The sequence below is a fragment of the Passer montanus genome, unplaced genomic scaffold (assembly GCF_014805655.1).
Source record: "Passer montanus isolate IOZ18808 unplaced genomic scaffold, ASM1480565v1 scaffold26, whole genome shotgun sequence".
NCBI classification, from domain to species: domain Eukaryota; kingdom Metazoa; phylum Chordata; class Aves; order Passeriformes; family Passeridae; genus Passer; species Passer montanus.
This window is the reverse complement of record NW_024367261.1, coordinates 10,557,797-10,701,975: the sequence shown is the minus strand read 5'-3', so window position 1 is coordinate 10,701,975 and position 144,179 is coordinate 10,557,797. Positions and strand designations below refer to the sequence as shown.

General features: G+C 38.3%; 2 protein-coding genes across 2 annotated transcripts; both read right to left on the bottom strand.

The window, feature by feature from the left end:
- Nucleotides 1-75,812: 75,812 nt before the first annotated feature.
- On the bottom strand, nucleotides 75,813-121,663 carry RAMP3 (receptor activity modifying protein 3). Its single transcript, XM_039712129.1, has 4 exons — nucleotides 121,419-121,663; nucleotides 102,963-102,992; nucleotides 99,778-99,910; nucleotides 75,813-81,219 (listed from the first exon to the last, which is right to left on the bottom strand). The coding sequence occupies exons 1-4, from the start codon at nucleotides 121,468-121,470 to the stop codon at nucleotides 80,964-80,966; spliced, it is 471 nt and encodes a 156-aa protein (XP_039568063.1). The 5' UTR covers nucleotides 121,471-121,663; the 3' UTR covers nucleotides 75,813-80,963.
- Nucleotides 121,664-136,181: 14,518 nt separating this feature from the next.
- LRRC14B (leucine rich repeat containing 14B) lies at nucleotides 136,182-141,093 on the bottom strand. The gene is made up of 2 exons (XM_039712083.1): nucleotides 140,153-141,093; nucleotides 136,182-138,662 (listed from the first exon to the last, which is right to left on the bottom strand). Exons 1-2 carry the CDS (start codon nucleotides 141,055-141,057, stop codon nucleotides 138,017-138,019), a joined length of 1,551 nt encoding a protein of 516 aa, XP_039568017.1. The 5' UTR covers nucleotides 141,058-141,093; the 3' UTR covers nucleotides 136,182-138,016.
- Nucleotides 141,094-144,179: the final 3,086 nt, after the last annotated feature.

The following is a 144,179-nucleotide window of genomic DNA, read 5'->3' as shown; positions in this document are numbered from 1 at the left end:
ACCATAAGACTTTTCAGTAAAAAAAAAATCTTGCTTCAGAATTAAAGATGTGGTGTTTGTTTTGATCCTTAGATATGCACTTGCACATCTTTTTGTGTACTGCCAAAACAAGCATGCATGCAGAATATCATGTAGTGCTAAGCAGAGCACACAGCAATGGAATCCTACCTCCTCTATCAAGACAATCAAAATTTCAGAGGTTTCTTCCTTCAAAATTATATGTTGCATGAGGTATTGTTCAAAAAACCATGCCATTAACTGTGTAATGGTGTGACTGCATAAGTGTCTCCCCAGCCCTGGTGATAAACACTATATTTCTCTCACAAGTCATGCAGCTACTGGGTGGGACCTGGATGGAAAGATGGACTCATTTTTATGCTCTTCTATACTTTCAAGTTACCTTGTGAGGCAGGAGAATCATGATGCATGGTTGGGACAAATAAAATAAAGAGTATGCAAGGGAAAAATGTTCTCAGCAGGCAGCAGCTGGGAATAAACCACTGTTCCAACTGATCCTGCAACTGCAGGAGGATAGCACACAAAGCCAATGAAAAAAGGAAACAATAGTATGTTTGAGTTGGCTAGTTTTGCTGAAGAGAGGGCTCTCATCCTCCACTTGTTCCCTCATTTCTGAGGCTGATTTAGGAAATCTGTCCTTGGGTGAAAAGAGCAACTCCCTTTGCTCTCAAAGAAACAAACACTGACCAAGTCTCTCTAATCAAGGTTTATGGAAAATACTGAAACTTGATTTAATTCCAATTACAAGCTCTGTTCATGAGGTTTCCTTGTTTACAAACCACATTTGAGAGATTTAAATGCTAAATGTCACTATCTTACTTGCTCTTACTTTGCTTATGCTACAAGAACAATACAGAGGTGTTTTTATTACTACACTCTCAATTTACGTAATGCAATTACTAAATAAGTGTTCCTTAGAACTCCAGTGAGTTTTCATTTAGGACTGCACTGACAAAGCGAAGGCAAGAATAATTTTATAGAAGCAATCTGATATACTAAGACCAAGATTCAGAAATTGAGAGAGGAATATTGCAGTCAGCTCTAAACTTTGTAGCATAAGCAGGCTGTCTACTCAACAACACCTCCTTAGAACAGATGTTCCCTGTACACAGTTCACAAAGATCAGGTTTTTCTCATTACACATTTTCAAGGACAAGGAGGGGTCGTGGCTGCAGACCAAGCTGTAAGAACTCCAACTGCTTATCAACTCTGTTTGATGTGTTTTCTTTCATGTTGCAAAACCACTAGCCTCCAACACATAGCAGTATTTACATGGCTATACCATACAACATTTCAAACTTAACTTACGATGTTTACATCATTGGGGCACTCTCTAACAACCAAATATGTGAGACCCCTCTTGTGCTCCCTCCATCTCTCTTGGGTATTTCCTTACCACTTCTGAATTTCAGTGTCTTTGATTCTCTCTCAGTAGAGAGTGCTCCATTAAAACTGATATTCATGGTTGCTTTGGGGTTGAGCCTGAGGTAGCTGATTGTCCCTTTCTGTGTATTTATATCCATAGTGTGATCAAAGGATTTCTGAGAGTTTTCTATGTATTGCTCCTTTCTCTTTTTCTCTCTCCTGTGCTTCACAACCCTTTCTGTTTTGCCTCCATTCTTTCCTCATTTATCTTCAAGTTCTCACCCAAACCTTCACCCTGGATCATCTGCTTTCCTGGTTACTTTGATTTTGTTTCATTTTCAAACTTCATTGATGTTTATCCTATTCTTACAAAATTCTTGATCCTGCTCCATAATGACAGGAGAATAAACACCTGACAGTACACAAATAAAAGGTAAAATATTTATCTAGACAGAAAGTCCATTTCTCTGTCCCTCTTTCCTTCTCTGTGACTTTTGAAAAGTTTCCTCATCTTAAGGGCAACAAAAAATCTCTGTGAAATTTTTGCAATACATGTCAAGGTCAAAGTAAGATCAGGAAACAGCTGTAAAATTAGCTCTTGTGTTTCCTAATACAACATCTATTGATAGACCTAATTATTTTTGTATCCAAATGTGTTCATAAATCAAGCAAATGACACCTATTAAAGCATTTTCATATAAGGAAGCTATTTACCAAAATACTTTTTTCATATATCTGCTTTTTATAATTCCTTTTATTTAGCATCTTAAATGCAAGAACTTCTGATGCCACAAGGAATACATGATTCAAATTGTTTGGCCAAACTCTGAGTGCTTGGATCTTTCTTAACGACTCTCGATATCCCAGCTCCTAAAGGTTATACTAAATACAAAATATCAGAGCACAGCCCAATAGATTGTTCTCAAAGTGTTTGCCCTCTACAGGCTATCATTACTGACCCAATATAAACATACTCTCTATCTGTCTTGACAGAAAATACATTTAAAGTGTCCTGTTTATGCTTTGATTTTGAAAACAAAAAAGTGTCCATGTAAATTCCTGTGTTTGTTTAACATACTCACATGCGAAACAGCCACACTGGTACAAACAGAGTGACACAAAAAAAAAGAAAACAAGAACTATCTACACAAAGCTGCTTTGTTTTTGAACCTGCATCCTTTTCTCTGTGGTGACAGTCTTCAAAAAGCAAAATGCATAATCTGAGGACTTTATCCTTTAGTCCAGTGCTGTACACCACAAGCTGCTTTGAACCATAAGGAGGCAAATCCTAAACCCCTGTCCCTCTCTTAATGCCTGTAAAAATCTATAGAGATGAAAAAATGCAGGAAGGGAAGTGACCTTTTACAATGACAAATCATCCATAAATGCTGATGTGGAAATCAATGCTTCACATTTTAGTGAAAAAGCACTTGTGGCTGCAATGCTTGAGACTGCACAGGAGATAAATTTTGATTCCAAACCACAAAAGCTGTCATTCTCTTTTCCTACCCACTTCCCCAATACAAGGAAAATCCCTAATGGCTTCAATTACCTTTTCTCACACCATTGAAAATTCAGATTTTCAATCATCTGTCACCTACACAAACCAGAGTGGTATATTTTCAGCATTTAGACACCACGTAGTTGCCACAGTTTATGATAGCCTATTTATCAGTGAAAGAACAGTTGTTGACAGTTTCTATTAGCTACACTCTTAATATTCTGGATTTCTTGAGCAAAGACTGACAGGTTTTAAAGATTAGTTACACTTTTGCCTTCCTGCTGGGGATTACTATTTTACCTTCTCTGGTAGGTGAACTCACCCAGTATTAGCCTTCACTCTAGTTTGACTCTAGTTTGACTCTAGTGAAACATCAGTAGCACAGTGTTATTGTAATGACTCTGAGCAGCAAAAAATTCAGTAAATGACACATTTTCTCTCCTGCAAGATATGTGTGGTTTAATGGGAGCAGATAACTCAGAATGAATGTTACCAACTTTATCTACAAAATGTCAAGAGTGTCCAAAAACAGTGGTGCTAAGCCAATATAAATTCATCATTATTCTATCAAAATTTTCTTTGGTATTTTCAATTTGTTGTTTTCTGTATTACTGGAACTTTGAATAAAGAATGCTTAGGTTAATATTTCAGCTTCTAGGTCTGAGTCTAATGCAGCCTGCATCATATATGTATATATTTATGTGTATTTTAAGAGTAGTGTGCAATCAAAATGCAAAAATCAGTGAAAGGCCATCCAAAGACACTGCAAAATCAGGAGTTTTGCAGTTTTTCTATCTGAGATGTATTTCTCTTTAGAACCTACCCATCCAAAGTGAACTTTATTTGCCCTCCAAAATTAATGGTGACCCCAAATTAACTGTCTCCTTGCTATACACTATGAAAATTATTTTCACTCACCTTACTGTATTTTTTTCATTTCTTAATTTAGAAGATGCTGAACATCATTAAGCACAGATGAAAATTTCAGGCATCGCACATCTGGCCTATGTGGCATGAGAAGTGACTGAGAAGTCAGATCACTGTCTGAACTGTACCAAGACAGGACAAAAAGCAAGTCCCTTGTGACCTAAGCCACATGCAAAGCAAATGGCTTCCCACGGTCAGGGTGCAAACAAAGCAAAAGAGTAAGGGTTCCTGGATAGTAGCACTTTTTCTGTTGATGTCTCTGCTGTACTATTTGACCACTAGAAAGAACCATGAGATTTCCCAGAAACAGATCATGTCTTAGTGACAGATCTGATAGTCACTCATTATCTGGCAATGTAACCTGGAGGTGGTGGGGTGAAGAGAAGCAGACAATTTTCAGGAGGGAAAATACAAAATTGCTTCCTTTGCAGATGAGACTTGGAGAATAAAAAGATTCGGCAGGGAAGTTGACACTGAGCTGTTCTGCCAGGCCTGACTGCAACCCCACTGCTGTCAATGCACTTCAGGAACTATTGTGTTCTGAAAGAGATCAGACATTCAAAATTGAGTTTAAAAGTTGCTGGCACGCGCTTTGCTCACCAATACTGTGAAGATTTTCATTACTGTACCATTACAGTCAAACAGTAATGAAAATCTTCCCTCACAGTGGAAAAATAGGGGGTTGTTGTCCATGAAAGTTCTTTTTATCCATGTAATGGACCTCTTCCTTTAGGACCTCTGTCATGCCCAATGTCTCACACTGCACAACTTCATCTATCCTACTCTGAGCATGAAATGAATAATGTAGTATCCTATAATAATTAGAGAAGCTGAGAAATCTGCCTCAGGATCTTCAAGTTTACTGTAGAAAAATTCCAGACTGGTTGTTTTAATTTAAATATCATAAAAAGGCATACACCACAGATGCCTCTTAAAAATAAATATTGTTTTGCTGTAATGTAGCAAAAATATTCCATTTCCAAAATATTCAATTTTGGAAAAAATTGAAGATTTCACTGTTTTCTTTATCTAGTTATACATAAAATCATAGCATCATTGACCTGCATTTGAAGTTATCTAGAAGATCATATAGTTGCAATCCCCCTGCCAATTGCAGGGACAATTTTCACTAAACCAGGTTGCTCAGAGCTCCATCCAGCCCAGCCTTGACCACCAGGGGCACATCCACAGTTTCTCAGGGCAACCTTTTCCAATGCCTCACCACCCTCTTAGTAAAGAATTTCTACCTAATATATAATCCAAACCTACTCTCTGTAGGTTTAGAGCCATTCCCCCTTGTCCTGCCACTATACGCTCTTCTAAAAAGTCCCTCTATATCTTTCTTGTAGACTCTCTTCAGGTACTGGATAGCTGGTGCTGGGGATCCAGAGCTGGATGCACACTGCAGGTGGGCTCTCACCAGATCAGAGAGGGTGAATCACCTCCCTTGCTCTGCTGCCCACACTGCTTTTGATGCAGCCCAGGATGTGACTGGCTTTCTGGGCTGTGAGCACATATTGCTGGCTCATATTCCATTTTTCATCTGCCAGCAACCCCAAATGCTTCTTGGCAGGGCTCTATTGCAACTTTCTGCTCATCCCCCAGCCTGTACTTACAGCAGGGTTTGCCCCAACCCAGGTGCAACACCTTGCACCTGGTCTTACAAAGCCTCATGTGACCTTATCACTCTGTACAACTTCCTGAAAGGTGGTTGTAATCAGGTGGAGGCTGGTCTCTTTCTCCAGGCAGCAACTGACAGAACAAGAGGGCACAGTCACAAGCTGCGTCAAGGGAAACATAGGTTAGATATTAGGAAAAAGTTTCTCATGCAAAGGGTGATAAAGTTCTGGAATGGTCGGCCCGGAGAGGTGATGGACTCACCATCCCTGGATGCATTTAAAAGAAGACTGGATGTGGCACTCAGTGCTGTGGTTTAGTTGAGGTGTTAGGGAATGGGTTGGACTCGATGATCTTTAAGGTCTCTTCCAACCTAGTGATTCTGTGATTTTGTGATTCCCATGGGCCCACTTCTCAAACTTGTCCAGGTCCCTCAGGATGGCATTGCATCCTTCAGGTCTAGCAGCCACACCACTCAGCTTGGTGTCATCTTCAAACTTGCTGAAGGTGCACTCAATCCTTCATCTATACCATTAATGAAGATATTAAATAACATTGGTCTTAATTTGGATCCCAGCGGGACACCGCTTGTCACTGATGTCCATTGGGAGTCTGAGGCACTGACCACTACCCATTGGATGTGACCATACAACTTTCTTATCCATCTCACAGTCGACTCATCAAATCTGTCTCTCTCGAATTTAAAGAGATGGATATTGTAGAAAACCGAATCGAAAGCTTTACAGAAGTGCAGATAAATAACATCCACAGCCCTTCCTTTCCCACTGATGTAGTCACTCCATCATAGAAAGCCACTAGGTTTGAGTTTCTTCTACATTGTAATTAAACTACAATATTACATAGGCAGTTTCAATGGATTATCTGAGGTCAGTTTAGAAATGTTAGGAGGTGACACAAGTTATGAATTTAATATCTGTAAAAAGGTCATTCATAGAGATTATACTGCTGCTTCATGTCCCTCGCCATATCTGCATCTTGCCCACATCTTCCCACTTGTCCAGCTGTTGCTATTTTCAGTTCTTATCTTCTCTGCACACCTGAAACTGGGTGGAAGACTGGTCATTGTGCCTTAGGTCAACTCATCAGACCATGCAAAATCCAGCCATGTTTATCTCTACTGATGGGATTTTAATCCTGCTTCATCTTGCCTAGAGATAGGGAACAATCTGCTCCCAGTCACTTTATCATGACATTTCATTAATATCAACTGTAGAGACAAACAGCTATCCAACCTTGCTAGAAACCAAGTAAACCCTGTACAGATCCTGCTACTTGAGCTTCAGGATTCCAACAGCTCAACATTAGTAAGAGACATTTTTATTAAACAAAAAGCTGTCCTCTGCAGGCAAACATTTCCACAGGAAGGAGCTATTCATCTTTGCAACTAAAATGTTAACTTTGTCCTTGGAGTAATTTTATGTTTTCTGTCTACTAGATTCTGTCACCATGTTTCCCATTCCCTTAGAAATGAATTGTCATTGCAAGTGCATAAACAATAATTCCATGAAGAACAAAGTAAAATAAGGTATCTTCCTCACCAGTCACTGTAGTCACTGTTAAAATTAAAATAAGCCAAAACTCAGCATAAAAATCAAGCAATTTGCTGTTGTTCCCTTTCATTTATTAAACTCCTAATCTGTAAATTGTGGTAGGGTCAATTTGTTTTCTAAATTCATAGTGACCTAATTGAAATTTCACCAATGATGACTTTGATGCATTAGGTTGGATATCAATTCAGTATCTCACTCAAGGAAAAGGTTGTTAAGTGTTACAATGAATGCCATTTCCATTGAGCATGAAGAAATGGATACTCTAGCATCAGTACCAAGTAAATTGTTTAGCAGAACACAGATACTATAGCTAGTTGTTTTGTTCTTAACTTACAGCAACCTAAGGTAAAAGAGAGTCCACTTTAAGCTTATCTTTAAAATTTTATTAGTTATTTCATTGCTCTACTTTAAAAAAAAATTAAATTTTAGCAATCTCATTTTGTTTCCAGTGAAGCTAAAACACATCTTTCAATTCCAACAGAATCAAAGCCAAATTGATTATTATACTGATTTCCTTTAGAAGCAAAGAAAACTGTGTTAATTTACATCCTTAGAAATTAAATGGAAGATCAGAAAATTTTATGGGGTTTTTTTGTTACACAAGTGTGATTAAACACTAAATGTTTGGCAAAACAATGACTATGTGAATAAATGAGTGGCCATTTTTAGTTACATACTAGAGGTTTTTTCTGATTTAAATATTTTTGTCATACTATCAAAGAGCAGAAGCAGTGCCATGAGATATATGAGCAATCCACATAATGTGGAACAGCTGGAGTGACTTAAATGTGCCTGCAAAGTGTTTGTCTTGACTACTGATTGAATCTGGCAAACAAATACAACAGTTTAGAAGTAGTTAACTGGCCATTGAGCAAAAACTGTAGCTGGACATACATTCCAGATCCAGGTGAGATGCACACGATAGGACTTGTTCAGAAAAAGATACTCTCTCACATCAAGGCTGCCAGGCAGTCTTGAAAGGGCTCTAACTTGCATCCCACTGGATTACTGAAGATTACTGGAGTGTTTCAGCCAAATGTTCTCCCCTGATGCTACTCATTTAAAAGATGTTAGGAATAGGAATATATATACAGTTCAATCTCTTCACCATTGAGTGCTAAGCAAATTCCTTTTATGTACAGCAAATTTGTCTTTCTGGCAGACAAGTGAAACAGAGATATTCTGAAATTTTCTATCAGCTCTGCTTACTGCATCAAAACGAGGGCAATCTCTTCTTATATTCCTGATTATGCTTTCTTGCCCGCAGTGTACATATCTATATCTATATCTATATCTATATCTATATCTATATCTATATCTATATCTATATCTATAGATATATAAAATACTTTCTCATTATATATTTTTAACTTCTGTGTATTTTCAGAAACTAGGAATCAAGTACTGTTCCCATATTTTATTTAACACCAAAAAAATTGGTCATCTCCTAAAGCTCTGCAAATTAATCAAGAAAGCAAGTCTTTGACACTACTGCTGGAATCTTCCTCTTATCATTTCATTTCATGGCAGTTCTAAAGGGTTTCGCTAAACTAGTTCAAGATTAAAAGTCACTCGGATGATATTCTAATGATCTACCTAATTTGCTAAAGTGTTTTTCAATTTTAAATGCACTTCCAAGTCTTGTGCAGAGAAAATTGCAGAATCACGTTTATGCTCATTCATTCATCAGGAAACACTTTTCCCTGACTTCCACTTCAATGATATCAATCTTTTGTTTTTTCTGAAGCACAGCATTTTAGAGTGAAAATTTCTTTTTTTACTATGAATGATCCTTTATAATTACCTTCTTTTTACATAGCAACAAAACACATACATTGAATTTTCAGCTCTTTTTCCCTCCAATCTCATTCCAAAGGGGGAAAATGTGTTACTCAACAGCAGCTGAAAGGCTTACTTTTTACTTTAGACAGCGTCTTCATCTCTTTAGTTGCAACACAAACACTTTTTTTTGTGCTGTAGTGTGTGTTGTGGTTTGTCCATTTTTATTTGGAGTTGGTTTGTTCTGTTACCCCTATCTGTAATAATGGTTCAGTCTGGAATTCCCCTCCTTCCCCAGGTTTGCCCCTCCCCAGCATAAGAGTTCTATCAATCCATTGTCTCCTCCCCTGTTTCCCTGGATACCCCCTGTTAATCTCTCCCTGAGTTCCTGTCCGTCACCCACTGGCCCCTCCCTTCCTTCCAGAAAGTTTTTCCCTTGTCAGTGGGTGATTGGATCAGGAAAAAGAGTCCCTCCTTCCTATCATCCCTATTCGCTAGCTGGCTTGTCTGTTATAAGTTTGTTCCCTCCCAAGTTTCCCCTTATTGGTTATTGTGTAATCCCCACCTGAGTGTTCCACCCCCTTTATATAGTTTTGCACCCCCTTCCTCGAGGTCTCTTCCCGGCTGGCTTCCCTGGAGGCAAATAAACTTCTGGACTGTACCCACTAGGAAAGTCCCTCTTTTCATTTCTTCACTTTGCCTTCCTGCTGCCCACCGCTGCCTCCTGCCAAGGCGCTCCCCGGACGCCCCTGGCGCATCTGGGAAGTACCCCCCCGCTGTCAGCTGCTGTGCCACAGCTTAGCCGGTGCAGTCTCCTCCCCTGCCCGGGGGAGTAGAGAAGGATTGGACAGCAGCGCGGCAAGTGTGCAGTACCAGGATCCTTCAAATCCAAGTTGGACAGGCATCATTCCTAGCTGTGACAGGACCACAATTCTTGCTCCCAGAAATCCTGGTGGGAACACTGCTTTCTTGAGGACCACAAAGTCTCATACCAGCCCTATGTTCCAGCTAGCACAGTCACAAAGAAACAAGACAGTTTCTCAGGTCTAACTAAATAGTTTCTCAGGTCTAACCACGCACATTCATATACAAGAAGTCCATTAAAGCAGTCAGTGTGAAGCTCCTTGATTTCAGATCCCAGGCTGCTGCATTCAGTAAGGTGAATATCAGGGAAACTTCGGCTTTTCTTTAAGTATCTCTAAAGAAGTCAATCTTGGTAAATCAATTTGCCCATAGGAAAGGTCCTCATCAAAAAAAAAAATTGAGAATCAGTATATGTAGGTAATTTTTCATGCTTACTATTCTTCAACTACTCCTTCTTGTAAAAAATCAGTGTCAGATGCCTTCTTCTTGCACTTGTTCCTCTCCAGAAATAATTATGGGCTTCTCAGAAGCACAAAGCTACCTCTTCACCTCCACTGTTAAGCATTTGGAATGTCTCTTCCAAAGTCTATCTCTGAATAGTGCAAATACTAATTTTTTAGATTAGTCTGAATATCAAGCCACATTTGTTTGTCCCTCTTCCTCTCCAAGGAGAAAGCAACACAAAGAAAGAAAATAAGTTCACTCAGTCAGAGGTTTTTTTTCATTATGTTACTTTCTTGCTATCAGAGATTGTCTGAGCAGTCATTTCAGAGGTGCTTTGGAGTCACAACAAATACGAAATAAGGAACAAAACTTGTGGAACAAACAAATAAAAAAGTTTTTTATTACCTCATCTTCACTGGTGTTACTCGTCATTATCACACATTATGAGAACATACTAGAAAAAGTTTACTGCATTGTTCCTTGCCCACTGCCCTCTATTGTAACTATGTTTAACTGTATAAAATAAATACTGAAGCCTACCAATACCTGAGCTGTCCAATCACTGATTTGTTGGAAGTGGTGAACTTGTTTTTGACCTCCATCTATTTAACTTTTCAGTGTAAAGTGGGTACTTTGCATACATTACCATAACAGAAAGCATAAGCATTCCCGACAAGGGAAATTGCTGGTGCAGAGTTGAGCCTGTTGAGCCAGTGAAGGCTGGTGCTTAGGAATTCATTCCCACGAACAGACATGTCAGCAAAACTTAAGTGCTTAAATAAACATAAGATGTAAAAATTATACAAATGAGGAATGTAAGTTCATTTAAACAAATGAATATAAACAAAGGAATAAATATTGCTAGAGTATTTTGCAGCTGTTGCTTCTAGTTAACTTTCATCCGAGCTAACACATGTGAAGGAGCAAAGCAATGAGAATAAATTATCAGTTGAACTCGGAACTGAGAGGTCTTTAGTGCTGTCTGCATTTCAGAGCAAGCTCCTTGCACACATTTGGCAAATCTGTCAGAAAAATTTATCCCATTCCTTGGACTTCCAAAAGGTCACAAAAATCAAATTAAAATGATAATAGGAAAAATCACACTCTTCATAGAAACTTCAAAGCAGCACCAATAACAAAAGCTATGATTTTTCATTATGAGAAAATCAGCCCTTGGAGTAATCCTCCTCTGGAAGTGGTGGATTCTTCAACATTGGAATCTTTTGAGATAAAGCTGGACAAAGTAGTCCATCTTATCTAGACCATGCTTTTTACGAGTAAAGTTGGACCAGATGGTCCTTGATATTTCCTTCCAACCTGGTGGAAGGAACTATCAAGGACCATCTGGCTCTATGAAAGAGGGTACGTATACAAGCTGGAAAACATAAGCCACAGAGTAGTTAAAGCATGCTTTACAGGTGGCATTACATTTCAATACCTTACTCTTGGGTAAGTTCTGACCTCAATCTGATTTTAACATTTTGGAAAAAATAACATCATTAATTATTAAACAAATGAAACCCAACATGCAACAATACTCCTTTTTAAAGCCTTGCTTACTACTACACAGACCATACAGTTAGTAAAATGATTTTATCTGGTTTTTACTTTTAACAATAAATCAATTATTTTCCTATTTCTACTGTTTAGTAGAAATGTCTGTGTCTAGCGTGGTCTGTGAAGGAGGACAATGTGACAGAATTTACTGCCAAGTTTTCATATTCAGCTGCCAGAAGCAAAATCAGCGAAGACAGTCACAACTTCTCCTATAAATGAGAGTTAATTTTTTTAGTCTTTTTGTCTAAGTCGATCTCTCCTGGTTATATCTCTTATGGATATATTGAAGTGTACTGCCCAGTAACTGCTTTGAAATGTCACTATTCTGTTAGTTACCATTAAACTACTCTGAAACTTGTGTGAGGCCCTGCAGCAGGGGTCATCTGGACTCTTTCTTGGTCACAGTGATCTCAAACTTCATGAACATCATCCTTTAAATTTTTTTCTTTTAAGTGATTCCATAGGAGGAACTTCTGCTCAACTCTCCTCCCGCTGCTCCTTCCCCTTGCAGCAGACCTATAAAGAAATAAAATTTCTTTCAGCCTGATGTCATACCATAGCAAGAGCAAGTCTGTGCTCTCTGCTTGCAGGCTTATAAATATCTCTGTTAGTGTTAAAGAATACACACCTCTGATATACCGATCTGAGCAATTAAGGAGAAATATTTTCCCCTCAGCCCATTATTTATATTATTCCTACATATACACTATAACTAATGGCATGTGTTTGGTCACAAATCTAAAATCAGAACAGCCTAATTTCCCCACAGAGGTCCAATATTGCATTTGTCAGGTAGAGTTATCACGTTTCCTTCAATTTACCCATTGTTCCTGATACAGGCCAGATGCATTGAAGGGTCATGTGGTTTCCAAAAAGATCAGCGCTCCTTAATCCCAGCCTTCAAATCAAGGCTCCACAGGGCATTTCAGCAGAGAAAGGCCTCAGGACATACTGGAAACATTGCCATCTGTATTTCCCCTCTTGCTCACATGGTTGGTGATACAAAGCATACCCCCACTACACAATGATCACAAGGGACATTCCACATGCTGCCTCTGCCTTTCTTGATACTCATCTCTTCTTTAGCTCTTCCTGTATCATTCTTTCCCATTCTCCCCAATCTCTTCATAATTCAAACAATTTAAAAGTTTACATTCCTTCAGCCTTTTAGCAGCTTGTGCTGGAAGAATAATCTTTGCAATATTTTGTGGAGTTCTCATAATTTTTACATTTCCTAATACCTTTACCATTCTGCACTCTTACATGTCAGATGTTTGAGAATGTTAATTCACAAGGCAAACAAAAAGACGTAACAAATACAGCTTCTTCTAGCACCACATCTGGTTAAGATATTTGCACTGGATTTATAAATCCGGATTTCAGTAACATCAAGACAAGTGGCAATGCTTTCCAGAAAGGAGTACCAATGAATATGACAAGGTGCAGTTAAATGCTTTTCAACCTCTTTATTTACCCAGGTATTCTCAGTGACCATTCTTACTTACATTCAATCCTTCAGGCAGTGAGAAGAAGCATCATTTTGGAAGATGTTTTCAGTCAAACAGGAACACTGACCCAAACTAACAAGGGTAATAATTTGGCTAGTGCTCCTCAGGACATGCAGGGTCACATTCCAAAAAGCCCTTCCTCGTTACTGTGATAACTCTTCTTTCCCTGGCACTCCACCCAGCATTTGTGGATTACATCAATGTCATCTCTTCCATATATGTTGATAAAAAGAGGGCTTACGAAGACCAACCACAACTAAAAATGTGTCATTTATACTATCTTATATATTGCTCCTGAATTCTACTAGAAGGATAAAACGCAAATTACTTGTAGCTTATCTCTTGCATATTTAAAAGCATTTAGGCAAGAGTGAAGAAACTGCAGGTCAGCCTAAGGCTTTATTTTCAGTTACTTGCCTCTTCCCATAATGAACCCCACAAAGAGGCATAGGGAATTCCAGTTTCTCAGACTAGAAATACCAATGTGATAATCCTTCAAAAGAGAGGAGTTCTGATCTTTAGGACAAAGCACAGTAAAAATAATGTTAGGAATCAATACCACTCTTGCCTGTCATGATCCTGGGGTCCCCCTCTTCCTTCAGTGATTCCTATTGGTTCAAGCACACAGCAGCCACAGCAAGGCAAACAAAGCGCCTTTCTTTTACATTGCTCTGCTACATCCCATAACAAAGCACACTGCAGCATACCCTCTCACTGCACTGACAGCAAAGCATTCACAGCGAGGAGGCAGTAGCTGAAGTCACCATCAGGTTTAGGAGATGATTTTATTTTGTGACAGTTATTTAAAATGCTTTGCAGTAAATGTAATTTGATGTTGAGGCAAGACTGTCATTCACTTGGTGGTGATGGTGTCTCTATGACAGACAACAGGAGTTACTCTTTGGGCAAATGGATGTGCAATACAAATTCTTGAGTGCCCCTGAGAACTCCTGAGTCAAATAAATTATTTCAATATGTCCTTTCAGCCATAGTATCTTGCACTATGTAACATCTTAGATTCCTAACTGGAGTTCTGTTTACAAAATCGTCTTGATCAAGTATAGTTTCATCTTGTTCTTGCCCATTCAATCACTAAGCATTCTTTGAAGCAGTTCTGCAGGCAGAAATGTTAAGAATTGTGAGAAGTATTAGTTTGTCTGTGTGCTTTTAAGCTCACTGAAAAAAGACAGCAAAACAGTAAAAGCTATGAGACAGCTAAGTAGTTTTAATCTGTCACTGCTTGCCAGAGAGATACAGATAATCCATTCTAAAGTCTTCGGCTCTTATTCCTGGCAGTACAAGTGTACTCTTCACTCTCCAGCATTAAAGGTTTGGGGATCAGTGAGTGGAAATAACTTTAAAGAAATCCATTACTGGTAACATTCCTAGTGTAATTTCCATGTACTCTGCCACTGACATTATTTGGTAGGCTAGTCATGAGGAAAAAAAAATCATTCTCATGAGAAAAAACAAAGACTTTCAGTATAAATCTATAAAAGGAAAGGGAAAGATATTTAAACATGACTATAATTCATAGCCACATCCAAAACCAGCCATAAAAATAAATTTATCTTTTCATTGATTGAAAGACATAGTGAGCACAGCAAGCTGTTAAAGAAGTCTAGAAGCTTTTTGTCATGTGCCAAATGTTAATTCTGTTGAACTGAAAGAATAAACTTCCAAAATAAGAAAAACTTGTTTCTAGGACTATCCTTTCAGAGTAAATTCCAAACCACTGTCTTTATGATACACTACCTCTTGTAGATAGGATGAACTAGGTTCCATTCCAATTTAGTGCTCACCTGATGAAATGTGATTCTCCTTTTCTACATCTTCATTTTTTAATTTTACTCTATCTTCTCTTTCAACTATTTTACTTATGCCTATTTTTGTCCACATTGATATTCTTTTATTCTGCATTTTTTTTGGTGGACATAAATCAGCACAGATAAGAGAGTTAAGCCAGCATTATGAGACAGTTTAAATGCATTCAGCCTGCCAGCAGTCTGACAAGATTGTATTTGGTGTCCAGTTTTGTCTTTCTGCTCAGGAAGGTCATTCAGAGCCTTAGGAGAATGATAAAACTGTTTATTCATTTTGCAGTATATCCCAGGTCAGCATCTGTTCCTGATATATGTACCAGCTTTATTGTTTAAGACAGCTATCCAAACACTGCATTATAAAAATATAGTTAGAATTTATAGTTGAAATGTGTTGTGGCAAGAACACTGATTTTTTTCTGTTTCTGAGGGAGTATTACATAAATATTCTTAAATCAGTAAAGTTCACTCAAATGTAACCCAGTACAACACAGGCTTTAAATCCAATGACACATTTGTAGTTTCACTTCAATTTTTATTGCCACTTGGTCTGACCAAGAGACAAGCTAGTGTTCTCAGAAACAAGACTGCTCAGAATTTAGCCTTTCTGGGGCAGATCTGTTTTACCATTACACAATCACTGCGTGTGTTTGAAACAGTATGCACATATTTTGTAAATGTATGTTTGAATCATGTCTGTGCTTTTTCATTTTCCTCAGCAAAGCAAGCAACTGCTCCATTTGATAACTGTTGGCATAACAAGCACATTAATTTGTCTAAGCAACTTCTCACTGTAGTGTAAAAGCCAACACTCACCAGCAGCAGTCCAACAAATGACTCTGCTCTTGAGCTGTGATCTTTATTTGTGGCTAATTATCCACTGTCTTTTTTGATAATCCCATTCCAAAGGCAAGGAGTCACTATGTAAAAAGACCAAGTAACCCACATATCTGTCATGGTCTTTCTAACACATAACCAAGGGCAGAGGAAGTATCTGTTACAATTTTCAAAGTCAAAACTAAGGAGTCTGGCTTTCAAACTTTCTTTTGGGATTCAAAACCTTCCACAGGAAAGAAAAGTCCTTCCCAAAGGAAAAAGGGGAAGAACATGTAAGGCATACATCACCCTAAGGAAATAAACCATCCTACAAAATGTATAACAAATATTTTATTGTTAAGAAAGGGAACAGAGCATAAAGAGATAGTTCTGATGATGATGAGCATATGAAAGCTCTGAAGCAGAAAGAAACCTGATTTGATAGTCAATAGTGTCTCTGTTAATTGTCCTCTTTCAAAGATAGCACCTTCTAACTCTGATCTGAACAAAGTGGCAGATCCATACCTGCCTCCAGGAACTAAAAAAAGCTAAAAAAGAGAGAAAGAGAGGAGAGGTAGATGTGTACATCCGTCCAAGGTAACATCACATACTTACCAAAACCAACTGGTTTTGGTGATTTTTGAAGAATCTACAGTCTGTTGTATTCTTTCTAAACACAGAGTAACCTCAACCTATTTCACAGTTTTTCATGCTACTGTCCCACATCCCATTCAGTTATTGTAAATGTTTTTAAAACCCTTATTTCAAAAAGAAAAATATAATAAAATCTCTTCACTTATAGTACCTCCTAAGGGCCATGACATGCTGTCAGTTTATTTTGGTTGGTCTCCAACATGCAGGACAGAGAGAAACATACTTGAGACTAAAAGTTTTGTTTGAACAGCTAAAGTCTGGGTTGTCCTACAAGGGATTTTAGGTAAAGGACTGGAAATACATTTCAAAAAAATATTCATGAATGTGTTTTGTATTTGTTACAGTGATGGGGAAAATTGAGAAAATCCAGCCTATGACTTAAAGGGAAAAATCTTATAAATTCTTAACTGGTTACTAATCAAACTTTTTCTTGGTTTAGTGACATCATTATTTCAAAAAATCAAGTACAATTTCATAAAGGTACCTTCAATGCTAAATACAAATGCATAATTCCTTTCATAATGAAGCCATATCCAAAACAAAATATTTACCAGCAAAGAATTCCTGCCCACTTAGGAACTTGGCAGACAGAATGAGATTTATTGTATTATCTCAAAACCACTACTAGATAATTTATATTCCTCAAAGAGCTTGAGAAATGCTAACAGTATTCAAATATTTTTTTAAAAACAAATGTATGATATAATTTATTCAATAATCAGGAATTTCTACATCTAGTCAAAGGATGATGAACCTAATAGTGTTTGGACAGTTGTAGACTAACTTTCCCATCCTTCAGGCAGCTTCTTCTCTGAATAAAATAATGCAAATTGTTAAGGGCAGAGGACTACCAGCACATACAAATACTCATTATTAAATTTCTTGACTGTGTTTGAGCTAAAGAAAGTAAATGTAAAAGTGAAATGACATCTTTGAACATTTTTATGATATTACATATCCAAGAAGAAGCTGCTATATTTCAAACAGAGCTTTACACAGGATATTATGCAAAGTTAAGAGTGTGAATCTATAAATATCTACATTTGCAGATGTGTGTTTGTATGTTTGTAAGATATCTATAGCTATAGTACTGACACAGCACACAGTTTTGTTCCAAACACTGCCAGGGAAATAACTCTCCTCTATGAGGGGAAGCTATTTCTGTTTCCCAAAAGTATTTTACTCTTCATCATTTCATCGATGCAATGTGTAATGAATAGCAGTTTGCTGGCACACAGCAGAATATATTCTCCCTGGAACAGTTCAATGCTTGTAAAACATCTATTTTCCTCTCAAACACCATTAAATTCTAGAAATACAGAAGCCTAGTTACACATGCATCCTCCTATTCCACTTTAATGACCCACAAAAGAAATAACACTAAATACTAAAAGCTATGACCAAAATTTCTCAGGTGAAAATGTAATACCCAAACTCTAAAATGGCAAGGAGGATATGACACCGACACCTGGTGAAGAATCAGACTTCATTCACTGTTGTGTATAAATACACAAAACCACATTATTGCAATTAGAAAAATATTCAGTGTTATATTAAATGACAACTGACTTACAAGATATTTTAAATTCAAGTGAAAAGCTGCCATGTTTAGAGTTTCCTACAGGACAAACTGTTTCTTGCTCTGAGAGCGAACAAACCTGTTTCTGCTAATTGGTGACGTGTTTGATATATAGGACTGCTAAAACTGTGGAGATGGGTGATAGGAGTAAGAACAGTCTCATTTTAAAAGCAGTTCAGAAATACTGTCCCCAGTTTGCAGCAAGCACCAAGCTAGCCACTTTCACAATGCCCTTCCAAGCTGGATCACTGGATGATAACTCTTTATCCTCTAGATTCCCTATTTGTTATTTCTCATCTTCAGAAGCTCAGAGCTCTCACACCCAACTGTAGGGAGAGAGCTGTAAAAGCTCTCCCCTAAAATCATGAACACTATGAGAAATCCAGAGTGTCTGACCTGTCTTAAAATTTCAGCTTTTTCTCTGCAATTTATGTGCAAAAGGTGGTGGATGACCCATGTGTTGGACAAAGCATTTAATTTGCTGTGAAATCTCACAGCAAAAACAGCAAAGAAATTATTAGGACATGCAGTTCTTGGCTTCATTTCCACATACTAACACTGTGATGACTCCAAAAATCTCCACCCTCTCTCAAATTATTCCATCTCTCTTTTTAATTACTTCTTATTTTCTGGCTAGACTCTGTCTCTTGTTCTTATCTCAGAGGCCCCTTGCTGTCTTGTCATCCTATTAGCTTCTCTATCCTCAACCCTTCCATCTCTAGTGTTCCTCCTCTGTGTTCTTTTTTTCTTTCTCCAATTTTAAACTCTCCCATGTCTTCCTGACATCCTCTAACCTCCTCTTATAGTCCGGATCTCTGTCCATGAGTAACCCTGACAGCATGGACAAGCAGTTCCCACCATGTCAGGAGGTCCCCAACAAGAGAAAAAAGAATTCACAAGGGAAGTACTACCCAGGCCCCAAAGCCCAGGGCAGCTGCAGATTAAGTTGTTGTGTTGAAGATTTGCTCTATTATTGCTGCAGAAGCACCAAGGGAGAATGGAACACTTGTGCTGCACACAGGCATAACACTGCACTTGTATTTCTGACAGATTTTTAACAAACTCGTCAGATTTTTAACTGCTACACCAGGATAATATGATTTTTTTGCCTAAGTCAAAATATCTACTTCTGCCCTAGTGAACTTAGGTGCTAGAAATTCTCAGATTTATTATCCCTTTCCACATGGGTAAAGCAAGGCTTGCTTTAGTCCAATCTCATTTTAAGAAAAAATTGAGCTAAATTCTTACTCCTCTGTCAGAAGGAGGTCACTTGAGACAGAGAACTGCCATGAAAGATTTCAGCTGAAAAACAAGCAGCACACAGTGAAAAAACCTACTTCTACATGAAACATATTTATAACTTTAAATGTCTGTCAGCGCATTGAATAATCCACCTTGCATTCCAAATCAATGCAACAAATTAAAATTTCATGTGATACCATCTAAGAAATTAACTTTATTTTTAAGAGAATGTTCTGATCATGCAGTCACTGGGACCTTTCTCCCCACTAACAGTATCACTTTGCTTTTAGTTCTTCCATGAGGTGAAATGACAGTTGTATTTTGCATCACCCATTTCCCCTACTAGGTGGATTCTGAAAATACTCAAGAGTTCACCCAAACTTATTACACCATTCTTCACACTACAAACATCAGAGCACAATTTCTCCATTTAGCAAAGTTAATTTCTTCATTATATAAGCAAATGTAATTCCCTGCAGATTTAGTGGACAAATTCAGCTTTAGATAAGAAACATAAATGAGGGCTGCAAAAAGAAAACCATGAAGTGCATATTGCAAGCAAAGATACTAATTAGTAAGCAGCATGGACTGCCATGAATAGAGCTATTTTGTATTTGGTTCAATCATCTTATTATCTATGGTGAACAGTCCAACTCTAAATAAGTAGATCTGTCAACTTTTAAATGGAGTGTAGTGTCAAAGTAGAACCTGAGAGACTTGAAATTACTATGAGCCAAAGCTTCCACTGAAAAATCACAGAAAATGAAATTTTCCATAAAGAATCATTTCCTGAAGTATGTGTATCTCCAAATTATGAAAGGTTTTGTTCTGTTTTACACATCTTGCTTTTAGCTTTTACAAGGAAGAAACAGGGTACCTTGAGAACAGAAAATCTGACACCTGGAAAGAGAAAACAAAGTTTGTTTGAGAACTACTTGAAAAGCTTTGTACGTTTAGTGAAAGAAATACATATAAATCAAGCTACTGAGGAGAAATCAGGAAGCATAAGCTTAAATGTTTAGGTTGCAGTAGGTAGAAAGAATGGAAATTACTTCAGTAAGGTATTGAAAAAAACCCACAAGATACTGTAGACTGGATTTAAAAAAGGAAAAGTGAAGGTAGAATACAGTAGTAAAGGTCAGCTTTTCCCCAAAGAACTCTTCCAAGAATTCAGCTAAAAGTTAATGTATTAGTATTACTTCTTTCTCTTTTGGCATGAGATGAGGACATGGAAGAGGAGTAACTGAGGTTGGCAACAGATGCTAATTGCTTTGTGCAAGAAGCTGGGAGAGCTTCTGAACTTAGGGAAATGATAGATGATAGAAAAAGAGTAAGATGCAACATTAGCATGCAGGCCTGTAATCATCAAGACCAAATATCCTGACACGTCATCAAGCCCTGATATCACTGGGACAACATACTGAGTTTCTTGAGTAACTCTGGAAAGCAAAGAATTCTGAAAGCAAGGGTGTTTTTTGTCATTGTAATAAGTTACTGCTCTAAACAAATCTTCAAGTTGCACACTGCTCAATCTACTTCTCATCCTTGAAAGAATTCTTAGTCCTTTTTAGTATATAAGTAACCTGGGCTTAATTAACATACAAAAATCATCTGTCTTAAGCTTTTATTTGCAATATTCCCACTCCTGGATTCCTAACCACTAAAATCAGGCAGGTAGATAATGAACCTGTCCAGTTCTTCAAAGATGGGCCTACATGCAAAGACCCAGATGTGTACTATACAGCACCAGCAACAGAAAAATGAAGCAACTGGTACCAAAGCCCTCTCTTTCACTCCACAGATATTCCAGAATAATATCTGGGGTTTGACGCTCTATCACTTCCCCCCTGGAAACTGATGGTCAGTGAATAAAAAATCAGAATAAAGTCAGCCTAGAAAGCCAAAAGGGTTTTTTATTTTTTTGTTTGGTTTTTTGTTGTTGTAGGGGTTTTTTTGTGGGTTTTTTGTTTGCTTGTTTTTGTCCTTTCTTCTTTTTTTTGTTGTTGTTGTTGTTGTTTTTTTCTTTTCCAAAGAAAACTTTTGGAATTATGGATTTCATGTAATTTTTAGCCAAGCATACTCAAGTTAACTTAAAGCATTTGTGAACTCTAACAACCTTTTTAACAAACACCATTAAGAAACCTTAAAGAGGCAAGTTTCACATGATTTTTAGAAGAAGTTTGGCTGAATCTCAAATACAACATCATGATGCACATAGCAGCCGTGACAAATGCATAAAACATCAGGGTTTCAAAACAGTCTTGTAGCTCTCCTCTACTGATCAGTTTCCCCCTTTTTACAAACTCAACAGCAAAATTTAAGTTCTGATCTTTCCTTGTGTCATGGCATGGGGGCCATATGCCCCCAGCCTGGCAACAGCGACAACAGTGGCACTACAGATCCCCCAGCAGACCCCAAAGGATTCCAGCCACCAGCTGATTTGGTGCAGAAAAACAGCAAAGAGGCAGCAGCACAGGTCTTGGGGTCAGAAAAAGAGTAGCTTTAGTTGGCAACAAAACTCACAACATCCAAAGTCCTCAAACCCTGAACAAAGGGCAGGCACTAGCTTATAAACAGGGGCAGCCTTGGGGGAGGATACAATTTTTAACCAATCGGGAGAACTCACGGTGGAACACAAGGTGGGGAAATACAATCTAAACCAATAGAGGAACTTAAGGGAGGGGAAAGGCTTAAGTAAACCAATGGGATTTCAAAGGAGACAAAACTGACAGGGAAGGTTCTGGAGGAAAGGGCAGGCTTGGGGAAGGATTGACATCTGAGGAGGGGAGGAGCATGGGGAGTTAATGGGGGAAAAAGGGTAGGGACAAGAGGGATTGACAACTTGGCAGGGAGTGGCTAGGCAAGAAATAGAAGAACTGACAGTTAATTGAGCTGAATAACAATGAGAGAGCACGTCTAAATTTAGCAACATAAGATACAAAATGGGGAACCAGTGCCCCTCCAAGAGCAGGGGGAGAACACAGAAGAATTTCAAAACCATAAATTAAGCAGTAAAATATGCCAAATAAAGAAAATTAAATCACAACACCTTGATCTCCAACCTCATCTTCCTTTTATCTTCTTAGTTTCATCACAATATAATGTATTTATTCCTGAAAATCTCACAAGTCTTATATTTTGAGATTTCTAGACCAGACCAAAAATTTCAAAATTGTAAATCATTTAGAGAAGCACCTTTATTGAAACTGACTAGACAGCTGGAAGTTCATGCACTTTAGTCTTCATTAATTTGTTTTCCCATATTTCTTCTTGCTGTTGAATCCAGGAGTAATTTCCAGTCATATTTTAGGTATTATTCGAAGCTAGAGGCTTAAAAGTTACCACTGAATCCAATTGTTCAAAATACACACAGATATCTATTGTGCTATCAAACATTCCATTTGGATTTGCAAGATATACATAAGTAGGTGTTTCGTATAGAAATTAGAAATATAGAAATATAAAAAAAGTTAATTTATTAGTATAATTTCTGTACCAGACTTCGAGTGTTTCCCATCACCTGTAAGGTGAAAAATTAAGTATAAGCTATAACTTAGGCCATAAGAAACGCAGATATTAATTTTGAAAATGTAGACTTTCTATCAATATTAGTTTTGTTCCTCGGAGTTAATTGTGAGGATTTGTTCACTTTTGTGGTTGAACTAGTGAAGTTTCTGACTTTTGAATGAATATTTTTTAATTTAAAAACATAGTGTCTTTCCAGTGTTTAAATTGTTCTTTCAAGAAACACCTCAATTCTATTTGAAGGATTACTATTTTCCAGTGATTCAACATTGCATTTATGTCTCTATAAGCTAACAAAAAAAAATTATTACAGTGCAATAAATACTGGGCTGCTTTATGTCTAAAATGCATAAATGCTTTTGTTAATAAATGTATTATAATACATTTATTTCAAGTATTTTGATTAATCATCAGCTTCACTGAAAACATCTGAAACCATAAGCCATTTTCAGACAATTTGACAGACAGATAATAGCTCCAAGAGAAAATTTCATTAAGAACTTCATGAAGCTGGATGTAGGTCAAAGACACAAAATAGAGGCTGAAGGATGACATCAAAGTGGCAATTTCCTCTGACCAAGCAAGAAACATGTTGATGCTGTTCCATTAATATTTAGGTTACATAGGGAATAGTATATGGGATAAAGAATAAAGTTGGAAATTAATATACTGTGAGATAAGGGAGAAACATGTTCCCCTTAATATCTAAATATACTTATATATCTGTCCCTTAGACATTGTTTGTTTCTTCAGCCACTCAGCACTGCTTCTTCAGTTAGGGGTCATTGCAGATGGGAAGAGTGCCCAGACAGATAGGGGGATGGAATATGCATTTTTACAGAAAACAAGGGATGAGAGAAAACAGGTAATTTCTTAGATTATTCTAAACACTCATGCGTATGACCTCAAATTACCAAGATAATAATGTTATGAATTAGTTTTTATGTCATAATTTCAAACTGAAACTTTCCCATTGTTTATCTATTACGTGTATTTGTGTCTGGTCTCATGATACATCTGAGGTCTTAAAACCACTCAAAATCTTCAGCACCATCACAATGGAAGAGTGGCTCATACCACATACTGAGAACTTCATCAGACTGAAACCAAGTCATTTCCTTGGGATTTTGCACTAAGTCTTGTGGGCCCAAGGCCCAAATTAAGCATTTAAATCAGGAAATAATGCGCTTCATTAAGTTGTTCCATTTAAGTCCCTGGAGTTATGTGGAGTAAATTTTAGCCAATGTGAAAATGCCTCATTTTAAATGCCTCATTTAAAATGTTAGTGTGCCTCATTTTAAATGCCTCATTTAAAATGTTAGTGCATGTTAAAAAGACAACAGCCAATCCCATGCTCATCCCCTTTGTGGTAGCTAGACTGAACCTTTGGTTATCATCCCTCCATCTACCCTGATCATTGAGTCTCACTGCAGAGCCTATTGCATGTATGTACAAGTGAGATTCTGGAGAGAGCACTGAAGGGTTTTTTGGCTGTCCTAGTGAACAAGAAGTTCAGAACTTCAAATATTTTCTAATTAGATGTCACATTTTGACTAAAGTTTGTTTGAGTTTAATTATTATAACACGTTAGCATAGATTTACATTTCTAAAAATTGGCAAAGCTTCAGGTAGAAACAAAAAACATCCTGAGCCAGAGGACAATTAATACTTTATAGGCATTTAAACTGAAGAAATGTTAACAAGCCACTGCCAAAAAAATATGCAATCATGGGGATTGCACTTGAAATCAAATCTTCTACATTTGAAACAGTAGAAACAAGGGAGGGCCTCATGGAAAACCTCTGCTATGGGCTAATAGTATTTCTAGGTTTTGTAGAGGTTAGAGAGTTAAAACAGTGCCCCTGGAGTAATTACATATGGTAAAGAAGTATTTGCTGTGTTTCCCTATTGCTCCTTTTTTTTCTTTCTTCTTAGCCACCATCTCTTTGCAGTGTAGCATCATCTCTTTCCCAGCTTGTCTAGCATCTGTCAAAAAGTCACTTCAAATCAGTCATATGTTAAAAATATTTTATACCTCCCTTTCTGCACCTCCCTTCCCCAGTCTCTATAATTCTTCAAATATTTCTTCAGTTGATTCTTCAGATAGTTCTTCTTAATGCAAGAAAGTGCTCTTGAATTCTTGAAGACAGTAGATTTCATGCCTTGAGAAGAGAAACAATGCCCTGAAGTATTTTCTGCAAGATGAAAAGGAAAAATCTAGTAGCCTAACAAACTCCTGCAGTCACATAGGCAGGGAATGGGCAGTCTCTGGATATGGCTTGCCTTTGATCATCAAAACATAGATTTATTGTTTCACTTACCAATTTTAGTGAGTAGATTTGTTGAGAAAATGTACAGTCCTGTTACCTGGATTTGTTGATATTACATTTTGATTCAAAAAAATCTCACTGTCTTTGCCTTATAAAAGCAATCTGCATACTTCCTATAAAATTAATGTCCCAATAGGTATCATGTTTTGCATATTTGCAACCTGTATGTTGTCCCTAAAAAAAAAATATATATATATGTGTGTGTGTGTGTGTGTGTGTGTGTGTGTGTGTAGGTGTATATATTTGATTTTTTGAAAATCTAAATATGCAGATTTTCCCTGGTTTTATCTAAGAGGTTCCCATAAACCATTCTACTAAATGTTTGAGCCATCATCAATCAGCTCACAATTGGTCTGGTCATTGTTCATGCACAAAGACACTGAAAAACAAAATATAACTTCAATCCTTAGCTGTTGATAAACAAATGTAAGGACAGAGTACATTAGAGAGCTGCAACTGCACGTTCAATGTGCAAATAAAAGATCTTCTTCATTTTTTGTTTGTTTTGTTTTAGTTTAGGTTTTGGGGTATGGTGGGTTTTTTTGTTTGGTTTGGTTTTGGGTGTGTTTTTTGATTTTGGTTTGGTTTTGGGTTATTTGGGCTTTTGTGTGTTGTTTTTGCTTTTGTTTTGGGGTTGGTTTTTTTTTGTTTTGTTTTGTTTTGTTTTGTTTTTGGAATTGTTTGTTTGTTTTTTGTTTTGCTGGTTTTGGGTTTTTCTTTTTGTTAAACAGTTATTATTGTTAAGAGAATACTGACTGTTGTGTTAGTAGGAATGAATGACACAATGATAGAGTCCAGTCCAGCAAAGCCAAACTCTGGGTGGTAATCACAGTTCACAAAAGACTCCTGCAATTCAAACAACTCTTCTCATCAGATCTTCATGAAAACCTGTATGCTTGTTCCACTGTAATTCTGAACCAATTTACAGTTTCTTGCATATGCCAGATATGTTAAGTGAAGGAGGGGGGTAGGGTGTGTAAGACAGGTGAGCACTTCTTTTACAGACTTCCTGGAGTGGTGACATCTTCCCTGTCAGAATTTGTTTGCTCTTCCCTAGTGCCTTCATTGTTCTGTTATCATTGGCTGGTCAACTGTACAGGCTGCTGATCTAACAGAAGAATTAACTTCCTTTTTTTGTTCTTGCTCCATTTTACTTATATTTCCTTGCTTGTCCAGCTTACTAAAGGGGACAGGTGAAATGTAAACAGAGGACCCAGAAATGGACAGCACTGATCAAATGTCTACTCATGGCTCAATAATATAGATTATCTGAGTACTTCTTTTCAAGGAATAATAGCTGTGAGAAGTGTGTCGAATATCACAAACTCAAGAACAGAGTAGACTGCAGCTTGCGTTGTCTACTGTGTATAACACATGATATTTCCCAAAGACAATTTCTAGCCCAAATAGGAAATTTACATGTTGGAAAATGCTGCTGCTGCTCCCTGAAAAACTGCTTCTTATAAACTCAGTTCCCTAAAAAAAAAAATCTTGTGGGTTTTATTTATTGGTGCCAGATGAGTTCAATGCACTGGAGTAACATCTGATGTGATCAGATATAGCTGTTGGGACTAAGCAGTCCTGTTATTACAGCTTGTAAGAAGCCATCAGACATCACTTGGCTTGAAAAACACACCTGATCTGGAGATTTATTAAAAAAACCAGTGGTAGTGGAAAAGCTCTGCAAATGGAGACTTGCAGACCATGCACACAACTTAGATCAGAAACAGGAAGATAATGACTCTGTCATTTAGGCTGTATACAAATATTTAAATATATCCAGCCTGTGGAATAAACTGTAGATCTTTTAGAGTTACTGCAAAATAAGGATTCAGTTGCATATAAATGGTATTTTTTCAAGGACTTCAATACCTACAGAGAGGTAAAAGGGGAATGGACAGTACCATACAGTGGATGAAGAAAGAGTGCTACTTATAGGCATATAACTGTTAGTGTGAATTCTGTGCCCAGGAACCCCTGTGCTTGGTGGACAGGAAAGCCAACTGAGGGAGAGGAGGGGTCACTTGGAAGCAGTCTAAGTCAGTGCCTATAAAAAAAAATATCAGCAGCTATTTTTCTCACTGACCTCACATAAATCAAGAATGACTAAAAGATTTTCATGCTCAGGACACAAGTCCTGGCTCCGCTCTGTACCCTTAAACATTATTTTTGAACAGTTTTGATCAAGCCCTGAAGGCCATAACTCACAAAAATACTGAAGACTTCAGGGACAATTACACAGGACCAATGACTGTAAATTGCTTTAAATCCTGTATTTAGTGTTGAGGATGAGCCTGTGCCATCATGAAAGCACAGAGCTCCTTCCTGATAACATGGAGACACTAAGAAAGAAATGGCCAATGAAATGTGGAGACTTCACCAGATCCTGGCAAAAGTACTGTGCCACAATTTGAAATGCTCCCACATAGTCCACATTTAGTTGTTAACATAACAGAACTTGTGAGAACAACAATTATGTGCTAGGAGAAAATTGCTTATGATTAGCCTGAAAAAGAGTATTTCATCTTTCTGTTCAGTATGGCATTGCTTAATTAAAGGATAATATCAAAAGGAAATATATTTGCAAAGCTGTCTGAGAAATCAGAAATTCAGTGTTTGCTGGCTCTGGTTAGACATAATACACTTGAAATTTTCTTCTTCCACATATGCAACTGTCTGTAATCAATATTTTCAAAAAAATACCCAAACAAAGACATATCTCTAAATTATCAACTATATTTAAACTGTCAATAAAAATTAATCCGATTTTACAATAGATTAAATCTCATAATAATAATAATGCTGTTTATAATAATTAATGTTTAGCCTTCTTTCAGGCTTTTTCAACTGAGATGCCTTAGGTCCCTTAATCCTGAATTCCTATCCTAATTTTCAGAAGAATTTATAATGTGATTCTCTTATTTCACTTCCTAAATACTAATTTTCATCAAAAAAGTTTTAAGCTTCCTTCATAAATTACTAAGCTAATGACAAAGAAAAGTACACGGAACTCTGAATATAAGTTGACTCTCCTTTTACAGATCTCTCAATCTCATGTTTACTTTGGCCAGAATTAAAATAGAAACACATAGAAAAATTTAAAATGGGACTTCATTTTATCGTAGAATCATAAAATGGTGCTGAAGCCTTTTGATCAGCTTAGTGGCACTCCTCTGGACTCGTTCCAACAGGTCAATGTCTTTCTCGTGCTGGGGATCCCAGAGTGGGTTGCAGCACTGCGGATGAGCTCTCTCCAGAGCAGAGTAGAGGGAGAATCCCCTCCCTCATCATGCTGGCCAAGCTGATTTGGATGTGGCCCAAAATGTGGTTGCCTTTCTGGGCTGTGAAATTGTCAGATCATGTTTGATTTTGAATTCTGAATTTTTCATCTACAAACTTTCACAAGTCCTTCTCCTCAGGACTGCTCTCAATTCATTATCCACCAGACTGTATTTGTGGTTGGGATTGCCCCAACCCAGGTGCAGGACCTTGCATTTTGTTTTGTTGGACTTCATGAGGTTTCACCGGCCCGCCTCTCAAGCCTGCCAAGGTCCCTTGGGATGCCATCCCTTCTCTCCAGTGTGTCAGTTGCACCAGGTGCCTGTTGATTTGGACAAAGACCCTTCCATAGATGTTAATTTGTTCTGCTTTGTTCAGCTTGATCAACTTCCTGTTATTTGCTTGCCCACAATCAAATTGTGTGGCCCAGCAGAGCTGACATGCAAATTTAAATGCTCAAATTATCAAACCCATCCAAGTTACTTGGTAGCTTCAGGGACTTCAAACCTTCAAATTGTGATCCTTAAGCAACAGAAATGCTCATCCTATTTGCCGTGAAGAAGAAAATTAACTACCTCAGACCAAACTGGCACACTGGGAAAGCTGCTGGCTGCCTCCTGAAAGATCAGGAATGTGCCAGGGCTGCCACAATGCACAGCAGAAACCAGCTCAGTGCAGATCTGCATCCCAGAGGGCAGACTGGGAGGAGGGCAGCACCCTTAGATGCCAGTGGTACCACTAAAAGCTAACAGAGTCAGGCAGATCTCAGCAACTTGTACCCAGCAGGAAATTTCCTCCTTGCACAGGGTGTGTGGTGCGTAGGAGGGAAGAGCTCTGATCCCATACCAGCTTGTGTGTTGGAGGGTGGGGCAGAAAAAACAGTGTATCCCCCATCAGTTACTTCTTTGAGCATCCGAATTCCAGCATCAAAAGGATGCTAGAGCACTCCTCTGTCACCTGCCCCGGAGTGTACAGCTCCAGCCTGAACATGTGGCTGTGGGGTGGCTGCAGAAACAGGAGTAGCTGGTAGAAGATTCGGTTCTCATGAACACTCTGAGATTCACAGGTGCCATCCACCCCAGTGGCTGGGTGCATCTCTGGCACGAAACTGCTTTTGCAAAGCACTCAGCAGACACAAAGAAGGTCACACACCATGTTCTTCAGTCCTTCCAGTTACAGGTAGTATCTGTATTGGCAACAGGATAGGCACAACCAAGGACTTGACACCACTGTGTTCTCCATTCAAGTTTTCCTCCTTGTTATTCTCCTTCTTCCAGCTGCTGGAGCTGTCCTGATCACAGCAGCTGTTAGAGGCAAGTTTCATTTTTCTGGTCCAAAATAACCATTGCTGCCACACAGAGAGGAGCGTAGTGTCTTCCACAGGCCTGCTCAGCTCAGTATCCTGAAGCAGCCTTGTCTCCTGGTTGCAGACTCCTTGCGCTGCTGCATGTTGTGGGCCATGGCCACATGGATCAGGTGACAGTGCTTCAGCCTGAGCAGGGTGGCCAGCACAGCCAGGAAGAGTGCAATTGACAACCATGGCCTGGGAGAAGTTGGAGAAATGTTTGCTCAGCAGGGCTGGGTGGGAGGTAATGGAGCAGAAGCTGCCTGGAACTAGGGACCAGCAGGTGAGGAGGTGAGGGAGGTGCGAGGGAGCAAGGGCAGTGTTTGTGAACACTGCAGGGATGGAAGCTGTGGGCCATTTCACAGAAGCCTTTGGGCACTGGATTCTACAGACTTGATGGGGTGCAGCCCTTGACTGGAGACAACACAGCCCATCATACCCAAAGCGGCCTCACAGTCAATCCCTGGCTACCATCCAAGCAGAGTCTCCCAAAGCCCCATCCTTTCCAGGCTGCAGTGTCCCATAGAGCTTAACCTTAAACCAAGTTTTAAAGGAATGTTTTAACTTCCTTTTCAAATTATCAAAGTTATAGAGACTAATTAGATTGTATGTGTTCAATACCACATCTGGTATTGAACATCACCTACATCAAGGCGATGTCTTTCTGAAGATGGAAGATGCTTTTTTCACCTACAAATAGAAATTTCAGCATTTGAGACAATGTTAAATAGTTACATTAGGCTAAACAGAAATATTCCATAAAGAATAATGCATTTGTTTGTGATTTTTTTTAACTTAGTAGAAACTATATGAGGAACAAGCTAGAGAACTCCCCTCCACACAAATCAGAAACCAAACAATTGATCACAAAAATCTCTGTTCCTAAATATCTGAAAGATATCTTCACTATCAGCCATTGAAAAATTTGGTATGATTTTAAAATTGTTAAAGAGATATTGTATCACCCTCAAGTGGGTTCCTTTGTCTGCTTCAGGGGCCATTGGTAACAGCTATTACACGAGGTCTTATCTGTTCTTCATTTTGTTCCTTATTTGTTCTTCACCTGTTCCTTTTGCTTAACAATAGTGATGTATCATGAAGAAATTATATGAATGGCAGATGTCAAGACCACTGAAAATAGTGATATGGTAACATTCCTGAAAAAGAGAAGCAAAGTAGCTGGGGAGTTTAAAATACAGCTATTTTTAAGTTTAGTCTAGACTAAAAGACTTTCAAATTGACATTGATATTTAAAGTAGAAGTCAATGTAATTTGAGTAAGGGACAGATTTTTTTCACAATTACAAAGTGGCATTTTACACCACCACTAAACCTCATTGATAATGTGAATAAGCATCCATACGAAAGAATGACAGAAACCAAATCCGGTCCGTCCCTGAACAAGCAGCTTCCCACAAAGTTTTTCTGGCAGGTTTACTTATCCAGACACCCAAATAACCCAAAGCTAAGACAAATATTAGATGCTCCTCAGAGCAATATCCAGTACCATAGTTTTAATGTAAATATCTTAATAGAAGCAGTGATATTTAAAATGTATAGCACTTTTTTTTTCTTTTTCTAATAAACTAAAAGTGTCTGCTTTTTCACATTCCCAGACTTTGTGCTTTCAGAGATAAAGTATTGTACAAAGCCTTATCCTTTTGCCAAACAATACAATGCCATGATAACAACAAAGCTGGGAACTAATCCAGGCTTTCTGAACCAGAGATATTGCCACCCATTGCTAATAACTGGGGCCACGGTCCTGAGAGAAAAATGTGAAAGCACTAATGATATTTTTTCCATAGGGATAGACAAAATTGGCAGTTAACGCAGGCTCAGAAGTTTGTTGGTGGCACTTTTACTGTACATATTTAGGAACAGAAAAGCTCCAAGAAAAACTGACAATGAAGCACTCATCTCTGAAGTATGACTATAAAGTGTTTCACAATGGCTAGCATTTTCCTGTTCCCTTTAGTGTCTCCCTGAACCACTTTGCTTCCCATCTCACTACCCATCACTCGTCTCTGCACCACAGCTATTACCATCTCTATTTGCTTTCTCCTTGATCATTTGTCCCCATTCTTCTTCATTTTTTCTTCATTTTCCAACACTATCACCCTCTTTCAACATCCCAGTATTTAGTCTTTCATTTCTCTTGTCTGACCTTGCCATAATTCCTAAATTTAAGACATTTTAACATCTCTCTTTTTCTATTACTGATTACAGGACTCCACTGCCCAAAACAAGACGACAATAGGCAATCATATCATCACAGGGAATTTCAGATTGCAAAGGTCTCATGTCCATCCCTTTACTCACAACAGTCTCACATCTGAGATCAGACTGGGTTGCTCCAGGCTCTGTCCACTTGCATCTGGAAGACCTCCAAGATCAAAGATTATGCAGCATCTCTGAGCAACCTCTTCCACTGCCTGTTTCCTCTTGTGGGAAAAATAATTTCCTTAGCTGTGAAGCTCTCTTCTTTCAACTTATGCCTATTATTTCACATTCTCCTGCCCTGCAGCACTGTGATCATCCTGGCTGCATTTACTCCATAGCCACATCCCCATAGCCCTGGGGGCTGCTGTCATATTCCATGAAACTATTCCTTCTCCAGGCTGTATAAGCCCAGGTCCCCCAGCCTCACCTGACAGGAAAATTCCTCTGCTCCTTCCAGCCTGGAGACCAAGGTCTTTTCCACAGAGTTGCTCCCTAAACAGGCAGCCTTCAGCCTGTGAGACTGAAAGTCATTCATGCATACCATGAAAGGTATGCATGGATAGGACTTGCCATCTGTCACTGCTGACTTTCAAAATGTTCTTGTCAGTCCACTCTCTGGCCTGTCCACATGCTGAGGTGGAAGACGTTGATAACAGAAAAAGGAGGAGAAGCAATGCGGAGCAGCCTGCCCAGGGCTGAGCTCCATAATCCAGCCAATGTTTGAGATAAAGAAATGCCAAAATTTTTCTTGTGCACCTCTAACAATCAAGGACTTAAACTCAAGAAAAAAAGACAAAATACCATTGCTCAGAGTGATAAGATGGCAGCATGCCCTGCAGGATTTTTCAGCACTGAACACTGTCCAGGTTCAGACCAAGTCAAACAGATCCAGACCACCAAGGAACGGGGAGTCAGTGTCATTCTTCAGGAAATCTGCACGTTTCCTAGGAAGATAAAGGCATGCAACCAGTTCAGATTTAGGACCCAGTGTATGGCAGAGGAAAAAGTGATGTGGGAAACATTCAAAGCTTCATGAAAATATCCAAGTCCTTATCTAATTTGAAATATTCATTTGGAATATTCAGCTGGAAAACTGGAACTTCTGGAAACTGGCTATGTGGGGAAAAAAGGCTATTTTTTTTTAATGTGTGCAGTAATAGCACCACTGGCTTCTAGGGAGACATCTTGGAAGAAAGGAGGGATTCATTAGGCATTTAGAGCCAGAAGTTGCGTTAGCACAGCTGTCCTGATTGTGCTTTTCCTATGTATGCAGTCTCATCCCTTTGAAGATAAAACAATGACTTGTTTGTACTTTGTTTATTTTGTAATCACAGATTTCAAAATACCATGTAGATGAGCCAGTCATGTAAACATCCTAGAAGGCTCAAAACTGAAAACATGAAAATCAAAGAAAGACAGGATATAATCCTCCATACCTTCAATAACAATTCCAAGCATAGTGGCATCTGTTCATGTCAAGATAAGGTTAATTTGATCAATGTTTCATGTGCCAAAATATTTGTATGCATGTTTTTATTTTCATTTGTCCAATTTCTCTACTTTGTTCATGGAATCGCATCTAGATTTATTCAGTAATTAATTTACTAGTTACTATTATTAATCTGTCAACCATTTAGTGAAGGAAATATTCTCAAAGACAAAATTGCTGTAAATCTTCTCAAGTATTTCTGTAATTTAACAACCTAGATTTACATTTTCAGAGCCTACCCAGGCATACATATGCCTTTGAAAATATTGGTAATCACCTAAATTCCGCAACATATTTATACTACTGCATTACTTCTGTTCTCAAAGCTCTTAGAAACTTCTATACTATGCATGGTCAGGTTTTCAAAAGCCTTTTTAAATTATTAGGGATGCACAGAAAGCACCTGATGAGACTAAGACACATTTAAGTGGAACATGCACCCAACATGCTTTCAAAACTCAACCCTCGAAGTTATTGTTTTTTAAAGATACAAATACAGTTCTGCCTGAAAGTTGGCAGAAACTCACCCCTGAGCAAGGCAGGGTATTTCTGCCAACTGCTGAAACACTGTGGCTCTTGGCACTGTTAGATGGGAGGCACTATGCAAAATAATTACTAGTTTTATTCAGTAGTTCCAAGGGCTGTATTTACATGCAGCAGACAGAAGAGAGAGTCTGCAGAAGCTCTGCAGGAAACTTTTTTAATGGACCAAGAAGAATCTGTGAAGTGCTCTATCAAGTGCAATAGCCATAATGAACATTTTACTGTGTTGTGCAGGCTCTATCCTCATGAGTTTTATTATTGTTGTCATTATTATTTCACTGTACTGGCCAGAAATAAGGAATTAAGAGATAAAAAAAGAAAAGGTGACAGGGCGGGTGCAGGGAACCCTGTTTGTGTCTCCCCTCAACAAAGCAAAGCCCAGCAAGGACAGATTACATTAAATTAACAGCATTAGGAAGTTCAGAGGTGGGGAGATCGCTCCTTCCCCTGTGGGACTCAGATCCCAAGCAGCACTACTCAGCAAGCCATTAACAGCTGCTGGCACTACTGTCCTCAGCTCTGCAGGCAATAATCCCTCAGACTGATGTGAAGCTCCCAATGCAATCTCTTGCCACCAGCATGGTGCAAAGTTATTTGGGAGCCAATTAATCTGTTTTCCATTGTTTTCTGTTAATGTCACATCTAATCATCATGCAGCTTGCAAAGGCTCAAATGAGACTCAAAGCTCTATTGGGAAGGCAGAAGCTTCTCCTAAGGAAAGACCATGTTACTGTTTTATAAATCATTTTGCAGTGGTGATAATTGCTCTCTGATGACTGAGCTGTATAGGGCAAACAGCAGAAATATTGGGGTTTCCTAAATGATTTTCTAGATAAGTTTCTAGTCTCCCCATCACGTAACATTCCTATAGTTTATGGTCAGAGCTGGTTACATGCCTTGCAATCCAAGTCTTTCAGTTCCCTATCAGTAGGAGATAGGTAGAAGAGAATGTTCCCTATTGGACGCTTGAGAAAATCAAAGCAGGACAACTGAAGGAAAAAAGTAAGTACTTCTTTGTCTTATTTTCTACTCATATGGGAACTCTTTAGGAAAGGAAGACTTTAGGAAATTGCATAACATTTTTATATAATGCTCCATAACACATTTTCCTTGATGCCACATAGATCCTGTCTTACTGTTAGGTCTACTGGATGCTCAAGCCTGAAAATAGACAAATGATGGAGATCCTGCTTGAATTGTTGAACAGACCTCAATTTATGACAGAATACAGTAAAAAGATATTCTTTCCAGAAAGATTCTTTCCAAGAGATTCTTTCCAGAAAATGGACTACTCTGTTTGGGAGTGGGTTGCAACAGATGACATAAATCATTGATTAAAATAGAAAGTACTTTTCTTTTTTCACAGGGACCAAAGGTCAGTGTGTGAGCTGAAGTGAGGTTCCTGGGCCATTAGGAAGAGGATGTGGACAGGGATTGCAGCAAGGCTGGTCAGGGCCTTAAGACATGTCAGAGTCCTGATAGTATTGTCACTTATGGTATTTTCTAACTTATGGTATTTTCATTTCGAGTTAATATTAAAGTTTCCTTCCACTTTTAATATATATGGTTATTATTTACTGCTATAATAAAGAAATTATGTAGACATTCAGCACTAGGAAAAGAATCATTAATTCAGAGTTTAGGAAAATTTAAAAATAAAAGAGAAAATTTTCCTTAATTTCTTTTGGGATGAGAAAAGGAAAAAATGACAGTCCTGTGAGCTAGGGGTTAGAAAAGTGATCTCTGAAGTGGGGTGAACACATACCCTAGAGTGTATGCCAGACAAGTCATTGAGGTCTGGGAAGTAAAAATTCCTTGTACTTGTAATAGGTAAAATGAAATGAACGCAGATACATTTTTTAAATTGTGTTTATTTCATCCTTATCCACTTTAAATTTCCATTTTGTGTGTATTTTTTAAGGTACAAAATAGGAACAAATAACCGCTTTTTGTGATTTGTCTGATAACAATAACCATAGCAAGGCTGACCTGATCTCTGCAAAACCTTTCTGTAACTGATTCTTCTTCTCTTCTCAGAAATAGCAGTGCAGGTTAGGATGAAAGTCTGGGACATGTCAGTAAGGCCGAAATAAAAATAAACCTGGGAATGGACAGGATAGCATTTAGTATATGGATATTCTGAAGCTCATGCAAATTTTTAAATAAGGAACTATAACTCCAACTCTGAGTACAAGAAGATAATCTTGGAAATACAATTTTTGGAAATGTTTGCTTGCAGAATTTCTCTTGGGGGTCAGAGAGAAGCTTCCAGCAAAACATCACCACTCCTGAGAAGAATTGCAAAAGTTTTTCTCCCAGTATTTCAACTGAGTCATGAAGTGAAATTATTTTCATCTCTTGCCACTGCATTTTTCCTCATAAGATGGCCTAGGTTACAAGCATCTCCATGTGAAAGACATTTACCGTTGTCTTTTTCAGAAAACTGAAGGTCTTGGTATGTGGAGTGAAGGTATGTGGAGTGATGTGTTACGATTTGGGGACTGCTCCAAGTTAATCCCCATCATAAATACTGACAGGACATTCTGTTCTTCCAGTTCAGATTTTTTCTAAGAATCCAAAAGATACCATTTATTATATATGTTCCCTTTAAAATGCATTCCTGGACAATGACAGAAGAGTTTCTGTTCTTGTCATGTCACGACATTGTTTTAAATTTTCTCCTTTACCCGTACTTCCTAAAGAAGCTTGAAAAGACCATTTATTAAAGTCACATGCCATGAAGTTACTATAAATCAGATGCTGCTGTTGTTACTTTTTTACCTGTATCCTAACAATCTAAGGAATGAAACTGCTATATAAAATCTTGCATTTTTTTCTGCTAAAATCTGTATGAACAGATGCCTAATCCAAAACTCACATGAGTTCAAAGTCAATCACTCGAATTTGAGACGAGAAAGAAAAACTTCCCTTAAGCTGCCAAGCTACAATAAGAAGTTTTTTGTCATAAAGACTCAATAACACTAATAACTTCAGTTGTTCCTCCCAGGGATCACTGGTTTTATTGCTTTTGATCTTCTTGGTCATTTTTGCAGGTTTCGATCTTAGAATAAAGAGTTCTTTCCCTCAGAAGACAGCTTGTTTTGCACACTCATTCTCACTTTTCTGGGCTGCATTTGCCAGAACATCTGATGTCTTGGTACTGTCAGGCAGCACCTGCTGAAGGTGATGACTTCAGCTGACACTGCACAAGATCTGAGTTCTGACCTCCATATTTGCTTAAGACAGAAATATGGTGATCCATATTTTTTTTAAATTTGATTGTTTATTTGCATATCCCATCTTTTTCAAATGCCTGAAATAAATAAGAGCCAGTCAGGTGGCCAGAGATTCCCTGGAACTGTAAAAAAACTTCATCTCACTCTCCCCCTACCCAGTTCAGAGAGCGGAGGGCTTCTGTTGTCCACATCTTCATTTAGCAGTTGTGACTCCTCAGTTGTGACTTGGCTGGAAAGATCTTTTCAAGTGAACTAGTCTACACAATTCTGCTAACAATTCCAGGTGAGTTAAGGGAGTTTTCCAAAAAAAGGACTTTCAGCTGAAAGTGCCAACTGTCTATTACCTCTGTTCATTTCACTTCTAGAATTTCTTAACTGTTCAACAGATACAATAGAATCAGCAACTTATAAAATATTTGGAAATACTTTCCAAGCACATTGGGCTTCAGCAGTGCATAATACACCAATCCATCAGCATGAAATTAAATGTTACATTTGAAAAAATGTCATAACAGCCATGAAAGGGCAGCTGCATTTCAAGAGTGCCCTGAAAGATGAAAGCAGCTGAACAAGGGTTAGGAAAATGCAATCAAGAGATTCGAAAATGTGAAGATTCTATTCTCTTTGACTGTTTACTGTCTCTGACAGGCAAGAGATTTCATGTGAAACTGTTAAAAAATTACTAGTGAGTTACTACATCTCAGCAAGAAACATTAGCTTGATGATTAAGCTGATTTTAATTTCCTGATGCCATCCCATTCTTATTAATATCAAGTTCTTCAACTCCCCTCAGTCATTTATTTGTGGTTCTATTGTTCTCACAAATAGTTTTTATATCTCCAATTAATCCTTAATAAGTCAACAATATAAGTTCATTCCTTTTAACATGCTTCATCAAATAATTGCTCCAGCCTTCAGTGACTGTACAAGACTGGAAGAGGGAGAGAAAAACTGTTTTTCTGTTCCACAGGAATATGAAAATCTTCTAGCCCTAATTCGGAATGGGAACCCAAAATCTCAGAAATACTAGCAGTGAATACTGTTAGTATTTAGCAGAAATACTAATAGTGAAATAGCTCTTAAGTGTTTTCCTGTGTTTCTATTTTACAAAAATAAACAGTTAAGCTGAGCCTGGCTGTTTAAACCAAAACTTCAGATAAAAGTTATCTGCATGGTCTTTTCCTGTATTTGAACAGTAAACAAACAGTTGTTGAAACTAGCCTTTTCCTACAGGAAATTGACTTCAGCAGCTCAGCAGTTTCATATGAAAAAAAGCTATGTCCAAACCTGTCTTAGGTCAGCATTTGCACTCTAACTGAAACCTTCTTTCTTGGAGAAGGTTGTAGACATGAGCATGAAATTATATCAAGAATCGGTGTCAATGGATCCCAATAGAGTAGAGCAGACTTTGAGGTCTGAGCAGATAATTTCAGCAGAAATACATTCAGAAATAATTGAAATAGAATTGATCCCAAAATAAACAATGGAAATTTCCAGAAAGACTTCTAGCTAAACAGCTAACACAAAAAAAAAAAAAAAAAACCAAACCACAACAAAAATCATTGTAAAAAAAAAAAACCAAACCACAACAAAAATCATTGCCACTGCAGAGAGTAATCATAGGAGTCAAATCAAGCTGCTGAAATATATTTAATGTTCAGAAGACTAGCTGTGCTTCCTGAGTCCTAGAAATGCAACAAGGAGTTTTGCCAACAAAGTTTATTTTCTCTCTTAGCCTTCCTGTAGAATGGTTCCTTATGGTGAAAGATATAAAAAAACTAAATTCTTGATATCATGGTGCTGATAGATCATTACACACCTCCTTTATCAGTGAAGCTCAGTATGTTATAGTAAATTTGCTTCTGTGGTCATCCCTTTATTTGGTGTGCAAGAGTAACCCCTATTACTCCTATCAGACACAACATATTCCCATCTTCTCTGTTTATTTCCTTCACTTTTGGCAAGCTGTGTCACAGTGATGGTCAGAAATCAAGCTTCCTTGCATACCATTGCACAGCTGGTCTAAGCCCTTGTTCAGTGAGATGTTTACAGTATGTTTGTAAATGTCAGTTGTGTAATGACTTTCACTTGTTTGAAATTTTAAAGCTGTGTCAATACTCAGATGTGTTTATGCTTAAGGGATTCTTGGAAGAGGTTCAGGGAGCTAGTTGGTGGTTTGCTTTACTTTGAAATAACATCAAATCAATGGGATTATCTAATATGACATACTAGTTTAATCTGGTTCCACAAATCATACATTCTCATATTTTAACAACTTCCTCTCATTTATTGATTTTATGCAGAATAAAGTCCAAAGAAGTATATATAAACTCTCTATGTGAAATGTGTTAAATTGTATTTCAGGCTTTTAGAGGGCCAGTTGCAGAAAGCAGGAAAGATCTGGAAGACTCAGCAGAGAGAATTCATATATTAAAATGGGAATAATCCCAGAGAACCATTTAAAATCATTTCTCTAGCTACACAAATAGTCTGCAAATGAGAAATAGACCATCCCACTTAAGAAACTTTGTTTTGCCTGAGCATATTTAGAAAAATTGAGACATTCTTGGTACATTACTAGATGGAAGTGTCATAATTGACAATTACATTGAACAAAGGGTGGAGGTGCACATGAAATAAGTGTTCTGTGATCCAGTCATAGCATACAATGTCACTTATATTCCAACAGTTCAAAATTTTACATGATTACTTTAAGGAGGCTTTCTTCAATTAACAAGTCCAAGTACCTTTCATTCAAGAGATTAAAAATGCTGACATATCCTCTGAATTGCTGTTGTTGATTTTCAGGTTTTGATCTTCAGAGGACCTCAAGAGGCCTGGCAGAAAAAAATATGCTGATATATAAAGGAGGCAAAAACCTAGAAAATCTGCTCTAGTTACTTGAGTGAGTGATGTGACCTAGTGAATTCTGTATTGTGAGTACTGACCCTCTGTAATTTTATATTACAATTCATAACTAAGAAGAATACAGAAAATAATTACATAACTAATGATATACAGGTTGTATGAGACAAAAATTGAAGAAGACTGATTACACATATGGAGGGAGCAGATGAGACAGTTGTACACCCAGAGGACTCTAGCTAGTTGGGAAATGTAATGAAGTCAAGGAAAGTTTTCTTTTTCTGAAAAGGATACGTGAAATTTTATGCATGTATAGGAAAAATAAAGGAAATTTTTAGTTAAAAGGAGGCCTCTACATTAGCAGCAACATTAAACATTTTGAGTAATGTTTAGTGATTATCTAAATACAAATTGTCAGTGTGAAATTGTTGCTAAAAAGTAATCTTTGATACACATAGGGAAAATAATGAGTAGAGACAGAGAACTTCTGTTCCCTTTATTATCTCTAAACAAGAGTTTGTACTGCAAAATTGTTTTTGAAACAGAAAATGTCTCTGAGGAAGGAGAAGAATGTTTATAGGTTAAGGAAACCTGCCTCATAGAGAAAGACACAGAAACATGCTAAGTGAAGATAAAAAACATATGGAAGCCTAAATCTCAGTAAACGGAACACAGATTTGGCAGTGTGACACTGCAGCCCAGCACTGATAAAAGCCACGTGGGTGGATGCTTGACAAGTTCAGGATTTCCATTTCATTTTTTTCCAGAAATCTAATGACCAAGGAGAGCAACCTACTGTGGTCTGTTCTGTGTCACCCATCACTCAACATTTAAAATAAATATTAGGCTTTTTTCTAAAATATATGCCATGGGTGAAAAAGAATTGGTTGTTGTAATGATGCAATCATTTGCATCAAGCCACCTAATCCAAAGTATCCTGTTATTTTGCAATGAGAATGTATTTCTGGGCTAAGCGCAACCTTTTTATCATTGCCACCTGAATATATCTACAGAAAATGCATCCACTGCAGCCAGGGGGACATATACAAGGATCTTCACACAATATATTTCTGCATCTTAACTAGGCTTTGTTCCAAATTATCCCAAATGCTCAGAGAAAAGCTAAGGTTTAGTTAATGAGGAGAAAGTGGCCTTGTGTCAGGAAGGGTCTGTAGTGCCACCCACTTTACTGAACAGAAACTATTCTACAAGATCCTCAATCTCCACCTTGGTGAATGAAGGTAGATTTCTGAACCTATATGATTAATATCTGTCATTTCCATCACTGACATCAAAGTACTTGTTGATTAAATATTTTCCTACTAGCTTATAGGATCACTCAACAAAAGTAGATAGATTATGGCGGAGCCATGAATGGCATATCTCAAGAGTTTAGTGAACGTGAGAATTTTGCCTCTGAAATGTCTTACTCTCTTCATTTTAAAACTTTTGTGCCATTCTTTCAGCTTGATTGAAAACTGAATGGGTTCTATAACATGACTCTTTCTGATTAATCACTCAATCTCATTTTCCTCTTCTGAATTCCAATAGCCTGTCAGAGAGATTCCTTCTAGCTTCCTTTCCATCTTGAGGACTAGCTGTCATTAGTTTTGAAGTGTTTGTGCCTTTTTTTCCTGAAGTTGCTCGGTTTTCTCTTTTTTGTTGTTGTTTTTTGTTTTGTTTGGTTTTTTTTAATTATGAACTCATTTACCTCAAAAACAATCAAATGAACACTCACAATATTAATTGGACTATAGAGGCATTAAGGTATTATTTATTCCTGGTAGTAATATTTTCCCTTTTTTTTTTACCCATTTAAACAAAAGCAGCAGCCTGCAGTACAATTATTGAGAGCTAAAATTCTACAGAAGCACCATTTCATGCTTTTTTGTTTGCATACTGGACAACAGTGCCTTTGATCATGTTGAAGAATCACAGAATGACTGAGGTTGGAAGGGACCTCAGAGGTCACCTAGTCCCAATACCCCTGATCAACCAGGGTCACCGAGGCACAATTGAAGAGGACCATGACCAGATGGCTTTTTAATATCTCAAGGGAGGGACACTCAAACACCTCTCTCAGCAACATGTTACAGTTTTTGGCTGCTCTCAGAATGAAAAAATGTTTCTTGATGTTCAGGTGGAACTTCCCATGTTTCAGTGCAACCGTTTCCTCTGGTCCTGTCTCTGGGCACCACTGAAAAGGATCTGGCTCTCTCTTCTTTGCACCCTCCATTCATGTATCTATAGTCATTGATGAGATCCCCCAGAACCATCTCTTCTCCAGGCTGGATGGTCCCAGCTCTCTCAGCCTTCCCTCATCCAAGAGATGCTCCTGTCCCTTTATCACCTTCATGATCCTTCACTAGACTCTCTCCAGCATGTCCACAACTCTCTTGTACTTGAGACCTCAGAACACATCATAACATTCCAGGTGTGGCCTCACCCAAGTAGAGGGGAAGGATCACTTCCCTAAACCTGACGGAAATACTTTGCTTAATGCAGCCCAGGATACCAGCAGTCTTCATTGTGGCAAGGGCACATTTCTTGCATATGATCAACTTGGTCTTTGCAAGGCCTCTTGGGCCCTGCTCTGCCATACTCCTTTCCAGGTGAATGGGTCCTAGTGCTTGGGGTAGTTGCTTTCATACATCAGGACTTTACACTTCTCCTTGCTGAAATTCATGAAGTTTTTGTCAGCCCATTTCTGTAGCACATTGAGGTCATTCCAGATGGCTGCATAACCCTCTGGTGTATCAGCCACCCCTCTCTTTGTGTGAGCGGCAAGCTCCCTTGCTTACTTTTGTCACCTATGTACTTAGAGAAGCCCTTTTTGTTGTCTTTGATGTATCTCACCAGATTCAGTCCCTCAGGGATTTAGCTTTCCTAATCATATCTCTGCATGTTTGTATAGTGTCTCTGTATTCTTTCCAGGTTACCTGTCCCAGTTTTACCCTTTGTATGCTTCCATTTTTGTGTTTAAGTTTGGCCAGGATCTTTTTGTTCATCCACATAGACTTCCCAGCATTTGCACCTGACCACCTACTCATTGAGATAGACTTATTTTTACGTTTGGAGAAGGTGATCCCTGAATATTAACCAGCTAGCTTAGGCCAGTTTTATCTTCAGGGCATCATCCCATGAGACTCTTCCAAGCAGACATTTGAAGAGGTCAAAATCTGCTATCCTGAAGTCTAGCATTGTGACTTTGCTTTCTGCCCTATTCCCTGCCTAAAGGATCCTGAACTTCACTATTTCATAGTGAAATAGAAAAGATCATAGTTTCTTATCATCCCGAACAAAACCTTCCGTGTTATTGAGTATAAGGTCTAGCAACACCCTCTCCTCATTGGCTCTTCTTTCACATGAGTCACCTCTCATCAGTCCTTTCCAAGACCAATCACTTATGGCCTTCTGTGCTATTTCCTCAACAGATATTGGGGTGTTTGAAATCCCCTGTAAGAAGAGAATGGAAAGCTGCGTCTGGTTCTCTGTTGGAGACTTCAGCCACTTGCTCCTCCTGGTCAGGCAGCTCATGGTTCATACACTGCATCACCTCCTCTGGTCTGCTCTTTCTCCCTTGCTCATATGCTCTCAGGTGGGTCATCATCCATTGCCAGGCAGAGCTCTGTGTGCTCCAGTTTCTCTCTCACATGAAAGCCAATTCACCCCCCTCACTTTCTCAGGCTGTCTCTCTAAATAGTCTGCATTGCCCCCATGCAGGCATGGGAGTCACTGGACAGCAGAAAGGAAGAGCAGAACTGTTCTCTGCTCCCCAAGAGAGCTGTAAACTGGGTATCTCAGAGGTAATGACACCTCTTGGCAAGACTGGGAAAAGCTGCAGAGTAGATGCTGGCCTGGGCATCTGTATGAAAACCCTTTTCTTTGAGGCTAGATGATTGATTTCAATAATCAGCACTACCCAGGGACAGCAATGTCTGAAAAAGTAATGTTTTCACTGCAAAACCTAATTTTACTCCTTTAGTAACTTAAGCCATCCTGGCTTTTATGGTGACAACACTCAGCTTTGCCAGCTGAAGCTTTACCAGTCAGAACCTTGAATCAAATCTATAACTGATTGAAGACTCATGTCCCTGACCACATTATTCACTATATCATTTGTGTCCTTTTGTTCTCCTAATCCACAGATTGAAAAAAAACTTTTTTGAACAAGCTATAAAAAAGCTATTAAAAGTGCCCTTATGTATAATACCATAACTGTCATTATAAAAGGCTGGAAGCTATCTCCTAAAGCAAGTCAAAAAGAAAACCAAGATAAAGCAATCAAAGCGAGCCAGTACAGTACTGCATGGAATTCAGTGGAGAAAAAAAAAAAAGCTCACACAGAAGTGGCAGGACAGGAGACTTAAAGTGTACCATTTTTTTTTCACTGTCACTGTAGAGAAACCACTTTTATTTGGTAAGAGTTGAATAATCACTACCAGTAATGCAATGAAAAAAAAAATTGTAATTCTACATAAAAACATTAATTAGCAATATCAGTTTTGCTAAATAATTTTGCATCTTTCCTCTGTTTCCACATTACCTCAGAAAAAAAAAATTTTGAAAAACATCAGCTTTAGTTATGAGTAAAAACAGTGAATGCAAGGCATAAATGGCTGCAGTTGTAAGGGCTTCCAGATATTGTGCTTCCATTTGGAAGTGAAGCTTTTCAAGAACCATAGGGAGACGTGGACTATTGGGTGTGATTGGATATACTCAAGTAGGCAACAAACTTAAGTTTTGTTTCATTTAATTAGAGTTAATTAGAAGACACCACTGATGTGTATGTTGGCTTGCTCTTCCAGAACAGAAGGAATGTAAGAAATGTCTATCAACATTATATTGCTGCTGTCACCAGGGTTCCAAAGTCCTCATCAAGACAATAGTTTTGTAAGATATTGAATATACACTCACAACTGAGTAATTAAGATCTAAAAGATTAATTTCAAATTGTCCAGGTATCTGTTGTGCAGCAGACATGTTTCTAACATTCCAGGTTACTGTAACAGCTACAAAAGTTTTCCTTCTTTTCTATAATTGCATATTCCGTTATTGCTACTCAGATTAGTTCTCCAATCACCAGCCTTTCATTTTGATACATGCTCAGAGGAAACGTTCGTGACAGAATACTGCTGGGCCCTTCTGAATGATGGAAATGGCATCCAAATACATCTAATAATAGCTAAAATACTTCTTTTCACTTACAAGAAAAAGACCAGTTGCTTACAACTGAAAGAGCAACAGAAAATAACAATAGTCATATTCCAGAGGCATTACAGGCAGATATAAATTTTTCTACTCTCCTCCCCTCCACAAATTGTTTTTAGAAATTGTCTTGAAAGGAAACAGCTCTTGAATAAATTTCTTTCCAACATATTTTCATACAATTTTATAAATATACACAATACAAACAAGCCTATCATCTGCTATTTTTACATTATAATTCTAAGGAAAGTTTATCACATGAAAGCAGAATTTAAAGATCCTATCTATAACTTCACATGTTTTTTCCTTATGTTCTCTCTTACTTAAATTTTTCTGCTTTATGACTGGTCTGGCCATGCTGTACTCTCCTGATGAAATCTGATCCACACTGGAGCCTGTAGGGTTTGTGAAATTATTAAGTACTATGCAGACTTATACTTTTTGGACATGTAGCAGGTCTGATTACATGCCCACTGGTCTACAGTGCAACTAACATACAGATGATTCATGTAGATTATTGTTTCATTTCTAACCCACCTAATAAGTCAGCCTTTGTGGATACATACGCAAACAGTATGAAAATACACCACACCCTTTTAAAGGATTCCTTTTGGGAAACAAAAGTTTTCTCTGCTCGAGACAACCCTTTTAGTATGACTAGGTTCACACAATCCTAGTGGAAATGTCTAACTAAAAAACCAGACCAGTCAGTTCAGGAACTGTTATCAAACTGAAACCATCAGTGTTCACCCTGTCTTCAGTCTTTCCTCGTTTTGATTTAAAGAAGAGAGTTGCAAGTGCAGTGCTTTAATTCCCAGAAGTTTCTAGGGAGCCAGGCAAATGAAAACGGAAGTACACACAATAGAGCTTTTTGTTTGCTGTTTAACTCTTGCTTTGTCAGGCACATCTCAAGAAGAAACAAAAAAAACTAATATGATTTCCAGTTCACCTTGGTTTGCCTGTTGCTTTTTTTCTTTCTTTTTTTTTTATCCATGTATATATTAATAACACTCTTTATACAGGATTAATAACATTTTGTGATCTACATTCTAATCATTAAAAAGTTAATGCTGTTCTAATCAATTACCCACAGAAGCTGTTCTCAGCATCTCATTTGGAAAGATATTGCAGAACTCTGCTATATCATACACTTACCTCAGGAGTGTTACACACCTCCCCAAGGTGCCTGGAATCAAACAGTCTACTGCAAATACCTTTTAACCATAACTTTATTGGACAGGGTGCTGGGCCATTGTGTCTAGACCATGCTTTTGCCAAGAAAAGTTGGACCTGATGATCCTTGAGGTCCTCTTCCAATCTGGTATTCTATGAAATATTGTACAAAAATTAGTTCAGTCACATGATCTTGGCAGCTACAAACGTCACCCAATATTTAAATACTCCAGAGTGTGATACAGAGCCACTTCCTCCCAAAGCCTGTGACTATTATGAATGGCTCATCATCACTTCTTGAGGAAACAAATAAAATTTTAGTTGTTGATGGCATGTAAAACCGGGATTTTACATTCTTCTTTACAAAGTAAATTGGTAGTGTCAGCTGAGATGTCTTCACAATCAGTGGTAACTTGCAACCTTTTCAGAACAAGGACTGTAACTGTGTTGGCACTTTGTCTTGGCCATGGGTAACATGCTTTTCTAAATAGCACACCTCTGTGTGTGTGTGTAAAGAATACCAGGCTCCATGCACAGAAATGTTTTCAGTAAACATAGAGCTACAGCCCAAGTTTGTGATTGTTTTGTGAACCCAAGGGATTTGTTAACTCAAACTCTATTTATGGCTTTGTTATCTTTTAAAAAGCTCATCCTAAATGTATACTTAAATTAAAATTCAAGGTTTTTTTGGACCTGAGTTCTAACTAGGAAGTGTGAGAGGCTGAGGGGTTCCCATACTTTACTGAAACCTCAAAATCAGACAGCTAAATTCTGCCTCCAGAAATGGCACAGCAATAACGGAAGAATCAGTCTTCCCATGAGAGTTTTTCACTTGGGAACAAAACCAGGAAATGCCAAAGAAGTGAAGGTTTGGAACAACTCAGAAATGATACCTGATTTGATCCCATAGTCTCTCCAAAAGCATAAAGTATTTGGTCACTTCATCTGTGTTTGTCATCTGCCTGTGCACCTAAATGCACCTCATCTGTATGTAGGACAGTATTCCCTCTAGGAAGGTATCCATGCAATTTAAAACATTTTCTTGATACAAACAATTACAAAAATCAGATGACTTGCAAATCTGATTCTACAGTTTGCCAATCTATTCAGCTGCCTAATGTGACTTTTCTCTAAAATTTTACAAAACCAAACCAAACCAAAGAAACCATCCCCAATAACAAAAAAACCTCCACCAGAAACAACAAGAAATGCCACATACAAAAAAAAAAAAAACAAAAAAAAACAAAAAAAACCCAAAAAGCCACAAACAAACAAAAATCCCCCACCACATCAGAGTAATCCTTAATTGCTTTCATTATGGTAACTTTCCTGGCCACAGCCTCTGGTGTCTCCTGCAATGGGTTTTTGCTGTAGTTTCAGAGGACATAAAAGGTCTCAGCTGAAATCTTGAACAAGCTATGTCCACCTACCTGCAACAGTATATATCTATTTGAATAAATATTTAGCTCTGACAGAAAAACATTTTCATTAATGAGCCCCCTCTGGAATTTCCCCTCTGTCACTTGACTCTTGTGATAAAATCAATTTTACAAAGCATCCCATCTGGCAATCACACCATTTAAAATTATTTTATTACTATAACATTGGACAATTGAATACCTTCAAACTTTGTTTGTGAAAATTTTCATACAACACACAGCATCTCGAAGAGAAATAGGGAGGCTACCAGGAGGTAGCAACTCCTGTGTAACAACAGCCAGGTCTGCCAAGGGTACCCAGCCAGTACTTCAGTACACTAAGACAACATCTGTGCTCTTGTTTGGAGTTATGTGGGAAAAAAAGGTGTTTGATTAGGCAAACTTTTAGCTACACACACCAGAGATGAGTAGTGATAAAGAAATATTTCTTTAATTTATTTCAGTCCTAGGTTGAAGCCAGTCTTAAAGAACTGCTTAGGTAAATGACACTTTAATCGCATCTGCCCAGTTCTAATCTAGAAGACTGAAGAAATGCATAAACTTTTCAAAGTCAGCTAAAGCTATGAAGCATTTCCTGATGCATTGTAAGTGGGAGAACAGAACCCGAAAGAGAACTCAAGTGACATTTCTGATTGACTTTGTATATGCAGAAAATCAAAGAAATTGTCCTGGAACTGTGTAGTTAGGGAGGCAATTTGCAGCTTGTGTCAACAGTGCAGTATAGAAAGTAATAAATAGTGGGGATATAAAAGCCCTGGGGAGGGATGGGAAGAAGAGGAGAAACATACCTGACAGCATTTGAAAGGCTGAGTCCAAAGTGGAATTCCTACAGGGGCCAATCTGCCAGCCAGAACTTTGCCACATCAAGTAGCTTTATTAAGTCTTCTGACTCCTTGGGTCAAAGCTGCCAGGCTGAACAGCATTAGAGGCATAGGGGCTTGATTTCTGCAACTGAGAGTGCTGTTCAACAGAAATCATTGTCTGCTTGCAATACCCAAACCTCAAGGAAACTTTTATCTGACTCAGTGTTAGTTCTGTTCTTCTGTCTACTCCACCTAAATTCCCTTTACTAACTTCTTCAAAGAAGAAGTTATCATTTTTCCCAGACTATGAGAAATAACAGGCTTAATGGTTAAGTCTGAAAAGCCAACATCCCTTGACAAAGTAAACCCTTAAATCTAAAACATGCTTGTTAGATGAAGCAGATACTGATATTCCTGATAGAGTTAGCTAGAAAATGTCTTTTTGCTGGATAAACTTCAATACATACTTCCATCTGCTTTTGCTTTTCTTCCAAAATACTTCTAAAATAGGCTGGGATGGAGAGTTAAGCAATTAATTTTACCTTCAGATATTTATTTTTTTCTATCTTTTTAGCGTAAAAAAGGCCAGAGAGCTCTCCCATTTGTCCCACTAGATAGTGCTGCTCAGGCATTGCCACCCAGGTGTGATGGTGCATACTCCTCATGTGGGAGGTCATGGCCCAAGATGACTCAAATGTACTAGGCCTTTGTTGTTTCCATTCAAACTGCATCATTACTGAGGCTCTGTAGCTTATTGACAAAACTTGCCCTACTATTAGGCAGGGAACCAAGTTTCCTAAGGAACTCAGGAGCCATAAATCAGTTTATAACAGCCTTACACCAGTTTTAGATCTCTTTTTTCAGGTCCATATATTCCAGTGTTTAATTTTACATAGTTCAGTTGGGTTTGTCACACACACACACCCCATAAAAAAACCCCAAAAACTATTGGAGGAAAAAGAGGCTTTGTTTCCTTAATTTCATGGGAAACCCCACAGCTTCCAGTGCACATAGTGAAGGCACGACATTGCCTTTGTTGTGTGTTAGTATTCTTACTGGAGTGTAAATCCCAAGGGAGTGAATTCCCCTATTGCAGAGGAACCTGGAATAGCAGCAGAAATTTCAGCTTTTTTCTCACTTCTTTCACAAGTCTGCCCATACTTTGGTGTCATAGTAAAAATGGTGAAGCCTCTTTTGTCAGTATTAATGCACTCCCATATGATGAGGGGAGGATAAGACACCATTGTTTACAACCTCAAAAGGTAAATCAGTGTTCTCAAAGCTATAGCTTTGTATTCTTATCCCTGTATCCACAGAAACAAAACAAGTAGATCATGAAGCTGATTTCAAAGCAATAAACACTGCAGAGAATTTGTTTCCCATTGTGACTGGTCCATACAAGATGGCAACACTCAACTTGAGTTGTCAAATCCGGGGAGAGGCTTTCTCAGTTTAAGGACCTGGCTTTTCTGTTTACAGTCTTTGCTGTAACTTTTCTTGATGACTTGAATGATGTGCATTTTTTGATGAAACCTGCATGCAATTTTAAGGGACACATGTAGGGATCACTTAGCTGTAATTTGCTCACTTGCATATCAAAAAGTTTGTAAGTGACTTGGCTTTACTTTTAGGTGACATTGAGTTTCAAGAAGGCAGAGTTTCATTATTAAGAATCTAAAAAGGTCATAATAATGAATGTGTAGAAACAGCAATCAAATAATATAATCAACTGGCAATATCAATAAACCACTTAATTTCAATTAAGTTCTCTTCTCCAAATTCTACATTTAAAAAGACGAAAAAAAATCTCATTCTTAAGGCTCATGCTAAGTGTTTCATTTTCAGGTAATGGAACTAATCATTCATTGGTTTAGAAAACTATTGTTTAACCTGGGAATGATAATTTTCTAAACCAGAACACTAACATGATTAGTCAAACAACTTCCATGTAAAAACACAGCAAGTTTACTATTCCAAATAAGCACACACACTGAGATAATAGTTATATGTTTTGAAATAGCTATATTCAAGCAAGCAGAGTGGTAGCAACAAAAAACTAATGCAATTCAAAGCACTCAGACCTTAGCTGTGTTACAAAAATTGATGTGGATTTCTTCCTATCCTCACCCTGCTCCTGAAACTGTTTCTTTGGGTAGGTACAGTGTTGATCACAGGTGAGGCTAGTGAGAATCTCACTCCCTGAGTGACTGACTGACACCATCTCAATGGTAACTTTAGTTAATTCTAGTGCTGGGCCACCTGTGTGTAGAGAATGCTGGATGTTTTCTATCAGCTTCAACACATCTAGAAAAACTCCTTGTCTTCTTAAATTAAAAAAAAGAATTTATTTGCACCACTCATCTTCTAAATCTTTTTAATAAAAACCTGTTTGGGACATTCCATTGCTTCATTTGGAAACCACAAAAGCTTTACTGGTCTTTAATTTCTGGGTATTTCTATGTAGATGCTGAGATAAAACTAATTCTAGTTCTCTGAAAATTCCCCAACATGTCAAGTCTTTGGTGGAAAACATACAATGTAGGTGTACCTAATTGTACCTTCATGAAGAACTTCACTGATATTTAGATCTGTCCGTATGCTTCCTGCAGTCATGCCATCAATCAAGGAGGTATAGGAATCATGTAAATTTACTCACCTAGAGCAATGAGATGCTTCTCTCCCCAAAAAGGCTCTCAAGAGGATACTTACACTTTATACAGATCTTCTGCTCTGATGTAAACCTCCAGCTACACCAGTAAGGATGAAATGTGACTTTCCTGATACTACTTTGGAATTCTCTCTCTCAGAGGAAGTGTCACATTACAGCTTCCTTCTACCCACAAAAGGGACCATTATTGCTTGCAGTGCAATAGCCTAGATAGCACCCACCTGTGTCAGCTTCAGAAAAAAGGTGGTATCTAGCTAGAACAGCTTTGCAACTATACTCATATATTTTATAGTAGAAAGAGAAAAGTCAGATATGTATAAGAAAAATAGAGGGATATAATGACTTCATATGAGAAGAGACTGAAGGCTCTAATAGATACTACAGTTTTAGGATGAGATAAATAAGAACAGACAGAGCAGATATAATAGCTGATATTGGGATGGTAAAGCATTCACTGAGGACCACTCCCTCTTATGCAGCTCAGAGCCAAGATACTTATAGTAGAAGTCAATAGTAGAAGTCAACATGTAAGCAGAAGTTACTGCACTCTACAGGTTAATTATGTGAAATTTATTACCTCAAGATATCACTCTATCTACATTTTGGAAAAGCTTATAAAAAAGATGAACATTCAGGTAAGTCTTATTTAGGTAAATGATGTCAGCATTTGTATTTAGATTTATTAAAAAGACAATAAAGCTTTATTTTCAAAGTAATAAATTAAGCGAACTTCCTCTGTGCTGGTTATTCCCTAACACTTCATACTTTGCTCCAGCTAATGTGATGTGTTAGCATAATTTACTTTTGATCTCTATACACAGGAAAGCACTTCCATGTTCCCAGAATTCAAACTGGTCAAACTATTTAAAAAAAAATATTTGAAGGTGCAATTGGTTCTTGTTCGAACCCATTTTCAAGTAAAACTCTGTAATTGTACAATCACAAACCTTAGTGACATTTAGGAAGTCTTGTTTTACAGCCCAGTTTCATATGCTTTCTGTGGTTATTCAGAGAGATATGCTAACTTCTAACTAAATGGAATTGTTAATACCCAAAACTTACCCAGCATTAAATTTAGTTTTAAGTGTCTGCCTTTGCTCAATCATTAAGAGAATCCTAGGGTTTGGGTGTTGTTTTTTTTCCAGCTGTCTTGTATATAAGTAGTTTCAAACAGTAGAAAACAGGTCTCTGCCTGTTTGAACAAGCACAGCTTGTTCAAAGCTTCCCAAAGCAATTAATTACTAGTCTTTGATATTTAAAAAGTTCCTCATACAGGATGTGTCATAACTCAGATCCATAAGGTGCTTTCATCCAGGAGATGTGATGGATTTTACAATGTCTGAATCTTCATGCCAGAAGCTGGGAATTATTTTTAGCTTCCTTTTCCTCATATTTCATCTAGTTTTCACCAACATTTTGCTAGAAATGCAAAAAGAAATTTGGCAGACATTTTTGTTTTATCAGTCTGAGACATATAAATGGAATACTCTAAAGACTATAGATACAAAAGAATAAAGGTATTGTAGGCAGAAAATTATACAATTAGTAGTGCCACTTAGGCTACTTGTGAAGCTGGGATTTCCAAGTGCAGGTTTCTTTTAATTTGCCTAGCATTGAGCCACAAAAGATGAAGTGTTTTTAAAAGTTTTTACACAGGATCCACAAAACAAATGCAATACTCAGTGATACCACCTACTTCTGAAAATCCTAGGTGTTAATTGCTGCAGTGCTGATATGGTGATTTCAGTTTATTCCAATGTTAGCTTTGAATATGTTTTTTTCATGATGACAGGGTCTTATTTTTGAATGCCACTTGTTTATTTGTTGGGGGATGGAGGACAATTTTCAACATTCACACTTCAAATCCATGCAAGGTCTATGGCTGGAACATCAAGATTATTACAAACTGTGGTTATTATTAACTTATTCTCAGTTGAGAATATGGAATAAAAGCCAAAACTTCAGAAATTAACAGCCAGTATTTGTCATCTGAGAGCAAGTAATTCAGTAAACTAAGTATCTGATATCAAAAGTAGGGAAAACACCATGGTTAATGAATGTACCTGATGAAGCTATATTTAAAATTATAAACATAGCATATGTTTATAGCATAGCATATATAATATGCCACAAATTGGGACTGTCACACTAAGACAACATTGGTCCACACTGAACTGCAGATTCTTTCACTGTAATCATCTTCTGATTCTAAAAAGACATGCAGAAAAAAAAGGTGGAGGAAAACAAGTTCTTGCTGACACTCATATGAAGGGCTACACAGAATCCACTAGTGTAGGAGGCAGGTAGAAGATAAAGCAAACTGTGAGTGAGGCTCCGTAGTGACACAGAGTCCCCAGGCAGGTGCAAAGGAGAGCTGCTTTATTGCAAAAAAACAGGCTTTTGAAGCAGTAGGACCTTTATCAATTACATAGCTTTAAATCATAACAAACATAATTCAACCAGCTACCATACACCATGATGTGAACACACAATGGTTGTAGAAGTTGTTTATCTACCTCTAATTCAGCTGTGTCACTGTCCCATAGTCCATTTCTACTTAGCCAAAGTACCAAGCCTCAGCCATAGTTTTACAAGGCCTTCCTTTTGTAAGGTTGTACCTACAAGCAGCTACAAACAGTGAACTATACCATCATAAATAGCAGATTTTTTTTATAAAGGAGAAGTTGTGGAGCAGAATAAATGATACAAAACTGCTCAACTGTATGGAAAAAAATTAATTATATCTTGGCATTGAGGAATACATCAGCAGTAAGGTTTTCTTCTTTCCCGCAAAAAAAAAAAAAAACAGGAAAACTCTTTTGTAATCATCAGCTACTCATGTAGATGCCATAGCTATAATTTTTTGGGATTTATAATGTCTTAATTTAGTCATTAACCCTTTAATAATTTTACTGTTAGTACTTATCAAAAATTTTAAAAAAATAATGTAGTCATCAGATTTTTATACAACGGAATTAAAAAATAAGCTAATCCTACACGGAGCCTATGCTGGCAATCAATAACCATGATTATCAGCAAGACTAAATTGAAGAAATCTTTACCTATTTACATGAATTTTAAAAAATAAATATAAATTAAATACAAATGCAACTGTATTAATAACTTGTTAATGCCAAATGCCAACCCTCCCCATCCACTAAGATGTAACACAAATATTAGGAAAACTACATACCTGAAGGTTATAAAGAGTCAAAGAAGCAGAAGAATTATACCAAATATTGAAGTTTTGAAACACAGGTTGTCCAGAACAATGTATCACCAATAAATAGTTGTGTATGTAAATGGATGAGAAAATGCTACTGGTAACAAAGAAAGGGTACCATGTATATATCTGCTTGTTGCAGTGTGATGTCAGGGCTTGCCTCAGTTTCCCTTGGTTTCTCCCTGAAGTTTCCTTCCCAGGTGGGGTGTCAATCACCCTTCCTTTCCCCACCCTGGACCTCTGCTGGGCATTGTCTATCAACCCAGAAATTCCAAGGGGAGCATCGAGTGATTGGCAGGTTTAAAGGATGCTCTCCACTCCCTGGGGGGCCAGTGGCCCACCCAGGTGTCCCTCTCACCTGAGACCCCCTCCCCCTGTGCCTGGTTGGTGGTCCCTGGGTCCCCTCCCCTGCCACTCTCCCCAGGTAAAAGGACAAGCAGAGCATGAGGCTGGGGTTCTGGTGGAGAGTTCTGTTGGGAGAAGTTCAGTGAAGTTGTTGCAAGATTCAGAGGCTGTGCCACCAAAATAAAAACTCTATATTAAAAACTCTCCATCAAGACCTACTCCTTTCTTCACCTCATCTTAAAGGTTTCTCCAGCTCAGGAAGGCCTGAGGAGTGAGCCCCCTCAACAGCAGGCTCCAGTCCGCAAGCTCTGGAGTCTGCCCGGACTTGTCTCCACGTGCCCAGCTGCGACCACAGGTACTGAATGGCATCTCTGGGGAGGAAGGACCACAGGTGCTGCTATTTGGTCAGCAGCTGAGGCCAGACAGACCAAGGCAGTCCCATCAGTAATATTGGTACACTCCAATATATGCTGTTCTTGCCAGTTGCTATACAGGCTTGATGAAAATGAAACTAAAAAGAAATGCCCAAAGGGGTAGAAGATTATGCTTCACAAATAGTGTTACAAAACTGTAACAGCCACAATTTATTTTACTCATAGGAGTTCTGGCACATTTTAAGGGGTCACATGAAAGTAATTTCAAAAACATGGAGCAAAGCACATTCTTCCGCAGACAAGATGGCATGTGGATTGTGTCCTAGAAAAATCTGAAGCCCAGATAAAGGAGCTATAGAATCACAGAATGATTTGGGTTGGAAGGGACCTTAAAGATCATCTCATTCCAACTGCCCTGCCATGGGCAGTGACACCATGCACTAGACAAGGTTGCTCTGAGTCCTATCCAGCCTGGCCTCAAACACTTCCTGGGATGGGTCACCCGCAACTTCTCTGGGCAACCTGTGCCTCACCATCCTCCCACTTACAGTTTTTTCCTAATATCTGATCTAAACCTATTCTCTTTTAACTTCAAACCATACCTTCTTGTCCTGTCAATACATACTCTTGTAGTCTTTCTACATCATTCTTGTTGGCTCCCTTTAGGTACTGGAAGCTCAGATTGTTTATTACTTCTGTCCTTTCTTTTCTAAAAGTACTAAATGTTAGAGGTTAACTAGTAGCTCAGTGAATCAGAGAGCAGCACAGAGTACAAACTGTTCTGAAGAGTTACATAGGACATATTTGGTCTCCATATATTCACTTCAGTGATTAAAATATTATGTACTGCAGACAGGAAGAAAAAAGAAAACATGAGAAACTATAACTCCTGCTAAAGGGATGAACTGATGTACTCTGCATAGGCCATGAAGGGGTACATACAAATACACTAGCTAAGTCACCAGCTGTGGAACTGTTCCTTTGTTCCTTTCTGTAACCCTCTAGCAACTTGATTTTATCAGATATGGAAAGTCTCATCACCTTGCAAGTCTGGATCAGAGGATCTAGTTTTTCAAATTCTGTTCAGTGGAAAAGGGACAGAGAGAAAGATCATTTCCCTCTTTTCCTATTTCAAAGTCAGTTTACTATATGCATAGCTTTGAGTCAACATGATGTAAACACAGTCAACTGAACAAAGCAAATCCTTCATATCCCAAGTAAGCAACAACATGGAAACAGATGACACAGGAAAGTTGTAGCATTGGAAAGGTACAAGACACTTGAGACCCACCAAAACCTTCAATCCCTAATCATTAGTCATGTTCCTTATGAACATTGCCTCCTTACACTACTGAAAAGAAAGAAACCTTCCTGAGACTATGTTACAGAGAAAAAAAAGAAGAGCTCCCATATATGCAACCAACAGACAGCACAAAAACCTCAGGCTATTAATGTGTTAATCAGTTCAGCACTGACACTTTATGCAATGCTATTTGCTTAGTGCATTTTTTTATACATCCATTATTCAATTTGTAAGTATATAAGGTCCCAGGTTAAACTGCTATTCTTTTTATAATGAGAATAATGAACACTGAAAACTTTTTTCAAAAGGGCATCCAACATTGTTGAAAGAAAGTCTTATTTCTTAACTAACAGATATATAATGTTTCCACCTCAGTGTGCTCCAAAACAATACTGAAAGAGACATCTCTATAAGGAGCAGTACATAGTAGGTAAAAGATCGTGCTTTGCTTTGGGATTTGCTAGGCTTCATATTTTTTGAGCTTTTTTTTTTTTTTTTAATTTTTATTATTGTCTGTGAATTGTTTGGAAGGAAGCATGGATTGCAAGTGTTTCAAATTACATAAAACCAAATATGTAAATACACAATTCCAGTATAACTGAAAGATTACAAAGATGTTCTCCAGTTTGGCCTCTCTTGTTATGATTGGAATCTCTTATACACCTAATTAACAAAAATTTCATAAGAATATTTTTTTAGCTTTTTATCTATCAAGGTAAAAAAAATCTAAGACTTTCAGTGCTAGGTGGAAAAGCCACTATAATCTACTCTAGGGAGCTCAGCACACTCAGACAAAGCACTAGCCAAAACAAGAAGTGTTCAAAACTCAGCATCACAATTTGGGACAGGTCATCAGCAGCTGTAAATCCTTGTAAATAATTTGAATCAGCTAAGATCTGCATTGGAAACATTATTCAGTTCATGTTCAAGACCTTTCCCTCTTTCTTTGGGTTATGAAGCAAAGCACAAACTCTAAGCAGCAAAGCAAAATTATGATCAGCAAAGTGTCTGTCTTCACAATATCAGCTACTGATATCAATGGCTTCCATTGGTTTCCATCCAGAAATAAAGCTCAGAATGTGTTAATGTAAAACATATCCTCTCATTTGTCAGTCACAACTCCAATGCTCAGGACTACTAGGAATGAAAGATATACAGAAAGCTGAGAAATTGCAAACAATATGGATGTTGAAAGTTTCGTTTGGGCATAGTTGTAGACTTAGAAATAAATTGCACTTTCTGAAAAAAGATTGCTTAATGTCTGTAGAGCAATTTGAGGTGATAAGACTGCAATAGTTTGCAAAAAAATAAAAGCTCTTACTATTTTCATCATTACTATGAACATTCCTTCTGAGGCTCATTGTTTCCTTTAACTCTTTGTCTCTCACTGTTTTTGCCTGCTTAAGATTGTAACATCTTCAAGACAGGAACCAGTACTTAACACTCTGCAGCTTCATTGCTTAACACTCTGTGGTCCTAACAGCTATCTAGACTCTCAAAGGTTACAGATATTCTATGATGTCAAGACTAATTCTCCAAGCAGTTTCTGTTTAAAATAGATACAAAGATTATTTTTCAGCTAATATAAAATATTTACTTGCTGGTCTCTATCACGGATACAAAATCAAAATATTTTGCACTAATCTGTAATTGTAAATCCAAATTTTATGTAGAGAGTATAACTTGCGTTTTTCTCAGGGTTCATATTCAGGTAAATTGCTCTTAAGTATAGCTAGAGAGACAGGTAGGTAGCTTGGGAAAGATCACAGTGTGACTCTTCTGCTCATTTTCCCATTTACACAGCTCCAAAAGAATGTGCATATTCAAGAGAATGGGTACTTTGGATTTCAGTGCCTCGTACTCCAAAAGCAGTGGTTACTTCTCCACACCAAATTTTTCTCCCCATAGTAGTGAGAATATTGCATTCAGCTCTTCAGGACATTTGGACAGGTTTCCATTTCAGCTCTGGCCTTTCCCTTATCTGTAACAAGGGCACCCACACCCCAGTCTCATAGTAGTCCAACAGTCTTCACTCTGAAATATTTTCCTTTGCTAGCTAGCACTGCAGACAAATTTTTGCCAGCCTTGTAACTCCTTCGTTTTCCACATTTGCTGTCATATCTCAACACCCATAGGTGCAATGACTTACACTGGCACACCTGCAGGGACTGTCAGGGGCATTTGAAATAGGTCTCCCCAATCCTTGAGAAGGACTTGTTGACCATGAGTGAACATGATTTTATGAGGACTCTAACTGTGAATACTTCCTGAAAGCATTAAAATTGAAATAATCTTTCCCTTTTATGTTTTGAAGTTTTAGCTGTTGGCAATTTAAGTATTTGAACCAAGACAGATGTTAAATATTCTCGAAGGGAATAACCATATTACCTTTGGATCTGGATTTTCTGAGAGAAAACATTTTACTGGACCAAGACCATAAAGAGGGAGTTCAAGCTGAACTTCAAACATGAAATATGCAGTACAGATGCAAATGGTGCTCTAATTTTCAGACAGACTTTGTAATTCTGTTAATGATTCAACTGTGTTGTTCTAACAAGACTGATTCTGGGTTTGTGAGCAATTGCAGGGCATATTTCACTCAATTCTAACACTTCCTAGGTAAGAGAAAATTAGAGAAATTCTGGCCTTTATTAAATTGTGCCTTGAATAACATACATAGACATGATCGAGGAGGAAGATATTAGTGAAAAGTCTTCTTACTAGAGGAAAGGAGGTAATTTCTACAAAGTAACAAGCAACTGAAAAAATTCTCAGATTTTCAACATACCTATTTTACAGACAGGTAGAAGTATAATGTGACCTCACTACATGTGAAATAGTTTCATAGGTATTCTATACCAACACAAATTTCTTCAATTATTTAAGAATTTTAAGTTTTCTTTTCCTAAGTAACCCTTCCTTCCTACATTGTTGATGATTTCTCTTTTTTATAGCTCTATATACAAAGCCTGAAGAAAGGTAAATAACGTTAACCAATTAATTCAATTCCAGTTTTTTCCTTAAAAAATCTAATTAGGAGATAGCTATACCATTTGCATATATCTGAATTTAAGTGAAAGCTTACAGTTGAAATTAGTAGAAGCAAAGAATCAGTGCATCACCATGGTTGGAAGGTACCTCTGCATACTCTCTGGCCCAAACTTCTAGTTCAAAACTTGATCAGCAGGTTACTGAGGACCAAGTACATAATCAGATTGTTTGAAAACTGTTTAGTCGCAGTTACTTGAAAGTCTTAATTAACAACAGACCAGAATTTACAGCTAAAAAGCTGAGCTTTTTTAAAAAGTAAAATCCTGAAATTAAAACATGGATACTGAAAATACAAATTTTACTTTTAATAGTCACCATAGTTCTTAAATGGAATACATGAATGTTCAAGAAGTACTAACTGGAAAGCACAGAGTAAATAGTCAAGATTCCTTGCATTTTAAAATCAGGTTTCTATATTAAAAACAGCTTTTCATGTGGCCATGATTGTATTTTACCAAACACATAAGGCAAGCTTCAAGCTGCAAACAAGAGAGAATCTGTATTTATTTTCATTGCCAGATTATTATAGTCATGCCCATATATTTGCTGACAATCAAAGAAACAGGTAATTCTCACCACAGAGAATTAAGGCTGAATTAAGGCTAAATTAAGGTATCCATAGGCTAAATCAATCTATGAATCCACAACATATTGCTCTTCTTTAATTGGATCATATTTATACACATTTTCTATGTCAAAACCCAGAGACTTTGTTGTGTTTTGTAGCACTTATACGTAGGCTATGGCAATAGCAGGAGTGCTGTACTTGTGCACAGAGCTGCCAATAAGCACTCTCCATGCACTGCTGAAAGAGCAAGCATTACTTATAGCAGCTGTTCAATACAGCCATGGAGGAGCAGAAAGACTGTTTCTAATTTTAAAGGCAAAATTTGGAGCTGTAAACAATAAATGCAACAAATCTGGCCAACTCCTTGATTAGGAGAGGCTTTGTAGTTAGACAAAACATACACTTGGATCAGTTGCTATTCAGGAAAAAAGGAGTCATCCTGCTCCAATTGAATTTCTGTACTAATCTTAAGTAATAACAGCCATCGAAGATGAAGATATACAGACAATCTTCCATTCTCTCCAGTGAATAATATATGTAGATTCTGAATAATAAGGCCTCAAAATAGCCTTGTTTTGAATGTGCTATATGCTTTGATACAGGGAGTTGACATCATATACGGCTAAAAGAAGGCTAGTCTGATTTCCAGCACAGCACAAAAGCTATATCAGGTTGGAGCCACTAGAGATTCTAATGATATCCTGGGACATCCACATTTACTGTAAAATCTGTTTTCACCTACAGCATTTCATGCTTTCACAGTTCTACCAGAAAAAAGAAAAAAACAAAAAGGCCTGCAAGTGCAGCCATATGAAATCATGCTACTTAGGAAGAAACATGATGGAAACCTCTAGAGATGTACCTGGAAGTGTAACGGTTTGTACTGTAAGAAAGTGAATTTAATCTTCTTATACAGCCTGCTCTTCACTTAACTCAGATTAAGTCAGCTTGTTCTGAGGGTCTGGGCCAAATTATCAAAATGCAATTTGGTCTTTTGCATACTCTTCTTTGCTGATCACCTCCTATAAATAAAGTGATCAGCACTTTTCCTTCAGTAAAAAGGAAACACCCTCTTGCCTACAATTAGTATTTTCTTTCTAGTTCTTCTATTCACATTTCTCCTCCTGTTTTGCAAGGAGATTAATTTAAAGAAAAAGAGAGGCACAAAATACATATGTGTCTGGCATTGCTTTGCTTCCAGCAATAGAAACAATAACCATAATTCTCTGTAACACATTACAACAGGAGTGTAGTCATTAAATCATTTCATTATTCCATGTCCAGTGATGTCTGATAAAGAATTATTTTACCCAGTCTATGATTTAGATATTGATTTAGTTCAGAAAAAATTGTTCCTGTTTGCTTGTTTAAACAGAACATGCTTGGCAATTGCTTATCTTTGCAACATTTTTTCAAGAGAACAATGGTCTTGCAGGTAATGCACTATCTATTGAACTTGGTTATACTGCAGGGAGCACTAAAAAAGAAAGTAGTTGTTTGAGTCTGATGAAGGAGATAATATATTGACATCATGTTTCTTTTGTTTCCTTATTTCCCTGTTAATTCAATTAGACTGTAAACCTTCCCTGGTAATAAACTAGCATAGGCTCCAGTGCCAACAGTAAGTCTGGCTTTTTGAAGATACCACGTTACCAGACATAAAGAAGAACTGAGTATTTCAAACAGGATTCAATCAAACAGGGTGTTGCTATCCTTATCTGTAGAGCTAAAGACACTAAAATGATTCAATTTTGCTGAAGGTTTAATCCCTTTGGAATTAGTTTTCATACTGAGACAGGGACCTTATTTATTTTCTAATTTAGTACTAAACGAAAACACCTAAGTTTGTTACTCACCTAGGAAATATTGATTTTCTTCTCTTTTTGAAAAGTTTCCTTACAACCACAAAGCTGTCCTTTCCATTTTAATAAAACCTATTGGAAATGTTATTGTGGCAATGCTGTTGTACTACTACACATAAGAATTTTCCTGTGCTAGTATTATGAACCTCTGGGATTAATAGGTCAGTTACAAACATTTGTTGTTCAACCCCCACAGTCCTTAAAGTGGCTGAATAACTATGGGATACTGTCTGTTTGTGTGCTGGAGTTCAGTGCATTAAGAAAGTCTAGAAGGTTGACAATGGACAAATGTATGAGCATGTCTCCTTTTGGGAACAAAACTAAACTACTCAAGTAGACTCAATTTCAGAGGGATCAGAGATCATCACTTTGTATCTATATAACCAGAGCACCATCTTTATCATGCAGTAAATATACAGTATTTTCATACAATCAAGTTCTTCAGTTATTTAAAAACACTTTTGTCCCTTAAATAAGGGAAATCTAAAGTAGAAGCTGTCCTACTTGAGATCATTGTGAGACTTTTTTATAATTTTCCTGCAACCTACTGAGTCAATTCTAATTTCATTGACACTATAATCATCTATAAATTGCAATACTTCACCTTTCTTATTTACTGTATTTTTCCATTGCTTTTACACTGTTGCCATATGGTCTTATACTCCGTAATGTGATGACATGTACTGCGTTCTTTACTACCTCTATAATCCAATGGGTTTTATTTTGGTTTCTGTAGCTGTTTTTAACTTGGGCTGTTTCTACTGCTCTTCTAAAATGGTTGTGTTCTTTGAATGTGTATTAACTATGACAATTTCATCACTTATACCTATAGATTTGCAATGCAACCAAACGTTACCCATTCCTTTTATGTTGCTGAATCCTTTGATTTTGATTAGAAAAATTTATTTTAAATCAGAGAGACAGGAATTTGTGATATGTACATATAGGTACATATGTCTGTGGCCTTTCATCTATTCTGACTTAATATTTACTCCTTAGAAAATCACAGAGGTAATCAATTCTAGACTGGCCTGCCCGGAAGATTAATAGTTGTGTAGTAATACAATGAGAAAGCAAAAAGACATTATTCTCGAACACCTAAGTATCACTCAACCAAAAAAAGTCAATGATTTTTATTGACTGATCCAGTCAGATACATTTTAATCCTGCAATTGCTTGGAATTACTAATGCTTTACATCTTTTTCCCAACTTTACCCTGTAAAATGCTGTAGATGCCAGGTAGTAGAATGTTTTCTAAAGTCATGAGAAGTTGAGATAATTCATTAGTTCACAGAACTAATCTTTAAGCCAGATTTTACCCTAAACTTGGGATTCCTACATTCAGCGTTTGACAGTGAATTTTAAAAAATGAAATATTTTCCTGTTTCTGGAAAACGAGGATGTGATTCATAAAAAACAAAAGTGCAACATTTCCATTCCCCATGTGATGGCTAAGAACTATATTTGGGCTCTCCAGTTCCACATAAAATGAACAGAATCCAAAGCCAAGCATTGTGCTTGGATCCATATACTCAGCAAGCCGCTTAAAACCTTTCCAGAATGTAACGTTGTTCCTTGCAGACTCTATGACAAAATTAAAGTTGATCTATACAGCAGTTTTGCTATCCCCATGAAGCAGTTTGAGTACAGGATTTAAAGCTTATTTTACAGCTTCTTCTGCCCAGCTATGAACTGAAAAAATAAAGCAGCTGTTCTGTAGCATTTTCTAAAAGAGAATGGTTTCCAAAGCAAAGATACTGTAAACTCCCTGAGAATAGTGTGATATAGTCAAATTACATTTGGATCCAGCTTTTCCATTACAAATCCCATAGGAAATTATAGTTTGCAGGTGGCAACAAAATGTCTCAATGAGATGTGACCTAAGTGGTCCAGAGAGGGCTTTTTTTTTAATGAAGAGCAACTAAAAAAAAAAAAAAAAAAAAAAAAAAACCAACCCCAACAAAGTTATTATTGATTTTCTTTTCATTCTTGTTTCTCTCTCACACTCATTCAAAGTCTTACTCTAATTCATATAATTCATAAAGCAATCAATACTTTCCAGGGGTGTTTTAATTACTATTTAAAAACGAAATGCAGTACTTTTTTATTAATGTGATATCCTTCAAACATACCAAATAATATGTTTCATTTAATAAACCAAAATCCAAATGTGGGATGAATCATTTTCAAAGATTGCTCTACTGCTGTCTTCACAGGTTCATAGAAATCATATTTTGTTTTTGGAGAATTCATTGCACGCACCCAGTTACAGCAGTCAGCCAAGCCATCTTCTAGAATCCCAATTAAGTTGCCAAGCACTTACATCAAAAATATGTCAGGATTATTGTAAGCGGAAGACCTTACATCCCTGCAAAGATCTGCTTTATTCAAAGTCCTTTAAATGCTTTTGCTCATGAATACCCAAACTTAGTTCAGTTTGGTACCACCAGTGATAAGAGTGGCAACAGCTTCACTTTTCTTCACTATTCTCTTCAACTTTATAATTTCTCAAACCATAATCTCATCTTCAATAGGAAATTGTTGTAATATATCTCCAAAGTTTCCAAACAAGGACTCTTCTCTGCTAAATCAATATTTCAAGAAATGTATATATCACTGCCCTGTCTTTGTTCATCACTTAACTTTTCTTGATTATTGCAGCAATTTCTTGCAGGCTAACTATACACAGGAGAGTTACTGGTTTATTTACTTTGTGGGGCATAGAGCAAGTGCATGTTTTTCCATGCAATTAGTCATGGTTATAATTCAAGCACCATCCTAGGTATGTAACAAAGATACATTCATGAGCTTTCCAAGGGAAAAAAAGAAGACCAGGCAGATACAGATAAAGAATTCATCTCAGAAAGTGTTAGACCTGACACATCCTTATTACAGAAATTCTACTGCCTTGTTTTAATGCAAGAGGAGGTAAGCACATGGAATTCTGTAACATGAAGTAACCCATCAGTACACAGCATGCTTTATTCTCAGTCCCCTACCCAGGGTTCATCTGATGCAAGAAAAAGTCACAGTTTGCACCAAGCCAAATAGATTTTTCCAAAGACCAAATAAATTTTGGATTATATGTCTTTAGTGATGTAGAAGCTGCTGATGTCTGTGTCCTTGTCAGGATAAGGCCACCAACCCAAAACTCTCCTCCCAGCAAAGACAAAGTTCAGTTCTGCTTCAGACTGCAAACTGAACATCAGAATTCTGCACCACACACAAGCATAATATGCCAAAGGATGGATTTCTCAACAGGTAACTAAAATACTGGAAAGAACTGGAACTTTAACAAACCTATAAAAATCTTCAGCATGCAACAGAAGGGGACATATTGTAGCCTAAAGATTAATACAATTACAGGATGTTATTGTAAGACTGTAAAGTCTGTAAGACTTACACTTTTAATTTTTGAGACAATACACTAATATTTTCCCCTGTACAACTTGCAGCATAAATGAGCGGTTTTATGTATAGCAATGGAAAATATCCATTGTATTGTCCATCCAAGTCATCATAACTGTTGTTATCTGTACACAACACTTATCATTAATTATTTGGCATTATTAGCTTGATTTAAGTTGTCATACCTTTACTGATTCCCAGTAAACTACATCAGTGAGGTAAGACATCACAGGGTTCTTCCTCATATATGGCTATAGCAAAGAAGACAATGTTTTGTTAAAACCATGAAAACATTGCTTTTTTTTTCTTTAATTAAAGTGCTATTTTAATAATGTAGCACTGTTTGTTAACAGTCCAAGGCAATTTTTATGTTCCTTACATAACTGAATCCATACAACCAACTAGTAAAGTACAGCTGTCCTCATTTAGGGGACCACCTCAGTAGACAGGCCTACAAAATGACAGTGTGCTCTTTGATTAAGCAAAGCAGAAGCCAAAAGAGTGTTTCAGTTATTAGAAACATAAAGTCAGCAAGAGTCAATTGTCTTAAGTTTAGTTGCAAAATAAAATAAATTTCCAATTGAAAACTAATTCACAAGAGGAAGCTGAATTAGAACGTAAAGAACATGTCTGTATCCAAGAGGGGATGAAAGCATTTGAAGTAGTACAACAGGGTAAAAATTTGCAGAGTTAAATAATTAATTACAATATGCAATGAACGGCCAAGGGGAGATGGTCCTGGGGACAGGGCACTAGAGCTAAGTTCAGAGGGCTTGATTCTACCATAAGCCTTAAAGACCCTGGTTTTAGAAAGTACTGAGTGTCCAGACTCTGAGAAGTTGCCCAGTTTAAGGTAACAGGAAATCACAGACCACATCAGTTGATTCTGGAACTTCCCTCTTTGCTTATGAGAACAAATTATACCCAAGATACAGTTCTGAATTTATTAAAGTATAATTCCTTTCCTAGCTCTGCTCCATGCACCTCTTTCCCAAAAGATATATTAATTTATTTCCAAAGGGATCCTGAGAGATGCAGGAATGTCAACAGCAGTACTGCAAAAGCAAATAATTAATTGAGCTACCCAATCCAACATGCTACACTCTAATGCTTTTCTTTTAACTGCTGCCAGGTTTGCATCTTTTACATTCACAAAAAGCATGTTTCCCCACATAACAACTCTGTGAAGAGCAAGCTTTATTTACTACATATTTTTTATATTCAGAAAAATTTTTAAAAACCCAAACATAATTCATCACCACTAATCTTTATTTCAGAGTTGTTCAGTCAAATCAGTTGATTTACTGCAGAATAAAACTGGCATGTTGTGATGATATGTATGTGATGATGATGAATCAAACTCATAGCCTTTGATAATTTCAGGTTATTTGTGGCCAGTGGAATGGCAACTGCTTACAAAATCACTGTACCAATTTTTCACCTTGCTTTTCAATTTTTCACCTTGCTTCCCCTATAATTTGCATCATTATTTAGAAGAAAAATCAAAAGGAAATTTAGGTAGGTATTAATCTAATGGGAAATGACGATCAGGTAGATTAGGTTATATAAGCAAGCCTGTGACCAGGCAGCAAAGAAAGAACTCTCACAATTCATGACCAAAAAAATTTTTAAAAAAATCAATTGCCTTACTGAAAAGTTTTTAATGTGGTAAATAAAAAGCTTAAAAGGAAAGTCAATACCTGATCCACAGTCATACAGGGTTTGCATTCTTCTAAAGTCATAGGTATGTTACTTTTGTAAACATTGTTTCATATAACAGAATATCAGCGTAAATATATTGGGGAATTTGGGAATCCGTTCAAGCCATTGCAGTCCAGGAACATAGACAAGAAATCATCAAACTACTTGATCCACAAAAAAAAAAAAAAAAAAAAAAAAAAAAAAAAAAAAAAAAAAAAAAAAATATATATATATATATCTTTAATTGAAAAAAAAAATTATGCCAGAAGAGACATAGAATCACAGGATGGTTTGGGTTGGAAGGGGCCATCAAAGATCATCTAGTCCCATTCCCCTGCCAGATGAAGGAGTACCGCGTACTACATCCAGTTGCTCAAAGCCCCATCCAACTAGATATTGAAAACTTCCAATGATCAGGCATGCACAATTTCTCTGGGCAACCTGTTCCAGCATCCCACCACCCTCACCCCACAAAAAAACTCTTCCTTATATCCAATCTAAACCAACCTGCCTTACATGTAATTTCAAGTCCCCTCAAAGACCAAAACACATTTTATTTGCAGAGAACAAAGCCTATTGCTTAATGAAGAAAGTACTTCAGATTTACAGATCTAAGTGAGCCCTAGCTACTGGTCACCAGAGCTATCCCATCCCCATTCTAGGATTGCTGGCACATCACATACCCTGTCAACATGTAAAATGTTTCTTGAAATTAGCTCACTTGTAACCTGCTTGTTCTGTAAGAATAAGCATTAAATATCTGGCAAAACAGAGTTACACCAAAATATCTCAGCCAGCTACTTCATAGCCAGACAAGGCTTGGAGTATCCAGACTTTTTGTTTGTTTGTTTGTTTTTTACTGTCAGTAACTTTTCTTTTGGAAAAGCAGAGGATGTATTTGTTAAGAACTCTTTTCCACTTCTCTAATCCTTCCTTTCACCCTCACAGAAATCTGCCATGGCCATGAGCTAAAAGAGCTCCTTTAGGAAAAATTTCACTTCAGTTTCAGATACTTTTCTCTAGACTTAATGACAGTTTATTATTCTCTTCTCTGAGGTCATACTCAGGAATGCTAGTACTTCTCCATCTAAAACACCTTCTTAATCTCCAGCAGTCAATATATTTATTTGACTAGGTAAAAGAACCCAAAAGTATTGTGTAATAAAGACACCAAATGAAAGTTGTAAGTTTTACATAAATTACAAGAAGCATTCATACAACTTTTTACTTTGACTTCAAAGCCACTCTCTGCATTATATATTTTTTAATTTAGATTTTGAGGCAAAAACCTACATGGACTCCAAAATTTCCAATGACTCCTGTATGCTTTGGTAATATTAATATTCTTGATTTCCATACGGTCAGTCAGTTTGGTTTTTGCTGCTGCTACAGATCTCAACAAATTCCTGGGCCAATAAGTTCCACATTTTAATCATATTTTGTGTGAAGAAGCCTACTAGATTAGAATTTTGTACCTATTAAATCTATTTAATATTTCCAGAGCCTATGTTATCCACCATGGAAAATGTGGTTAACAGAAAAAGCTAATCAGAAAGCTGAAGACCCTTCACAGCATCTACTGTGAAGATTTCAAAATCTATGATGTATTCTTTGGCACAATTCTGCCATCAGTGGTTTAAAAAAACTTGGGCAGAAACATGCATAGAGATTTTTTTCTTCCAACAATATGAATATACTTCCTTCTAACTGAAAATAACTTCGTTTTGAACAAAATCAAGCAAATTATAACTAATTACTGCCAAATCTACTGTGTGCTTTTGATCATTTCAGCTAAGCTTACTGATTTGTGACATCCTCATAACTCATAAAGGCTAATTCCCAAAGACTATGATTGTGTAATTCTCATCTTTTGATCAACAATAAACATTCCCCAGAAAAACAAAAAATTTTTTCAGTGTCATTGTACTGTGCCGTGTCTGGTAATATTGCTTATGTATGTGGTAAGTGGTAAGTTACTTTTGCAGACTTTTATTTTAAAATAAATTATTATAGGCACACAAGTAATTAATTTATTATTTCAGGGGGTTTTGGTGCAAATTTCTGTCCCCTTAGAGCTGTGTTTCATTAATGGATTATCTTGGTTCATCTCAAAATTCTCCAGTATTCATAACTGTGACATTGTTGCACACATACACATACACACTCATATATAGCACACCAGAACTATTCTACTCTAATTTTTGGCCATGGTTTTCAGCTAAATAATAGTAGTTCATGCTTTGCAGTAGCCATATCAGTTTGCATGCATGATGTGAAAGCAGGTAAACATGATCAATGTTCCGTGGCCACTTTTCTTTTCTTTCCCTTATGTAAGAAATAATTTTGGAAGAGTATATAACCAGGGATATAACCAGTTATCTTCACAGAGCATCCAAGAGAATTTTTGTGGCTCTAATAAGATATTTACAGATGCAGGACTCCCACTGCCCAGACCTGTAAAGCCAATAGAAAGAGGTAGGTTCCTCTATTCTAATCATTTGCAATGGGTTTATAATCTGGGGGCCACCCCTCATGTCCTTGATACTGACTGCATTGACAGAGATCCAAAGCATAGTACCTTATGGAGAAAGGATCAAATCACTCCCCTGAACTCAATAGTTATATTACACACCTTAAAGCAAAATGGTTTTCTGGCACCACAGTGAATAAAGGGTCAAACATATCCACCAGGCCGATCTTCCATCTCGGTCCACGTGGACAAACTGGTGCATGGGAAATCAGGAGAGTTCCTGGTTTGCACTCAAACATCATTGCAAAGAATCCACACCAAGGAAAGACACATAAAGTATTAATGGAGTCTCTTATCCATGATATGGTCAAAGTGAACTTGCCTGGGATTCTTCTTCTTTGGAACCTCCCCCAAAATAAAAGCCAATTGAAATAAAATTTTCAATTTTCTTCCAAATTACATTATAAGCCAGCTGCAGTAAAAGTGACCCTATGCCTTCATGTAGGCTTCTTATGAACTGCATTGTCCTTGTCAAATGCTTGACTTGTAAATCGAATCCCAGTCTCAAAGGAGGACTATACATAGAGAGCAGTTACTGCACACTTCCGATCCACTGCAGCAGCCAGGAACCCTGCCGTCTTAAGAGAGAAACACACAAGACAAAGTTATAAATATTTCTATTTTCTTTCTTTCTCAGGCACTCTCTTCACCCCAGAGACTGGAAATAAAACTGAGGAAGCTGATCATATGACCCTGGGAGAACTGAAATGATTGCTCTCATATGAACAGTCTTTGGTAGGATCCTAAGGAACAGTATGCACTGGTGACATTAGCAGCAGTCATTAACTTTTGGTCTCAATCATCAGTCCCAGGAATTCTGTGGCTTGCAGCATGCCTCATATTTACTGCTGCTGGTCTAATATATGGTTTACCATGACAAGCAATCTTCCATTTTGGAAGGCCTGTGGCTGTCTCAGATACATCATGTTTAGTGAGAGAATTTAACAACAACTTGTACTCAGTCTTCAAAAAAATGAGAAACGTTTAACACAGATTTCTGTGATTTCAGGTGTATTTTCTGTAACATTCTGTAAAGCTGTAAGACAAGATATTGTAAGGGTCAATATAGTTTCAGTTAATTTTTTCAGCCCGTTTTTTCTATTACTTTCAAATCTCATGTATTTTTTTTCCTTCAAAACCAAAACTTTTTAACAGAATAGTGTCTACATAATAACTACCAGCACATAGACTAATAATTTCCACAGCAACCGATGACTAATGCAAGAAGAGGGTATCTGGTTGAAAGTTCTTCTGCAGCTGGAAATATTCCCTTACCTTTTAATTCCCTTCAGTCACCAAAAAGAGCAACATTTCCTCACAATATTTGGGGCTGAATTTGTGATGGCACTCAAAAGACCAGGTTGGGGTAACTAATTTTGAATCAAAAATTCAACATCAGTCAAAGTCAAACTGTATTTTAGCATTGCTCTTTCTCTTCCATCAGTTTCAGAGCTGGATCCAAATGTTGCTCTATACATATCATAGTTCTGGCATGATCCAGCCAAATCAACTGACTTCACCGGCGCATGAGTAGATTCTGAAGTCATTTAAGAACAAGTCAGGAAAGAACCATGGAAATGTACAAGCTTACAAGCAACTGAACCATCAAAGACACTAAAAGCTTGAGCAAAAATAAACAATTTCCCAGATCAGGGATTATGTTCCACCCTAGGAGCACTGACTGGCGGATTGCATTGTAATAGATTGCACTTTTATGCAAGTTTGCCTTCTGGCTTCTGTTCAATTAAAACACTCCCAGGTTAACCAGGCAATTTAGCTCTACTGCTCTTATTACTTATCAACATTAAGTGACATTTGCCCTGGAGACTGCTCTTATGTTACGTGCTGCTAATGCGTTCTTTCACTCAGATTTGTAGGGGTTTATTTCATGGAATAGAAGGGGACAGAAGCATCTCACTGTTGTTGGTAATCACAGGCTTGTGAGAAAGACGTCATGACCTTTTGGGGCATGAAAGTGTGTACAATAAGTTAATCAGTGTTTTCCTGGTGTCCAGATGTCAGGGAGCAAGGGCAAGTCAGTGCACCCTCATCCCTGTGGGACATAACAGGATGTGATGGCAGGGACCCACCAGGCTGCAGGGACATGCCTGGAATGTGACCTGGCTGGCAAGCTTTGGTGTCAGGAAAGGTCTTCTAGAGAAAACTTTGCTCTTAATGTCAAATGTGGTTTTCATCAAGGATGTATATTCTCTAGACTGGCTATCAGTGAAAGGTGATATTCCCAGAAGTCATACTTAAAAAAATTACTTGGAAAACCTAGTGCATGTCATAACCATCTACCCTAAGAAGCAGATTCATTCTCCATAAATAAAGTGCATTGCACAAGTGCAAAACAGAGCCAACTTTTGTTGGTTGCTCATCACACTGTGTTGTCTGTCCATTTTTAAATTCCACCAGAAAGGCATCAATTCCCTTGTCTATATCCCTGAACACTGAAATAATACTTCAAAAGAGACACCATGAACTGTATTTTTATTTTTATTCCAAGATTTTATTTGAATACTACAAAAGGGTAAATGGTGCATTCCATTTATAATACACATTAGGAAGAACAACAGCCACATTTTTCCCTTCAACTATGTATTCCCATGAGCAAGAATAGCATATATTCAAAACAGAGAATGATGCTCTATTTTTGTCTGTGAGCTGGGTGGTCCAATTGGTTACTGCATTGGCCTTTCTTCTATGAACACTTTGATTTTAATAATAGCTTTGGACACAACAGAATATGAGTATGACAAATTCATCCTACATGTCCTGACTTGTGTTACAAAACCTCTGTACAATATACAATGTACTTTAATATACTAGGGAAATTTAGAAAGCAAGGGAAAACATCAGTCTGTAACTTCTGCATAAATTAATTTTACAAATACAATAAAAAATTTTATGAATACTTACATTGATTATATTATTTTTGACACCACACTTGTTACAGGAACTGTAAAATGTATGTCAAGTTTTACATCATCTGGAAACTTTGTCATTTTTCACTCAAGACTATACATCTGTTACCTTTTACTTCTTCTTATATATATCTTTCTAACCTACCTAGAAGTCAAGATAAAGGGGAATAGGAAATATTTTCCATTTGCTAACATTTATAAATACCAGCAAGATTTTAAAGGAATCTTAAATGCTGCTTGGTGTATTTCTGAAGGGCAAACATTTTTAAGACTCTGGAGACATCACTAAGAATGAAAGAGAATTAAGACATGCAGTGGTGGAGATGTTTGACTGACATTTGTTTAAAGTCATTGAGCTAAAATGACGGTTAACCTCATTAAAGGAGACTGTTAAGACAGGCACATGTTGTGGTCCAAAAGCAAAGTTCTTGTTCTTTGAATTCTCTTCTCTTCAAAGGAATTTGAGGCTAACAGAAAGGATGCACTGCTCTACTTCTTACCACACTTCTCCCTGAAACTTATCATGGCAATTGGAGTGATACTTGCACAAAAAAAGACACCTAGTGTCTCCAAACAGAGAGCTGACCCTTTCCGTTACTCCTTTGAGAGCAAGGGAATCCAACTCTGATTTCTTACCATAAAGTACATTGGCAGAAAATTAGCACGTTCATAATGCTCAATAAGTACCATACAATTAGAGAATGTAAAATAGAGTTTCAACCCATACAATTAACACACCTCTAAGCAAGTGAAATCAAAACTTTCATATTTGTGAGCCTAAAGTGATAAAAAAAGAAAAACTGTTGAGCAATGTGGGTTTTTCAATGCAGAATTGAATGCATTATGGTCTCTGGAATACACATCACTTAAGTTGATCCACAGCAGGGCAGAAACATTGGACAGACTCAAATCAAACAGTATTTACATTGGGGAACTTCAGCAGCTGATGCAGACCTAGGTCTTTGCTTTTCCAAGCATTCATCTAACTGTATTTCTGCTCCTGCTTCCAGGGTTTGGATTTCATTTCTTAATGAAAGCCTCAGCTAGCATCACAAGCTATTGTATTGGACCCTTTATGTAAGCAAATACTATAATGTTGATTTTTCCTCAGCAAAATCCTCCTGTTTCATTAGTACACTTTGCAGTATTAGAAATATTTGTGACCTATTGCTGCCCTTGATTTGTACTTCTAAACTGTTACCCTAGAGTATGCATTGACAATACTGTGTATTACACAAAACAGCATTTCTTTCAGTCTCATAATCTACCAAAGTATGCAGCTGGAGTCAGAAGCATTTTCCTTCACTTTTAAATAAAAATAATTTCATAATTATTTCAGATTATATACAGCATGCAGATGGGAGAGGATCCAGTGATTAATTACCACATCTTAAATCCTGAAATTATGCTTATGGTTTCTTTTCTTGAAAAAGAGCATAAGAAAATCAAAGTGTATGTAGTAGATTTATGAGAGTATTTTGTGTTGAGTATTAAGGCTTTAGTTATTAGAAAGGACTACTAGTTATGCTGCTCTGCTCAAGAAAGAATTCCTAAAACATGTTATTTTTGCTAACAAAACCAAATTATTGAAAGACAGAAAAAAACAGGTATTCTGCAGATATTCTGACAATGTTTTATAAAGTAGTTTTAATGCCCAGATTAATTCCTAAAAAGGGTAAAATTTACTGGCAGAGCTCTTCACTTCAAAATAAACTGGGACAAACTAGGCAGTCCAAGAGAACTGGGATTCACTCCCTGCTGACAGGAAAATTCATTTCAACCACCTCATAAATGTTGTACTCTAAGCAAATATCTCTCCTTAGAGACTGAAACTTGTGGGGATGTGCTTATTCCAAATCCCAGCATGGGGATCCCAGTGCACAGGTCTCTGACATGCTGATCCTACAAAGTTGCTATAAACTGTAACCTCAATTACTAATAATTGTCCTTAAAAATTATTTCCTTTGTCAAAAGACAGCAAACTCAAGTCTTTCCAAGTGAGGCTTTTCAGTCTGCAGAGTGTCTCCAGATAGCCCCAAGGAGCACTCTACTACAGTGCCACACTGGGATTAAGAAGGTTTCCTTTATAATCCGACTTGGCTATTCCTTCAGGTCTGCTGGCTCAGATGTGACCCTGACACAATTGTGTCCAGCATTTTCATCAAAAATAAAACAGAAAGCAAGGCAACAGTTGTCTGTAGTAATACCTTCATGTCTTTGACAAAGTATCCATGCTGATCTTAAAGAAAGTAATGTACTTTTATACAAAGTCAAAATTGCAAAATAAACCAGAGCAATAAAAAATAATTTATTTAAAGAAATTAGGAAAATTCTTTATACTTCATAAAATAATTTAGCTTTTTTTCCCCTTACTCTTCTCTCTTCATTCAGGTTAAAATTAATGCAAAGGGCAAAGACCAACTTAAAAATCAGAGTGTAACTTTGCATGCATTATTTTATCTATAAGAAAATATTTAATTAGCTAGACATTACAACTCACTCAAATCCAAGCCTCATTACAGTAATTTGAAAAAAGAATGACTGAATTTGCAATTGCTTTCAAATTTATCTCCTATCCTAGTTCCTAACAAAACAACTTGTATATTCAATTCTCATCAAATACATATCTTTGCTTTTACAACTATTGACCAATATTATCTATCAAAATCTGAATATTTTGATGTTACTGGAGTCTGGTCAGACATATGTATGTTCCAAGACTGATATCAGTTGGTATCCCCAAGTGTCTTGGCTCTAATGAAGCTTGGCTCTGTGCTCATATGTGCCTCTAATGGCTTCTTACACACATAAACCAGTGGGATCTCCTCTTTACAGTGACAGGCAACCACACAACATTCTCTGGTTTATACAGAATTTCTTTATGCATCAAATGTTGAGCAGATACAACACTCACATCAGCCATGGAGTCTCCATAATGTCAATAATATGGTGATCTATCACTGGATCCTCTCCATCTGCATGCTGTGTACATATATATATAGCTGGCAAATAGGAGCACATTTCCCTTGCAGTTATGTTACAGTCCTGTTGAAGAGTATGGAGAAATAAGGTACATATTTATGTACATAATTAGGTTTTCCCCAGTTGTTTTTGAATTACAAACTAAGTTTGGTTTTTTTTGTTGTTTTTTTTTTTGTGAGGTGAGCAATAAAATGTACCATAATTTCCCAGGATTTAAAATTATTTTTGTCAGCAGAATTATCTGTGTTCCCACTCACTCTCTCTACACCTATGCAGCTCCCTGGTGTGGTCTCCAAGAATAGTTCAGTTAGTTTCCAAGTCACTCATCATATTTCACTTTTAAGCAGCTATGTGCAAAAAAGCTTCCACTGTTGTCATTCTGAATCTTTAATGGTATTGAAACTGTCAGGCAAAAATTGCTGTTCTGAGCAGCAGGAGAATGAAGATGACAGAAGAGCCATGTTAATGTTAATCATAGATGAGAAATACAATGGAATTTCTCAGTAACTTAGGGCTCTGCTTTAACAAGCACAGGCTCTTTATTTCCCCCTGTAGCCCATTAATTTTAAAAAAGAATAACTGCAAATAAAAACTATAACAAAGAAAACAATTAGCCAAATGGACTGAATCAAGAAAATTCTCCCTGCCTGTGTTTCCCATTGGTTTTCTAATTGCTGTCATTTTGAATAATTAGATCACTGTGAGCAGGTTCTGCAACTCAATAATTTTTAAGTAATTTGTGAACATTCACTTTCTTATGCTCATAGCATCCTTCCAAGATTATTCCCTACTCAGACGGGGCACTGAAGAACAGAGGTCTAAGGTAGCTGGGAGCATGATTAACATCCTCTGTAATTTAGATGTCTACCACATTGTAGCTGAGGCTACAGTGAAACTGTCACTAGGATCCATTTAATGGTTCTGAGAGCATTTCTGATCATTAATCTAATGAAAACCAAGAGTCTCCCTTAGAACGTGATAAAAACAAAGTATGAGACCATGTTCTCATGCAGATATCTACACCCTAGATATAAAAATAAAGACAAAAATATCCCATCATGAAGGATTTAGACAGAACTCAGTTATATCTGAATGTCAAACCTTAAGGAGTAATTCCAACTATGCTGCTGCCATCCCTGAAAGTTCCAAAAAAAAATCGCAGTACCCTGGTAGTCTTGTTTGTATACACATACTTCCAGAAAACTCTACAAAGGCACATCTTCTACAAACTCATTTGAAGCTGTCTCCACTCCAGCAGCCAGGCCATCATGTTAGAGCTGGTTTCTACATAAGGCAAAGAAGGCACATCCCTCAAAGCCAAGTATGGCACCGCGTTGATGTGTCTCCAGACAATTCCGAGCAGAGTTGGCTCTCATAGCCAGCTCTAAACAGGGTGGCACCTCTATACTGCTTGTGACCACCTGGTTCTGCCTCCACTCCCCAAGTGCTTTGGCACAGTTGGTGTTGACAGATTATGCCTATTATTCACCATTACTATTTGTATCCTTTCAAAATATTCTGCTGAGACTTCAAAGTAGTAGCCTCATTGCTCCCCAGATTTCTTACCATGCAGAAAATTTGCTTCTCTTATCAAATCCACAGAGCTATTTGAGGGTCTCAATTTCTTGTTTCAAAATTCTCTTAAGAGTAGCAGAAACACAGACTCTTTAACTAAAATTCAATAGCTTTTTCTATGTCCACTTCTGAGTGTGACACCACTGTGTGTATTTCCATCAAAGCACATAGAGAACTCCATAATTCTTGTATTCAGAAGCAATGACAGTCACTAACTGTCCTTATCCTTCCAAACCACCCATGAGTTAAAAAATACAATGCTTTCTTTTCCTCCTATGAAACTCAGACTTTGGAAATACAGCTCAGGACCCTTCATTTTCTGAAATACCCTCATGCTTTTAATGATCAAGCCTTAAGCAAATTAATGTCCAGCAGTGCTGCATTACATCTTACTGCCTTGCAAAAATCAAACTTCAGTTTCCAAAAGAGCCAATGTATTGGAGCAGGTGAACATCTGTTGCCAGGCAGACACACACACATGACATTTAGGCAGGAAGGGACACCACCTATACCAGTCAAAAAAAGGGCACACCTGTTGAGCATTCCTGTAAATTCATCTGGATGCCCAGTCCGTGTAGAAGGGAATTTACACCATACACATTCATTTCATTGTGGGAATGCCAGAAATTAAGAGGCTGTTGATTCCCTCTGCATGAACGCTGGACAGATGCAGACATCATGCAGGATTTCCTCACCATTCCCTACCAATGCCCCAAGAGACATTTGCTACTAACCTCCTTATGGTGAGTTCATACTCCTGGAAGAAAGTACCACATTTTTTTGTGTTCTTGACCATTTTTGTCCTTGCCCTGAAGGAACTGTGTTCCTCCTTTGGCCTCCTGCTATTTTTCTTGAAAGAGATGACAGCCCTCTCTGCCTTTGTCTTGGTCCTACTACTCATCATCTTCTTCTGTTAACTGTTTGCTGAGGTTCTTATGCCCCATGGAAATATGCATTTCCACAGTTGCTACTGAATGCAAAAAATCCCACAACTCACAGCAATTAGCAATGTCAGCTAGCTGTCACTTCTCTTTTGGCCTAAATATTGCTGGGGATCAACAACAGTTCCAGTTCTAGGAAGGATTTTGAACAAGTTATTTTCTTTCTTTTTGAATGCCATTATTCCTGAGCCTCTGTTGTGATATCAAATTAATTTGCAATTAATAAATGAGCCAGATTCTCGGTACCAGATGTGATTTTCTTGCCAATAGAAATAGGCTTTAGGGAAAGGTCCTAAAATGCACTAACTCTCATCAACACAAAGTACAACCTATGTCAAAAGATTCAACAATTATCATTCTGGGTCCCTATTAATGTACACAACTGTTAAGAACTAACTACTGCAGTGGCATTTTTCCTAAAAACACTGTAAACATTTCTCAGATTTAAAACACTGAGACTACATTAAATAATCTGTGTTGTTTCCCATGCACTATTTCAATTTCTCTGCCCTTCTTCAGCCATATAAAAAGTAATAGATCACACTTGGATGAGGAAGACACATAACAGTTAAATTTTCACCTCCAAAACACAGACTAGTGTCAGCATCCTCTACCCTTACTCTACGGCACACTAATTAAAATCTACTATTTCTGTTCCTTTGAATCTTATATTTTAAAAGACTCTTTGAACTAGAGATTTTAAACATGGCATTCTTTTAAAGGCCACAGTACACATCTGGTGGTAAGAATTCATCAAGCTTTCTTCTTCACTTAGTACCAAGGCCAACCCATTATATAAATTAATCTTATGAATTAAGCTGACTGATATCTCTCAGATGACCTGTTCATTAGGTGAACATGATTTCAAATGAGTCAGAAACTGTCCAGAATTTGCCCCAAACATGACAATTAGGTTGAAATGAATGTGGTATTTTAAAAGTCAAAATTTTTGCTATGTAGTTTCCAAACCAAGTTTTGAAACTTGCCTTGAAGCTTGCTGAAGTAAAGGAGAATTAAAATGAAACTCCATGCAGAATATAAGATTGCTTGGTTTTGACAACACAAAATGCTTAACCAAACAATGTTTTGCATAAAATGAATGGGTTGGGTGTCTTAACTGACCACTAGTTTTGGTGGTCCAATGCATTTTAATACAGAAAATAAAAGGTCAATAGAAAATTAAACAGAATTGCTTAATACATTATTTCATTCTTTTTTTATAAGGAGCAATTTCTGCTAGCATCTAGAGAATGAGGAAGAATCTTTGGAAAAACACACAAGAAACACTTTCAAAATTGAATCATTCCAACATCAGAGTACCGAATAAACAAGTTGGTGCCTTCAATCCTTATGAACAGATGTGAAAACAAACCAGTACAGCCTATAAGGGTTATTTATTTATCTATACACAATATATGTAGATAAATAATCTAGTAAATTGAGCACTTCTAATTTGATTCAAGCATGGAAATGCTTTTCATATTCATAGACCTAAGTCCCAAACATGGAGCCAGAACCTTAAAGGAGAAAATCTAACTATAAATTATATAAACATTATATTCGGCTATTCAACTGTATTTTATTTGTGTGCATAAGGTATGGAAAAATGAAAAGTCACTTGTAACAGACCTTGCACACTTGTCATAGAACATTGGACTGAAAGGCATGTTGAGAAAAGGTTTGTAACGCAGAGAAGTTCTTTTGTTTTGAGCATATGATCTTTATTTCAACTATTATGTAACTTTATAGAACAAGATTTCTGAGTTGAATTTTTCTCTTTCCTCCTACTTCTATTCCAAGTTTTTATGTTCATACTTTAGTTCCCACACTCTACACAGGACAAAGAATTATTTATGTACAATACTCTGAAAGGCACCTCAATCAACCTGACACCTTTATATTTATTTGTAGTATATCACTTGCACAAATTGGAGCGAGAGTGGGGAGTATACAGTGAACACAAGTCATCAAGAATAATAATTATAAAAGAGGAAAAATAAAGAGTCTGGTGTATGACAGATTCTTCATTACTCCTTAGTATATTTATAATCAACCAATTTCCTCTCACGTTTTCCAGCTCTGTAAAGTAGGACTTGTATCCTCCCAAAGTTTGTTTGTGAGACATAGAATTCCAAGCAGCCATGCTTAAAGGAATTTTATAAACCATTTTATAATGTGGCAGGATAATTTCCCTGTGCAGATAATCACTGGACATAGGAGTTGTTTTTTTGCCAGAACAATCCTTCCCAGTTTTGATAATGATGATTTTGACTAGCTTTTAAGAAAAGCTGCCACCTGGTTATATCCATAATTAGTTCCTGTGTCAGGGATCTCTCCAAGTCACAGAGCCCACAGATGAAAACCTTGAGTGTCCTGCACAAAACCTCAAGAGATATCATTTCCCCCCTGGTCAGTATTATACACATACAGCTTTGCAAAACATTACCAGTCACCTTTACCTACAGGAAAATAATAGGAAAGTAACTCCTTTTTGCAGACAAGAGGTTCATTTGCCTGGGAACTTTCCTGTTTCTGGGAGCTGCCTCTGAATTTCATGCTGATGAGGCTTGATGGAAGTACAGTTTTCTACCAGCAATATTCATGGTCAAGACAGAAGCAGTGATGCAGTAGCAACAGCAGCTCTTCATTCCACAGGAGCATCTCAGTATCTCACTGGTTCCATTTCAGCAGATCTGAAATCATTATGCCATGTTTCCCTCTTCATCCTCCTTTCTTAGTGTTTAGGGAAGAAAGAAATGGAGAAAAGAAAGCCCAGAGGAAGAACTTATACTAAGATATCACTTCTTTTGCTGCACCATACTACCAGTGTTATCATGGCACATGTCAACATGACTGGGATCAAGATCAGTGTTATGAGAATTTCATCTGGTGGATCTTCCCAGTGAACCTTTTCTGAAGTACAGTTTGAAAAGAATTGTTTATGAATTCCACTGATAAAGCCTTCTGCAAGGGGGTTTGGCCAAAAGCAACTTGCATTGTTGGCTTCACGTTCTGTGCACTGGGTAAAGTTGTCATAATACCTGGGAGTAAAAGAAAAATAAGAGAAGTTGAAATAGAAAGTATATGCATATTACATTTGGAGAAAGGTATGGAGGTGCTATAAGAAATCTCTTAGAGGGTGTCTACCATATAGATACTCTGCTGAAGGACCTCCAATGGAAACTGTGGCACAGCAAGGCAGAAGGAGAACTGACTCACATGTACTAATGCAACAGAGAGATTTCATGTGAAGTTCTGATTTCCCAGATGGACAACAGTCAAACCCTAACTACAGCCAGGGCCTCCTAATGCCACTTAAGTACAAACAGAACTCCCTCACTACAGACACTTACAGATTCTTTAAAAAACATGCACACAAATGTGCCAAGAACAGGACATTTTGAACAAAGTATGGATATTTCATGCCTCAACTGCCACTAGACATGATGTTGCCATGAAAATTATGATGTGGCACTAGGACTGAACCACAACATGCAGGACTGTGTAAAAATTTTGGTTCTGTTGCATTCTCTTGCAAGAAAATAATGGGAAAATAAGCACACAAAGTTAGCTTTTGACAGAATTCCTCTTTTTTTCCAACTCCAGCAAATGCCCAGCAGGGGATAATAAAGAAATAAATTCTAATTACATGTTTGCTTATGAAAGGCTGGGAATTCCTTCTGATATCTAACATGCGATTTCAATCCTGCATGTGCTAAAATTTACCTGCTCAGGAATAACTTATATTTATGAGAATTGACTACTCCTCAGGAAAAAAAAGGCAAAAATAAGCCTAAATTACTTTTGAGGTGTTATTATAAGCCAAAGAAATTCAGGAAGTGAATGGATATGGGGAAGGAGATTGGAAATTAGCAAGACAAAGAGTGTCTGGTCAGTGCATGAATAAGGCAAGAAATAAGGAAGCTGCATTATTATCTGTTGCATTTATTTTAGTCCTGCATGACTCAATAATCTCACTTCAAAGGGGAATTAAAAATAGAAAGTAGAGAGCAAAAATCCACATGACACCTCCAGGGAGAGCATCCTGTTATAGCATCTGAAGACCCTACTCTCCCTTAAAGTCCATATAAATATGAACTGATGATTGTCTCGTTCTGACATTAAGTCCTACAAGGGATTAATGCTGACTCAATGCTTTGCTGTAAAGTAAAGGAGAAGAGACATTCAGCGTTTGGGCCAAGACTGAAGTCTACTGTCGACTGTGTGTCTGTCAGGGGAGATGTCTGCCTGCCCATGTTACAGGGCAGCCACACAGGTTGGGAACAGAGCCTCCTGAGCATCTGAATTCTCAGAGCTATGTTCACAGAAGAAGAAAAAGCATCACAGAAAGGGCCTTCTCCAAGTTCCTTGTAGTTCTCATTCTCGAGGAGTTTGAGCCAATACTACTTCATTCATAAGCAAACACACTGGACAATCTAACACCAAACTCCAGCATGAAGATGCATATACACACAATGCATGTATATTTTAAGCAAAGCGACTAGAAAGGAAGCTTTTGTGACATCAGCAGCCACAGGAAAACAACTAAAGCCACAGGAAATAAGCTAAAAATAAAATACAAATATCAGCTGTTTGCTATTTTAATAGTGTCATTCTTCTGTGCGACCTGATGGCATGCATTCTTTATGTCCTTGGACTAAATTAGGATCTGGAGATACTAGTTGAAAGTGGGACACACAGTCCCAGAGGACCTGAAGAGCAACAGGTCTGAAGGCAAGGCTACAAGGTTCAGCAGGCTACAATGCAGAGATGGAGGAGCATCCATCTGCCCAGACAGGTCGTTGCTCTACCTGGCACAGACACCAAGCAAGACTCCAGAATGTTGGACTCTGCTCCAGCCTGCTCTTGGCCATACTCTCATGGGCACCTTTGTGCCATCAGTGGCTGCAGTTACAGCCACCTCAATAAGAAAATCAGCAATAAATCTAGGTGGTTTCAGCATAAAAGTACCCTAAGCTCAAAGATTTGTTGATGTAATTTTTTTCCTCTGTGTTTAAAATCCTATAGAAAATTCAGCATTCTACAAAGAGTTCTGTAGATTTTTTTCTTAAATGTTAGATGGTGTAAACAAAAATATTTTCCACTGATTTTTGGTTGCAAATACCACACAACTAGAAAAAGCTGGTTAAGTGTTGCCAAAAGGCCAGATAAAAATAATTTGGGAGATAAATTGTATTTGAAATACTGAGTCCCTAAGGACTGCAGTAGAATAAGTGTTATTGTTGGAATTCCTTACAAATTTTCCTTAAAACCTTCTCTTATGAAAAAAAGGGGAAAAAACCTACCTGAACTATAACTCTTAGTTCACACAACTGTGAGAATGTAGATAAAGGAAAATCTCAGTTGCTCATGTCTGCCAGTAAACCTGAAATTACTTAAATATTTATACGGTTTTGTAATTTAGAGTTTATGCACTGCAACAGAAAGTTCACCCCAAAAAATAAAATCCTCTCTGCATGGCACTGTGGAACAGCTGCCTCAGAAGGGAGTAACTGCATCCTCATTACTACAGCATGAATGTTTTTGTAGTTGATCAATTGGTTTGCAAGTTGGGCTTTTTTAAGAGGGAGATGGGAGTTAACAGGTATTTAATTTCAGTTCAATTCTCCTATGCCTAATCCTTTAATGTCTGATGTAATTCTCTTTATTCAAATGGTAAAGGCTGGAATAGGAAACCCTTCCATTCTATATAATAAAATGGCTATGACAAAGATGTCCCAGCCTCTAACTGGAGATACTTCAAGGAGAAGTGCATTAAAGTTCCACAACTTGTGAAAGGCAGGAAGAAGAAATTATAGTTTCTACTTAATCCCTGAACAAATAACTGGAAAGCACACTGGAGTTCAAGCTCCTTCACTTTTCAGATTATAAGAGGGTGTGGGAACATTCTTATTCTTTGTGCTGAGACATATTTTCATCCCTTTCGGACTAGCTACAAGGGACCTAGGTAATACTCAGGAAAGGGATATTCACTGGGAGACAGGTCACAAGCTTTGTGACAAATGGGCCAAAAAATTATATGAGTTTCAACTCAGCTAAGCAGTCCAATACAAAAAACCCAAAACCTAAGCATAGTCTGAGCAGCAAAAATTCATATAAAGATGTGCTTTGCCCTGATATGCTCAGAACAACTGTACTTTTTATTGAGGAACCAACTCCTTCGTCATACTGCACATTATTGAAAATACTTTCAGAGAACACAAAAAATAATTTCTTTCAGAGCAGTCTCTGAACTATAATGCATTTGGCATGAAAGAAAATTTTCAATATTCTAGAACAATACCTGATTTTCAGAGCACACACACTTTTTCTCCTGTACCTTATGTTTTCACTAAACCAGATAATAACAACCATGTCATGAAATTGGGGTGGGTTTTTTTTTGTAGAAAGTGTGTAGTATTTTATTTTGTATTTTACCCATGAGAAAATATATTTTTACATATTACCTATAACTAAGAACCTGGACAGTAGGCAGTTATTATGAGGAATGGTAGTAGACACATTTGCCTTAATGGGACAGTGTTTCGTGGAGTGTCCACTCAAACTATTTAAATAGAGAGCTAGGTTTATTACATCTCATCTATCTCAGGGTACCCAGTTACCTCTCACTTAGGGCACTTCTCAGTCTAAGTGGGGCTTGAATCTCCTCCGTAATTTCCCACATTTCCAGGGAGGAATGTGGTAAATTCTTGCTCTTTCTTCCTCAATATCCCTGCCCAGGAAAACTGTAGAGATTAATGGTTTATGAAAACACAAGTCCCACAACACCCTCCTCCATATTTTTGTGAGACTAAGAAAACAAATAGTTTGTTTAACTAACAGTTTTTACAAATAAGCATTTTCCAATGCAAAACGGTTATTTCAAAGAATCACAAACAATTATCAAAGAACCTGAATACAATATATATATTACTTAAGACAAACATTTGAGGTCATTTTCTGGCTTCAGCCAGTAGACCCACTGTCAGTTCCAATAGGAGAATCTTTCCACCTCTCCAGCACTCATGGACAGACCACCACAGAGACACTCAGCACATAAGCAGCCAGGAATGTTTTGCAGTTGCTTAATGAGGAGGGCCAGGGATTAAAAACCAAAACACCACACTTCCACTACTCCATTTTAAATAATTCCATTTCATGATTCCTGATATAATTATAGAAGGTTAGTACAAGATAGATATAATATGTTGTGAGTAATTTTTGTTATTTTGAGTCCACTAAGTACTCAGAATGCAGCGAAAAATCTCTCTACCATAATTAAGTCTTGATGCAAACCAGGTAATAGGTACACCAGGGACACTCACTCCTGCTACTCTAAAATCCCAGACAGCAATCTAGACGCACTGTTTCAGGACACCACAAGTCATGTGGCATCATTCTAATAAGGATACTTTAAAATTATTTGCTTTCCCCCAGATTATTCAACCAAAAATTTCTTTATATACAGTCACATATTAAATTGAATTATCATCCGTGTAACCTCCAACCAGACTGAAATACAAAATGCTGAAATGTAAAAATATTAATAAGAAATATCATATGATGAGAAAGGCTTTTCTTACAGCATTTCCAGATGAAGTGGAGGCAGGAAGTAGCAAAAAACCTCACAAAAATAAAAAGTCTATTCTTATGTGAGATGCGCCAGACTGTACAGAATTTCAGGGTGTAACAGCCTGGATGAACTTCAAATAAGGATCCAAACCTTAAGATCATAATTTCCTGAGCTTTTGGCACCATGTTAAAAGGACAGCTTTAATTTTATAGTGAGGTAGGAGCCTGTAAATATGGTGGAATATTTCTGAGATTTTCTCACGCAACATCTCTCCAAATAGATTTGTGTCTATGTCTCACCATTCCTTTAATCACATATCTTCTGCCAAGATGAGTATTCTCACAGTCACATTTTTACCTCCCTAATCAGAACAGATCTACTGTTGTGCAGCTCCAATACAGAATTCAGCCTCAAGAAAATAATGTACTACAAAAACACAAGGAAAGAAATGTATGGGGGTGGGGAGAAACAGGTTTAATGAAAAAATTTTAAAGTACAGTTTACTCTCATGCCATTAAATAACAGACATTGTGACACATTTACTTACTTGGGTTGAAAATAATAAACAGATTCTGGTATTCTTTGAAGTAATTACAGATCTCCACCCTTAGTTTCACATCAACAGCTGTCTGGAAAATGCAAAATAAACCAAACTAAAACCCCAAAAATGCACAACTATTACTAAATTGTTGTTAATTCCCTAAAGATACAATGAGAAAATGTAAATACAAACAGCAACTATAGGTGTAAGCAGTTACTTTATACACCTAATAGCCATTTCTAATGTGCAGCAGAAACCACTATATTAAGCAAATGTAGAACAAGGAGGTAAATGTAGCCTGACATAAACCTGACTGCATTATTAAGATCAAATATTTAGTAGCACCAAAATTTTACCAAGCCAAAAACTGGCAAGCAAGTTTTATCTTCCACCACTCCTGACTAGATTTTAATGATTACTTAGTTGTACAGTTGGCCCATTTTTAGACGCCCAGTAAGAGGGGAACTAGTCTCTGAAGCCATCACTACATCATGTCTTCAGAAGCCAGTCCCATAACTCCCTTGAATTAGACAAAAATTAGACAAAAATCAAAAGAGTAAGTGAAGGCAAATCCCAATCCCACAAACACTTAAGCATACATATCCAACTTCTTATAAGCACAGTATCTCATAAGTAGCCATCACTGATGATGTGTGGAAGATGTCCTTAATAGCATGAATTGAATCATTACACATCTACTCCTTACAGTCAAACACATCAGGCTTGTGATTTTGTCAGGGAAAAGCAAATTTTAAAACCTCTTATCTATGGATCAAGTTTCAAAGTTTTTGTCAAGTTGGTCAACTAGTGAAAGCCTTCATTTATTTGGGCTTCTCACCAAAGGAGACAGCATGTTTCTGGGGGCAAACACTCTTTTTGTGTACATCAATATTTGAAATTTTACAGCTAAAATTTTAAACCTTGTACTAGAACACATGAATGGAAGCAGGAAGCATTCCAAAATTCAGATCCAAATTAGAAGACCATCTTCTGATCTCCAGTAAACACTTAGTGCTGAAAATGGCAGATGCACAATCTCTGCTATCTCATCTGCTTTCTCTCTATTATAGTCAGTTATTTCTCTATTTCATTCTGATTACTTCACAATGACAGGGCAATACCTGACTAAGATCAGGATTTTTTTCTTTCCCATCAGCTATGCATTTCCCCTCAGTGTCATTAGGAAAACCATTAGCATTTTCTGGCACATATCCTCTTTCAAAGCCCAAGCATGACAGAGCTTAGAGCCCTGAAAAGCCAATAACACAATTTGAAGGCACATTCCTACTATTTATTGTCATGTACAATTTCAAATCAAACTTCTGCATACTTCAAAACTATGTTTACAGTCGGTAAAAGCACTGGTATAACTGGTATAACTTGAAGCTTCCTCTGCCAAGGAAGGGAGCCCAGGACAGATGAGTCCCACACCTGTTGTGCCTAGCAAAAAAAAAAGCCTCATAAAAAAAAAGCAAGCTAGTAGAGAATTACACTCAAATCTGCCACTGTAGTGATGGAGAGACATGCAAGCAGCATGCTATCCTTGTATCTATCTCAGCTCAACTCCTTCCCACAAGCATTTCCACCTGTGTCACCACAGATGGGCACAATCCTCATTCCAGTCAGTGCAAATGCCAGTGCCCTTGGTGCAAGCAGGCGTTTGGGTCAGCCACTGACACAGTCATCTCCTGAGGTGGTTCTGCTTTCTCCCAAATACATCAGTCACTTTGTTCATTCACCCTGTAAAGTCAGCTACAATTAACAGCTTATTTGTCTCCACTCTTCTCAGAATGTTCCAACTGCATGATAAAACCATCATTCCAGCACTGTTTCCAAAATGAAATGCTCAGCCAGCTTCAATCCAATTGTCCAACACCTAGGGAGGAGCCAGAGTCAGGAGGGAAGTTGCTAGCCCAGAACTGCTCTGAGCTAACGCCATATTTCAGGAGCTCAAGGCTTTTCTTTCCATCTAGGTGAACCAAGCTGACAGGTGAGCAGAGAAAATGTAGCTTGAATTCAGACTTGTGCTCCACAGCTGGGCCTTCAGACAGCCACCCAAAACAAGCAACCAGGATGATAATTTTTCTGACCAAGAGATAAAAACTCACAGAGAAAGAAATAACACAAGGGCCCTTCTTCTTCATTCCAGCTTACATCTACAAACAACTGCTTCATATTCCATTTTTATGAGGATATTAAAAAGTATGAAAGTGTCACCTGTGGAAGCTGTTATTAGATTCCACTTAGTCCAAACTAGCACAAGCCTTTTATAATACCACAGCACTATTTCTTCAAGTGGAAAGAGGGGAGAGAAATATCTGGTAATACGCAGCTGTGAAATAGAAATCATCAGTCTATCAGGCTTACATTTTGAGGAACACCCACTATAGCATCTCCACAGATTGAAACATTTTTTAAAATAAAATAAAAACCAAAACAACAAATAATCTGTTTCTAAGTTGAATTTTTCATCATCATTTTCATAACCCTCCTCACATAATTTTTATGAGCATGGAAAGTATGTACACTTTTCCTGATTATTTATGGAAAATGGCTTTTATATAAACTTTTAAAAATTCCTGTAATTAAAAAAGTCACTTGCTTTGGCAGGAGAGTGGCTGTTGTGTTCTGCTCTAAGCAGAGTACAAATTATGGGAGTTAAAAATCAGTCAACTAATTACAAATCTTAAGCTTCAGATTATGTCAGCTACTGGACTAGTTAAAGAATAAATCCTTTTTGCAGTCTTGCATAATAAGTGAATTATGAGAAATTGCAATCTAGGCATGGACAGTTCACAAACGAGACCAAAACTGATTAAAAATTAACCATAAAATCAGAGGAACAGTAACAACATTAGAAATTGACTTAAAATTAAGCATAAAGACTCTTGGGGAAGAAGCCTAATACAAAATAGTTCTGCTTATCTACTATTCAAGTACATCATTATGTATTAGCATGACTTTGACAGCACAGCATCTTTACCATTGAATGTGGATTTTTTCCTTTCTTACGTCTTTCCCTCTTACTTGTGGTGGAAAGGACACATTGCATATCCTTATGTAACTACTTTTGCTGCGTGGCTTCCCAAGACTGTTCCGACATCTCATACACACAACAGAAGAAAATAGTGGACCCAAAGGACCTTACTGCTTACCCACAACTGTGTATGAAAGATTTGAGTGTTGTGACACTCCCTGGAATCGCTTAAGGGTAGGCCAGCAACCTCCTAAGCAGGTGCAAAAAATATTATGTCAGAGGAATTTGGACAAAGTCCAGCCAGACTGTTGGCAGATCAGAAGCAGAGGGACCCAGCATCTTGAGACTGTCACCTGGGAAAGGGAGCAGTTTCTTAGCTCCCAGAGCTGCTACATTTAGTTAACTTCATCTTGGGCCCAGCTAAACTCTACCTCAGTTTCAGGAAGGACAATGTAACATGGCATATCACCAGTGTACATGTTACAAACCCTTGATGTAAGAAAGCTATTATGGGGTCTTGTAATATTTAAGCACTGTAAGTAGCCAAATAGTAGGGTATTTTCTGAGCCTTTATTCAATTCCTCTTTGGCTGATAAAAACAATGATTTATTTTCATAGTGACGGTTAAAAACCAATCTGTTTCCCTGCACAGAAACAGCCAACAGCAAAAAGAACCTTACATTTTTGCACCTACTTTTTATAAGTAGTAATACTAATACTTTAGCCCTGCATACTACAAATCAGCCTAGATATATATTAGATATATATACTCCCCAGTAACATCAAGCAAAAATCCATTACAGATTACAGAGCAACATAAATTATACATAATATAGAACCAATTTAAGAATATTGTGCTTAAGCTACCTTCCTGCAGATAAAAATTGGACTCATCAGCTTACTGACTACTCCTAGTCCCACAGGCAACACAGAACCCATTTCTGGATGCCAGAATTCTCATTTGAATATTTCTATGTTTATTTTATAACGATAACTTAATATGAAATGGTACATTTTAGCAGTCAGTGAAATGTATGAAAGAGATTTGTATATCTGAGAGAAATGCAAAACATCAATTTCTTGAGAGGTGCAAAGAACTGTATTCATAGTTGTTAATCAATGCTCTATTGCCTTGACAACCTTTGATTTCCATCCCTTCTATACTCAGCACTTATCTTAGAGAAATTTTTTTATTTTACAAAGCTGCTATATCTCTGTTATCTTTATAAGCACTACAGGCATCTCATACATTGCCTCCAAGGTTCTCAATGCAGCCAGCAACATGTGTCTGCCTTTTGCAGATTACACAACAGGCTGAAGAAGCTGACTTATATGCTTAAGAGTGCAGAGGACTGCACTTCATGTCTTGGAACTACTTTCCAACACATAATTACATACTATTCTGTAAAGATAAATAGAAATACCAGAGCATTGGCAATTAACCATGTAAAATACTTTTTTTTAAAGTATTGTAACATAATAAACTTCTGTAATTGAAACAAGACCCCAAATACAAAACATAGTAGTATTAATTCATACCTATTGTGTTGTCAGCAGTTAACCACATGACTAATATCACATGTAGCCTGGAGCAAGAAAATCTATTTTTTTTGTCTCTGCTTAGTTCATCTCCATTATTGGAGATGAATGTTTGTATGATTGTATGTTCATGGTTGATCCATTCAGAAAACAAGAATGGAGAAATTGTTTTGCAAACCAGAAGTGGCAAAAAAGTTTGCATTAACTTTTCCTTTTCATAATACATTTATATATTCATTTTTACTGCCTCTAAAATTATACTGTCCATTATATATGCATTGCATAATACAAAATACTCAGTCTATCAAGTTATACTATTTTACCACCAAGCAACTTTACACAGAAATCTTATGCAATGGTTCTTATTAAATACAGCTTTTAATAATAAGCTCCATGAAAACTGGTTTTGATTACTGATCTTACCACAGTAAAATTCAAAAAGGTCATGAAAGGTGTTGAAAGGCATATCAGCTGACAGTCCTGAGATTTAACAAGAGAACTGCTTTCTAACATCACTTCTGAGTTGCTTACATTATTTTTTCCAAGTGACTTAGAATTATTATATTCTTATATCTTTAACTATTTGTCTGTTGACTTGGAAATACAAGCACTGACATACTGATGCCACCTTGTGAGTATAAGCTACCACCATTAGTCCAAGGCATCTGCTGAAGTACACATGAATTAGACCCACAGCACGCTTGCTAAAATATTGTTACTGGGCTCTTCAGGTGACATCAACATCACCAATGTTGAAAACTCTTTCAGAACTTCAAGAAAATATCACTGACCTCTTGGCAAATGCCAGATTTCACTCCCTTGCTGGAAAAAAAAATACTCAGGACAAATAAATGTAACAGGTGTTAAAACTTGCTGAAAAAAACACTTGAAAAACTGAAATCTGACATTAAAAACTGAAGTTTTCAGCTCTTGATAATGCTTCCTACTTAGCAGCAGGCTCAGAAGATCCTTCTCTTTTTTCATACTAACAGAACTTACACAAAGATTTGCAAAATTATTGATAAATTGAAGAACAGAAAGATTTGAGCTCTTAAAAACCTCAAAAAAATGGATAATGGGCTGAAAAAGCACATTATTCTGACATTATATGGTCATTATATATTTTTTAATGGAAGACCCAATGTCTCCTGTGGTTTAACAAAGAATGAAACAGTTATCCCTGATGAATAAGAAATTCCAGTTGTTTTCTCCCCATTCAACTCCACTGGTATCCTTGAATGGTGGCTTTTCTAGACTGTGATTACAACATGTATTATGGTATAAATAACAAATACATAGTTTTAGTTCACCAAATCTGAGTTCTTGGGAGTTAATGTATTTAATTAATCAGCCTCCCAAAATATTGGCAAATTTATTTTTATCCTCTGTAATAAACCCATTTACTGGTTTCAAGTGAGCTCTTCAAAGAAAGGTTTTGCTTGCAAAGAGCAAGATTTTTCAGTGTGTAAAATTAAAACCAAGAAATCGCATCAGACAAAAAACTGATAAGGCTTTGCTAGTTTGTAGCATAGCTATGTCTATAATATGCTGCAGAACAAACTCATGGCTTGGCATTTATAAGCAAAGGGGTCTGCAGGTCATCACAGAATTTAGAAATGTCAGTGTTCTTAATATAGCATTAAAATTCAGAAGTCAGAGTAATTTACTAAAAATTCAACATTCATTAATGTTTTTCACCACCCTTCTGAATCATGTAAGCCGGCCACAGCAAACACAGTTTTAGAAAAGCATTGCTGTAGTTCTATACTAAAGAGAGAAAAAGTGTTAGAAATTAGTATCCAAAGCCTTTCCAATACCTTACCTGGAATTATCAAATATAGACTTTATTTTCACAGCCATGTATTATATAAAATTACTGTGTCTCTCCTTTATAGCAAAGGTGAAAACTATAGTGCACTAAAGAACCGTATTTCAGCCTCTGCATCTATCAGGAGGAAAGCAGTTATACAGGAATGATGTATTCCAGCCTCATGTCAAACCAAGGTGTTGGAATTCAAACTAGCCACTTTATTTCTATTCATCAGGACATATTCTTATCTACACAATACAAAATAAAGTCAATACATTTCATATGAAAGCATGATCTGAAATCAACATCCTATGGAAGATATTGTTCTATAGCCTCATTAAAGGACCAACTGTACCTTTGCATTAACCTCACAGCAACTAGGATGGTTGATCCCAAAACAGTACATGATTGTACACATTCTCAACACAGCCCTGTACCTGGCTATTCCATGAGATTTTATACATTTTAGGTTTCTTTCATTCCCAATGTTTTAAATAATAAATGGCAAGCATTATTATTTCTATAATGAAAAATTGCTATTGTCAACTACCAGCATGATGGCAACACAAGTGCTCAAATATGATGTTATTTTCCATTGTTTTACTTCCTCACACCTCACTGATTTATTAGCAGCTTTGCTTTTGTTTTGAAAAGAAAGGCATGAGTCACAGAAGAAAAATAGTATGTTCTTGGGATAACAGTTACCAGCCTGGTTTTGCCATTGCTGCCATGAGTTTATAGATGGATTTTTTAGTACAAACTACTGTAAGTTTTGATTGGTAAAGAGGTGAAAGAAATACACAGCTAAAAATATTAAATATCAGCATCATCTTCATTTCACCAAGAGCTTAAAAAAAAGCAACTGTATTTGTAGCTCAAAGGAAGACAATCCTACTACAGAAGACCAAATGCTGGCTTCTACCACACCAGTCCTTTTCCTATACCCAACCAAACATTAAATGTTAAATCACCTACACTGACATGAGGCCACATAAAGTGCAGGTTTACTCAACTTTCCACCACAGAGACACTGAGATGACAAATAATATTTTCTTCTATAAAATATGGACTAACAAAAGTGGAGGGACTTGCAGCTGGCTAAATACAGGATTTTGGTCCCCCTCCTCAGTTAGATCTTCAGGGGAAAAGAACATATTACTCCTTAGATACAAAAGAACTTTAAGCAACAAAATTGTAGAAAATTACTCAGAGACCAGGCAATACAATGGCCTTTTGCTGTGCAAGCACATTTGTGATGTGCAGCATTTTCATCATGACTTTGCCCAAGGTAAACCAGAACCAATCTACTTGTCTGTCTACAGGGATATGAATCCCAATACAAATACAGACAGCCCCCTCCTAACATGACACAAATGAGGAGGGGTAGGACTCCCTTTAATCAGTACTGTCCTATATCTAAAATTATATGTGCTGGTCACTCAAACATCCAGTTTCCAGCAGCCCCATGTTGCCTTTCATGTGAGAAAATCACATGCAAAAATCCAGAATCAAGACTTTTCTGATAATATCTAAAAGAATGAACCAAAGGCATCAGCTTCCTAATTGTGAAACTATTACCATTGTGGGAACATGTTAGCTGTCACGAATCACTGGCTCACCTCAGCTGCAAAACAAACCCAGTGGTTTGTCTGAGATTTTTACTAGGGATTTGTACTGAGATTTGATACTAGGGAATATGCCAAACCTATCTGGAAGAAAACAGAAGAGGTAGTTACCCAGGAAATGAGAAGGCTGAGGTACTCTAATGACCCTTTTGCCTTGGTCTTCAGGGGCATATGCTCCAGTCACTTGCAGAAGGCAAGGCAGGAATTTGGAGAATGAAGAACTACCCACAGTTGGAGAAGATCAGATTCAAAAATATGTAAGGAACCTGAAGGTCCACAGGACCTGATGAGAGGCATTTGAAGGTCCTGAAAGAAATGGCAGAGGAAGTGGCTAAGTCACTTTCATCCATCACATTTGAGAAGTCACAGCAATTTGGTGAAATTCCCATTGGAAAAGAGGAAACAACCCCCATTTTTAAAAGGGAAAATTAAAAGGAGCACCTCTCCTCTGAAGACAGGCTGAGACATTTAGGGTTGTTAAGCCTGTAGAAGAGGCTTTCTGCAGACCTTACAGCACCTTCCAGTACCTAAAGGGGACTAAAGAGAGGTGAGAGGGACAGTAATGACAGAACAATAGGGAATGGCTTTAAACAGAAAGAGAGTAGGTTTGGATTGGGTATTAGATAGAAATTCTTTATTGTCTAAAACAGGTTGCCCAGAAAAGCTGTGGATGCTCCATCTCTGGAAGTGTTCAGGGACAGGCTGGATGAGACTTTGAGCAATCTGGTCTAGCAGAGGATGTCCCTGTCCACAGCCTGGAACCAAATGATCTTTAAGGTCCCTTCCAACCCAAACCACTCAGCGATTCTATGGTTTTCACAGCACATTCCTGTTCTGTAGACGTTTTGTAATTAGCAGCTGGATGCAATCGCTGATTGGTGTCTAGATCAGACTTTGTGCAGAGGCCAGTGGGGAAGATGAAAAAACTTAGATAACCAGCCAAGAAAATTACTCAGTTTGGAGGGTTCTTACATACACACTCAGCCAGCAGAGGTTCTTAGCTCCAAGCTTTAGGAAGTGTGGGCATATAATTTCATTTTGGGCTGCACATGTTTCTTACAGCATTTGCCTTCCCATTGATCTTAATGTGATCTGGCTTTCTTTTATGTAATATTTTAATAAGTTTCTTTGAAAACTAGGCACTTTTACAATTAGCTTAGTTGGGCCAAATTGTAACAAGCAAAACTCCCACTGACTTAAAAACTGCACAACAGGATTACTTTTCCAAATTACATCAAATTTAGTCATACAGATTTTTTTTCCTTAATTCTTTTTTTCAAATCCTCAGCATCTGTACAGAACATGGGAAGACTCCCTCATCATTTTCAATGGGACTGAAACTGTTTATAGAATTAACATTTCATGTAAAGTGTTGTGGGAAAACTACACTAAGGCTGTACAGAAAAACATTATTTACAGTGGGCACACACCTTGGATCATGCACACAGTAAAGCAGAGAATTTCATCAGGTACACATATCTGTGATGAATCTGCTTCTAAAACACAAATTCCTATTTCACCCTTGGACTCTAAACCCAATTCCTTGGCTGGTAAACACAGAATGACTGACTGAGAGCTCCCAAAGTAGCAGGTTACAGCCCTAGCAACTTGCAAGATGAGTGCTGCCACAGTAGTATTGGCTTGAAATAAGAGAATGCCTCACCTGTAACAGATGACACAATCTGTTTATAGATGTAATGGATCAATAGTAATCTTTTAAATTAAGAGTTGATGCCTTTCCATAGTACACTCACTCTTACAGGGTTTGGAATAGTGACTATTGGGCAAGTTGCATAAACTGTATTATGCAACAGTGCAGATTGCCTTTCCATAGTACACTCACTCTTACAGGGTTTGGAATAGTGACTATTGGGCAAGTTGCATTATGCCAACTTGTATTATGCAACAGTGCAGACATGGCCACAGCCATTCCTCTGGCCTCAAAATTACTGAAATGCTAGTAACTACACTCAGAAATATTTGGAAAATGGTGATGCAAAAGAGAGAAAACTGGTGCTTGGGAAGCCAAAAGCTTAACAGGCCACTGAAAATCTTTAGTACATTTTGGTCCCACATTTCCATAGGGGTTAGGCCTAGGAGACACACACAGATTTGTTTAGAGACTGTTTGTTCTAGCTAAATTGTTTCCAGGATCCAGTTAGAAGTATTTGAAAAATTGATTCATGAGTTAAGAATAGAAAGCAATCCAAGCAATTACAATAAGTAATATTTTTTCAGGTTCATGTAAGACACCTCTGGGCACTTCTGTCTTCATCCAGCCACTTGCTTCAGTAATTAGTCATACCTGGCCTCACAATTGTAGTCCCACACCAGGATTTATCACAGCACACAAAAAAAAGTCTGACTGTTAATAATGAATTTTCTGGCCTGTAAACAGCAGTTGATTTTACATATTGAGCTGTAATTGCTAAATATTAAGAAGATAATAAAGAAATATAATACATAGTTATTATATGTAATGCAGCACTATTAACATAGATGTTACTATAAGCAGACATAACAGAAATATTACACATGAAAAATAAAAACCTTCCTGCAATTTCCAGTCTGTTAATAATGTCAGAGATGTCAGGAGATCTTACAGGTTAATTAGGTACAACAAATTGGAGTCACTGCAAATTCTCTCACAATTGTTTGACCAAATGGTGAAGCACTACAGATAATTGCTATTTACAATCCCATAACCAAAGGACACTGAAGATCTAAACCTCCTCCATGAAACAAAGAATTTAGAAAATTAGCAGATTTCCATTAACTGTTACATTTCAACATAAGGTACAAAGATTTGTTTCAAAGTGAAAAGTGCCATGTAGAAATTACTGCATGAAGAAACACTTTCTTCTACACAAAACTCAGTTTTAACTCACTATCTGATCCAGACTGATTAATTGTTACTGCTGGAGGCTAGATAAAAAATCAGCACAAACAAATATTACCAGGTTTAAATAGCTGAATTTTAAGTGCCCATGTATAGATATACCAGGTTTTCATTAATTTGCCAGATTACTCCAAAGAAAGAAGTGTTTCTGTCCCATGTCTCTGGGACAGAAATTCCTCCAATGAGCTGGAATAAATTAACTTCTATGCGTCCCTGCTTACAGCAGAGGGGATGGAACTAGAGGATCTTTACAGTTAGAGGATCTTTACAGTCACTTCCAACACAGGCCATTCTGTGATTCTATATGCTTCTTATAGAATGAATGACATCAAATAACAATGTCTATTCTCAAAAGAGTAAAAATCTTAAAGGTAGATGCACATTTGCTGCTTCTTCAGTGCAATGAACCCTTATGATAAGTTTGTAATCAGACTGCAAAAGCTTGATTAATGCTTTATTCAAGAGATAAATTTCAAAACAAATTCCTCCTGCTACTCTCTTCTAAAGTAGAACTTGAAACATTTTTTAAAAGATTTTTTAGAAAATATATATTATATAAATATTTAATATTTAATGCTGTTAAAAATGTAAAAGATTTTTCTTTTGTAAGAGCCTTGAATTCTTCTGGTACTGCTTTTCAGGAAAGATTAGCAAAGCCTCAGACTAACCAACTTCTTCAGAAAAAAATTTCTTGTACAGGGAATTAAAATTACACCAAACAGTGAGCACAGTGAGCACAGTTGGAAAGGATAAAATCAAGGTGGATTCTTAACTCTAATTAAAAGTCAGAAAAACTCAGAAACTTCAGTCACCTCCAAATCTTGAAAAATTCTTGCACACAATGTGTGAAATCTTGAACCAATTTTAGCAGAAGTCTCTCAAAAAGCTGCATGTTTTTTCACCTGCATTAACAAAGGTACAGTCTAATATTTTGGTTCCTATAGGTACTTCTCACTGCTGCAAGTAATCCCATTAGTTGAGGTCACTTATTGATTCAAATAAGATATCAGAAAAGAAAATTTGTTATTCTGAAACAATTATAATGAAGATAAAATGGAGCAAAATTACAGTGTTTCCTTCAAAATAAATAAAACCTCTTGTACTTAGATGAGTTATAAATTACATTACATTATCTGCATAATGTACAGATATTTATTAAATAAATTTAGTAGTACCAGCACTGCAAGGATTTTCTTTTCTTTTGTATACACACACTTCTCTGTCAGATTTGACTGAAATTTCTGCAAGCTGGTTTAGAAGACTTAACCTTCTCTTACTCTTCCCCACAGCTGGAAAGAGCTGCATGAGTGCATCTTTTACTCCAGTGCCATAATATTTAAGAATCTACCCTTAACAGATTGCAAGATTTTAAAATCATCAAGGTGTGTGAATAAATGTTCTAAGAAGGAATAGCATCTAAATTGATAATATTATGTCAGATTATGAAGCATTATTAACAGGTGGGGCATTTCAACACAGGTGTTGGTGCTAAGGGAGTCATGGGGAACTGATGCAACACAGCACTGCAGTCCAACATTTCATTATCAGTCTGTTGGTGATCAGCTAGTTAAAGTCTGCATCACGTGACACGACACTAAACAGGACACAAGACCAATGATCCCACCAGAACATATCTGGGGCTCAATGACACTGTAACAGCTGTGGTGGCAGCTGGCTTGAGGCTACTCTGCCTCCATAGCAGACTCCAGAAACAGCACCAGCACAGTTTCAAATGCAGGAAGAGTTCTGCTTCAGGCTGGCTCATACCATACCAGCTCTAGTTCACTTGAGTCTTGTTTTCTGAAGTACTGAACACCTGCAGCTTCTTCTAATTTCAGTTGGTGTAGAGGGTACTCAACACTTCTGATAACTAGACGTTATGCATGAGCAGACATGGTCTTAAGAAGCAGATGCTCCACAAAGCCAAAAATGCCACCAATTTCACAAACCCTGTGAGTTTTTTCCAGATCAGAATTTGAAGTGTGCAGCTTTATAAAGAGATGCTTAAATACCTCCCGTAACTATGGAACAGGAAAAGACATTAGAGAATAATAATTCCACCCTCACTACTGTCAGTCTTGCAGTGTTTTAGACATCCAAACAGAATGGGTGGTGCTAGCTCTCTCCATGCTAGCTGGCAGGCAAAGAAGTATATGACAGCAGGTTCAATAGGACAAATCACTTTAAATTTGGATAGGACAATTTCACATGAGGTGAATTACTGAAAGAGTGTCATCTTACTGAAAAAAAAAGGAAATCAGAGGAGGGAACTGCATTGCTGTCAAGAGAACAGCATGATTATAAAAGCATGTATTGCTTTAGTGGTTTCACAGAAAAGAGAACATTTGCTTAAAAGGCACAGAAATACAGATTAAATGTAAACACAACTGCCTGAGGTAACGCAATAGCAGCTAGGATTAAATAGCCCATTGGTTAGTTTTCATTACAGTGGACTATTTTGCACACTGAGTTAAAAGCCAGGTGTCTGTGTGCACATGGCCTCACTGCAGGGCTTAAGAGCTACAGTTTAGCCCTCTGCAAGTGGCAACAGAATACAGAAGGTTTTGTATATTCTGGAACACAAATATTTTATATGCATTAGGGGAGAACTATTAAAACTGAAACTAACTCTTACATGATAAATTCTGTAAGGTTGCACCACTTTTTTGAGTCCACTTTCTTCATCATCTCTTCAAAGGATTTTCCACAGGCAGGCAACTTTTCTAACATGAGAGATTCATTGCAGAGCTCAGTCTGTTGACGTGCACCTAGGAAACATCAGATGCACCTTTAATCACAAACACTGAAATAGAAGCACCAACACATCAGTCAAATTTGTTCACATAGTCCAACATGCCACTTACATTCTCATAAGCTTAACATTTAATTTTCTAAGCAATTTTAGAAAATAGAAAAAACACATATTGACGTAAATATGTTAAAAACATAACTTGCTATAAAAAAACTAAAGGTTACCGTATATAGTACTGCCTTTTAAACCTAGAGGAACCTACCTAATCAATTTTCTAATCTTACATAGCTACTACTCATACTAACTCATTACTATCCACTTGCATTTTTAGTTAAAAGCTAACTGGATCTCACAATCCCACATTTCAGTGTAGAAAGCACTTTTCAAGCTCACACACATGCATCACACTCAACTAATTATATTAATGTGAAATTACTTTAACATTGGAAATATTTGTATGTCTTACCAGCTAAAGGGTGTGAATTTCCACAATCAAAGCTTTTTCTTTAGTGCAGCCACCAAAGGAATTGTCTAGAGATCAAGTCCTGTGAGGAGCAGCTGAAGGACCTTGGGATTGTTAAGTGTGAAGAAAAGGAGGTTCAGGGGAGATCTTATTGCTCTCTACAACTTCCTGGAAGGAGGCTGTAGCCAGGCGGGGTTTGGTCTCTTCTCCCAAGTAACAAGCATCCAAACAGCTCAAAGTGTCAATGGAAGTTTAGATTGGATATTAGGAAAAATTTCTTCACCAAGGTGGAACAGGCTACCCAGGGAGATGGTTGAACCACCACCCATGGAGGTATTTAAAAGATGTGTAGATGAGGAACTTAGGGACAAATGTTAGTGGTAGAGTTGGCAGTGTTAAAGTAACAACTGGACTCAATGATCATAGAGGTCTTTTCCAACACAAACAATTCTATAATCCTAAGAATTATCTGCAATTATCAAATGCTGAAACGACAGCATATAGACAGCATATAGCTACTTGCAAAGAAAGAGTAAACCTTGACTTGAGCAAGCCTGTAACTTTTTCAACCTATAATGGCAACTCCAGTATATTTAGTCAGTCAAATGTTTTTCTCATCCAGCACATGCCTGTGTTGGAGTACAAAGACAATATTTTAATATTTGTAATAAAACTGAAATTCTGAAAAAATTCTCTTCAGACTAATGTTTGATTTTGATAATACTGAAACATTTTGTTTTGATCAAGCCATTAAACATCTTGCTTTACCTCTATAGATGCCACTATTTTGACCATTATTTTGTATTAAAAAAATGCATTAATATTGAAAATTACCTGTAAATATATGTATATTAACATCTTAATAAAAATGCCTACATTAAATTAGTCAGAAAAAAAAAACTGTGAAAATTTTTCCCTTCACTGCAGCTCAAATGCAAGAAATGTATTTACCTGAACAAAACTGCAACCCTAACAAACTGGTATATCAGGGAATCCGCCTGAGAATTCTGGAGGCACAGCTTTTTTAAGAATACAGCCAAGGAGAATGGACCATTTGCCCCTAAAAAAAGTTTTCACTGAAAACATATTTACACCAGGGAGATGAGGTATTTCCTTTGCTTCTATTAGTTACTTTGAAATCAGGATCCTATCACTGCCGAAAAGAGCTGATGGTTCTAATTTTGTGTGGTACCAGACAAACACATTGCCTGAGGCCAATTGAGGTCAAAATCAGGCAGGACTTTGCTTGGTAAGAAGAGAAGTCCTCATGGCGCCATTCCTTACCATGTAGTAAAGAAAACCCCAAACTCTAAGGCAAGCTGACTGGTCTCAGGCTTCACATCATAATCCAGCCATCAGATACTCAGAAGCTTGAGTATCTCCATTAGAAATCAGGCATGTGATTGTAAAACAGGCTTGAGTGAACCTCATTTCACCCAGGAAGGAGCTGGCTCCTTTGGAGCCTGGGCAGGCGCACCTTGCAATTTCACTCCAGGTATCACAGTTGACTTCTTAGGTGGTGGTCACTCTCTCTGTGATGACAAATTACAACCATCTCATCTGGCCAAATAAACACCTTGCTTTCACATACTTGCCAAGAGCAGCAGGCCCACAACAGGACAGCCTGTGCTGCACCTGAAACCGTAAGTCTACAACTTCCTCTTCAAATGTATGGCTCACTCACTAGGACCTAATCCTTGCTCCTTCATCGTATCTGACTGTCAGTGCTCTTAAAGCTGTCATGAAGCATTCATCCATTCTGGCAAAAAGTCAGAACTACAATTACTCACCAGTGATAGAAATGGTGAAAATTACCACACAAGGGCAGCATAATTTTATCCATGAGAGGTTAACATGATAACATGTATCCTGCCTACTTAAGCGTTCCTGTCGAATCACCGCCAGCTGCAGCAGTTACCAGTTACACTTTCCACAGAAAGACTGCAGATGAATGCTAAAGCTGTGCAGAATTCAAAACCACATATGAAAATTGCATAGCTCACAACTTAAATCCTGCACTGATGCTTTGACAAAAGTTATGCAAAGCTGCTTTTTCTGGCAGGGTATTCTAAACAGCCAGTTATCATATGATTTATAAACAACACAGTACAATTTCTTCTTCCATTATGTCACGTGTGCTCACAATTTACTCCATCCCCTTCCCAGAAGGATGTTTAAATGCATGCCATTGGTATTTTTGCTTGTCTGTATTTAAAATTTCAATATTTTGCAGGGTCATAGAAAAAAAAAAAAAACTCCATCAGAGTCATTTGAGCCCAATCTGATGATGCAAGAGTTTCTGTCTAAATCCCTGACCAAAAGAGTTCAAAATCATGGACAATTCTGCAATTTCACCATCACTTTAAGGTTGCAACTTAAAACAAACATGTTTTAAGAGCAATTCTGAAAATCTTGTGTCAATATATTGAGAACAACCTTTACAAAACACTACAACAGCCTCTTGCATACAGCCAGTATGGAAAAGACCAGTTGAAAAAATGCATGACAATTGACTAATTAAGATGAGACAGGATGGAAGTGTTTCTCAAATGTTAACCATTAGCAAAACAGAAACAGAAGCTTGAATTTTTGAGGTAAGACTCACCTGCGAATCCAAGCGTCATTAGACCATTAACTAGGAAGGGGAAAAAAAAAAGATGAGTTAGATATCTCCACACTCTATATAAAAGGATTAGTGCAATTAGAAGCCAAGTAGAGGATAACTACATTTCAACAGAATATTCAAAATGCTTATTCAAACATTAGCTTGTTTTCTTAAAGAGTATGTCTAAAAGAAGTAATGAGCATTTAGAGAACATTATGTTTTTAAATTCCTTTTAATCTATCCTTTAAATGGCTGAGTCAGACTTTTTATGGGTCTCTACATACCACTCCTTCCTCTAGTTTCCAATATTAAGGATTAGAGACAGGGCAATTTTTACTTCAAGCTTCTTACTAAGCTTGGGTGAAAAAGTTCAAGAAGATAACACACACTCTCAAAACATAGGTGTACTGCACATTCTAACATGTAGAGAAAAAAAAATCCTTTCATTTTTAAGCAAACACAACCATAAGTAAGTGTATACTCTTCTCCTTAAAAGCATATTGCTGTGTTTAAGTCTCCAGCTTTTGCACAGTGAAGTCACACATTTGAAGTCACACATTTTGAAAAAAATTACAATCAAAACCTATAAGCTTCTTATGCAAAAGTTAGACTAAAACAGGTATATTGGAAGTGCAACCAAATGGAAACAGACTATACCAACAGAAGAAGCCTTCTGATTAGTGATTTGCAGTATATCCAGATGGATTAAATTAACAGAAACCCACTGTGTTTGCACAGCTTAAGCCACACCCAGGATTTTGTAACAGCTAAGAGGGACATGGCTTCAATTATTTTTGATGTCCCACTGAAAAAAAACTTGCTGACAAATCTTTATAGTGTTAACTTCATATCAGAAATTAAATTAACAATTTCACACAGATAGGTGCCTCCATGTTTATACAATACATGGCACCCCAGTAAAACAAATCAAGATATATGTAGCAGAGTGTCAGTACCAATCATTAATCTGGACCATGGTCACTGGGATATGCCAAGCTATCAACTAAATTAACTGAAAATTACTGTGTACATGCATGAGAGAAGAATTTAGATCCTTCTAAGGAACATATTTTTCTTCCAGAAAATCATTAATCTCTGTCTTAGTTACTAATGAGCCAGAATGTACTACAAAGAGCAGGGATCCACACATCGGAAAATTGTCATGCATCCAAACACACAGAGATGAAACTTCATAATACACTCTGATGGCTGTATCTCTTTCACAAATAGAACACTTTCCTTTCCAGGCTATTAGCAGATGGACTAATAAATAGACTTGATTCCCTGTGTAGGTTTTTCTTGAATCGTTATTTGAAAATGAGCCTTATTGATCACAGAAGACTGAAGATCACATTAGAAGTACATGCTTTACAATGAACCCAAACACACCCATTCTGGCTAAACAGTGTAGGGTGCACATAGATACTGCAGGTACTCCCCTGGCAGATCACAGACTGCACCCCCAATTCTTATTCTGTCAGTTTGTATCACTGTGCTCTAGATCTTTTACGGTTATGGCTGCAATAATCCTCATAAGACCACAGCAATACAAGAGAGGGTTTACAACAAGAAAGAACCAGACTGCCCAAGTGTCAGTGAGAAAAGCTGCGAAAAACCAAATACTAAATAAAGGCTTACAGATCAGTGTTCACAAATCCTCCTGTCCGCAACAAAATGTGCTTTGTTCATTTTTTTATCTCTTCATAACAAAGTAACACAGGATGTTTTTCACCTATTCTCAACCAAAGATTCCAGATACCTTCAGAGAAGGGTAAAACAGCCATTCAGATTACCATGCACCACCCCTCTATTTTCTTTGCTCTGAGATACTCAACAAAGATTTAATCAGGAGACTACATCATGCTGGCCATGATAGTTTGCACAAAAACTCTCCAGTAGCTCTTTTAAGATGCGGCAAGCTCAGCTTTTTTCTTGAAAGGCTGATGCCATGACTTCTCTAACTAGAAGATTCATAGAAGAAGCAATGTTGAAAGGTGTTACCAAGACCCCAAAATAAAACAGTTGGCATACACTCCCACCTAAACTAACATTGAGGGAGATAAAAGGAGGTTAAGTTTAACTGTACAAGCTGCCTGAAGTAGCTGCTTACTTTTTTTTCTCCATACATGGTAGCAGCATGTGTGGTCATCCCTAGCATCAGCTGAATCAGATGGGAAGGGAACAAACAGGTTAGAGCCAGAGCAAGAGGTGAAGCAAGTATCATCAAATGAAGGATGAGGAAAAGTAGGTTTGAAAGGCTTTTGGAGAGAACAAGAGAAGATAAATAAAGTAGGAGAGAGTAATGGAAAATAAGAAAAGAGGAAAAAAACCTATTTTTTTTAACCACAACCTTCTTCAAGATATTGTATGTTAAAAAAATCTCATCCTAGACTTTCACTAGAACCTCTTATTGTCTACTCTACTCTCCTTTAAAACTCTCCTTTTTGTAAAAAGAGAGTAGAGAGCAGATAATAAAGGGTTCTAGTGAAGGTCTAGGATGAGATTTTTCTCCTTTTTTTGTCATTCTGGCACTAAAAAAGGAGTTCAAAATGAGATTCACAACCATACATATATTCACAACTGGGATACATGACAGAGTAACTGTCCTGTTATTTTGTCAAGTATATAAGTTTTTTCTGTGAAATGGAAAAATATTTCTCAATGTTTATTTTTATTCTATACTGTTACTATTCATTGATATTTTTCCCAGAGGCTTAAAAGAAGCACTGAATATCTGTCTTGCAACTACTTCAATAAACCTGAAGCAGCATATGAATTGATATGTGTTCTCCCTACTCCAACTTTCTCCAAACATGTTTTAAGAACAATTCTGAAAATCTTGTGCAAATATATGAGTGAAATGTCACAGTTTTCCCTTGTCTGAATGCTTCTTCAAGATGCTATTACTAACACCATATAGTAAGATATTTTGAGTGGCTCCCATACTTTCTCAGAATAATTCTTCTTTTAACAGATAAAACTGCTGTATGCACCTTTTAACCAGCAATTACAACAGTGTAATACTGTGCATATTGTTCAAAATTTGTGATGTTTATTCAAAACCTCATTTTTATCAATCATAATTTTCATAAGCAAAAAGAACTTATAAGGAGCTCAAGTTAAACCTCATGTCAAGAACCTACTTCTGTATCTCTTTTTAAAGACAATCTTGCCAATTGCCATCATCTAATATTTATCTACATCAGGATAGATCTCCATTGGAATTTATGTACTAACCAAACAGCCGCTCCCTGCAGAACTTGAAGTTTCACTGATAGCAGCATATAACTGCGTAAGAACTGCCCTGACATACAGCTCACAAAAAGCAAGTAAAACCAGAGTTTGAAATAGGAACTGCTGCTCTGCAATCATGCACATATGATCTGTTGGAAACATAAGTGAGAGATTAATACTCTATTATTAATATATGTGTACAACTTGTCATACTGATAAAATCTCAATACTCACATTTTCTTACAAACCTGATTTAAAATACTGAATAAGCCAATCTTACAGCGGTCTAGTGTTTCTTTAGGGTATTTTAATGTTGAATAAAGCTATCTGTTGCACAGTTATGACTGAAGATCATGTTAAATTCAGCAATCTTTTATGCAAATCCCAAGTCATACCATTACAGGTGCTCTAGCAGGAAAGCAGACACTTCAGGGTATCTAATGCAAAAGAAATTACCCGTGGAAATTACTTCTCCTGTACTCTCACACAATGTCAAGAGGCATCCTACTACATTAAAAAAATTGGTTACAATTGGCATAGGTTTTCTTTATTATCTGTTTCCTGGATATTCATAATTTTAAGAGATTAATTTCATCAAGGTCTGTCTGAATAAAGAAGGACAAGTTGAGCTAACATGAGCATCACATGATTGCTTTCCAAAGCCTTTTCTAAAACTCCTCTATTGGGGTCAAGTCAAATGTACATGGCCAAAACACAACACACTGTGAAAAGGCTAAGAAATCCTACTACTTGATGGGAAAGCCCAGATGCCACTATAAAAGTGGAAGGAAAGGAAAAATAATGTTATTGGTACAAAAACTAAACCACCTGTCACTCTTTAAATAACTCTCTGCACAATATACATGGCTCAGAAGGTCATCTTTTGTTCTCAGCTATCGACTGTCCTTTTGACACTTCTTCATAAGAGGAATGGGATGGGGAGAGGGGGATGAGGACAGGACACAAGAACAACATCACATAGTGTAAAAGCAACCAAGGAAGTGAGGCAACTGAAGTTCACAGAGACAGGCAATGACAGGAACTCAACACAAAGGAAGGATGCCAGGAATAAACAGAAGCTCGCAATAAATATAGTACTTGAAAGAAGTGCTACACTTGCATTCAAAATTGGCCCAGAAAAAAATGTGTCTCAGTGTATGGAGTGGCAGGAGCAAGGTAAATCTGTTGGCAGGATGCACTGATCTGTATCTGGGTTCAAGAAGTTTTCTTGAGAGCTAGCATAACATGGAACTCAGCTTTGCATTATCTCCAGCTTTGATGCTGAAGCTCCTTTTAATGCTCTTTTTATCCCCTTGTGTCAAAGGTATGGAAGATGCACATATAGCCATCGAAATGTAACATACAAAACTAAAAGGGCAGCTCAATGCTTACTTTATCACAGTTTGAGGCACTACATTATTGTTTTTAAACTGCAAAGATAATTTCAGGCTGTTAACTATTTTGAACATTAGAGTCTTCTTCCTGCAGAGGAAGAAAAGCATGAGAGGAAGCAAATTAAGCCTTTTCATTTCATCAGTAGAAATCAACAGGGAATGCATCAGAGGGCATAAATTGTTCCGACCCATGCTGGTACAGAGTTTCCTGTGACTGCAAGGCAATGTGACCATTAATCTGAACTCATGCTTCAACTGAGAATCTTTCAGAGTAGCAATACAAATTATAGTCCTTTACATTGTTTTTTGAAGTTCTTAAATCACTACTGGCAGCATATTAAGAATGAGGCACTATTTCCGAACAGTCTGTCTACTTCCAGGAAGTGTTGGATGGGTTTTCTACTACTTTGAAATTGGTATGGTGTATTTAAATAAATATATAACCCGTATTTTTAATACAATATTTTTCTTTATTAAATAAAATCTTAAATAAATATTTATTTCTCAAATAAATTATTAAATTCAACAACTAACTTGTGAAAGGATTTCTCAGCTGTACACTAAGATCTGTATTGTGCTGGAAATTGCATGGCTCAGCCTGAAATGTAACAATGTTTTCTTCAAGCCTTTTCTGTCCCATTATGTTTTTGATGAAAGAGTATGTAACTGAATTGTAAAACACTTTTATTATAACCACTGACTTTCAGACAGTGAATAAACTAAATACTCCAAGAGCAGAAGCAATTGCTTGAAGTAAACTTCTTTCACACTTTTACAAAAGTGGAACATACAAATGTGATCCTTGAATCAAAATCCATCCTTCCAGAAAGTAAAACTGAGGAAGGGTAAGAGGAGTACATTTGTTTCTAGATTAGAAAGAAATCTGTGGTATTAGAAAGAGTTTAAAGATGACATTTAGCAACAAGCACAGCATTACCAGCCAGTCCAGGGGGTGACTGTCCCACTCTGCTCTGTTCTGCTGTGGCCTCACCTCAAGTCCTGTGTGTAGCTTTGGCCACCACAACATTAAAAAAAAAAATTAAGCTATTAGAAAGCATCCAAAGGAGGGCTTAAAAGATCACAGAATCAGTTATATTGTAAAAGACCTCTGAGATTATTGAGTCCAACCTACGACCTTGTCAACTAGACCAGAGCAGGAAGTGCCACATCCAATCTTTCCCTAAACTCTTCCAGGGACAGTGACTCCACCATCTGCCTGAGCAGCCCATTCCAATATCAAATCACACTTTCCGTGAAAAAATTATTTGTAACATCCAGAAATTCTAGCCTAAACCTCCCGATGCAGCTGAAGACTGCATCCTCTTGTCATGTCACTGGTTGCCTGGGAGAAGAGACCAACCCCATCTGGCTACACCCTCCTTTCAGGCAGTTGTAGAGAGTGATAAGGTCTCCCCTGAGCCTCTCTTTCTCCAGGCTAAACATCCCAGCTCCTTCAGACATTCCTCACAGGAGTCCTCTAGATCCTTCATCAGCTCCACTGACCTTCTCTGGACTTGTTCTAGCACTTCAATGTCCTTCTTGAAGTGAGAGGCCCAAAACTGCACACAGCACTCAAGGTGTGGCCTCAACAGTGCTAAATACAAGGGGAGAATCAATTCCCGACTCCTGCTGGCCACACTACTTCTAATACAGGCCAGGATGCCACTGGCCTTCTCAGCCATCCTGGCTCATGTCCAGCTGCTGACCAGCATCCCCAGGTCCTTTTCCACCAGACAGGTTTCCAACCACTCTGCCCCCACCCTGCAGCACTGCATGAGATTGTTGTGGCTGAAGTGTAGGACCTGGCACTTGGCCTTGTTGAACCTATTGATCCAGCCTGTCCATATCCCTCTGGAGAGCCTTTCTATCCTCCAGCAGATTGACATTTGCGTCTAACTTGGTGTCATCCACAAATTCACTAAGTATAGAGTTGATCCACTCACCCAGATCATCAATAAAGGTATTAAACTGGGTCCAACACTGATCCCTGGGGAATCCCACTAGAACCAGACACCAACTGGCTGCAACACGGTTCACCACAACTCTCCTGGCCTAGCCATCCAGCCAGTTCTTAACCCAGGAAAGACTACACCTGTCCAAGCTGTGGGCTGCCAGCTTCTCCAGGAGCATGCTATAGGAGTCGATGTCAAAAGCTTTGCTGAAGTCCAGATGCTGAAGGGGGAAGCCATACTTCAGGCCATACATAGAGGAGCTGCTTAGGTCACTTGGTTTGTTCAGCCTGGAGGAGACTGAGGAGAGACCTCATTGTGGTCTACAACTTCCTCATGAGTGGAAGCAGAAGGCCTGGCACTGATCTCTTCTCTGAGGTGCCCAGTGACAGGACATGAGGGAATGGTCTGAAGCTGTGTTAAGGGAAGGTTTAGGTTGGTTATTAGGAAAAAGTTCTTTACCTAAGGGATGGGGACTGAAACAGGCTCCCCCAGGAAGTGGTCACAGCACCAAGCCTAAAAGAGTTCAAGAAGCATTTGGACAATATCCTCAGGTACCTGGTGTGATTCTTGGGGCTGTCCTATGCAAAGCCAGAAGTTGGACTTCAGCGATTCTTGTGAGTCCCTTCCAACTCAGGTTATTTTATAATATAAAGTGGAAGGAAGAGAGTTCCAGACGATTTCACACATCAGGATGTGCCTACAGCCAGCAGAGGCAAGCACAACATTCCTAACAAACCCAAATCCCCTGAATTAACCTCTGTGTGTGTTACCTAGGATGTAAGGCAAAGACTGTTATTCACCATGTATCTATGGGCCTGCCAAAGGCTTTGTGCTCCTTGTTTTCATCTAACTCTGCCTGCAAGACCTGGTCTTCTGAGTCTCAGCATACAGTAGTTGCTACATAAGTGTGTAACATCTAGAACAAGACCATAGTTGATCATGATTTATGACTACAGATAAATACACTTCTCGCAAATGGAAGTGGAAAATCTTTTTTTCACCCCTAAACATCTCTACTTCTTCAGGTTCACTACAGCCTTGTGAGGTACTGCTACTGAGGTCTCCATTTTACATGAACTGTAGAAATAATGACAGAACTAGTCAGAAGTCTGTCTAAGGTCATAAGCAGAAACCAGCATCAGTCATAACTACAGTGTGAGCCAGCAGCAGTCTGGTGCCAGTACCTATTTCACTATCTGCTCTCAGAAAATGTGACCAAATAAACTGAAGAACATGATCTCTCTCTGCCCAAAAGATAACTGTGAAATGTGTCAGCTGTGCAATTTATGGGAAAGGTACGTCAGCAGAGACGTAATGAGACAGCATAATTCTGATTCACAGCCCTCAACAGTGAGATAGCTTGAAATTACTGTTGAGAGACACACACACCTCAGACCACATGAGAACTGTGACAGCCCCTGAAGTTGGCCATCTGTATCCAGGACCACAGCTTGACACTGTATCATGTGACCACGTGGATGCACATATTTGATCTAATGGCTGCTCATTATTGCAACACAGAGGCCTACATTAGTCAAAAAGGCAGAAAAACACAAAATAAAATGTCATGTGATGTAAGGCTTCCCTATAGTAAGGAAAAGAAGTCAGCACAATACAGATTTTATTCCATACCTAACCACCTGTGAAAGAATGTGAAACACCAGTCCCTCAAGGCCAATAGAGGCTCCAGTTTGCTCCTGTGAGGTAGCCTGAAAGAGAAGTCAAGCAATCTTTTTTTTTTTTTTTTTAATAACTTTGGGAAGGGGAAGTGACCCATGAAGTTTTCACAGACAAGGGTCACTGCACACTCCCTCCTGAGGAAGTGTTTAAAACCATGGGATACTTGAAGACATTTAAAGTTCCTTCTTCCCTTGACAGGCAGAACATTTAAATCAAGATACTACTATCATAGAATGCCTGGGAAAATTATTTTTTCCTTTTCTGACCAGAAGACAAAAATTCCCACCCTGCACATCCACCTTCTCTTGATGCTGCATGTATTCCTCTCACAGATTCCTAATACTGTTACATGTTACCATGCTGAGGCATCACATCCAACATGATTCCAGTGAAGTGACGTTTTCTTTCAATACTATGCCTACTATGAAATATTAAGTTGGCCTGATCGTTCAAATGTGGGCTATTTCTCCTCAGCAGTCCAGCTTGACTACCAGGGTTTCAGAGCCCTGGATACTCACTTACATGATCACAGAATCTTTTAAATGGCATAAGAACAATGAAACACTTAACAAAATTTCAGAGCTTCACATGTCTACTTATACTGCTGTACATGTACCTGCTCATAGTAGGTGTGAGTGGCTTTTCACAACAACACCCTTGCTCCAAGGAATAAACACTGAAAACAGATCCTTGCATGGCAGCATGATCCCTCTACATCATAATTTTTTCTAGGTGTACACAGAAACATAGGAGACCGCAAAGCAACAGTTTTTGGCACAGGGAGTAGATCGTTCCACCGGGTGCCTATCAAGCCACTCTATTACAGCCCTCCTCAACTGGACAGGAGGAGACAAAATATAATTAAAAGCTCATGGGTCAAGGACAGGGAGAAATCACTTAACAGTTACCATCATGCGCAAGAGACTCAACATGGTAAAAAAAAATTAATTTATTACCAATTAAAATCAGAGTTGGGTAATGAGAAATAAAACCAATTCTTAAAATACCTTCACCCTACCTCTCTCTTTTTCCCAAGCTTAATTTGACTTGTAATTTCTCTACCTCATCCTCCTGGAGCAGTGCAGGGGGATGAGGAATGGGGGCAGCAGCCAGTTCATCATGCACTGTCTCTGTCACTTCTCCCTCCTCACGAGGATGACTCCCCTACTCCAGTGCTGCATCCCTTCCACAGGAGACAACCCTCCACAAACTTCTCCAACATAAGTCGTCCCCACAGGCTGCCGTTCTTCATGAACTGCTCCAGCGTGGGTCCTTCTACTGGGTCTCAGGTCCTGACAGGAGCCTGCAAACTTCCCACGAGGTCACAGCCTCCTTTGGGCATCCACATGTCTGGGAATGGGGCCCATGGTTTGTTTAGCTACAACACTATCAGTGGGCCTGCAAAACAGTTTACTTAAATCTGCCTGCTTTCACAGTCTTAGAGATGTTCTAAGGTTGATATTTTCTGTGGATTTGCTCCCATATGGCAGGCAAACTTTTTCACCTAAAGCCTGAGGGAAATCCTCCTAAGGATTTTGAAGTCATGCAAGAAATAACTAGAAAGGAGAGTACATGAGTAGTCCCTTCCCTCTAGTTTTGAAATGTGTCAACAATACTCATGAAGTTAGAAAGAGCTTTATTTATTTATATAGCTGTGGAGTGGTACACTCTGACACCAGAAGGAATCTCTCACATCTTCCAGATCTTTTGTAGAACAAGGTGAAGAAGGTCTTACAATAATTTCTAGACTAATCCTAGAACATCTACTCCAAGACAAGATGTGTTTATTTTACATTGTTCCTACCAGCATTTTTTATTGCTTTGACAAGTTTTTGTTTTCCAAATCACTGCATGATAAAGTATGAAGTAGCTGGGAGGAAAATAACACCTAAATATTGCACAGGCATATTTGGCATGGAACAGCATGAGCCATATAGCAACAAGCATCCTTATGGTCTTGCAGTGCATATTCCACCTGTTCTGTACTGCTCCATCAGAAAAGTAAGACAAAGAGGAGTTAGAACCTACCTTAACTAAAGTTCGCTGAAAATAAGAAGTCTAAAATGTCACATTACTTCACAGAGAGATTCCTCTCCCAATTTCCAAAAATATTTAAATCCAAGAAAAGAGCACTAACATTTCTTTCCAAAAACTCTTAAAACACAGAAAGAAAACAAGTATTTTGAGGAGCTTAATTTTCTTTTGACCTTTACTTCACAATGCTCGGACTTTTTTGCTGTTTCTGGTTTACACTGGAGCCAGTTAAATAGAAACTGGACCGGTGGCTATTCCAGCAATATTATCTCTACTTCATTATGCATCACTAAGTGTTTCATAGTGAAAAATTCCCACCCCAAACATAGCCCTGCAATTATGTTCATTATAATTTACTACATTTTACTACCACATTTACTAATGGCAAAGGTTACCACACCTGAATGCAAATTTACCTAGGTCCACTGTCAAAAGTAAGCAATTTACATTATTTTTAACATGATACAGTAAGTTCTGACTTTGCGAATAGAGACACAGCTTATAATAAAACTAAATATTGATCTGCTATCTAAAAATAAAACAGGAATACAGGCGATTTCACACATACTGAATCACAATTGACAACCCCACGGAAATAAAGGCTTTGAGCATCTCTTCACTGAAAGAGAAAAATTTATTTTTCCTATTTCTCTTGAAAACATAAGCTTAATGCTTTATCAGTGTTAGTTTACAAGGCACATGGCTAAATACATTTAAATAAACCTCTTCTAATATTAAATTGGACAAGTTATGTTCTTGGTACATGGAGATCCTTGAGGAGTAAAGCTGGAACAGCTCATGAACTCAGGAGATGTGGAGAGACAGCATTACACTTGCAGCCACTTGTCAAAAACAAGCATGAAAAGAAAATCCGTTCCACAGCCCCATGTGGCTACCAGACAGCAAAACCCTGACATGAAGGCTGAGATCCCCTTCAAGCAAAGGCCACCTCCATGCCAAAGCTGTAGAACGCGTGTGTGGGTAGCCCAGAGACAGCCACAGCTGCTCAGACAATACCAACTGCAAGCAGCCACGTGGCCTTCACGCCGCCGCATCAGGCGAACAGCCCTGAGGACACTCTCCAGTCACAGAGCATGAATGAGACAAGATTACAGATCAAAGCTTAAGTCCAAGTGCTGAAGTCTCAGAAGAAACCTGAACTTTGTGTCCTATTGATGACCACTTGAATGACTTCTACAAAGTTCCATTTCTTGTTCCAGTATCTCCCCACATCTCTTCACAACATTTTATAGCTGTGAAATTTCTTCCCTGTTGTGGCAGGAAGGCCACCCAGAAAAAAGGCTGCACACCCTGTCAAATCACGTATTTTAACACAACAACAACAATGCAATAATATTTTATAACAATTACTCTCTAGCATGAATCTCTCTGGACACAAAAGGATGCAAAAGGGATCTGTCATTTGTGACATTTGGAAACAAATTATTTCATGTGGTGTTACATTTTAGTTAAATGGTATGTTCTGTCTCATCCCTCAAAAATGTACAGTTTATTCCAAGCTGAGTTCCTCCCCTGAAGTCTCATGTGTCTGTAATCTCATTGGCCCAAGTCTTATTCCATGCTCATTTTGAATCTCCCTGTGAAGCTGTGCGAGGGAGACAAGACTCTCTCTTGGCCTTTCCCTCCCTAGGCACACCCCCTTTCTCCCCCTTCCCCCTTAGAAACCACGCTGCTCCCGGGGGTGGGACTCCCAATAAACCCTCATCTAATCGGCACCCTCAGAAGCCGTGTGGAGTTTCCTTGCCTGCCTGCTGCTACCGGCGAGCACACAGCTTAGGGGGCCCTCTGGGGATTCCCTGGGGAGCTCCCCCAAACGAACTGATTTAAATGGCTCTCAACGTGCGGCAAGAGCACCGACAACCCCAAGAGGAAAACACCATCACCCTGCCGGCACAGCGCAGAACCCCGTGGAACCCCGCTTCAGCGCCGCCTTCGGCAACCTGGGGCAGCCGCGCGGGGCCACATCCGCGGCCCTGGGCCGCCCCTCCACCCCCACACAGAGACCCCGCGCCGCCATGCCACCATCGCAGCCCGCGCAGCTTTCGAGATCGCCGCCGGCCCCAGCTGCTGATGCCCTGGACCACAGCAGTGGCAAAAGAAAGCCCACCCGTTTCCGCGAGGGAGCCACCAGAGGAGCAACAAGCAGCTTTCAGCTTTGCCCGAACCTCGCACCCCTCAAAACTGGTTTCGTCAGTTCCTCCTTCCTCAGTCTTACTCTCTCTCCCCTCGCTGCTCCTTCTCCCTAACTCCATCCCTAGCCCGCCTTCCCCTTAACAAACCCCCGGGACTTCACTTCATCCTACTAAACCTGGCTAGCTCAGTCGGTAGAGCATAAGACTCTTCATCTCAGAGTTGTGGGTTTGAGCTCCACGTTAGGCACCACCTGAATTAGTGTGGTTTCTGCCAAGCTGTTGGGGTCCGCTCTGGCTAGCTATGGAGCCTTGCCCACATGGTAATTCATAGACAAAAGTAAAAGATTGAGAAGTGATTGTTCTCCCATGGGTTGGTCCACGTGGTGTGTCTCTTGGAATAAAGAGACAATGTTTCCCACGTGGAGAAGAGCATCTCAATCTTTTACTTTCATCTATGAATTATCATGTGGGCAGGGGTCCATAGCTAGTTGCAGTGGACCCCAACAGCCTGGCAGAAACCACAAAAATTCAATTTCACATAATAAGTGACAGGCATTACAGGCCAATGTTAAATACACCACTTATTCTGACACTGACCACAGATAATGCTCTGCAAAGTAAAGGCAAATTAGTCACATTTATTAGAGTGTGAAAATCTTAAGACAGATGCTTTGTGGTAGGGCCCAGTGCTTCAGCACAGCCCTTTGCTCACCCAGCTTAATCTGGTTAGATGCCAACAAGATGTGCTTTCATCAGCCTGGCGCTCTGCTAGGGTCTCAGCAGTGCCTACCACATCTTCCTCTTCAGGTGAGAGTTCCCCTGGCTCAGAGCATAGGGGAGCAAGTGACACCCCATTTGCAGAAGGCCATCAATCTGTCTCCATACAGGCAAAATTCTGTATTCCTGGAGATAAACTGAGGCCAAGGGCTGTTATGCAGGCATGTCCCTCATCCAAGACAACGTGGTAGACCACATTAAGCTGCTCTGAAGAGAACAAAGAATCCTCTCCACCCTCAGGACCATTTCTAGCAGTGCCACTGCACTTTCTTTTGAGGTTTTTAGCAAGGAAAAAAGCTATTTTCAGACTGGTTTCAAGGAAGCCAACATATGAAGGGAGATTAAGACTAAAAACTTGTGAAAGGGCACCTTTCTCCTATTCCACTTTGCTACTCCTTTCTTTCCTCATACTTGCACATTTACACAGAAGAACTAGGAGTCCTTCAAGCAGCTTTCAGGTTACTCTACATATATATTCACATTAAAATAATGTGATTTTTTCATTTATATTTTCCAGTTTATTTCAATGAAAGCCTGACTGAAGAGATTCTTATTTTTAAAAAGACAGGCTGTTTCCATAAAACACAAAATAATACACTTCTAAATTCTGTTCTGAAATAAAATGGTTCATGTAACAGTTTTCACTAAACTAAAAAGGTGTGAATTAAAACAGGTTTCATTATGCTCGTGAAATTAATCTCTCTGAGCCCCAAATGAAAGCACAGTTTGCTTTTTTCATGCGTCTCTCAAGTACTAATTTCAATAGCCAAGACACAGATGGTAGCAAATGGTGTTTTGTAAGGGACCAGTCATTGCATTTTTTTTCCTTGGTAAGACAAACTGGAAATTGATTCATTTGTCTGCAATTCAAGCCATGAATCATCTCAGTTACCAGTAGATAGGTGGAAGAAACTGAAACACAGACAGTACAAGAAACTACTGGTGGTGCAATGCTTAAACACAACTCAACTGACAAAACCTCCCATAGCTCCCCTTGAGCTCAGCTCAAGACCCTTTCCTTCAAATCGTGCAGTTTGTGTGTATCTACCCATAGCAGTACCTGTCTATCTCAGTGTAGAAGTCAATCTCCATTTCACAGTCTCTTGTGCACAGTCTCTGATGCAATTATGACCTGACTTCAAGGAGGCAAATGTGGGAGGAAAGGAAGGGCTGAATATAGATGATGAAGAGCAATAGGCAAGTAGGGAGAAGCTGAATCAAACAGCAAGTCTGGGGCTGGCATTAAAAGAGTGGTGCCATTCAGGGACCATCACACAGTGTGAGAGACACACAGTGGCAAAACAAAGTGTTTTGCCTCATAGGCAAAACAAAGCTACAGGCAAAGCCCTGAGACACCAAAGGTATTTAAAACATTAAAGGGGATGTAGATAGTGAGATCTTACTAATTTAGTAGCAAGAGTTTACATTAGCTAAATGGTTTTCAGGAATAGATCTCATTGCTGTAAATCAGGGTTTAAAAGCCTGGAGTTACCTTCAAAAATGGAGTGCCATTCCTCCTGAGAGCTGGGACCAAGCCAGCTGGAGATAGGATGCTCTGTGCTACCACCTGCAGTCCACTTGCCACCACAGGGACAGTCCTGCCATTCACCCTCTCAAGGGAACTGGTGTGAACCTGTCCCCTGTTGCACATGTAAATCTTAGGAAAGAAGCAACACCTTCCCGAATAAAAAAATTAGGAGACACAAACAGGGTGAAGGGTGGTGGAAGAATGCCTGGATCCAACAGCAAATTGGAACACAGGCTGCATTTATACCAGATGCTTTGCTTTCAGGATGGATGTTGGGTTGGGTCTGCTGCCTGTCTTTGTGCTTGCCTAATGTGGAAAATCACATCTTTAGAATATGAAGCATCATTTTGGTAGAGAAGTGTTTTTGTCAGAACTGTGTGGTCGGTCTCAGAATAAGATGTTCTGTTTTGCAAAGGTTTCTTTGTTTTACACACACACACTCGCCTGGGTCTATTAAATTCAGAACTCCTATGACGGTATTCCCTTTCTTTTTTTGACCCTTTGCAGCTGCAGAACAGCATGATATTCATAAGAAAATTATGGGAAAAAATCCCTTGATTTGGTTTTCAAACTTTAACCTGCTAAAATTATTCCCTGTTGGATATATTTTTTCATCATTGGAATCCAAACTCTTCAGGACTTACATATGCCATGTTTCACACAAGGGGAGCTCAGGACCTTACAGAATTTGGACCTTTATACACAGCTTTTCATTATTGTTTGCAGATGAGGTATAGTCTTTAAAACAAAATAAAAATATAATTGGGACCAGGCTGTTTCCAACTGTCCAGCTGCTCACCTGTGACCAAAGCACTAAGCTTGGCTAACCCCTGTGAAAAAAGGATTATGAAATGCAAAAACCTACTGACTATCTTTGAAATCTGCATACAAGAACCGCTCCAGATAAGGATCATACCATTTCTCTTGATATGGGTTTATATAAATATATTGAGAAAGATTACTCTAGATTTTAAAAAATACCCAACTTTACTCTGGTAGCATCTTTTAACTCAAATACTGTGGCAGCAGCTCTCTGGCCACAGAGAGCAACAGATGACTTTTCCAGGCATTTTCCTGGGGAAGGCTGTGAGAAGATCAGAGAAAAGAATGAGAAACAATTCTTATCTCCACTTGCTGCACCTGTTGTTGTGCACATGTGGAATGTGTTATGGAGATTTGTTTACCAAAGGGTGATTTCTTAATTGGACACTGGATGGTGTTTGGATTGATTGACCAATTAGATCAAAGCTGTATCCGACTGTTGGTAAGGGTTACAAGTTTCTTAATAAGTATAGTATAGTATAAGATGATATAGTATGATATAGTATAATCAAGTGATTGATCAGCCTTCTGGAATCATGGAGTCAATGATTACTCAGCTGGGGGTCTGCGGCGACAAAATACAAATAGTGCCACTGAAATGCAGGTGTTACATAAAGAATGAAGGAGAAACATTTGGGCAGCGATTCCAAAACAATGACCTGTGTAAAAAAAAAGCACTTTGTTAAAAGTCCTGGTCAAGCCCTTATGTTTCTTCTTACCTCAGTTTCCATACATAGAAGTATACTAAGAGAATTTTGGATGATGGCAAATGTAACACTATTTCTTAGATTATTTCTTAGGTGCTTCGATTCTACAGTTAGTAGGTGTCTTCTAAGTATCTACAGCTCTGCTAAGCAAATCAGAGATTTCACCTGACAGCTGGTGTTTCCAGTTCTGCCCCATTCTGGATGTCATTGCACTTCATTTGACTGATGGCATGCATGTCTGTGTACCAAGTACCTCAGCTGATGCATTCTTTCCCCTCCACACTCAGCAAATCCAACCTCTCCTACTGAATGAACACACTACATTTTTTGCCATCCTCACTAAGGATGGACAACACAACAAGTAGTTATGCATAGAGCTAATGTGTCAAGTCCCAGGCAGAAAGATACAGAAAGATACAGAAAGCCTGAGGTTACAGGAGTACAGCCTCACACCCCACCCAGATGGGCTTCCCACTGCCTTCAGTGAGCTTAACACTGAGGAATGGTGGTTTCACCTAAATGGTAGAGGTCACAGCTCTCTGCTTAATCAAAAGAAGCCATTATGATCATTCAATTAAAGTAAATTTTTTTCCAAAATAACTACTTTTAAAACTGCATTTGCATTCCCAAAGAATAAATTTTCTACCACTTTAGGCTTTTCTTATTAAAAAACCTTGATTTCACATCCTAGAACTCTAAGGTTTTTCTACTACGAAATCAGTCTCATTTCATTAGATCTTGATTATATCTACTCTTTCCAATTCCAAGAAAAAGTAATGTATTATCAGTTAACAGATATTCTTAAAATCTTTTGTATGTGTTATTCTATCAGGAATGGAACTAGCACAGTTAAAAATGTCTAGCGCAATCGATTTATCTGTGCCTCTCTGGTGAAAAATGTCCTCTGTAGCTTCCTGAGCCACAGGAACACTGTCCTTCACTTTAGTAAAGCTCTGAAAATAAATCTCCAGTGGGTAATTCTCCTTTGCAAAAATCACAAGAAGTCTCCCCATACAAAAAGATTATTGCCTAATTCCCTAAGGTCAAGATTGCATAAATCTTTCTCATGTCAAGACAAGTGCTGGCCATCTTTTTATTCCTTTACAGCTGAGGTTTAACAGAAATCTGAGCAACTAAGGTAAAATTTTAGAAGTCCTCAAGCCACAGAGAATCAAAAACTTGTGCCATGTGACATGTCATTCTTTTGACAGACCAGCTAAGGATGATGCTACTGAACACTGTCAATACTGTCCTTTTGTTTGTGGGTTTTTTCACAGAAATATGTGCAATGTTTACCAGTTTTGTACTTTGGAAGGGGTTTAAAATAGCAAACAAAGTTCTGAAGTCCTCAAATACATCTTTTAAAGGTACCAGGCCTGAATTTTTGTCCCTTAAGTGTGACTCACAGGGAATCAACTGCATCTCTTTGCTCAGTGTTGAGTGAAGATGATTAGAGCCAACTTCTGGCAACTTTAGATGACTGCAACACATTAAATCTGAGAGCCCTAAAACAATCTACCTGACAAGGAACAATAAAGTAGTTTTTCTAGCCACTGAGGCACTCGAATTGAAAGATCTGAAGGATACCTGTGCTTGATAACTCTGTGCTTGGAACTCAACTACTCTAACAGAACCAGCCCTTCAGTCTGCAGGAAAAAGCCTTCCCCAACAGCTAAACACACCTCCCCAGAATCCATGTGGGATCCAAGACGGAAAGCCTGACTAAGGCGAGAAGTTTGAGATCGTTTTCCCGGGGCCTGGACGCCTTGTTCGGGGACTCCCCTCGGCGATGTCGGCGCGATGCTGAAGGGGACCAAGCGGCCCTGACGCTGCGCCCGGCCCCGCTGCCCGCCCGGCGCGGCCGGAACGCTCTCGCTGCGAAGCTGCCGCTATGCTCGGGATGGAGAGCCCGGGAGGGAAAGCAATCCCCCTGCGTCCCGACCCGCCGGCAAGGGACGGCCAGAGACCCCCTCCCAAAGGGATGCTCTATCCAAAGCGGGGGCTCTCCTGCCTTCCCCGAACTTCAGCCCCCCGCCCCGGCTTGAAGCACTACCCTCGGGGTTCGCGCACACGCGAGGATGCTCAGCCGGTCCGGCTGCAGCAGTCCCGGGGCGGTAGCGGCGAGCCCCACCGCACGCTGCCGGGACGCCCCGGCCAGCCCCGGCAGCCACTTACCCCAGAGCAGCAGGACGGGGAGCTGCCGCCGGCGGCTGCCCTGCGCCTCCATCCCGGCGCGGGCGGCAGCGGCGGCGAGCGGCCGCGGGGGATGGAGCCCGCATGGGGCGGCCGGTCCGCAGCCGCAGAGGGCCCGAACCCGCCTCAGCCCGCCCGCCGGCGTGGTTCCTCCTCTTCATGCCTCGGCGTCCAGCCCCGGGCGGCGGCGGCAGCGGGGGCGGGCGCGCAGGGGAGCAGCTCCCCCGCCCCCGGGTGCTCCCAGCGCCGGCGGGGCGGACCCGGCGGCCGGGCCGGGCCGGGCCGGGGTAGGCACGGGCACGGGCACGGGCACGGGCACGTGTGAGTGTGCTCTGTGTGCGGCCGTGCCTCCCGCTCCTCCAACAGCCACGGCAGGAGGGATGCCGCTCCCAGCCCATCGGTCTATCTGGCTGCCTAGGGGAAAGGCACCTACCCCGCGGGGAAGGTTCTGGTCGTAAGTGTCCGAGGGATTCAGGGACTCTTCACCCCTTGCCCTGGGAGCAGCTTCTCTCCTCCTATCACAACATCCTGGCGGTGGGGTTGAAGGCATGAGGACCCTTGCATGGCACTGACGTGTTGGCATGCTCAATATTTACAGCTGAACATGGGCAGAGAGCTGGCCTGACCCCACACAGACCCAGAGCAGCCTGGAGTTCTAAGATGCTAGGTGCATTTTTATGTTGCAATTTCATCTTTGTCTGTCTCTTTTCAGAGAAGGTACAGCTCCTGATTTTTATCAATATTTAAAGGCTGTATTCCTGGAGCTCTCTCTCTAGGAAATTAGAATCTCCATCAAGAAACACCAGACTGGGAAGCTGCTAAACACAACTTTTCTTACCTAAAAATAGTAGTATGGCTCAGTAACAAAGACCCAGACTGTTCCTCTGGGTACATGGATTCTCCACTTCAATAATGGCCTTTTAGTAGAACATTAAATCACTGCCATTATTAAAGGTCAAATGTACCATAAAATTTCAAATTTCAGAAGAGATTTTTAAGCCACACACAAGAACGAAGGGTACTTTTAGGTATCGGTCAGGTTGTTAACATTGACTTTGTATGCTTGCCTAGCACAGTGCTTCAAACACTTGGATAGTGGGACCCCAACACAGGAGCAAAATTATGCAACATGTGCCTTTCTAGCCACTGCTTTCAGTACACAAGCTTTGTCTGATTTATGCTGAAGGAAATAGAAAATACAGAGAAAGCTGGGAATCCAATGTTGAAACAGCTCTGCAGACATTTAAGTGTGTCACTTAGAATGAACCTCCTATCACTTGTGTGCCACTTCTTCCACTTGACTGGAAGCAAATCTTGTAAAATACCATAAACCATAAATAAACCATAGCTCAGGGAGATCATCCTTCAGCAGAGGGGCTGCCATTTCTGCTTTGTAAGGAGTGTTTGCAAGCTGCCCCTGCCAGAAGGAGCTGCAGAGAAGTGACAAGCGTGAAGGCACATACACCACAGACTTGTTAGACCATCTATAGCATCCTTTCTAACAGTAAGTCTTGATTTCCATCACAAATTCCACTTCTTGCAAATCTGAAAAATACAGTTGGTATTTTCAATAATTTAGACTGATTTCCAGGTTAAGCATCACGCTTTATATGAAATATTATATTTAAAGTGTTTAAAACATGCAGTATATTATACAGTATACAGGCAATATTTTTTGTAACACACATGGAGATAATGCTGACAGGTCTTTTTACATCAATTACATTTGTTTTCTTTGCCTGTTTCAGATGAAAAACTGGAAAAGTGAATGTTATTTCTTCCAACTCTCAAGATCCTGCAAGCACTTCCCATTTTGTGCTTGCAGCACATAGTTTGAAGGTGCAAACAGTATCTCTGAGGTAGAACAAATTAATAGAATTTATAGGTCAAGGCACAAATGCAGCCTGTTTCATTGGATCACATGCCAGCTATGCTAGGTGATATCTTTAGCAATGTGATCTAAAATGAATAAGTCTGATTCACATTTGAACAAAACTGTGACAGCGTTAGAACAGTCGTCAAGATGGTTCAAAAAACTTTCACAGTTTGCAGTTTTTCAGTAAGACTGCCCACTCCCCTCAACTCCCATTGTATCGCAGTAATGCGAACAGATTCACTCCAGAATGACTGCAAATAGCCTTTTCTGCTCTACAATTCTGCCTAGGTAGCATAATGTACCTACACCAGTTCCTGAGGAGTCCCTGGTGACAAGAGATGGAAGAAGTCAAGCTTCCCAGGACAGGTATTATTGCCAGCACTACAGGGTTCAGAATGGTGCAGGATGAGGTAATAAACTTTCTTGCTCCAGAGTTTAACTGATTCAACAGAAACTGAAAAAATAATAAATTAAGAAAAAGCTGAAGACATTACACTATGGAAAACAACATTGCATTTCCTTGTCACGTCACAAATTGGCCCAGAGAGGCTGCTTGCCCATGTGGAGGGACTTTGCCCAGTGTCAGATGAAATCTTTCTTCACCTCTTCCTGACACAGCAATTTTGTATAAAAGACACATTAAGATTTCAAGACCACATTTTAATGGGATTGCTTGCTGGACTGAGGTTTGAAAAAGTAGTTTCAGTTTGCCTGTGGTTTTAAACTGAAGTAGATCATCCCTCCTATTTAATGCTCCTAGAAGCATGCCATTCCTACTCCAAAAACTAAAAAAAAAAAAAAGAAAAAATAAAAAAAAAGAAAAAGTATCTGCAGGTTATTAAAATAATTCCTCTTTTTGCCATCAATGTAGGAATGTAAGAACATGATAAAACATACCCCCCAGTTAAAAAACAACTTCTTGTGACTTGAAGGCCCCACAGTGGTATACTGACTGCACATAATACCAAAATTTAGTTTACATCAGTCAGATCTGATGAGCTGAAACTCTTTATGCCTATATTACCTGAAGTGAAGGAGGAGAAAAAATAACAATTTTTTTTTATGTAGAGACAATTTTACATAAGAGCAGTCATGGAATACAGAAGCACACAAATATTTTGCCAGCCTTCTAAAGCTTAAATTTTAAGCCATGTATGGGTGTGCTCTGTGATTTCGGCAGGGTTTCTATGTTCAGAGCAAAGCATCTAGGGAGTGTTCACATATTCCAAACTGCACTCTATTTCAAAAGTGCTGAGCTGTGAGTATTTAGCACCTCTCAGACCTCTAAGCACCTCTTATTTTATATACCTAGCTCTGACATGACAGCCTTACCACGGCACAGCATGTGGGCTTTGTTTGAAGGAAGTGGAATATGCAATTACTTTGTTTCCGTACTAGTTTCTAGTACAGTAAATTGTGTTGATTAAAACCCCCCCCCCAAAAAAAACACCACCAAAAAACAAAACAACAAAAAACAAAAAACCAAAAAAACCCAAAAAAAACCAAAACAACAAAAAAAACCCCACAAAAAAACCTAGAAAACAAGGTACTTCTGTACCCTATGCCATCAACACCAACACCTACCAAATAAAAATTAAAAATTCCACAGGTGTCATGATGCAGGTCAAGGAAAAGCAGACAGGTTTTACGGAATGATGGCAAATGCCTCTTCCCTCTCTCTGGACAGAAGCTCCTCAGTCAAGGGTCCTCCACTGAGGCACCCACCCCTTGTTTTACAGCCAGCAGTGCAAAACTCTCTCATCAAAGGACTCGAGAGCAAATATGTAGGAACTGGGATGTCTTGCTCATTCCTGTCTGTTGTTCTTTTACCAAAAAGAGTATCCCAAGACCACTGGTGACTGTATGTCATGCACATCGTAATTGTCTCTTCCTGTTGTACAGAGTTATTGTTTTTCAGCACCAGCCAGAAGCTTTGTTATAACAGAAAATCTTTGTAATTTGGTTCAGGGATGGGAAACAAATCATGCCTTCATCTTAATGTAAATGTAAGCATAAGCAAAAGGCACACAATGCTCTATTCCTTCTAGACTAAGTAAAGCTAAAACTAATTTTAAAGGTTTTAAACTTTTAAAACTGTCAGTTATGTTCTAGAGGCCCAGACTTTCTACTTAGAAATTAATTTTGTTTTTCATGACAGGCTCGCTGAGCAGTTTGGAAAATGCTGGGAAATAATATATACATATACCATGTCTCCCATACATGGTTGTGTCTGAGAAATACATTGGAAAATGTGTTGTGGAAAATCAAGGAGAAAGATACAAGAATCAAAGTGGAAGAAACACTGTTGGGTTGGGTTTTCTTTTCCTTTTAGAAATAATAACTGTTAGAGTTTATTTTCATACAAAATCTTACAGAGATGAAAACTGAGATATATCTGAAGGAACATTCAAGGGTCATTTTAATACCACCAGAACTCAGCTGACTCCACAGAGATTGGTGAGACAGCAACATAAACCTACTGCAAGAGAAAGCAGCAAAGCCTATTCAAGTTCAATCTGAGCACAGGATTTCTGATTCCACATGTGGGCTCAGATCAGTGCAGTTCTGAACCAGCATCCCCTTATATGAAAACAGACTAATTGTACTTCCTAGGTGCATGAATGACTGGCTTTAGGGCTGAGCAACACAGATCCTAGAACACTTCTTAAATGAGAAATTCCATAAATCTCCATTCCATGGAAAAGTTCAGCTCTATATAAAATGGAAGATATTACTATAGTAAATAGAATGTTATTTGATGGCACAAAACAAGTGCAATACATACATTTCTAATTATCTGGTCCTAACCCTTAGTATAATTGTGCTTCTAAAGTAAAACAGAAAATAAAAAAATAAATCATAACATGTTTTCATTAAGGCTGAGTTCAACCTGCCATTGCATTCACACATATTTCTATCATAATACATCGTCCTATTTTAATCTTGTAGTCTTTACAGCCCCAAGGCAACCCCAGTTCATGCACAGAACACTCACACCTCTTTCACTGATACATCTCACAGCATTTGCTACAAACTGCATAAAATGTGAAGGCAGACACAAGTATCACCTCATGCTGTTCTACTTGACCAATTTCCCTCGGAGTGCCATGGTGCAGAGCCCCAGCTTCCATTACTTGAGGAGAAGACCTAGAGAGCTTCCCCTTCATCATGCATTCACTTTTTTAGTACTACTTCCTTTACTCCTGACTTGGAAGAAATGCACAATAAATACTTTCAATTATTAATGAGAAATTTTGAGAAAGTTTGTTGGCAGTGTGCCTGAAGAACATTACTGATTGTCACTGTCATTTAAAAAGGGGAAGGGAGGAAAGAAAGGTGGTATTTCAGAGACACCATTTTTTCCATCTCTTTCATTATTTGTCCAGGATTGCAAATGTATCCTTTCACAAGGGTTCTTTCACTATTTGACCACATACTTTCGAGTCTTATGATTCCCTTCAAATGACCTCAGTAAAGGAGACCGCTTATTTCCCCCACATAGGAATGAAACTACTGTTTGCATTTACAAGTGCATCAATTAAAGGTTTAATTGTGTTTATTGCACTTGCAGAAAGGAGAGCATCTGCTCAGGTTCTGCTGACCTCAAATGACAGAGAGTATCTCAGTGTGACAAGTGACCATAGCTCTCATTTGCAAAAACGATGTTTCTCAAACATCTGGGGCAGCACAAAAATAAGAACAGGACACAGGTGGGAACAGTGGGTTACAGATCTATCCTGGTAGCACTCACTATATTTGCCCTATATCAAACAGCAGTGTAGCGCTGGGACTGGTGTGCTCAATCTCTGATTCACAGACAACAAACATAAATGTTAAGGAAATTCCTATTATTAAGAAAAGTGTGTATTTATGCATTAGTTAACATGAAATAATGGCAATCCTCAAATGAAAGTAAAAATTATAAAAGAAAGGAAATATTATCTTTTCAAATGCTTACTTTTTACGAAAGGCTTTGTTCATCAAAAATTTCACTTTACAGAATATGTAGCCCTTCATATTTAATTGAATTGCTGTGAACATCTCTCACTATTTTTGACTCTAATAGTAGAATGATCTGCATCTTATGGAAGTATCAGTTAAATCTTACTCAGGATATCTTCTTTTTGCTTTAAATTTAGAAAAGATTTTTGAAAAAGTGAGATAACTATAGTTCCCATAACAAATTTACTAGATACTAAATTTTTCCATGTAAGGGAAGAGAAAAATAATACAGATGAGCAAAAGTGCTTTAAGTAATCTAGATTAATTGACATAGGCAGCTATTTTGTTGGTAGACATAGATATAAACTATTCCAAAGATGAGCTATCTTTGTCATTGTCTCCAGAGTTTTCTAAATCAGAGGAAGGATGTGAGTATGTGGATGACAGGCACATCAGGTAGTGTACCACTGGCCCACATGCACACTTGCCATTTCCAACTACTATATCAACTACTGAGTTGTAATTCAATGATTTCAGGTAGAATTTGCTGCTTGATCTTAGCAGGCATATTACAATGCTGCACTAGAGGAAATTACACCTATTAGAAAATATGAAATCTACCCCAGCCTAAAAGTCAGACCAAGATTTCAAGTTCACAGTAGAGTCAGTGTTGAACACATCGAAGGTAGGGGTTTTTTTGCCATCACAAGAGTGTAATTTGCCTTAATCATACACTAGAGCTTCAAATAAATGTGAGATTCAAAGCCAACTCCAAACAGAATAACCCAGAACAATAATAATAATAATATTATATAATTATAATTCCCCAAAAGTGCCTAAAATAAAATGAATGAAACAGGGGGGGGGGGGGGGGGGGGGAAGAATCCTAAATATTTAACCAAAAACCAAAACCTGTTCACACTGTAAATTAGGCAACTACTTTTAAAAGACAATACCTATGTCCCAACTCTTCATCTATCAGAACCATCACTGTTAACTTTTTGTCTACTCTTCAGAACACTGCTATTCTAATTCTGAATAAAGTAAAGGCCTCTGACTGAGCTTATGATAAAAGCTGGGTTTATAATTTGAGACAGAAAGTTCATTTCTTAAATGAATAAATTTTCTTTAACAGATTCATTGTCATATTTCTTCCTTTCTGGAAGAAATAAATAAAAGATCTGTCCTGGTTTCAGCTGGGATAGAGTTAGCTTTTTCTTAGCCAGTACAGTGTGATGCTTTGAATTCAGTGTGAGACTGATGTTGGTAACACACTGATGGCTCAGGTGTTGCTCAGCAGTGTTTACCCTGAGCCAGGGGATTTTCAGGTTCCTGTGCTCTGCCAGTGAGGAGCTGCTCAAGGACCTGGGAGGGAGCATGGCCAGGACAGCTGACCTGAACTGGCCAAATGGATATTCCAGACCACAGGGCACTGTGTCCAGTATATAAACCTGGGAGAACTGGCTGGGAGAAGCAGATCACTGCTGGCAGATGGGCTGGGAATCAGTCAGTGGGTGGTGAGCAATAGTGCTGTGCATCACTTGTTTCTATTGGGTTTTATTGCTCCTTGTCTCTCTTTTCAATTACAATTGTCAGTAGAAGTAGTAGCACATTTTATTTTGTTTGAGCTATTAAACTGTTCTCATCTCAACCCAAGAGCTTTACCTCTTCTTTCCAATTCTCTTTCCACCGGGGTGAAGGTAGCAAGGTGGCAGCTACATGGCTCTTGCTGGTTGAGGTTAAACCCCAACAGACATTTTCGGTAGTACCCAGAGGGTTGAGATAACAACAGATCTGATCAGAGGTTGTTAAAAGAAATTACTTTAAGGAACCATTGAATTGGTTTAATCATTGCTGGTCACTATGTTTTTTCATTTGTTCCCTGCATGTGTGCTCACAGGTGCATTATAGAACACTGTTCTTGATGTACATGTTCCCTGTGGTGACGCTGATCGTCGTCGGAGTCTGGGCTAAAGTTACAACTCTGTTGTTCTTTGCAGGAGTGGTTTATGACATGACAGAATCGCTGGTCATGAACCAAATCCTGTCTGTGTGCTTGGCCCTGCGTCACCTCTGAGCCTCGGGAGCCATCTGGTGGAAACTATTAACAATCACACATTTTAGCTGCTGCTCGTAGCGTCAAAAGGACCTTAATTTCCTGAACATCTCTTTAATTTGTCCGTTTTGCTGAGCATGAAAATGACAGTTTGCGAGATGAGCTCAGAAAGCCCAAGTGGAAGGTTTTTCTTCAGGTAAATACTCACAAAGATTTACATTAAATCCGTGTGTGTAAGTGATGGGCAGGGATGTTTTCTGAAATAATAACACAGAGATTTACTTTTCTCAAATATTTTTTTCTGGAACATAAAAAATGTTAATTAATTGATAGTAGAGCTTCCATTAAACTCCACAGATGCTGATCTTAAGAAACTATGGAATAATGTACTGTTCAAACAGTAAGTGAGAAGACTTAAGCAGGAAAGCATTAATATTATCTAGATATCATATTATTGAATTTCCTTAATCAAATGAATCCTTTGAAGAGAATTTTTTTCACCAGATAAGAGAAAGTAATTATCGGCAGGGAGAGGATGTGGGTCATAGCAGAAAGGGTGCCATGCTGTACTAGGGAGAGACACTCTGTGGCAGCAGCCTGAACTACCATTCCAGCAGTCTGCTGCAAAGAAACAGCAGAATTAATCATATACAGTGATTAAACAATTACTTATAAAACCATCTCTTTTAATAATACAGGTAACAACAGGACAGATATGATGTAAAAGTGGCAATTTCAGATTCCAAAATGCCACTCACTAATTTAAGCTCATCTTTAAGCTCACAAATCAGTGTTAATCTTTTTCGTGTCTTCCTCTCCCCTTGCCTGAGGTATGACTGTCCATGCAGCTAGAGTTCTCATTCTGTCACATTCTCTATTAACTCAAGTCACAATAAATACTTTTGCCATCAGTGCTAGGCACACCCACCATCTCATTACATTAAGAAAATCCTACAGTTTTTTTTTTTTTTCAAATTTCTTGTCTTCACTTAAAAGATCCTTCAAAGCCCTCCCCAACTCTGCCTTCCGCTGACACTTTTGTACACTTACATTTGTACACTAGAACTCCTAATTCCCAGACAAAAGGATATTGAGGGAAATCAAGGCTTTCCTGACTGTAAGAGCCAAAAGAACCCACAGCCTCAGAGGTCACTGCAGCTTTGGTCAGGTGTGGTATCATGATGTACCCAAGCTGCCTGTTGAGGTCTCCTCAGCTCCTCTGCTCTATTCTGCTGCTCCCATCCAGGAAAGGCCATGCAGCAGATGTGTCCCAAGAGGCAGCATTTTAACTGGCCCCCCTCTCTACAATTAAGAAAGCAGCTGGGTACAGCCAAATTTCTCAAAAGAAGTTCTGCCCTCAGCCAAGGATAGGTGCTGCTCCATGCTTCTCTGCAGGTGTTCAGAGATGCCCCAGAAATAGGAGGATCAAGTAGGGCACTTCAAGGTAGGTGATTTTTCTAATACAGACAAAGCACAGCAAGGAAAATGGGGCATTTTATTCTTCAGAGGGTTTCCTAATGATTCCCATGTGTGTTGGAAATAAACACTGATTGAGGAACTTTTCATTGGATGTGCAGGGTACCTGTAGCTCTGGGAAGGCAAATATATTTTTTTATATTTTCTTCCAAATCTAGCAGGCCAGATAAACATGCAGCCATTCCCTTGCCTGGTTTTATCAAAACAGGGCTAGCATGGGGGTGGGGGGGGGGGGGGTGGTGGTGTTAACCTGGATTGTGTTCACAGAAACAGGCTCAAGGACAAGTATGTGTGCTTTTATATTAGGAGCTCTATTGGACCGAATCACAGGCTCAAATGAAACCAACTTGATGGCAACTGAAATACAAAGATAGAGAAAAAAAACCTCAACACTTAAAGAATCTGGAAAGAATATGTAATTCTCAAAGTATTAAAAAGGTAACTGAAATATATATATTTAAATTTTTCCATTAAATTAGTATTTCTGAACATAAATAGCATCAAGGTAAGTTGTAGTGTAATAAAATCAGATCAAAGCATATAGTTGAGCAACCTCTGCTGTATTATATTCTACATGGTAGTGCTTCCAGGTAAGACCATTAACACCGACTTAAAATCATCTGACTCATTTAACTTAGTGGCTTGAAATAAATGTCCGTCACCTTCCTGAACTATAACGCTAAAACCTCATTCATTATTCCAGCCACATTTCTTATCTTTACATGCAACAGTTACACTGAATATATAAACTTTTAGCTTTTGCTCTACTGTGCAAACATTAAGAGATAAAAAAAATGGTAAGTAAATAGATTTAGCCCAGAAATAATGTAAGGAAATACTTACAAGTTAAATCTTGAATTACCCTAGAGCACAAAATCACAATTGAAGAAGTGGCCAAGCCTCACTGCATATTCTTTTAAAAACTCAGTAGAATGCAGTGGACTTAAATGTTTAAAGAACTTCAACCAGCAGTCACACTATGATGAAGCAAATCAATGTGCTTCAATGTACATGTTGCACTGGTGAACAGCTGCCCCTATACACACCATACCAAAATATTAAACTCCTGCAGAAAACAGCTCCAAAAGCACTTTGAAATACACAAAGTATTCCACGTGGAAATAGGACCTTATGTGGGTTTATGAAAGAGAATGAGAACTTAAAAGAATGAGTGAGGACTGATACTGATCAACACACAAAAGAAGAAGTATGTGGTGCCATGAGCCATTTTCCAAAGTAGGTCAAATAACAAGCACACATTTTGCCTTCCAAAATGTGCTCTGCCACTGTGTATTTTGGCCAGTGATGCATGAAAAGCACTCTAGTGCTTACCCTGCACTTGAATTGGACACAGGGAGAGCTGGGAAGCAGCAGCAGTGAACTGTGCAGAAAATTGGGAGTCCTTCCAGCCACAGGCTCTTTTGCACAAGGAAGAACCTCTGGGGAAATGGAGCCAAGGGAATAGCAGAGCTTGCTTGAATTCCAAGTTTGCAATGGGCAAGAGAGCCAAAATATCAAACCACTGCAGAAAACAAAAACAAACAAACAAAAAAATACAACTTAATTTATTGAGTATTAATGAAGCTTATAGTCCTGCTTCATTAGGAGCATGTTAGCTGGTGCTCAAAATAAAAAGTAAAATAATGAGAAGCATAGTCAAGGTTGTCTTTCAGTCTGTAAAACCTTCTACAGCAAACAAATAAATCTCTAACAAGTAAAACTAGTGTTGTATGGTGGATCTGAGATTAAGAGAAACCTTCAGACCAGTGAAGAAAAGCATGAAAACAGAAAAAGCAGCAGTTCAGTGCATGATTTCCCACAGTTCACAGCAGAGGCAATAGGAAGAAAAAATCACTTCTGACTGAAAGATTGAGAAGGAAGAAAAAATATTACCTCTATCTTCATTATGAATTCCCAGAACAGATATGTGTTTTAGATGTCTGAATATTCTCAGTTCTGGAACTTAAAATACTTTAAAGTTGAGAACAAGGTGGAGTGTTGATCATCTTCCATAGAGAGAAATAATTTTTCTTTTTTCTGGACAGACAAGTTGTGTTCCCCTTAAAATCCTGTGATCCTATGCTGCATAAAGTATACACATTTTACTTGAGATTAAAACTGCCGGGGTCAGCTGTTACTTGTCTCTGCCCCAGCACGGGAAAAGGTGGTTCTGGACAGGCCGCGCTTTCGAAGAAGGAGTCTGGACTCTTGCTTTTTGGTCTTCAGTTGTGTTTATTGCTTCTTATCTACAAAGTTTTTCTGTCTGTCTAGCCGAGGTCTGATCAGCAAGACAGCCAAGGGCACTCTCCCCCGTCCACAGGGCGGTTGTCTCTTTTATAGTGAAAACTACGTATTAGATATTTACCTTTAATTTCCAATACTTTTCACCCTTGTTGGCAAGTGCACCTTCACTATGAACCAATCCACACATGCCAACATCATCCTGAACATGGATGCCGAGGAGAAGAAAGAAGAAGGACAGGGCATGCCCAAATCCCTCCATCTTGGGACTCCCGACCCCCATGTACAGAATTCCAAACCCCCCTGTACAACATATAAAACCCCCCTGTACAGAGCATTATAATATAAGTTTTACCTAGTGAATATCATCCCCTCACCATTCAAACTTGAAATTCTCTCATTTCCTCACATTCAGGTGTCATTTCTTTAAAAGGATCAAAGTCAAGCCACCAGGCACTTTTGGCAACATTCCAGGACCTCCGAGCCCCTCAAGGGTTGTCTCGGTACCTCTGGACATCAGGAGTGATGTACTGAGTTCCCACATAAAACTATCTTTAGGATTATTTTGTAAAAATTTATTGGGTAAAATTAACCAATATAAATGCAGCTGTACCTCAGCAAACTATCTTTAACCTTAGTACTTGGAAGAATGATAGAGAAGGTCATGCTGGGTGCTATTCAAAGACTTTTAAAAATAATGCAATCATCAGTCACACTCAACATGTTTTCTTCAAAAGTAAAGCTTCTTTGTCTATGTATAAGACTATTTAAAAGTCCCTACAAAATAATGATTACAGTTGCTGCTTTTAGGATTAACCAGAGGCAGCTTTGACTCTCTGGCTGCACATTCATTGAAACAGGTGTTAAATTCACATCATAAATTATTATTCCAGACACAATAACTTTCACACAGGGTACTTTTACTTGGAAGCAGTATGTGGAGAGTATTGGGTACAATGCTCCTTCCCTTGTTTCTTTGCAAGGTAGTTCATACCATCCTGCTATGTTGTTGACTGATGCATATTTTAAGGAGAGAAAGAAGAGCCTTGTAAGCAAAGTTCATGCTTGTTAAGAAGAACTGACCTGTAGTCCATAACTTTTGAGTTTAAGAATAGTAATTTAAAAGGTGTAGGATTATATTGGGAAGCTTGTTTCAGTTTCATGTATGACAACTTTCCTGCAACAGCAGTGTTTATTTGCCTTTTTCTATTGGTAGGATTTTATGTTGTTGAGATAGCTGTCTCCAAGTACAGAGCTGCTGTGCTGCTTCTTCCGCAGTAGAAATCTTACTATAATCTTTTTTCCTGTTGCATTTTTCAACTGCTCTGTGTGTGGCCAAAACGTAATATGGCTTAAATTATGGAGAGATCAGATGTAGCAAAGGTCACTTATAAAGATTTTTTGCCTGTTCTTCAGTTTCATTAAGTTTGTCAAAGGAGAATATTTATTTCCTATGTACTCAGTATTCCACTGAACTCAGGACAGTTACTGAATAGGGGAGTTTAGCAATTTCATCAGCAGAAAGCTCTTCTGGCAATTCTTACCTTGCAAAAGAGAAAGATTTGCAAGGAACTGCTGCTGAACAAAACATGTCCCAGAAAATGAAATTAAAATATGCTAATGAATAAAAAAATACAATATGGTAAATAAAACATGGTACTGAATAAAGCACGGTGAATAAAATAAAAATTTAGCAGTCTCTTTCTTTATATTGGAACTAAAAATTCGGCCTTTAGTTTCTCTGTGATACTCATTATTGCATTTTGTGTTTAGAACATTTGTTTGAATATGGTGAGAATGGTTTTGATCTTATCCTGGTTTTGTTTTTCAGGGTTTTTTCCTACATGCATCTCTTCTGTGTCTTTCACAAATAAACCTCAAGTGACTTTGAGTATTCTTCTTCAGACACTGAAAGGAACATCATGAGCAGAGGTGGTAGGAGGGAATTGAATTCAACTCCATTCACATCATTCATTTTCACTCCATTGACAGCTGTGTGGTTTCAGTGTTGTGGTAACTCCTGTCCTGTCTCTGTCTGGGCAGCCTTAACTGGAGCTTAGAAGACTGTCTCCCCTCAAGGTGGTATGTAGTTAAGGTTTTAGCCATCTTTCTGGATAGACAGTACAAATGACCTTGGATCCACTCCAGTCTGAACCCAGTGAAGCTGACAATAATCCCATAAGGAAGAAAAGGAAACACGAAACAGGACTCAATCAGTATCTGTCTGTACTTGCAAAGTATAAGATAACTTTATATGGCTAGATCATCGTACAATTAATCGTTCTTCTCTATTAGCTGCGTTCCAGGTCCCACACAGCTGGAAGAAGGAAGAAAGAGCACGTCCAAACCAAAATCACACTGCTGGGGCAGAAGACAGGCAGGAATCCCTCTGAGAGGGGACAGAAACCCTTGTTGCAGTAAGTCAGGCAAAAACCAAAATGCTAAAGCTTGACCTGTATTTAAAACCAATGATAACAACCATAATTAAGAAAGAAACTAAAGAGAAGAAGGTGGGATATCTGAGAGCTAAAGCCCTAAAATAGTCATAGTGATGATTATCACTTTGCACCAAAACAAAAGCTACATAATTCTGCTGGCCCAGGAGCCAGCATATAGACATGAGACTGAAAATGGAAGAAAGGCAGGAGTTTGTGGGGTTCAGATAAAGAAGGAAATAAAGTAAAAGGGTGAACCTTGGCAAGAAGAAACCAGAAGGAGAGCTACATAGACAACAGACTTTATAAGGCATCTAATTATTCCGAAATAAGAGATGTCTATTTTGTGTGTACTGAAAAAGGCAAGGACCAACTATTGTATCACAGCATGTTCCAAAATGGCCAGCCTTCACCTCCAGGTACAATCTGTTAGATTGGAGGGGGAAGAATCACTACACTTTTACAGCTGTAGCACAGTGTCCTTTCCCAGCAAAAGTACCACTACTCATCCCAAAGAGGTAGACATTTGGCATAGCAAAATTCAACTTAAATCTGACTGAGAAGTCATCAGTCGAGTCTGAGATGGAAAGAATGGCAAGGTTGGAGGGAAGAAAAGGTACAGTAGAGGCAAGGATAAAGCAGCAGGTGGAATTCTGTCAAAGTATAAGCAGGGTCATACGGGACCCAATTCTATCATTTATTATTCACAACTCCTTAACTTAGCAACTTAGATTATCTTTTTATTTTTCAAGTGCTCTGTAAACATAAACAGGTCATGACCATTCACTTTCAATTTTACCATTATATATTTAATCAATAAAACATGTTAGAATGTGAGCTGACATTAAAAAAATCATTTAAATGCATGCTGTGGAATCTGTAAGTTCTGCTTAGTACTCGGACCATTTATTTTTGGTTTGTTTTGGGGTTTCTAAAATAAATTAGGTTAAGAGTTGCTTGCATATTCCTACTGTAGATAAACAGAAAGCTTGACAAATCAGCACTACCTAAATGAAGAAAGATTTTTCCTTACCCTCAGATGATGAGGCCCAGAATTATTTCAAATAAACTGTCCTGGTTATCTTAATGATGATCCTCAATACTATAGTGACACCTTCAGCTCCTGCTACAAACATTCACTTTCAGTCCTGTTTGATCCAAGTTTTCATGAACTATTAAAGTATATTTATTACATATATTTTTAATATTATTATATTTATTTTTTTAATTACCTAGAAGTCAACCAAGTCTCTAATTTTACAGGTGAAAAGCTGAGTAGCACTTATTTACTACTCAGGCCCCAATTATAGTACTCTCCTCAGATGTGTGTCTTGTGGCCTTTACTGTCCTGACATCCAGCTGGCCCCTTTACTTATGCTCCAATGCTGCGTGCAGGGAGTCTGGATACTGTTTACTCTGTCATTCTTATACTTTACTTGCACTAAAGTTAGACAAATAAATGCAATTTTTTCCTGATACTGGTCGCAAGTCTGTAGAGAACATACAGTCCTGACAGAAAGCCAGCAGTGTTTTACACAGATGAACTTCCAGTTACTCAGCAACCAGCCCAACCAGCCTTGTCCCTTTTCCACGTTTTTTTAATTGGCATTGGAATAATTTTGTTTGCATGTCTTTTCAACACTAGTCTTTTTTTCAGTACTACCACAGTCCTAGACTTTATTTAAAACATCTGAAAGGAGCAGGGTACATTCTACCAGCCAAGAAGCTGATTCCAGGAAGGGAATATCTTGAGGTACTCACCAGCTGACGTAAGAGGCATGCCTGTGCATCACTGTCCTGGTCTGCCTTTCTAAAATACATATTGCAAGAACAACAGCAGAGTCCCCACAGACTGCTTAATATTGCTGTGCAAGTGGGATGAGATCCCCTGTTGTCAGCCAACCATTTGGTTTGCTGCCTCCTCAGTATGGAATTTTACTCCTCAGCAAGGGCAGTGTATAAGACAGATCCCATTTATTGCACTTGCCTCTGCAGAAGAAAAAGGCACAGGTATATGGAGGCTGTTCTCCATGTTCTCCAATTCTCCATTATTTGGAATATACTACATAAAACACAGATTGGTAAATTCAGGTCATGAGCAGAAAAAAGAAAAAAAAAAACAGTTTAGGGAGCCACACATGAGGATATATGCACAATATCTTTTGACCATCCTGCTGCACTTGGGAAAGGACTTCCTTGTTTTTTCTGCAGGGCTACCAGACCAGCTGACAAATCTAAGGGAACCTGTATAAGAAATCAGCCAAGTTTAAACACCTATTTGATTTACTGAGAAAAAGTGCATTTGTATAAAATAATGCACTATTATGTGCCGTCTCCTCTTTTGTGAGCAAGTAGTGCTTGTGTAAGGTGTATGCAATAGGTATAGCATAAGTTACAGTACCTCAGGTGATTAGAGGCTATTCAAATAATAGTAAATTCAGCTGAAAAATTGAAGAAAATTCACAACTGATGACTGAAGGTGCAGATCTAGAAAAGACTAATTTAAGTTCTGATTTGGCAGATCATCTCATCACTACTTTACAATTTTACAAATTTAACTCATTTTGTTAAATGAAGAAGTGAACTTCTCTAAAGTCTCTTTGAAGGACTTGATCAAGTAAGCTCCCAGTTCATTGTTTGTCTCCTGAACAGCAGCATCATAACTCCCAAAGAGTGGCGTTGAAGCCTTCACATCCTCTCTATTTGCTTGGAGTAAAATGAGGTTAAGCTCCTCTGCTACCCTTTCATATTTTTGGTGATCAAATCTGCAAACACTGGCATCATCAATGGGGTAGGTGATCCCAATAGGGTAGCAATCCCTTGGAACTGGGAACTCCACATTTTTCAGCATTGGCAATTCACAGAGAAATGTGAAAAGATGTTTAAGTGCTTGGGATGACAGCGGGTTTCCAATAAACTTAAATTCCTGTAGTTTCTGACAAGGGCTTAAACCTAAAATCAACATGTTGACATGAGTGTCTTGGATATTACAGTCCTCCAGAGTAAGACTCCTGAGCACTGAAGAGCAATGGCTGAGGAGTTTAAAGAATGTTGATGGGTAAAGCTCAGGTATATCATGACCACTCAGGTCCAGGGCTTCCAAGTGATTGGCATGGAAGCTATTGGCTAAAAAGGCCATATCAGCATGGTTCAAGGAGCAGTTAGAAACATCCAGCATCTTCAGTGGAGTTTTTAGCGGGCTGCAGAATTAAAGAGAAAAAAAGTTTTATGATACAAAATGTTGAAAAGCTACATTTACAAAATTTCATGCATCTAGCCACATTATGAATGCAGCCATCTACCACATTATTTTTTCAAACCTCTCTTGAAAAACAGTATCATGTGCCAACAATAGCAAGTTTATTTTCCTCCTGAAATTAGTTCCATTAACTATCTCCTTCTATGCATGGCTCCACTGTGTTATTTTAATGGGGATTAATTTATTAACATTCTGTGTATCTATTTTTTAACAGGTTATATATTGTAAAGTCACTTGCTGACTTTAACAGCAGATCACTACTACCATAAGAGCATTGGTAGCTGCTTCTTGTAGAAAGCTGCAATTATTCTAGAGATTTAGATAATTTCCATTAAGGAAGGATTAATTCCAATATTAAATCAGTATTCTGAGAGGATATCTGCTCTTGTTTCTAGCTGTTTTTTTTCTGCTACATTTTTTAATGCCCATGAGGTTTACACATTGTAGCTTTCTGGAGTTGCAAAGAGACACTCTGATGAAGAAGGTTAGAAGTGTAACTGAGATTATACTCACAGATATTCACATTTCATATAAAATAGATCTGACAAATAAAAATCAAGAGATTGCTTTCATACTTACTACATCGTAGTGAGACCTCTGCCAAAGGGTTCAGCTGGATCAAGCTTAGAAATTTGCAATTAATTTCAATTGTATCAATCAATATATGCAGTGTGCTACTCACAAATTTTAAATAAAATGGCTTCTTGTATGGGAATAATTTTAGACCAAGGCCATTTGTCTGGATGAAACTTTTATCTGCCTTTTTTTTTCTTTAGATGCGCTGAAAAGTTTACAATTAACTTATTTCCTGTTCCAATATGAATACTGCTTACTAGTAGTTTGCTACCTTTTTGCAAATTGCCAATTTTCCACTGGAATTCATAATGAATATTCACATATCAGCTTAATTTGCAGTACAAAAAACCATCAAATCTCCCTTGTCTTGGCACCAAGAGACACAACAAATAATTGAAATCAAAGTCTCAAATGAAAATCAACTATTCCCCTGCCCTCCTTAAAATACAGTATCTGTGGAAAAGCATATTTGCTGACTCTTCTTTAGAGGACATTCACTAGATACTCTAAAAAATACTTGGAATACAACTCAGGACTTGCACCAAAGGTCAATGCAAGCTGATTAATACATAAGTTCAAATAAAAAATATCTGAGTATACCTGTGGTAGCTAAATGTATATTCTCACCAGATGGACTCTGGAAGACTAATCAAAACAATCAGTTTTTCAAAGTGTATTAGGTATACATTGGCTGCCGATTGTCCCCAACACATAACCTTTCCTAGCTTCCTGCTGCACCTACCCACATACACCCCAAGATACACTCACTTCCCTCACTCTCAGAGATTCCCAGATTGCTGGTGGCACAAAGTGCTCTTTTTTACAGTGTGACTGAAAGCAGGATGACCAAATTACCTGAGAAGGTTCTGTATTCTTCCAGTGAGTATAGAAAATGACATACTCAGCTCAGTAAGCTCTGTCATTTCACCCATCTTTTCGCCAATGTTAGTAAGCATCTGTTCATCTGCAGCTGTGAACCTCCGCACATTAAATGTTCGTGCTGGCAAGGTCAAAGACATCAATAGAGGGAAGTGGATACTGTTGAAGAGCATTTCCAAGTGTTCCATTTCCAAGTGAACATTATGAACTATTTCCAGTTTGCGCAACAAGGAGGGATCAGCGAGCTTTATGATATAGAAGAATTTCTGCAAGGTCAGGTTGTCAGATCTGAATGCCACACAGCAGATTTTCAGTGGGCAGCTGCATTTCTTCAGCAGGGCCTGCACGACCAGCTCATAGTTCCTCTCTGTAACAAACAAGTCAATTAGTACATTGATACTGACTTCAAAGGTACCTGGATTGCACTGTGCTTGTTGGAGGTAAACCAGGAGGTCTGAACAAAGCTTAGAGAGCAGCTGTGTCCTGGCCCACCTGCCCATTGTCTTCTTGCACTTACAAAACTGAACTTCAACATCTTTTATACCCGTCAGGTCGACCACTTTCAACTTTTTCATGTAGGGAGAAGACTGATTCAGCACATAATCCCTCAGCCCTGTCAGACAGCTTTCCAAGCATACTGAACATGTTCTATGGCTCAGGTCTTCCTCGTAGTCCAGAGTAGCTCCCAAAAGTTTTCCCATGTTAAAATCAAAAAGTGGCCAGTTCTCTACCAAGTCATGAATCACTTCCCCTTGCTCCAGTAAATAGCTGGCTTTAAAAAGAAGCGGAAAAAGGTCATGGGCAACAGCCCCGAGACTCTTCCTGGCAAACTCTGCATTTGACACGAATGCTTCAGCGCTAATGAATCGGAGAGACTTCATTGTTGTCCTGGACTCCTTACTGTCATGGAGAGTGACTTCTATATTTAACTAAAGATCCTGGTTGCTTACGACCTTCTATTTTTATCTGCAACTGCTGTTTGCAACTGCTTCACTCTGGCCTGGGAAGCCAGAGTGAAGAGTCACATGCTGCTTTCTATTTTAGAGCTACACTGTGAGTCTGCAGTAATCATCTATGAGATCTTTAGTCAGAGAGCTTTTAAGCCCTCATATTTATATCTAAGCTAACTCAAGTAAATATAGACTGCTATCCAGCAGAAACAGTAAGAACAGTGCAGCACACATACATGAGATTATTGCTGTATCTTTTTTATGCCATACAAAAATGCACTCAGAATTCTACTTAAACAAATAATATGATCTGTATTCCACTTTTTTTTTCCATGAAAGATGCTATGCTGGGAATTCATATGCTGATTTCAATGGGGATCATTTCCCAGAGTTAGCATTGAGCTTCTAAAAACTACAGGAAAGACTGAGGCACTATAGTCATTGAACTACAACAATGTCCCTCCGTTTTGCCCTTCCTGTCAGCAAGGAATAGCTGATACAGTTGCTGCAGTGGAAAAGACAAAAGACTCTGGAAGAGCTCAGAACCTTGGCGACCAGGACACTTGTTTGTGGTAGGAGACTGAATGTTGATTGCAAGACAAGCTGAACAAAACAAAGCACTGTTAAAACTCTCTCATAACTTCCCAGGCAAGCATCTTAGTGCTCTTTCTTTGAGCAACAGATGGTCTTTTCTTTGCTGTTAATTAAGAAATGATGGCTCCATTGTGATACTGAATGGGAAAAGATTCAAAATCTATCCAGGCTAGGAGAAAAACCTCTGTTACCCACCTATCACAAGAGCAGAGATGACGTTTCTTTCAATTTGGCACTTCCTCCCAGGGGAAGCAATGATGGACACCTCCCTCACCTCTCATGTGTTTTGCTAGGCAGCCAGTGGGATGGAGACTTCCTTCGAGCTGTGCTGATCCTCCTTTTGCAGATAATTCCCCTGTTTTGCTGTGAAAAATACACACCACACTTTAAAGTTTCAATTTCTTTTTTCTCTTCAAGTAAACTCCTTATGGAATATTTTGTTGAAAGTAAAAGAAAAATCCCAAATATGCTTTAATGACAGGGAAGGAACATCTTTATTAGATTGTGTCATTCTGAGGAAGCTTTTTAATTTTGCAGACGTTTGGTTTGTATTGTTTTAATTTTGCCTTCAAATAGATGAGTGGTAAAAAACATGCAAGGTGAAATAGAATTTGACTAGATATTAAGTATTTTCCTTTGTTTTTCAACTCCATGCATATCAGATGATAATGATGTAGGTATTACAGTATTTTGTGCAACTTAAAAAATGCTGAAAATGGCCACATATAACTGATCTCTGTATGACAAGAAAAATGCACAAATTGATTGAAAGTTTTGTCAGTTCAATTTTATTGCCTTTCAAAATGGAATAAGCTATTAATTAAGTTTTTATCTATTTACCTAGTACATCTGGACTTCTTTATTTCCCAGCCTAGTACATTTGGACCTCTTTATCTGCTTACCTAGTACATTTGCACCTCTTTATCTGCTTACCTGGTGTATTTGGACTAGTAGTCCAAAAGTTCCAAGATAAAGTACTCTACTATTGTCCCAGATTTTTATTAAAATACAGCAATAGGAATGCTGCCTGGTTGTGTAGGGACAGGGTCAGAAAGGCCAAGACTTGGATGGAGCTGAACCTGGCAAGGGAAAGAACAATAAGAAAAGCTTCTACAGATATTTCAGCCAAAAAAGACAGGTCAAACAAAGTGTACTCCTTTTATAAACACAACTGGGAAACTGATAATAACAAACTAGAAGAAGGCTGAGGTCCAATTGTTTTGCCTCAGTCCCCACTGACAAATCTCTCTTCCCACACCTCTCAAGGCAGGGACTGGGGGAGCAAAGTTCCTCCCACTGTAAAAGACTGGGCTTGTGACCACCTAAGGAACTTGAATGTCCAGAAGACCATGGAACCTGACGAGATGAATGCCAGACTCCTGAGGGAATTGGCTGATACAGTTGACAAGCTACTGTCCATGATACTTGAAAATTTATGCCAGTCAGGTGAAGTCCCAGGTGACTGGAAAAGGGGAAACATTGTACCCATCTTTAAAAAGGGTAGAAAAGATGACCATGGGAACCACTGTGCCTGGGAAGATCCTGGAACAGGTCCTCCTAGGAGCTGTGCTAAGGCACATGGGAGCAGAGAGCTGATTTGGGACAACCAGCAGAGCTTCACCAAGGGCAAGTCCTGCTGGACCAACCTAGTGGATTTCTATGATGGAGTGACTGCATACGTGGACAAGGGAAGGGCTGTGGCTGTCATTTGTCAGGACTTCTGTAAGGTCTTTGACATAGTCCCTGACAAAATCCTTCTCTTTTAATTGTAGAGAGATGGATTTGATGTGTGGACTGTTTGGTGGATAAGGAATTGGCTGGACCACTGTATCCAGAAAGTATTGGTCAAGAGCTGAATGGAGATCAGTGAGAAATGGTGTCCCTCGGGGGTACATATTGAGATATGGACTGTCTCAAACAATCACATCATGGCAACCAGTGGACCCTCAGCAAAATTGCAGATGACATCAAGCTGAGTGTTACAGATGACATGTGCAAGGGATGAGATGCCATCCAGAAGGACCTGGAAAAGCTTGGAAGCGGCCTCATGGACCAAATGTGAGGTGCTGCACCTGGGTTGGGGTAACTCCCTATATCAACAAGGGCATGAGAGGATTGAGAGCAGCCCTGAAGGGAAGAACTTGGAGTGCCAGTGGTGCACTCACAGCCAACCATTTTCCCAGGTTCCATCAAAAGCAGTGAAGCCAGCAAGGCAAAGGAGAAGATTGTCTCTCTCTCCTCTGGAGAGACCTGACCTGGAGTCTAAACTTTCAGTATTTACCTGTCTAGGAGCCCTTACATCCAGGCATTTCTATATGAAAAACTGTCCAGCTTCAGCAGTCTGTCTAACCTTTTGTTGTGGTTTAAATCTAGATAGCAACTAACTCCCATGTGGCTGCTCACTCACTCCCCACTGCCAAGGGGGATGGAAAAGAGAATTGTAAAACCCATGGGTTGAG

Bases quoted from the DNA above. Each gene is read 5' to 3' on its own strand.
- RAMP3 (XM_039712129.1), bottom strand. From the start codon at position 121,470: ATGGAGGCGCAGGGCAGCCGCCGGCGGCAGCTCCCCGTCCTGCTGCTC. The intron at 99,911-102,962 runs GTGAGTCTTACC...GATGTTTCCTAG, and splicing joins AATGACGCTTGGATTCGCAG to GTGCACGTCAACAGACTGAG. The intron at 81,220-99,777 runs GTAAGAGTTAGT...TTTTACTCCCAG, and splicing joins AACCTTACAGAATTTATCAT to GTATTATGACAACTTTACCC.
- LRRC14B (XM_039712083.1), bottom strand. From the start codon at position 141,057: ATGAAGTCTCTCCGATTCATTAGCGCTGAAGCATTCGTGTCAAATGCA. The intron at 138,663-140,152 runs GTAATTTGGTCA...TTAATTCTGCAG, and splicing joins AGAATACAGAACCTTCTCAG to CCCGCTAAAAACTCCACTGA.